The sequence below is a fragment of the Phocoena sinus genome, chromosome 3 (genome assembly GCF_008692025.1).
Source record: "Phocoena sinus isolate mPhoSin1 chromosome 3, mPhoSin1.pri, whole genome shotgun sequence".
NCBI classification, from domain to species: domain Eukaryota; kingdom Metazoa; phylum Chordata; class Mammalia; order Artiodactyla; family Phocoenidae; genus Phocoena; species Phocoena sinus.
The window spans coordinates 18,128,506-18,256,010 of record NC_045765.1 but is presented as its reverse complement, the minus strand read 5'-3'; the positions used below and the strand labels follow the sequence as shown (position 1 = coordinate 18,256,010).

Sequence of the window (127,505 nt, the reverse complement as noted above, 5' to 3'; positions counted from 1 at the left end):
GTAAAAAAAAAAAAAAAGTGGGCATTAAGGACCCTCCAACGATGTACACTAACCAAGTCACCAGCTGCCCACTGGTGTGAAAGGCGCAGCTGGGTCTGCCGACCCAGAGTGTCCACACTCCTCACTGAGAGGTGGAATTGGTGCCCACAGTCCTTTCCATTTTTCTTAATAATTTACTTAGCCAGGTTCTCAGACAGGGCTCAGAAACACAGATGCTGGTCTGGCAGAAAGAGAATGAGAAGAGAATAAGAGAGCTCCTGGGACCTCATGGGAAGGGGGTGCCTTGCAAGGTGGCCCCAGCCTAATGTGAAGTGGCTGCTGGCCTTGCTGCCTGTGGCACAGCACAGCGACAACTGCCAGACACCCTCCCCAGGTGTTTGCTGAAGTCAGAGCCACAGGGGAGGCCCAGGCAGATGCTGCTGGCTTCTGCTTGCCTCTGCACCCTCGCCCTGGGCCAAGTGGGCTCCAACATCCCTCTGGGCACCCTCTACTGACCTGGAGGGGAGGAAGTCATGCAGATCTTGGAGGATGTGGTGGCTTGAGAAGTACCCTCAAACTATCCAGCTCTTAATTCCTGAACCTTTGAATGTTACCTTATATGGAAAGATAGTCTTAGCAGATGTGCTGAAGTTAATTAGCTTGAGATGAGGAGATTATCCTGGATTATCCAGTGAGCCCTGAATGCAATCACATGAAATCTTATAAGAGGGAGGCAGAGATTCCACACACACACATATAAAAGGAGGAGGCAATGTGACCATGAGGCAGAGATTGGAGTGGTGTGGCCACAAGCCAAGGAATGCTGGCAGCCACCAGAAGCTGAGAGAGGCCCATAGAGCCTCTGTGACAATGTGCTAGGTGTTCTCCAGTTACTTCTACTCAGCGTTGATGGCTTCTCTGTGAGATACATGAGGCCCAGAGCTGAGGACCAGCGATGTACTTAGGGCCATGGAAAGGTTTTCATTTTAATTTCTCTTTAAATCAAAAAAATGTCAGAGTAATGAATACGTGTATATAAAATAATGGATCCAGCCTGGATTATATTTTTTTAATTGAAGCACAGTTGATTTACAATGCTGTGTTAATTACTGCTGTATAGCAAAGTGATTCAGTTATACATATATATACGTTATTTTTCAAATATTCTTTTCCATTATGGTTTATCATAGGATATTGAATACAGTTTCTGAGGTATACAGTAGAAACTTGTTGCTTATCCACTCTATATATAAAAGCTTACATCTGCTAACCCCAATCTCCCACTCCATCCCTCCCCCAACCCCCTTCCCCTTGGCAACCACAAGTCTGTTCTTTATGTCTGTGATTCTGTTTCTATTTCATAGACAGGTTCATTTATGTCATATTTTAGATTCCACATATAAGTGATATCATATGGTATTTGTCTTTTTCTTTCTGACCTCACTTAGTATGATAATCTCTAGGTCTATCCATGTTGCTGTAAATGGCATTATTTCACTCTTTTTTATGGCTGAGTAGTATTCCATTGTATATATGTACCACATCTTCTTTATCCATTCATCTGTAGATGGACATTTATGTTGTTTCCATGTCTTGGTTATTGTGAATAGTGCTGCTATGAACACAGGGGTTCATATATCTTTTTGAATTATAGTTTTGCCCAGATATATGCCCAGGAGTGGGATTGCTGGATCACATGGCAATTCTATTTTTAGTTTTCTGAGGAACCTTCATACTGTTTTCCACAATCATCCTGGATTATATTCATCTTTATGCTAGCACAGTCATAAACTGTATTTTTTAAACAGTTTTTATGGAGGAAGACACCCACTTACTAAGGCAAAAGTGCCCGGGGCCCACAAAAGGCACAATGCAGGCCTTCCTCCTCTTATAAGTAATTGTCACGGGGGCTTCCCTGGTGGTGCAGTAGTTAAGAATCCACCTGCCAATGCAGGGGACACAAGTTCAAGCCCTGGTCCTGGAAGATCCCACATGCCATGGAGCAACTAAACCAGTGTGCCACAACTACTGAACCTGTGCTCTAGAGCCCATGAGCCACAACTACTGAAGCCTGTGTGCCACAACTACTGAAGCCCACGCACCTAGAGCTCCTGTTGCTCTGCAACAAGAGAAGCAACTGCAATGAGAAGTCCATGCATCGCAATGAAGAGTAGCCCCCAATCGCCACAACTAGAGAAACCCCACGTGCAGCAGCGAAGACCCAACACAGCCAAAAATAAATAAAAATAAATGAATTTTTAAAAATTGTCATGGACGTTCCCATAGGGTATTTTTGTTGGCATGTCTGCTTATATTTGTAGGACTAATTTCTTGAATTAGATTTGCACAGAGGGAGAGTAATGAGGTCCGGATTTGAAGAGTTTAGATCCCTGAGGTCTCTTCAAATCTCAAGAGGGATTTCTATTGTCTGCAGGCCTTTGTAAACACTGACAATTTTTTCCCCTAAAGTCTTCTCTTGTCTTCTATCAATAAATCATTGAAAATTTCAGAACAACTTTAGTCATTACTTGTTTGGGAAAACATGGGTCTTGCTTTATCTGTGCTTGATTTGACAGTGGTCATTAGAAGTGAAAAGCTTTGCTCCCATCAGTGTGAGGAGAGCAGGAGAATGGAGCTGCTAAGGAGACACCAGAGACATTTTCAAGTTTAATTCTTGTCATTTCCCATTAAGCATAGTAAATTCAACACATGTATTCACTTTACTCTCTCCCAAATTTCTACTGAAAATGGACTTAACAATAATTGTTTTAAGTTGTAAATCCACAAGAGCAAAGAAAATTGGAGTTGGAGATAAAACAGTGACAAAACATGCCAACAAATTCTTGAAAGATAAAAAGTGGATAGAGGTCTCTTCAACTGAACTGATTATACACATGCAAAAGAACGAAGTTGGACACATACGGATGTGTGCTCACTCTCTCTTGCGAGAGCACCAGAATCACAACTAACTGCTGAACGATAATTGACAGGAAGACACTGGAACCCACCAAAAAAGATACCCCACCTCCAAAGACAATGGAGAAGCTGCAATGAGATGATATGGGGGGCACAATGAGAATAAAATCAAATCCCATAACTACTGGGTGGGTGCCTCACAAACTGGAGAACAATTATACCACTGAAGTCCACCCACTGGAGTGAAGGCTCTGAGTCCCACATCAGGCTTCCCAACCTGGGGGTCCAGCACAGGAGGAGGAATTCCCAGAGAATCAGACTTTGAAAGCTAGCCAGATTTGACTGCAGGACTTCAACAGGACTGGGGGAAACAGAGACTCCATTCCTGGAGGGCAAACACAAAGTAGTGTGCACATCGGGAGCCAGGGTGAAGGAGCAGTGACCCTGTAGGAGACTGAACCAGACCTACCAGCTAGTGTTGGAGGGTCTTCTGCAGAGGTGGGGGGTGGCTGTGGCTCACCATGGGGAAAAGGACACTGGCAGCAGAAGTTCTGGGAAGTACTCCTTGACATGAGCTCTCCCAGAGTCTGCCATTAGCCCTACCAAAGAGCCTGTAGGCTCCAGTGCTGGGTCGCTTCAGGCAAAACAACCAACAGTAAGGGAACTCAACCCCACTCATCAGCAAACAAGTGGATTAAAGTTTTACTGAGCTCTGTCCACCAGAGCACCACCCACCTCTACCCACCACCAGTCCCTCCCATCAGGAACCTTGCACAAGCCTCTTAGAGAGCCTCACCCACCAGAGGGCAGACAACAGAAACAAGAATTATAATCCTGCAGCGAGTGCAGTGAAAACCACATTCACAGAAAGATAGACAAAGTGAAAAGACAGAAGACTATGTACCAGATGAAGGAACAAGATAAAACACCAGAAAAACAATTAAATGAAGTGGAGACGGGCAAACTTCCAGAAAAAGAATTCAGAGCGATGATAGTGAAGATAATCCAGGACCTCGGAAAAAGAATAGAGGCAAAAATCGAGAAGATGCAAGAAATGTTTAACAAAGATCTAGAAGAATCAAAGAACAAACACCTAGAAGAACTAAAGAACAAACAAACAGAGATGAACAATACAATAACTAAAATGAAAAATACACTAGAAGGAATCAATAGCAGAATAAATGAGGCAGAAGAACGGATAAGTGACCTGGAGGACAGAATGGTGGAATTCACTGCAACAGAACAGAATAAAGAAAAAAGAATGAAAAGAAATGAAGACAGCCTAAGAGACCTCTGGGACAACATTAAGTGCACCAACATTCACATTAGAGGGGTCCCATAAGGAGAAGAGAGAGAGAAAGGACCGAGAAAATATTTGAAGAAGAGATTATAGTTGAAAACTTCCCAAATATGGGAAAGGAAATAGCCACCCAAGTCCAGGAAGTGCAGAGAGTCCCAGGCAGGATAAACCCAAGGAGAAACACGCCAAGACACGTAGTAATCAAATTGACAAAAATTAAAGACAAAGAAAAATTATTAAAAGCAACAAGGGAAAAATGACACATGACATACAAGGGAATTCCCATAAGATGAACAGCTGATTTCTCAGCAGAAACTCTACAAGCCAGAAGGGAGTGACAGGATAAATTTAAAGTGATGAAAGGGAAGAACCTACAACCAACATTACTCTACCCGGCAAGGATCTCATTCAGATTTGATGGAGAAATCAAAAACTTTACAGACAAGCAAAAGCTAAGAGAATTCAGCAACACCAAACCTGCTCTAAAACAAATGCTAAAGAAATTTCTCTAAACAAAAAACAGAGCTGGAGGAATCAGGCTCCCTGACTTCAGACTATACTACAAAGCTACAGTAATCAAGACAGTATGGTACTGGCACAAAAACAGAAAGATAGATCAATGGAACAGGATAGAAAGCCCAGAGATAAACCCACGCACATATGGTCACCTTATCTTTGATAAAGGAGGCAGGAATGTACAGTGGAGAAAGGACAGCCTCTTCAATAAGTGGTGCTGGGAAAACTGGACTGGTACATGTAAAAGTATGAGATTAGATCACTCCCTAACACCATACACAAAAATAAGCTCAAAATGGATTAAAGACCTAAATGTAAGGCCAGAAACTATCAAACCCTTAGAGGAAAACATAGGCAGAACACTCTATGACATAAATCACAGCAAGATCCTTTTTGACCCACCTCCTAGAGTAATGGAAATAAAAACAAAAATAAACAAATGGGACCTAGTGAAACTTCAAAGCTTTTGCACAGCAAAGGAAACCATAAACAAGACCAAAAGACAACCCTCAGAATGGGAGAAAATATTTGCAAATGAAGCAACTGACAAAGGATTAAGCTCCAAAATTTATAAGCAGCTCATGCAGCTCAATAACAAAAAAACAAACAACCCAATCCAAAAATGGGCAGAAGACCTAAATAGACATTTCTCCAAAGAAGATATACAGACTGCCAACAAACAGATGAAAGAATGCTCAACATCATTAATCATTAGAGAAATGCAAATCAAAACTACACCAGTCAGAATGGCCATCATCAAAAAATCTAGAAACAATAAATGCTGGAGAGGGTGTGGAGAAAAGGGAACCCTCTTGCACTGTTGGTGGGAATGTAAATTGATACAGCCACTGTGGAGAATAGTATGGAGGTTCCTTAAAAAACTACAAATAGAACTACCTTATGACCCAGCAATCCCACTGCTGGGCATATACCCTTAGAAAACCATAATTCAAAAAGAGTCATGTACCAAAATGTTCATTGCAGCTCTATTTACAATAGCCCAGAGATAGAAACAACCTAAATGTCCATCATCAGATGAATGGATAAAGAAGATGTGGCACATATATACAATGGAATATTACTCAGCCATAAAAAGAAACGAAATTGCGCTATTTGTAATGAGGTGGGTAGACCTAGAGTCTGTCATACAGAGTGAAGTAAGTCAGAAAGAGAAAGACAAATACCGTATGCTAACACATATATATGGAATTTAAGGAAAAAAATGTCATGAAGAACCTAGGGGAAAGACAGGAATAAAGACACAGACCTACTAGAGAATGGACTTGAGGATATGGGGAGGGGGAAGGGTAAGCTGTGACAAAGTGAGAGAGAGGCATGGACATATATACACTACCAAACGTAAGGTAGATAACTAGTGGGAAGCAGCCGCATAGCACAGGGAGATCAGCTCGGTGCTTTGTGACTGCCTGGAGGGGTGGAATAGGGAGGGTGGGAGGGAGGGAGACGCAAGAGGGAAGGGATATGGGAACATATGTATATGTATAACTGATTCACTTTGTTATAAAGCAGAAACTAGCACCCCAGTGTAAAGCAATTATATTCCAATAAAGATGTAAAAAAATAAATAAATAAAAAATAAAAACACTCTTTTAGAAGTAAAAAAAAAAAAAAAAAAAAAGAAACTTCTCTAAGTGAGAAACACAAGAGAAGAAAAGGACCTACAAAAACAAACCCAGGGCTTCCCTGGTGGCACAGTGGTTAAGAATCCACCTGCCAATGCAGGAGACATGGGTTCGAGCCCTTGTCCAGGAAGATCCCACATGCCACAGAGCAACTAAGCCCATGCACCACAACTACTGAGCCTGTGCTCTGGAGCCCCAACTACACCTCCTGAGCCACTTGATACAACTACTGAAACTCACGTGCCTAGAGCCCATGCTCCACAACAAGAGAAGCCACTGCAATGAGTAGCCCATGCAGTGCAACAAAGAGTAGCCCCTACTCGCCACAACTAGAGGAAGCCCGTGCAGCAATGAAGACCCAATGCAGCCAAAAATGAATAAATAAAATAAATAAATTTATTAAAAACATAACCAAAACAATTAAGAAAATGGTAATAGGAACATACATATCGATAATTACCTTAAGTGTGAATGGATTAAATGCTCAAACCAAAAGACACAGGCTCACTGTGTCTACAAGAGACCCACTTCAGATCTAGGGACACATACAGACTGAAAGTGAGGGGATGGAAAAAGATTTTCCATGCAAATGGAAATCAAAAGAAAGCTGGAGTAGCAATACTCATATCAGATAAAATAGACTTTAAAATAAATAATGTTACAAGAGCAATCCAAGAAGATATAACAATTATAAATATATATACACCAACATAGGACCACCTCAATACATAAGGCAAATCCTAACAACTATAAAACAGGAAATTGACAGTAAGACAATAATAGTGGGGGACTTTAAAACCTCACTTACACCAACGGACAGATCATCCAGACAGAAAATTAATAAATAAACACAATCTTTAAATGACACAATAGACCAGATATATTTAATTGATATTTATAGGACATTCCACCTGTAAACAGCAGACTACACTTTCTTCTCAAGTGCACATGGAACATTCTCCAGAATAGATCACATCTTGGGTCACAAATCAAGCCTTGGTAAATTTAAGAAAATTGAAATCATATCAACATCTTTTCCAAACACAACGCTATGAGATTAGAAATCAATAACAGGGAAAAAACCATAAAGGACACAAACACATGGAAGCTAAACAATACGTTACTAAATAACCAAGAGATCATTGACGAAATCAAGGAGGACATCAAAAACTACCTAGAGACAAATGACAACAAAAATACGATGACCCAAAACATATGGGATGCAGCAAAAGCAGTTCTAAGAGGGAAGTTCATAACAATACAATCCTTCCTCAAGAAAGAAGAAAAATCTCAAATAAACAATCTAAACTTGCACCTAAAGGAGCTAGAGAAAGAAGAGCAAGCAAAACCCAAAGTTAGTAGAAGGAAAGAAATCATAAAGATGAGAGCAGAAATAAATGAAAGAGAAACAAAGAAAACAATAACAAAGATCAATAAAACTAAAAGCTGGTTCTTTGAGAAGATAAACAAAATTGACAAACTTTTAGCCAGACTCATCAAGAAAAGAGGGAGAGGACTCAAATCAATAAAATTAGAAATGAAAAAGGAGAAGTTACAATGGACACCGCAGAAAAACAAAGCATCCTAAGAGACTACTACAAGCAACTCTATGCCAATAAAATGGACAACCTGGAAGAAATGGACAAATTCTTAGAAAAGTATAACCTTCCAAGACTGAACCAGGAAGAAACAAAAATATGAACAGACCAATCACAAGTAATGAAATTGAAACTGCCATTGAAAATCTTCCAACAAACAAAGTCCAGGACCAGATGGCTTCACAGGAGAATTCTATCAAACACTTCAAGAAGAACTAACATCATCCTTCTCAAACTCTTGCAAAAATTGCAGAGGAAGGAACACTCCCAAACTCATTCTACAAGGTCACCATCACCCTGATACCAAAACCAGACAAAGATAATACAAAAAAACCAAAAAAACAAAATTACAGACCAATATCTCTGATGACTATAGGTGCAAAAATCCTCCACAAAATACTAGCAAACAGAATCCACCAACACAGTAAAAGGATCATACACCATAATCAAGTGGGATTTATCCCAGTGATGCAAGGATTCTACAGTATACACAAATCAATCAATGTGATACACCATACTAACAAACTGAAGAATAAAAACCATATGATCATCTCAATACAGGCAGAAAAAGCTTTTGACAAAATTCAACACCAATTTATGATAAAAACTCTCCAGAAAGTGGTCATAGAGGGAACCTACCTCAACATAATAAAGGCCATACACAACAAACCCACAGCAAAGTTTTCATTCTCATTGGTGAAAAACTGAAAGCATTTCCTCTAAGATCAGGAACAAGACAAGGATGTCCACTCTCGCCACTATTATTCAACATAGTCATGGAAGTCCTAGCCATGGAAATCAGAGAAGAAAAAGAAATAAAAGGAACACAAATTGAAAAAAAGTAAAACTGTCACTGTTTGCAGATGACATGATACTATACATAGAGAATCCTAAAGATCCCACTAGAAAACTACTAGAGCTAATCAATGAATTTGGTAAAGTTGCAGGATACAAAATTAATGCACAGAAATCTCTTGCATTCCTATACACTAACAACAAAAGATCAGAAAGAGAAATTAAGGAAACAATCCAATCACCATTGCAAAAAAAAGAATAAAATACCTAGAAATAAACCTACCTAAGGAGGTAAAAGACCTGTACTCAGAAAACTATCAGACACTGATGAAAGAAATCAAAGATGACACAAACAGATGGAGAGATAGACCATGTTCTTGGATTGGAAGAATCAATATTGAGGAAATGACTATACTACCCAAAGCAATCTACAGATTCAATACAATCCCTATCAAATTACCAATGGCATTTTCCACAGCATGAGAACAAAAATTTTTACAATTTGTATGGAAACACAAAAGACCACGAATAGCCAAAGCAATCTTGAGAAAGAAAAACGGAGCTGGAGGAATCAGGCTCCCTGACTTCAGACTATACTACAAAGCTACAGTATTCTAAGACATCATGGTACTGGCAGGAAAACAGAAATACAGATCAATGGAACAGGATAGGAAGCCCAGAGATAAAACACACGCACCTATGGTCACCTAATCTATGAAAAAGGAGGCAAGAATATACAGTGGAGAAAAGGCAGTCCCTTTGATAAGTGGTGCTGGGAAAACTGGACAGCTACATGTAAAAGAATGAAATTAGAACACTCCCCAACACCATACACAAAGATAAACTCAAAATGGATTAAAGACCTAAATGTAAGGCCAGACACTATAAAAGTCTTAGAGGAAAACATAGGAAGAACACTCTTTGACATAAATCACAGCAAGATCTTTTTTGACCCATCTCCTAGAGTAATGGAAATAAAAATAAACAAATGGGACGTAATGAAACTTAAAAGCATTTGCACAGCAAAGGAAACTATAAACAAGATGAAAAGACAACCCTCAGAATGGGGGAAAATATTTGCAAACGAATCAATGGATAAAGGATTAATCTCCAAAATATATAAATATTTCATTCAGCTCAATATTAAAAAAACAAACAACCCAATGAAAAAATGGGCAGAAGACCTAAATAGACATTTCTTCAAAGAAGACATACAGATGGCCAAGAAGCACACGAAAAGCTGCTCAATATCACCTAATCATTAGAGAAATGCAAATCAAAACTACAGTAAGGTATCACCCCACACCCGTTAGAATGGGCATCATCAGAAAATCCACAAACAACAAATGCTGGAGAGGTTGTGGAGAAAAGGGAACCCTCTTGCACTGTTGGTGGGAATGTACATTGATACAGCCACTATGAAGCACATTATGGAGGTTCCTTAAAAACCTAAAAATAGAATTACCATATGACCCAGCAATCCCACTACTGATCATATAGCCAGAGAAAACCATAATTCAAAAAGACACATGCACCCCAGTGTTCATTGCAGCACTATTTACAATAGCCAGATCACAGAATAACCTAAAGGCCCATCGACAGACCAAATGGATAAAGAAGATCTGGTACAGACATACAATGCAATATTACTCAGACATAAAATGGAATGAAATTGGGTCATCTGTAGAGATGTGGAAGGACCTAGAGACTGTCATACAGAGTGAAGTAAGTCAGAAAGAGAAAAACAAATATCGTATATTAATGCATATATGTGGAATCTAGAAAAATGGTGCAGATGAACTGGTTTGCAAGGCAGAAATAGAGACACAGATGTAGAGAACAAATGTATGGACACCAATGTGGGGAAGGGGTGGTGGTGTTGGTGCTGGTGGTGGGATGAACTGGGATATTGGGATTGACATATATACACTAATATGTATAAAATAAATAATAAGAACCTGCTTATAAAAATAAAATAAAATAAAAATTTAAAAAATTAACTCAATAATGATCAGTGATGAGACATCCCTGGCGGTCCAGTGGTTAAGGCTCCAGGCTTCCAATGCCGGGGGCACAGTTTCGATCCCTGGTCAGGGCAGTTCTGCATGCTGTGCAGCTCGGCCCAATAAAGGAAAAATTAAAATTGATCAGTGACCAATCAAAATTGATCAATATAAAGAACTCTAACACTCACAACAACAACAAAAAACAAACAATCCAATTAAAAATGTGCAAAGGACTTAAACAGAAATTTATCCAAAGAAGATAAAGAAATGGCCAATAAGAACATGAAAAGATGCTGTTTGCCACCAGTCATTAGGGATATGCAAATTAAAACTATAATAAAATACCATTTCATAGACATTAGGATGGCTACAATAGAAAAAAAAAACAAGAAATAACAAGTGTTGGTGAGGGTGTGGAAAAATTGGAACCCTCATACATTGCTATATTTATATAGCCGTCCAGGCCCTCTGGAAAACAGTCCAGGCCCTCTGGAAAAACAGTTAGGAAGTTCCTCAGTAAGTTAAACATAGAATAACCATTTGACCCAGCTATTCCACTCCTGGGTATATATCCCGATGAAGTGAAAACAGGTACTCAAATAAATACTTGTACATACATGTTTATAGCAGCACTATTCACAATAGTCAAAAGGTGGAAACAGCTCGCATCAATGGATAAGTGGGTAAACAAATTGCAGTATATTCTTACAATAGAATGTTATTCAGCCATAAAAAGAAATGAAACACTGACATATGCTACAGCATAAATAAACCTCCAAAATACTATGCTAAGTGAGAGAAGCTGGCCAATACAAAAAATGTCGTATAATGTATGATTCCATTTATATGAGATATCCAGAATAAGCAAATTCATAGAGACAGACATAACCAACTGCCAGTCGCCAGCGGCCGGGGAGGAGGCAGGATTAGGGAGGGGTTGCTTAGTGGGTATGAAGTTTCCTTTTGGGGTGATGAGATGTTCTGGAGCTCGATAAAGGTTATGGTTGCACAACATTGTGCTGCTGAATGGTTTGCTTTGAAATGGTTATTTTTATGTTATGTGAATCTCATCTCAACAATAATTTCTTAAAAACTTTATTAAATGAACAAAAGAAAAATCATTTCCTGGGGGTTGGAAGGTGGAGGGATTAGCAGCCCACAGTCTGCACAGGGACTGCCCCGTGCAGGGCTCAGGGAGGAGCCCTTTCCATGCAAGGGCTGGAAAAGGACTGGCCAGTTGACGGTCCTATGAGGGGGGAGGAGCTGAAGGCCCATGTCCCCTTCCCACCCCACACAGTCAGCTGACCTCCAATGTCCCATCCTGGTTGGAGCCTGTGGTTGACTCTCTGGGGAAGTGGAGGGTAATGGGACTCACACAACCCAGGAGAAAGCAAAGGGAATTCCCAGGACGGGACAGCCATGAGAACCCCTTCACCGGAATGGAGCAGGACAGAAGTCTTGACAAAGGCATCTCCATAAACAAATCTACATCCCATAGAGGACCCTGGTGATGAAGCTTTCCACTGGAGAGTTTGGGAAGAATCAGCAATTAAAAGCAGGGAAAACTCCACAAATAAAACATGAGGAACTTGTGTTTAATATCAGAAAAAAAAATTACAAAAAATGTTTTTAATGTAACCTCATTAAATACTTTAATTGCCCTTCTCATCTCAGATGTAACATATATTTGCTTGCCCTGGCACCAAGAAGCAAAGGTGAGAGCCATTTAGGCACACAGTGATGGTGGTGTGGCTCTGGTGAAGAAGATCATGGAGGTTTAGATCCCAGCACACCCTGGCTCTGTAATTCCAGGTCAACTCTTCAACCATCTTCCCTGGCTGAGCCCCGGCCCTCATTAATTTATTTGATCCAGAAGGTCAGATAAAGCACTAGAAAAAGTCATCTGCCCCTAGTGAAGCCGCTTTTAGGATTGGGGTGCCATTAGATGGGTTTTGGCCAAGAATGCAAGGAATTCTGTCTTGCTTCAGCTGTCCATTTAGGACCCCCAAGGAAGCAATGGCAAAGAAAAGCAAAACGCCAGTGTATTTTGGGTCCTGAACTCATAGACCTGGTATGCTGGATTGGAGCCCAGAGCCTAGATTGCAGGCCTAAGGAGCTGCGTCCCTGGTCTTGTAGCTGCGAGAGAGAAGAGCCAAGGCACAGAGAAGGTCAACACTGGATGAACAACATGCACCAGGAAAAAGAGGAAGAGCAGTGGGCTGACTACTGAGGGCACCCACCATCAAACCATCCAAGGCAGGGAACTGGCTGGCAGGAGCCATCTTTTGGGGGAGGCAGTGGCTGGGGTGGGGGCAGGGAAGCAGAGGGGCCGAGATCTCTTTCCCCTGTAGGAAGACTTGGTCCATCTCTTTCTTTCTTCTGTGACCCACTCTTTCTCACAGCTAAGGGTGTGACCTACTGGGCCTGGGGGGGTGTCAGGACCTACTGATCCTGACCATTAGGGACATGGCTGTGGCTCCTGGTATCCTAAAGAAAGCTGCTTAGATGCAGCCCGAGAGCTGTGAAATGGGTCAGTAATTACGTCGACTCTGAGGACCCACTAACACCGAATTCTGCCATGTTCCAGTTCTGATTGGGAATCATGCTCAGCTGTGTTGTCCAAGCTCTATAGACAGGGTTGCTCTTTGACAACCAGACGACAAAGGGGTCTGGCTGAAGCCGACAATGCCACGACCTGCAGTGTGCCATTTGTAGGAGTGTAGTCCTTTCTGCAATCCCCACAACAGAATGTCAACCGAAGAAAGTCCTGACTCAAATCCCCACGGCAAATGGCGGTCTGACCTCAGCCCTCCTTGGTCTTTCCATGTGGCCCTCCTGGGCCAGAGACCCCCCTGTACCCACCACTGCTGGCCCACAGTGGGTCTGGGGCACTTCAGCTGTGGGTGGACCTGAGCAGTCAGGGGCCCCTGGGAACAACTGACACTTCTCCCCAACCCCAAGCTGGCATGAACCATACCTGCTCTTGCAAGTCCCATGTCCCCAAGTCTCAAAGGGACAAGAGGGTATATAAGAACTTTCCGGCACCAGCCAGCACCACCCTCCCAACACACACACACACGCACGCACGCACACACACGCACACACGCACGCACGCACACACACACACACACATACAGTGAGGAAATTTTACTGACAATTCTCAGCTGCTCCAGCCACTTCTCCTTAGGGCATATATTCTCCATCCCAAGCGGAGGTGGTGCTCCTGGGAGGGGACATAGAGCAGGGGGCTCCACGTCCCTGTCTTGGGCTGAGAAAATGGCAGGAGATTCATGCTGATATGGGGAAGAGGAAGGTGGGGAAAGACAGAATCTCCTCAGTTTGAAACTGGGAGAAACCTCTCAGCTGTGTCCACATTTTCCTTAAACGCCTTGTGCTATCATCCTCACTTACCACAGAACCAGTCTCCGCTTTGGGAAGCCCTCAGGACTTGGTTCATGGCGCCTCACCATGGGCCCCTGACAGTGGTTCTGGTTGTCCCCCTCTTCCACTCCAGCCGGTCCTGACCCTTCTGCCTCCGCACCTGGGGCACCAGCCTCCTCATGCTGGTCCGTCTAGTGCCCTGGAGGAACCAGGACATTCCTCTGCTTACCACCTCCCGGGGCTCCCCATCCCTCTGCGCACGAAGTCTTGCTCATCCCTAAGGTCTTCAAGCCCTGTGGGGTCTGCCTCACCTGAGCCCTCAGGCCTCCTCTCATGCCCCTGCCCACCCCAGTTTCTTTTCTTTACCCAACAACACCAGGCTCTCCCACCCTTAAGCTGGTGCAAGCACGGGCCCTAGTCTGGGAACATTCGTCTGCTCTCTGCTTCATTCTTTAAGGCACAGCCCAGATGTCCCTTCCTCTGGGAAGCCTGCCCTTGCTTGCACAGAGTTCACCTTCTCTCCTTCCACTCTTTTTTTTTTTTTTTTTTTGCGGTACGCAGGCCTCTCACTGTTGTGGCCTTTCCCATTGCGGAACACAGGCTCCGGACGCGCAGGCTCAGTGGCCATGGCTCATGGGCCTAGCCACTCCGCGGCATGTGGGATCTTCCTGGACCAGGGCACGAACCCGTGTCCCCTACATTGGCAGGCGGACTCTCAACCACTGCGCCACCAGGGAAGCCCTCCTTAAACTCTTAAGCCACCTCCTATGTCCTTCTGTCCAGCCACCTCTTTGCTGGGCCTCAGCTCTCTGCTTATACAGCTGCCTCTCCCAACCGGCCAGGCCTGCCTGGACGCAGCACAGGCCAGCTGTCAATGAGGGAGGGAGTGGGTGGCCAGGGATGCTGGTTAGGCTGTAAAGGCGCCCTGGGCACCTCCTGTAGGAGACACGCCTTCAGCAGGCCTCCTTGGGGCCCCAGGTCCAGGGGGGCAGTTCATCTTGTGGATTTAAAAAACTATTCACAGCCTAAAAGTTAAGAGTTATGTTTCATTCAGTGGAAATTTTTAGGACTTAAGCCCAGGAGGCTGCATCTCAAGTAACCCTGAGAAAACTGCTCTGAGAAGGCAAGGGGGGAAACCTGGTTATATAGAAGTTTTGCAACAAAGGGCAGGTGGTCTGACCATCAATAGTTTATTGTAAATTAAAGAAAACCAGATATCCCAAGTTGAGGAATTTAGCGCTTTTCTATATATGGGAAGATGCAAGAATCTGGGCTCACAGAAATCATTCCTTTGATATGTGCCTCAGCTATCTGGGGCCAGTGTCCTGTATTTTCACATCCTGAGTTTCCTCAGGGCTCACTGTAGGGAGTGGCTGCAGTCTGATGGCTGCTAGATGGCAGGTATTCTTTCCTTCCTGATTTTCCTCAGGGCTCACCAGCTCACATTCCTGGTGGCTGCATTAGCTGATTACTATGACATCTTTTGTTTAATGATATGGCAGGAAATATTCCATTTCTCAATCTCTACTTGTGTTTGCAGCTGCTGCTTTCTTCGTGAACTTCATAGCCAAGCCTGTGGCCCCACCTTCGGCTGCCCTCTCCCCTGCCGTGGAGACCAGGGCTGGGGCTGCGGCCAACCCCTTTCTCAAAGACTTCAACTCTCTGAAGCTCATCCTGGCCAGCCTCCACTGGAAACCCAGTGGAGCATCTCGTGGAGGGCTCCAGGAAGTGTGTGGCTGAGCTGGACCCTGAGGCCATGGGAGCCCTGAAGGCTCTGCTGGTAATGTGGGCACCCTCCCCGTGCCAGCAGCCCCCTCCAGCCATCCTCCAGCAGACTGGAAGTACTTCACTCCTCAAAATCCTACAAGAGGCATCTGGGTCCTATGTTAAGGAAACCTCATTTCCCACCCCCAGGAGAAGCTAGCTGTTCCTGGGCAGGAATCAGGATGATGGTCATATCTGAATGGCAGGGGGGGCTGTGGAGGTCCAGAGGGGTAAGGTACTGGACGTACCTGTCACAGGGATGCTGCCCATGCCTGTCCCAGCACAAAGTATGTGTCATGACCCACCTGGGAACCCTCCCTAGAGTTGCAGCTGTACCTTCCTGCCTGAGGTGCTTCAGGTGTCTATGGCCTCTCCTCACTCTCCCAGTGGCAGTGGCTGGAGGGGGACCACACTCAAGCTTGGCTTCTCCTTTACAGCGTGCCCTGACATTCTCTGGCTGAGCTGAGGCTGGACTATCCCAGCCTGTGGACAAGATGCTGCCACCTACAGGCTGGGGACCTACTGCCCAGCCCTGAGCATTCGTACCCTTCCCCTATTCTCTCAATACACATGGATAAGAGCAGCTTTGGGGTTGATGTCTTCTCACCTTTATGCTAATTCCCGTTCCTCTCCCTGCTGTGAACAATAGTGAAGGAAGAGGGGCCTCAGCCTGGGGCTAAGGCTGTGCTGGTCCCTACACCTCAGGAGGTATACCATGCCCTCAGGTTATATGAGAGAGAGAGAGAGAAAGAGAGAGAGAGAGAGAGAGTGTGTGTGTGTGTGTGTGTGAGAGAGAGAGAGAGAGAGAGAGAGAGAGAGAGAATTATAATTGACATGTGGTAGGTGGCATAGAGCCAATAATGAAAGGTGACAAGGATCAGGCAAGCATCTGTATTAAACTGGATTTGAAAATTAACGAGGAACCTTTTTCCCTCTTAGGCTCATTATTTTTTAAATTAATTAATTTGTTTTTATTGGAGTATAATTGTGTACAATGTTGCATTAGTCTCTGCTGTACAGTTAAGTGAATCAGCATTACGTATACATATATCCCCTCCCTTTTGGGCCTCCATCCCACCCCACCCCACCCCGATCTCACCCCACCCCACCCTATCCCACACATCTAGGTTGTCACAGAGCACCAAGCTGAGCTACCTGTGCTTTATAGCAGGTTCCCACTAGCTATCTACTTTACACATGGTAGTGTATTTATGTCAAACCTAATCTCCCAATTCATCTCACCCTCCTCTTCCCCACTGTGTCCACAAGTCCATTCTCTACATCTGCATCTCTATTCCTGCCCTGCAAACAGGTTCATCTGTTTTGTTTCTAGATTACACATATATGCATTAATATACGATACATGTTTTTCTCTTTCTGACTTACTTCACTATGTATGACAGACTCTAGGTCCAACCACATCTCTAAAAATGACCCAGTTTTGTTCCTTTTTAAGGCTGAGTAATATTCCATTGTATATATGTACAACATCTTTATCCATTCGTCTGTTGATGGGCCTTTAGGTTATTCTGTGATCTGGCTATTGTAAATAGTGCTGCAGTGAACATTGAGGTGCATGTGACTTTTTGAATTACGGTTTTCTCTGGCTATATGCTCAGTAGTGGGATTGCTGGGTCATATGATAATTCTATTTTTAGGTTTTTAAGGAACCTCCATAATGTGCTCCATAGTGGCTGTATCAATGTACATTCCCACCAACAGTGCAAGAGGGTTCTCTTTTCTCCACAACCTCTCCAGCATTTGCTGTTTGTGGATTTTCTGATGATGCCCATTCTAACGGGTGTGAGGTGATACCTCATTGTAGTTTTGATTTGCATTTCTCTAATGATTAGGTGATGTTGAGCAGCTTTTCGTGTGCCTCTTGGCCATCTGTATGTCTTCTTTGAAGAAATGTCTATTTAGGTCTTCTGCCCATTTTTTGATTGGGCTGTTTGTTTTTTTAATATTGAGCTGAATGAAATGTTTATATATTTTGGAGATTAATCCTTTGTCCATTGATTCATTTGCAAATATTTTCTCCCATTCTAAGGGTTGCCTTTTCATCTGGTTTATAGCTTCCTTTGCTGTGCAAATGCTTTTAAGTTTCATTACGTCCCATTTGTTTATTTTTATTTCCATTACTCTAGGAGGTGGGTCAAAAAAGATCTTGCTGTGATTTATGTCAAAGAGTGTTCTTCCTATGTTTTCCTCTAAGAGTTTTATAGTGTCCAGTCTTACATTTAGGTCTTTAATCCATTTTGAGTTTATCTTTGTGTATGGTGTTGGGGAGTGTTCTAATTTCATTCTTTTACATGTAGCTGTCCAGTTTTCCCAGCACCACTTATCAAAGGGACTGCCTTTTCTCCACTGTATATTCTTGCCTCCTTTTTCATAGATTAGGTGACCATAGGTGCGTGTGTTTTATCTCTGGGCTTCCTATCCTGTTCCATTGATCTATATTTCTGTTTTCATGCCATACCATGCTGTCTTGATTACTGTAGCTTTGTAGTATAGTCTGAAGTCAGGGAGCCTGATTCCTCTAGCTCCGTTTTTCTATCTCAGGATTGCTTTGGCTATTCGTGGTCTTTTGTGTTTCCATACAAATTGTAAAAATTTTTGTTCTCATTCTGTGGAAAGTGCCATTGGTAGTTTGATAGGGATTGTATTGAATCTGTAGATTGCTTCGGGTAGTATAGTCATCTCCTCAATGTTGATTCTTCCAATCCAAGAACATGGTATAGCTCTCGATCTGTTTGTGTCATCTTTGATTTCTTTCATTAGTGTCTTATAGTTTTCTGAGTACAGGTCTTTTGCCTCCTTAGGTAGATTTATTCCTAGGTATTTTATTCTTTTTGTTGCAATGGTAAATGGGAGTGTTTCCTTAATTTCTCTTTCTGGTCTTTTGTTTTAGTTTATAGGAATGCAAGCGATTTCTGTGCATCAATTTTGTATCCTGCAACTTTACCAAATTCATTGATGAGTTCTAGTAGTTTTCTGGTAGCATCTTTAGGATTTTCTATGTATAGTGTCATGTCATCTGCAAACAGTGACAGTTTAACTTCTTCTTTTCCAATTTTTATTTCTTTTTCTCCTCTGATTGCCATAGCTAGGACTTCCAATATATGTTGAATAAAAGGGGCAAGAGTGGATATTCTTGTCTTGTTCCTGATCTTAGAGGAAATGCTTTCAGTTTTTCACCATTGTGAATGATGTTTACTGTGGGTTCATCGTATATGGTCTTTCTTATATTGAGCTAGGTTCCCTCATTGACCACTTTCTGGAGAGTTTTTAACATAGTTGGGTGTTGGACTTTGTCAAAAGTTTGTCTGCATCTATCGAGATGATCATAATGGTTTTTATTCTTTAATTTGTTAATATGGTTTATCATATGGATTGATTTGTGTGTATTTAAAAATCCTTGCATCCCTGGGATAAATCCCACTTGATCATGGTGTATGATTCTTTTAATGTGCTGTTGGATTTTGTTTGCTAGTATTTTATTGAGGATTTTTCCATCTATGTTCATCAGTGATACTGGTCTGTAATTTTCTTTTTTTTGCAGTATCTTTGTCTGGTTTTTGTATCAGGGTAATTGTGGACTCATAGAATGAGCTTGGGAGTGTTCCTTCAGCTGCAATTTTTTTGGAAGAGTTTGAGAAGGATGGGTGTTAGCCTTTCTCTAAATGTTTGATAGAATTTGCCTGTGAAGCCATCTGGTCTTGGACTTCCATTTGTTGGAAGATTGTCAATGGCAGTTTCAATTTCATTACTTGTGATGTTTCCTCATATTTTGTATTTCTTCCTGGTTCAGTCTTGGAAGGTTATACCTTTCTAAGAATTTGTCCATTTCTTCCAGGTTGTCCATTTTATTGGCATGTAGTTGCTTGTAGTAGTCTCTTATGATCCTTTGTATTTCTGCAGTGTCCTTTATAATTTCTCCTTTTTCATTTCAAATTTTATTGATTTGAATCCTCTCGCCTTTTTTCTTGATGTGTCTGGCTAAAAGCTTATCAATTTTGTTTATCTTCTCAAAGAACCAGCTTTTAGTTTCATTGATTTTTTGCAATTGTTTTGTTAATTTCTATTTCATTTATTTCTGCTTTGATTTTTTTTTTTTCCTTGCGGTACATGGGCCTCTCACTGTTGTGGCCTCTCCCATTGCAGAGCACAGGCTCCAGACACACAGGCTCAGTGGCCATGGCTCACAGATTTAGCCACTCTGTGGCATGTGGGATCTTCCCGGACCGGGGCACGAACTCGTGTCCCCTGTATCAACAGGCAGACTCTCAACCACTGCACCACCAGGGAAGCCTTCTGCTTTGATTTTTATGTTTTCTTTCCTTCTACTAACTTTGGGTTTTGTTTGTTCTTCTTTCTCTAGTTGCTTTAAGTGTAAGCTTAGTTTGTTTATTTGAGATTTTTCTTGTTTCTTAAGGTAGGATTAAATTGCTATAAACTTCCCTCTTAGAACTGCTTTTGCTGCACCCCATATGTTTTGGGTTGTTGTGCTTTTGTTGTCATTTGTTTCTATGTATTTTTTTGATTTCCTCTTTGATTTCTTCAGTGATCTCTTGGTTATTTAGTAGCATATTGTTTAGCCTCCATGTGTTTATGTTTTTTTACAGTTTTTTTTCCTGTAATTGATTTCTATTCTCATAGTGTTTGTTTTTGTCAGAAAAGATGTTTGATATGATTTCAATTTTCTTAAATTTACTAAGGCTTGATTGTGACCCAGGATGTAATCTATCCTAGAGAACGTTTCATGTCCACTTGAGAAGAAAGTGTATTCTAATGCTTTTGGAATGGAATGTCCTATAAATATCAATTAAGTCCATCTGGTCTAATGTGTCTTTTAAGGCTTGTGTTTCCTTATTAATTTTCTCTCTGAATGATCTATCCATTGGTGTAAAGTGGAGTGTTAAAGTCTCCCACTATTATTGTGTTATTGTTGATTTCCCCTTTTATGGCTGTCAGCATTTGCCTTATGTATTGAGGCTCTCCTCTGTTGGGTGCATAAATATTTACAATTGTTATGTTTTTCTTGGACTGATCCCTTGATCATTATGTAGCGTCCTTTCTTGTCTCTTGTAACGGTTATTTTAAAGTCTGTTTTGTCTGATATGAGTATTGCTAGTCCAACTTTCTTTTGATTCCCATTTGCATGGAAAATCTTTTTCCATCCCCTCACTTTCAGTCTGTATGTGTTCCTAAGTCTGAAGTGGACAGAATATATGCAAGTCCTGTTTTTGTATCTATTCAGCTAGTCTGTGTCTTTTGGTTGGAGGGTTTAAGGTAACTATCAATATGTATGTTCCTATTACCATTTTCTTAATTGTTTTGGGCTTGTTTTTGTACGTCTTTTTCATCTCTTGTGTTTCCCACCTAGAGAAGTTCCTTTAGCATTTGTTTTAAAGCTGGTTTTGAATTCTCTTAGCTTTTGCTTGTCTGTAATGCTTTTGGTTTCTCCATCGAATCGGAATGAGATCCTTGCTGGGTAGAGTAATCTTGGTTGTAGCTTTTTCCCTTTCATCCCTTTAAATATGTCCTGCCACTCCCTTCTGGCTTGCAGAGTTTCTGCTGAAAAGTCAGCTGATAACCTTATGGGGATTCCTTTGTATGCTATTTGTGCCTTTTCCCTTGCAGCTTTTAATATTTTTTCTTTGTATTTAATTTTTGTTAGTTTGATTAACATGTGTCTCAGCACGTTTCTCCTTGGATTTATCCTGTATGGGACTGTCTGTGCTTCCTGGACTTGATTGACTATTTCCTTTCCCATGTTAGGGAAATTTTCGACTATAATCTCTTCAAATATTTTCTCAGGCCCATTCCCTTTCTCTTCTTTTTCTGAGACCCCTATAATTCAAATGTTGGTGCGTTTCGCATTGTCCCAGAGCTGAGACTGTCCTCACTTTTTTTTATTCTTTTTTCTTTATTTTGCTCCACAGTTTTATCCACCATTATATCTTCCAGCTCACTTATTGGTTATTCAGTCTCAGTTATTCTGCTATTGTTTCCTTCTAGTGTATTTTTCATTTCAGTTTCTGTGTTGTTCATCACTGTTTATTTGTTCTTTAGTTATTCTAGGTCCTTGTTAAACATTTCTTGTATCTTCTTGAGCAGTGCCTCCATGCTATTTCCGAGATCTTGGATCATCTTTACTATCATTACTCTGAATTCTTTTTCAGGTAGATTGCCTATTTCCTCTTCATTTATTTGACCTTGTGGGATTTTACCTTGCTCCTTCATCTGTAACATATTTCTCTGTTGTCTCATTTTGTCTAACCTATTGTGTTTATGTTCTCCTTTCTGCAGGCTGCTGAGTCATGGTTCCTCTTGCTTCTGTTGTCTGTCCCCTGGTGAGTGAGGTTAGTTCAGGGGTTTGTGTAGGCTTCCTGGTGTGAGTGACTTGTGCCCATGCTCTGATGGGTGGAGCTGAGTCTTTTCCCTCTGATGGGCAGGGCCACGTCAGGTGGTGTGATTTCAGGTGTCAGTGAGCTTAGTACGACTTTAGGCAGACTGTCTGCTGATGGGTGGGGCTCTGTTCCTGTCTTGCTTGTAGTTTGGCCTGAGGCGTCCAGCACTGGAGTTTGCAAGCCATTGGGTGGAGTTGGTTCTTGATGTCGAGATGAGGACCTCGAGGAGACCTCACATTGATTAATATTCCCTGGGACCTGAAGTTCTCTGTTAGTCCAGTGGCTTGGACCTGACACTCCTACCACAGATACTCAGGCAGAAAGAAAAAAAGAAAAAAGAAAAAAGAAACAGAAAAGAGCAGAACAATAACGAAGAATAAAAAATAAAATACAATTAGAAAAATAAAAATTATATTAGGAAAAATAGCAATAAAAATGGAACAAGAACAGAACAAAACAGCCACAACAGCAAGAAAATAAAGAAAATTTTAAAATAAAAAATAAATTAATTGAAAGATAAGAATAAAAAATAATAATAAAAACTAAACTAAACTAATAAAAGATTAAAAAATTTAAAACTCCCTGGTGGGCTTCCCTGGTGGCGCAGTGGTTAAGAGTCTGCCTGCCGATGCAGGAGACACGGGTTCGTGCCCCGGTTTGGGAAGATCCCACATGCCGCGGAGCGGCTGGGCCCGTGAGCCATGGCCGCTGAGCCTGTGCGTCCGGAGCCTGTGCTCCCCAGCGGGAGAGGCCACAGCGGTGAGAGGCCCGCGTACTGCAAGAAAAAAAAAAAAAAAAAAAACTCCCTGGTGCCTCCTGTATCAGTGTCCTTGCCCCCACAGTGAGCTACAGCCAGCCAACCCCTGCCTCCTCAGTAGGCCTCCAAGACCTCTAGGTGTGTTTCTGGACTTGCTGTGTCAGCCCCACCTCTGCATGTGTTTCTCTCACCAGCATCTATTCCTGAAGTTGGACTGGAGCACATGTGCCTGCGCAGGACAGCTGAGATGCAGGCCTCCACAGGCATGACTGCAGGGGCTGGTGCAGCCGGACTAGGACTTGGAGGGGGACAGCTTTCAGCCCGCCAGGACCCACATGGCCAGAAACCCTGTCAGGGGCATCCCTCGGGCTGCCAGTTCCCACAAAGCCAGAGGAGGCTTTGGTGGGGGTGGAGCTCAGGCCCAGGACCCACTCTGCCAGAAGTGGCTTTGTCAGGGTGGCGTGTGGGCTCTTGGGACCTGCAAAGCTCACAGCAGCTTTGTGGGGGCTGGTACTCAGGTCCACCAGGACCCATGTGGCTGGAAGAGGCCCCAGCTGGTGCGGGGCTCAGGCCTGGGACCCACGCAGCTGGAGGGGACCCAGGGGGCGGGGCTCCAGCCGGAAGAGGCCTTGTGGGGGTGGGGATCAGACCTGGGACTCATGTGGCTGGAAGTGGCCTTAGCGGGATGGGGGGCGGTGGGGGGGTGTTCAGGTCCTGGACTCCATCACGCTCACCAGGGCCCGAGTAGGCAGGGGAGATGCTGGCTGCATCCTCTCATATCCCCCAGTCCCCCAAAAGTCCCTCTCCATCCCCACTGATACTCCACCATGAGTGGCTCCCTCTGATCACGGGAACTTCTCTCCCCCAGCGCCACCTCAGGGGTGCTGGTCCTGTCCCGCCTCCACTTTTCTTCCCCTCCCCCTTCTCTTCCACGTCCTACCTGGTCACACACGGATTCCTCCCATCCTCTAGGATGTCCGAGGTCCCCCACCAGCACCTCGTAGGTGCTCTACTTGTGAGGAGATGCGAACTCCACATCCTCTTACTCCACCATCTCGACTGTGCCCCTGCATTCTGTAATAACTTTCAATGTAATAACTTTAAAACTTTAACTTTTATAATCTATAAAAATATTGCATCACTATTTCTGTACACCTGAAACTAATATTTATAATATTGTAAATCAACTATACTTCAATTAAAAAAAATTTTTAAAGTAACATATAAACTTAACTTTGTTTTCAGTGATGGTATAATCAGCAGAGAGGAACTATTTCAAGTAACACAAAAGCGCAGTAATTTGGAACTCTGCATCCTGTACCCCAAGGACAAGAAGAACTGTAAAAACAGTGAAGTTTTCTGGTTGGTGCCATTGCCATACTGAGGTCATTCTTTGCATATTCTAAGTCAAATGAGTAATTATGTTAGTGTCATTGAAACCTGAGATTTCTGGCAAAGTTGAAAGAAGATACTGATATGAGATGATTAGAGTAAAAACCTTATAGCTCAAGATTTGAACTGGAAGTATAATTTGAACTGGAAGTATAATTATCCTGATGTATTTTATCCTTAGGGGGAAAAAACCCCTCTTATCTCTGTCTCCTAAAAGGACCAAGAAACTGACTAATCCTATAACATGACTAATGAGAACTGTGGACTCTAGATAACATTTCCCACTAAAGGAACCAAGAATCTTTGGAGGAATGCCTAGCTCCAGGCCTGAAGCAGGAAATGTGAAAGATGAACCTGGAACATCTTTCCATACAGAATAGAAGGAGGCTACCAAACACTATTGGGATTGTGCCAAAAATACACAGGGACCAGTCTGAACAAAGCTCCCACTGGCCAAAGATGGGGTAACTTGAACATCAGTAGTGGTAGTAAAAACAATGGATGAAATTCACTAAATATGTTCAAATCCATATGATTTTGATACAGGGGAAAATAGTCTATGTGGTAACCATTAGAGACACAGGAAATTAACTCAGTATTCTGAAAACTGATATTTTTTAAAAGAATGCTTATCACTTTGAAATATGTACTGAAATATTTACAGATTAAATGATATGATGTCTGGACTTTGCTTTTAAATAACCTAGGGTGTGCACAACATGTGGGATAGTTGAAACAAGATTAGCTATGTAATGGTAATCAAAGCTTGGTGATGGGTGAATCGAGTTCATTCAGTTGTTCTCTGGACTTCAGTATACATTGGAAACATTTCAAAATACAAAGTCAAAAAACTAAAAAGATTAAAAGTGAGAGAATATACACAACACATACAACTGATAAAAGGTAAGTATCCTGAGTATGTAAAGAATTACGTATCAACCAGAAAAGGACAAAACCCTCAATAGGCATAAAATCATAAGAGGAATCTGAAATATAATTGAAACCACAATAAAATATTATTATATCCACAAGACTGCCAAAACTTAAAAATCAGACAAAAACAAGCATAGGCTAAGTTGTGGAACAATGAAAAAACTCACAAAGTGCTCGTGGGAGAGTAAATGGGAACAAACACTTTGAACAGAGTTAAGCATACCTAGTAAGTCAAACATGTGCATGCTCTATCACCTAACAATTCCAACACTCAAGTTTATACTCCAGAGAAGCTCTTGTACTCCAGCACCTACCAGAATTCTCAGAGCAGAATGATTTGTAAGGGTTGGGGGAACGTGGAAGAAAACTAGAAACTCAAAGACACTTGCAAAGAATGAATAAATATATTTTGGAATATTCACACAATACAATATCATACTACAGGGAAAACAAATTAACTACAGATACTACAACTGCATGCATTAGCATGAATTAATCTCAAAAACATAGTGACCAAAGAATTCAAGTTGCAGAAAAAATCATACAAAATGATTTCATTTATGTATTATTTTTGAGATAATTCATATACCACAAAATTCAGCCCTTTAAAGTGAATTCAGAGGTTTTAGAATATTCAGTGTAGTGCAATCATCACCACTACCTAATCTCAGGACATTTATATCAGCCCCAAAAGAAACTATACCCATTAGAAGTCACTCTTCATTGGAGAAATGTTTATTCAAATCCTTTAACCATTTTTAGATTGGGTTGTCTTTTCACTGTTGAGTTGTAAGAGTTCTTTATATAATCTGGAAACTAGTTTCATACATGATTTGCAAATATTGGGTTCTTTTTTTTTCCTTTGAAGCACAAAAGTTTTTAATTTTTAAAAATTTATTTATTTTTGGCTGCGTTGGGTCTTCGTTGCTGCTCGCGGGCTTTCTCTAGTTGTGGCGAGCAGGGGCTGCTCTTCATTGCAGTGCACAGGCTTCTCATTGTGGTGGCTTCTCTTGTTGTGGAGCTCAGGCTCTAGGCACGTGGGCTTCAGTAGTTGTGGCGGGCATGCTCAATAGTCGTGGCTTGTGGGCTCTAGAGCACAGGCTCAGTAGTTGTGGCGCACAGGCTTAGTTGCTCCGCAGCATGTGGGATCTTCCCAGACCAGGGCTCAAACCCGTGTTCCCTGCATTGGCAGACGGATTCTTAACCTCTGTGCCACCAGGGAAGCCCAAAAGTTTTTAATTTTGATAAAGTCCAGGTAATCTATTTTTATCTTTGGTTGCTTGTGCTTTAAAATGTGTCTTATCTAAGTTAATTATTGCCTAATCTAAGGTCATGAAGATGTTTACCTATGTCTTTTCCCAAGGGTTTTCGTAGTTTTAGCTTGATTTTACATTTAGATTTACATTTTGAGTTAACTGTATATGGTGTGTGGTAGAGGTTCAACTTCATTCTTTTACTTGTACATATTCAGTGGTCTAGCACCATTTGCTGGAGACACAATTCTTTTCCCTATTGAGGTGTCTTGGCACCTTTGTTCAAAATCAGTTGAACAATGTAAGAGTTTATTTCTAGGCTCTCAATTCAATTCCATTGATCTATAAGCTTTCCTTGTGCCAATACCACAGTGTTGATTACTGTAGCTTTGTAATAAGTTTTGAAATCAGGACGTTTGAGTCTTCCAAATTTGTTCTTTTTCAAGATTAGCTGTTGGGGTCCCTTAGGTTTCCATATGAATTTTTAAGATCAGTTTGTAAATTTCTGCAACAAACAAAAAGCCAATGGGATTTTGTGAGGGATTGCATTCACTCTGTAGATCAATTTCGGGAGTATTGCCATCCTAACAGTATCAAGTTTTTCAATCCATAAAAATGAAATGTCTTTCCATTTACTTAGGTCTTTTTTCCATGTTTTATAGTTTTCAGTGTACAAGTCTTGCATTTCTTTTGTTAAATTTAGTCCTAAGTATTTTATTGCTATTGTAAATGAAATTCTTTTCTTAATTTGGAATTGTTCATGGCTAGTGAGTAGAAATACAATTGATTTTTGTATACTGATCTTATTATCCTATAATCTTGCTGAACTTACCTGTTAACTGTAACAGCTTCTAAGATTTTCTACGTACAAGATTATGTCACCTCCAAATATAGTTTTACTTTTTCCTCTCCAATCAATTTCACTGTTATCTGATTCATCAGCATACATTTGTTCATGGTATTCCATAATAATCCTTTTTATTCTGTAGGGTTGGTAGTAATGCATCCTTTTCATTTCTGATTTTAGTAAATTGTTTTTTTTTCTGTACAGTATGGTTAAAGGCCCATCAATTTTGCTGATCTTTCCAAAGAACAACAGATGCCATATGGTTTTACAAACAATAAAAAATGCCTTTTATTTCATTTTCTTGCCTAATTTCCCTGGCTAGAACATCTAGTAGAATGAATAGAAGTGGTAAGAGTGGACATTTTTTTTTTTTCTTCCTGATCTTAGGGGGACCTACCATTAAGTAGGATGTTAGCTGTGGGTTCTTTGTAAATGCCTTTATCAGGTTGAGGAAGTTCTCTTCCATTCCTAGTTTGGCAAGTGCGTTTTTATTTTTAAATGAAGCATTGTAGAATTTTGTCAAATACCTTTTCCACGTCTAATGTGATAATCCTGTCATTTTGTCCTTTAAACTATTGATATAGTGTATTACATTAATTGGGGATATTAAGCCAAGCTTGCATTCCTGGGATAAGTCCCACTTGGCCATACTGCCTGATCTTTTAACATTTTGCTGGATTGTTTTGCTAGTTTTTTAAGAATTTTGCATCTATATTCATAAGTGACATTAGTGTGTGGTTTTCTTTCCTTGTGATAGCTTTGTTTGGTTTTGATATTAGGGTAATATTGGCCTCATAGAATGAGTTAAGAAGTGTTCCTTCTTCAGGTTTTTGGAAGTTTGTGAAGAATTGATATTCTTAGAATTCCACCAGTGAAGCCATCTGTGCCTGGGCTTTTCTTTCCATAGTTTTTTTTCATTACTAATTCAACCTCTTCACTTGTTTTAAGTTTACTCAATTTTTTCTTGAGTTGGTTTTGGTAGTATGTGTCTTTCTAGGTATTTGTCTATGTTATTTAATTCATTAGCATAGTATTCCATAATAACCCTTCTGTAAAGTTAGTAGTAAGTAGTAATGTCCCCCTTTAATTCCTGATTTTAGTAATTTGAGTGTTCTTTGATCAATTTTGTTGATCTTTCCAAAGAACTAACTTCTGTCTTGCTCCTTTCTCAATTGTGTTCCTTTTCTCCATTTCATTATTTTCTTTCTTCTGCTTGCTTTGGGTTTACTTTGCTCTTTGTTTTCCAGTGTCTTAAATTGGAAGGTGAGGTTTTTTGTTTTGGTTTTAATAAATCTATGTATTTATAACTATAAATTTCCCTTTAAGGAGTTTTTGCTGCATCCCACCAGGTTTGGTATGTCTTTTCATTTATTTCAAAGTATTTTCTAATTTCTCTTTTGAGTTTTTAGACCCATTGGTTTTAGGTGTATTGTTTAATTTCCACATATTTCCAAAGTTCTCAACTTTACATCTAACTTCATTATGATTGGAGAATAGACTCTGTATGATTTTAGTTCTTTTAAATTTTGAAGCTTGTTTTATGATGTAGCTATGGAATATTGAATAACGTCCCATGTGCACTTGAGAAGAATGTGTATTCTGGTGTTATGTGCTCTACACGTTAGGTCTAGTTGCCTTATAGTGTTGTTCAAGTCTCTTATTTTGTTGATCTGCCCAGTTGTTCTATCCACTGAGAGCAGGGTATTAATGTCCAACTGTCATTGTTGAATTGTCATCATTCCCTTCCAGTCAGTTTTTGTTTCATGTAGCTTGGGGTTGCTTATCATTGGTGTTGCTCATCATTATAGACTGTGCCCTTTTATTTCTAATATACTTTGTTTTCAAGCCTATTTTACCTATCAGTATAGCCACTCCAACTTTCTGATAGTTTATTTGCATCCTTTTCCATCCTTTTACTTTCACTATTTGTATCTTTAAATCTAAAGTGTCTCCTGTACACAGCATATAGTTGGATCATGTTTATTTTTATCCAGTCTGATCCCTTATTTTTTGACTGGATTAATCCATTCACATTTAATGTTATTATTAGACTTATGCCTACCATTTAACTTGTTTGTGTCTCATGTCTTTTCTGTTCCTTTACTCCTTATATACTTTTTGCATTGACTATTTTCTAGTGTAACATTTTCTTTCATAATTTTTGCAGTTTCAAAATTGAGTTCACAGTTGAAAAAGTAGACTCAAATATCCAAATTGCTCCAAATATTCTTTTCCCATAACTGAATCAACTACTTAAAAAATCATTGAAACATTTTTTGGATACATATCAACAAAGTGTTTTTATATGAACCTATTTAACATTTTAGCAAAAGGTTATCAATTTCTCTCCAAGTTAAGAACTTTTCTGCTCAAGTTAAGTGCTAATTCTGTGTCAACTCTAGATTAAATCAAATTCAAAGGGAGGGGTATTTGCATAATTTCAAAAGCAACTCTAAGCTTATTCAATAACAACTAAGTGTTTTTCAAATTTTCCTGATAGCTTTTGCAGCAAATTTACAAAATGCTAATTACAATGAAAATTTATAATATCAGAAACTATGCAAAATCAGCATTTCTTGATCCATATCATGATGCTTCAACTTCAACATAAACTTTTGTACCTATCCGTGAAGGTGACAAGCTTTTCCTTTACTTGGAGTTTTAATTTTGGTTTACTCATATACAGTGTGATATCAGCAAGAAAGTGTGTATTACACTGACATGTTTTGCTCTTGATTACTGAATACTTGGCATTCCTTTTGTTGCAAGAAAATCTGAAACTGGAATGAATAGAAATGTAAATCATTGTTAAAAATTCTTAATTCAACCAATGAGCATTAGTAAGGAAGACAAGATTGTTAAATTGTCTTTTATCACAAACTGGTTATGGTTCCTGGATTTGAACCTATATACTGATCAATTTTAACAATAGCGACACTTTTCAAAGAGTCTGTTTCAGAAAACTTATTTGCAATAAGCATCACTAGGTGAACGAAACAGTAAGAGAAATCCAGGCTCATTAAAAAATTCCAAGAGATCCAGATTTTTGACCTAACATAGCAGAAGCACTTTCTGTAGTGATAGTAACTTTTTTCTTTGTATCTAGCAAAATTCTTCTGCAGATGTCAAAGATGCAAAAACATGCCACAAGAGATTTTTTAGGCTGAGAATTCATATTTTTTTGTAAAATTGGAACTCCTTTAATACAAAGCATACAAACTATTAACTGGGCAGTGTCTTTTACATCACAGCTCATCTAAAGATAACATAGTTTCAGTTTTTCAATTCTGAATCAACTAATCTTTAGTACTATTAGAAAAGTCTTATATTCTATAGGTAATTACTGGCTTAACTGAAGATATTTCATTTTTGTAAAACACTGTCTTTTCCTCATAATTTTCTAACAAAATTTCCATAATAGAAATCATAAATCCAACAGAAAAATCTTTTTCTGTACACAAATACAAGCTCTTTTATAGCTGGCCAAGTATATAAGCTCTTGTCCTGTTATAAACTGTTTAAAAGCTTTCTGTTGGACTTTTAATTCTGATTTCAGGTGATTAATTTCATCTATTCTCTTTTGACTGTTGAAACATTAAATTCAATATGCATTTGAAGAAAATGTATCTTAATATTGTTCACTTTATTATTTTATTTTACATGAAGTTTTTCTTCTGCTCTGGTACAGCATATTGCAATAATCATTCATCATAGAATTCATGATATTATCTTCCAGTCTTTTCCAGTTGTGGTACTAGCTCAGTTCTGTATCAGTAGAACTGATTTTAAATTTAATAATTTGTTCATACTTATTTTTTGAACTAGAAAACATAATTCAATTATACTAAAATGAATATAGGTATCTCAATTTAATTACTAATTGTAACTTACATAGGCACAGTAACTCATGCTGTTTGAATAAAATATTCAAATGAACACATTACTTTGGTTAGTATATCATTGTTAGAATGGAACCAGTTCTTTGACATCAACTGGTGATGTGTTTATGACTAATACAAACAAGCGATACACTGGTTCCTTATCTTACACAATGCAACAGATAAAGGGAAATATGGTCCTATCAAAATAGTTTAACAAAAACCATTTTACAGTTCCATTCACACTAGCCATATTTCAAGTGCTCAAAAGCCATGTGGTTAGAGGGTACCATATTGAACACAGTCTAATTCATTGCATGAGGGGAAACTTAAGTGGGTTTAGAATTGCTGGATTCCTTCCATTTATGTACTTCTCTATTGAAGCATCTTCTAATGAATAATCTTACCTAGTGATCTCTGACAGGCAGTCTTTTTACACATAGGCATTTTCAACTATACAAAAAAGCCTAAAGGAAACAGGCTGAAATAATCAAATTAGCATCAAGTGCTATCTTTTATTATTTTCCAGAATTACTTAACTGTCTAGTAGGGGCACATTGGATCTCTCTTGCAGACTAAAATCTGAATGAATTATAATGGGAAATGAAGTAAAATGCAGTTTGAGAAACAAATTTGACTAAATGTTTTTGTGAGGTCAGTAAAGGAAAAACAAGGGCCTTGGTGATAAAGACATAAGAGATGTTGAGTCAGGATTTGCCTAATAGAAATAATGAATGAATGAACAAAACTCACTTACCTGTCTTTTCTCCCATGAACGAGGCAGGAATCAAGGTTTTTATTGATTCTATTTCCTGAATGTGTCAAGTTTCCCTTCCTTTCTACTCTTACTGCTCTGCAAGCTGTCCTCAGCTTATCATCTGTGAACTGGACAACATCAGAAACCAGCTAACTACTCATTGTCTTAATCCACCCTCCACAACACTGCTAGAATGACCTTTCTAAACACAAATTGGGTAATGCTACTCCCATTTAAAACCCTGTGTGGTTCTTTACCACCACCTACAGGATAAGTTCATACTTTAGTACATGGTTCAAAGTTCAAAGGTGCCCACTGTGTTCCAGACACTCCACTAGTGCACTTCCCACGGAAAGACCCTCATCATGTTCAAAATCCATTCCATTCATAGCTATACACATTTCACAAAGGCATTTAATACATCTCCTATTATTCATCCAGTAAACAAGTTCTTAGTCCTTCAAAACCAGTTCTACAGTCACCTGGAAGGCCTTATAGACCCATGTAGACAGAGATTTGCTCCCTCCATACCTGGTGTATCTTCAGCACATTATAACACTAGATTATAATGAACAACCTGAAGTCAGAGAACGTCTGATAAATCTCTATTTCCAATCTAAACATAGTGTCTGACAAGAAGAAATTCTAAATAAGTATTGATCAGTATGGTGACTAGGAAAAGTAGATTAAGGACAACTCTGATTCATCACAATGGACTAATTACATATAGTCCTCCCACTCATCAGGTCTGTTCAAAGTCACCACTAGCAAGCATCATGTTAATGGGGAGGGGAGATGGTAACTCCCTATATAAAGCTCAGAATGTGAGCATATACCCCTCACACCTACATCATTGCCCTGAGAAGCAGCCACCTGCATCAGTATGAATATTAAAAGGAAAGCAAGTCCTGCATTTTGCAGCTTTCTTCTCCTTGAATTTGATCACACCAGCGTCCCTTTTCAATGTCTTTCATGGATCAGGCTTTCAAGAATTACACAAAGCTTGGGAAAAAATGGCACTAGCAGGACTGCCATGAAGGGGAGATACTGAAATCACCAGGGCTATAGGGTTGGCAGTCAAAAGCCATTAATAAGGGCTTCCCTGGTGGCACAGTGGTTGGGGGTCCGCCTGCCGATGCGGGGGACGCGGGTTCGTGCCCCGGTCCGGGGGGATCCCGCATGCCATGGAGCGGCTGGGCCTGTGGGCTGTGGCCACTGGGCCTGCGTGTCCAGAGCCTGTGCTCCGTGGCGGGGGAGGCCACAGCGGTGAGAGGCCCGCGTACCATAAAAAAAGAAAAAAAGAAAAGCCATTAATAAATTAATGAAGCAGTCATGCTGAGTTGGCTCTCTGGGACCCCACAGCTTAAATTCACTTTGCTAGTAAGCCTGAAAAGTATATGGCAGTAGGAGCTCTTGAGACCACCACCTACAGTCACACTGGTGTAGTGAACAAAGTTTCTTACAACGGGCCCAAAATAATTTAATAGTTTTTGAGTAGATTAGAGTGAACTGAAGTGTGCAGTTCAAAGAAAATGAGAAAATGGACATCTCCCTACTCATTTGATTTAAACTGTCAATGTTGCTAAAGTAACTGCAGAAACTGGTCTTCAAGTCACCTGGTAATCCAACAGTCTTCTCAACTCCTAGCTATAGACTAGCTGGTTAGACTCATTTGAGGAACAATCTATTTAGAACATTTTTCATTATTTGGAGCAAATTATTAACTTACAGAAATAGCCTAAAATTCTTATAAAATTCTAGTAAAAACTATCTTCTAAGGATTCTTATAATATATAACCTGTATATTAAAATTGCCTTTGAAGTATTTACGAAAGCTTATTTTAAACTGAATTTACATTTGAATACATAAATAACACTCAAAGAAGGGAATTCTCAATATATATAACATTTTTACCTAAAACCTGAAAACTTTATTGCATATATATTTCAGTTCATGTTTCCTTAGATACTTGTTCCTCTACAGAACTAGAATTTATAAATATGGGCATATTTCATTAACTTCTACAACATTTTTTTGGCAATCATAAGGAAGAACAAGACTTCTGTTAGAGAGATAAAATTATATATTAAGGATTAGGTAGAAAATGCCTACTTTAAAAACTGGACATCTCAGCATACATTCATTTTATCTAATTGTGCTGTGATTTTAAAGGATTTTTTCCCCAGCATCTATATAAAAATTTACATTTATTTGTTAAAGAAGTAGTTTCTAAAAATAGACTCAATGCTCTGAAGAGTTGGGAAGTCAGACACTTTTAAAGTTTATATATACAACAAACTATACATGTAACAATTAAAACATTTAATGAATTAATATAACCCCACCAATACAATGTTTGCTACTGTATTAAAATCATTTATTCAAAATATGTCAACCTCCTTCCAAAGGATGAAAGACACATGAGCCCATTTCTTATACTATGAGGTATATGGTAACAACAACAAAAATCCTAAATACAAAAGGATCATCAGTTGCCTAAATATAAAATTGAACTTTGGCAAAGATATGAGTGTTATACAGAATACCACAGCCAATAAGGAGATCCTTAAGTTTACACCATCTCCCTATATCATGGCACTGTCCCCGTTCACTCTTCCCTTTCAAAGGGTGAGTTATAACCCTGTCCCAGATGACTCAATTTTAAATAGGTGGTCTGCTGATTAACACATATTTTCTCAAACCTCAATATTACAGCTATACAAATTACACTTTAAAAATATTTGAAACAGGTAATTGAATTTATTGGTTGACTATGAGTAGGAAAATACATCGGTAAAGAAAAGAGACCCTGTATATAAATATAATACTAGCTAGTTACAATTTGACCAAGAAGGTTCCACTGAAAAGAAGAGTAAAAGCCCTTGTTACCACCAGTCCATAGGTCATATTCAGTTTCCCATTACCCTTATCAAAGAGCTGCCTAGGCAAATGGGACATTCTTTGAGCTTAGTGCAGATAATGTGCTGGGTTTTGTTACATGAATGGTAAACAAAACTTAGTCCAGTGCATTACACAATTTAATGTATTGTAAATAAAGGCTAGATATTCTATTTTAAACATTACTTCAACATACTGGTTACTAAAATTTATGTAACCAAAACAAAGAGCAAAGTGAACATCTCAAAATACTGTTTACAAGTAGGGGAGAAACACTTGCTAAAGGTTTTCTTTGAATTATCTGCAGCATTTGTACCGGGTATTCTTATTGGTTCATTAAAAGAGCAAATTGCTATAACTGCTTTGCTTAGGTTGGCTTTTATACTTATATAGCATGACCCCAAAACCTTAAAAGTCACTATGGAAACTAATTCCATAAGTTTAAATAGTAAAAAATGGAATACTAAAATTGGAATTTATTATTGAAAACCGGAAATCTTTTAAGAGCTTTGAAATTTTAATTTCAACATTTAGAAGTGCATTCCACTCAATTTAATAATGTCCTTAGGTTTCAAAGTGCTAACTCAAAATAAGTTTTCCTGGCTGTCACCAAATCAAGTAAAAATAAAAGCACATTTCTTGGAGATGTTCCCTGCCTATCTTCTAGGACTATTAAAGTTGCAATCAACAATTTATTTCTACAACTTTAGTTTAAATTATGCCATAAATTAATTTTGATGAACATTGTTTAAATTCTTAAAGCATAAATAATTATCACTAATACAGTAAACTGTACTTCAAGAGATTTACAAGGAACTGAGCGCCTCCAAATTTCTGATCATTAAAAATAGAAAATATACCCCGAATTTTCTGTAGAACATTCATAAAATGGATTTATCCAGTAAGAATACTGAAATTACATTATGGCAACACCACATTAAATATATTTGTTACAGAATTTTTGAAGAAAACCTATACTGTGAAAACATACTAGTTTTTATTGCATTTTAGGGAGTACGGATTATTGGAAATTATTCAGGACACAGAAGATACTTAAAACACAAAATCTTGCTTATCAGTCTATTTTGGTGTGACCATTTATTCCCTATAGACTTAAAATATTTTTCTCTCTTTTAAAGGTTACAGTTGTAAATCTACACTCTTGGTTCAATTTATCACTATCTAATAAGGTGGAGAAGCTGTTCAAACTGACCCACAGAAGGTAGTCTGCCACAGAATGCAGTCTGCCTAGAAGAGGCAAGAACAAATATTTTCAAGACGTAACAGGCCATTATATCTTACTATGCTGCCCCCAAATTCAAATATTTTGTAGACAATAACAAACACAGATGAAAACGTTTTGTGTAAAGCTCAAACCTTTAGCATCTAACAAGTGCACTCTAGTTCCAGCATCTATGAAAAGAATATATCCTCCATAAAGAGAGTAAGTGCTTCTCCCCTTCCCCTTCCATAAAGCTCTCTGGACCTGTTATTATATAATGCAGATCATAAGAAAAGCAGTTTCCTTCATCTCATCAGTCCAACCAGCTCCAGCTTGCCCTTGCTGGAAATTGTCATGATGCACATTACCAACACAGTGTTTAGGATAAATGAGTAAACACACCTTTTATTCACACTTTACAAACAAAACAAAAAACCCAAAAAGAAACCCCATAAAAGTTATGCATTGGTTCTATATCAGTAATACCAGCTTTCCAATGTACTGACTATAAACTGGATGTGTTCGGTGCCAGCACAACTTAAAACAAAAAGCAAAAAATAAAAAACCATCACAACAAAATGTTTTAAAAAAAAAAAAAACCTTCAAAGGAAAAACCAGGTCCCAGACAAAGATTCAAGATCAAAACCTTTTGGAGAAATTTTTCTTTTTTTCTAAAGAAAAAGAAAAAAAAAAAAAAAGAATCATTTACTTAAACAGTATGAGATTTTATTTTCTCTTAAAAACAGAATAAGCACATTTAAGTGCTAAACATTTTTCATAAAATTTTAAGTCATTATCCAAAATGACTCACTCTCTGTATAAAAACTGTTACTAACATTCAACAATTTCTTTTCTTAATGCTCACATACATGGTGTCCTTTTGCTCCCCTGCCTGCAGTTGAAACAAAAGCAGTTAGACCAAGTTCCCTGTGAATTCATTTGATTTTTTTGAGAGAATGAATGAATGAGAACAGAACATATAGGAATTAACTTTGCAAAGTTAAAGCTGGCTTTAATCTCTACTAACAGCACTACGGGCAAAATACAAGGTATAATATAACTTTTATCTTGGTTGACATGTTAAAATGACTTAGTCACTTTTAAAATGATCTGAAGTATTGTCTTAGGGACCTGTTTTGAAAATACATCTCATTTATTTTATACTGCTTCATAAACGGAAAATTACTTTTTTTTTAAAGGAATGATTTCTAAAAAACATGGAAACTAAGGAATACATAGAAAACAAAAAGAATTCACATGATAGTAGTACTCTGGGTGACGAACAGCACTGTGCAATGACACCAAGAAGCAGTGCTTAGGTCTGGTGAGTAAAGACCCAGGGATCCACCCTATGAACATGTTCCAAAATGTGATATTCAATGCTTCACAATGGAAAAAAAGCCACAGCCCATACAAAAGCATTTTCATAAAACTCTGACAAATGTTAAACAGTATTTAAAAATATACAAGAGGATGCACAGATTTTCTCTGCATGCACAGGCAGTGCTTGGTGAGAACAAATTCAGGCAGGCACAGTGGAGATAGGACAGGAAGTGTCTCAAAAAGGAGTTAAGCTGTCCCGAAGCAGCTGTAATTTTGTAACTTAAAAAAGCTGAGGATTTAAAAATATCAGAATGTACATATATCAACCATTACATTCAGTCCATAATGCCTACAGATCATTCACTGCTCAGCTTATCTGTCCTGGTAGATAGTTTTTTGTAAAAACCCAGGAATTCATGGGTAAGTTGCCTCTGGTCCAAGAAAATGTCCTAAACTTTAAACAGATTTAGATTTAAAGAGCAATGTTCTCAATTTAAAAACAAAGTAGTACAAAAGGGCTAACAAAACCCTAACAGTGCAAATCATCAGCAGAGAAAGTCTGTTGCAACTTCTTTTACAAGCTGGCCTTTATAACACATGAAACAGGTAAAAAAAACTTAGCCTTAGATTACAATACAATCATTTCCAAATCTGATTTTTTTAGTACAAAATTTCATAAATCAGGTCTTCTGTGGATCATATACAATCATAAAGGCTAAATTTAAATTCTATATTTTACAAACAAGTCTGAAAAAGGAGGGAGTAAAGTATGGAAGAATGATCTCTGGATGTTATTACTGGCCTCAAAAAAGTAGTGCTACAGATTTCTGTGCAAAGAGAATATGCTGTTCAAACATTTTCCTATTTCAAGGCATGAAAATATTATATTGGATAGGAGAAACAGGAAAATTACTTGTAACAAATTAAAGATAGGTGCAAACACACCAGTCCCTGTCTAACAGTATATAAAGCATATCGGGCTCAGAATTTGTCTGTTTGCTAGCACCTGGCTTTCATACTATATCCTTATCAAATAATCAGACTGAAAACTCAAATCATCATTAAGGAAAAAAAATTCCTAGTGGCCATACCTCACTCCCCTATATTCAGATTTTTTACAAGTTTATGAGTGAAACTGAGGTCATCCTCTGAAGGTACTTGACTACCTCCTGCCAGGAAGGTGAATGCCGTTAACTTGGGGCAGGAAAGGCAGTAAGAGCTCCAGTTGTGCAAAAAGTGAGAAGTGGTCAGAGGGGATGAGTGGGTGTGGGCAGCCGCTGATATTGTTCTCAACTAGCCAATGGTGGTCCAGAGGTCCCAGGATGCCTAAAGTGTTCAGCTGAGGTTTAGAATAGAAGATGTAGTCAATTATACCCTGAAAAACAGAAGGCAAAAAGAAAAAAAAGACAAGGCCCCACATAAGATAACACTTGAATACTGAGAACTTTCAAGACATATCCTTAGAGTCAAACAAAGAAACTTATTAGCCTGTAGGAAAAAGCAATACTACATAAACCAAATGGCATCCCCAAATGTGAGAATGAAGAAAGTTTAGGGATGATAATCATTCTTCCTCCTATCTGGATCTTTTCAAAATCTTTAACAAGACCTAAAGAATCCTTCATGATAGGGCCTCTGCTTCTCTTTCCTAACTTAATTTGTGACACTTTTCCTTGCTCACTACTCCACTGCCATACTAGCCCTTTTTGGGGAGTAGGGAGGTGCGGTGTGAAGTGGGGTACATTCCTTGTAGGCGCCAAGCTCTTTCCTGCCCTAGGGCCTCCACACATGTCTGGAACACTTTCTTCTACTTGTCAACTGGCTAACTCCTTCTCAACCTTCAAGTGCCAAGTTTAATCACTTTCCCAAGGCCTTCCTGAATCCTGCCCTCACCCACTTAATAGCTCCTACCACCTCTGATTCTTTTCCCTTGCTAACGCACTCCCCAAGGTGTAACTATATACTCATTTATGTGGTTGAGACCTCTCTCTCCCACCAGATCATGATTCCACGAGGGCCAGGCTCTCTGCTCTCAACAACCTCAACAGTACCCAGGCACAGCATCTGGCACACAGCTAGGTTACTCTTGGTTTGCTCCTTTCCTCCCTATAACTTCAGACTCTCCTTTACATGCTCCTGGCCAAGAACATTTAAGCATGTTCCAGAGTCTTCTTCCTAACTTTCTATCAGGAACAGGAACAAGAGGAAAAAAAAAATCCCTAATCTCTCCCACCTTTTAGTTATCACCCTCACCTCTTCTTCAATCAACCTGCTTGAAATAAGAATCTAAAAGTTGGTTTTTCCTACCTCATTGCTCAGTTATTCTCCAACTCATCATATTCTAGTTTCTCTGACTAGCTCTCAAGTGAAACAACTCTTATCAATATCTTTCTGAAGGTTAACACACACACCTCTTTCCCTAGAAAGGCTTTCTTTCCTTGCATTTAAGTTCCTATACTGTCCTGGTTTTCCACCTCTCTGGTTACCGTCATTTACATGTTAGTTTTCCCCAGTCTACTCCAGTCTCTCTTCAACTCTACACACTCATCTGTTCCCAGGGTTAAATCATTATCTATAGTATTGTGGATCCTCCAAAGCCAAATAAAAAAAAATTGTCAGTTTTCAACAGTTTCTCAAAGGAGTCTAAACAACCTCCCCTCTAAAATTAAGAACCAGTTAACACAAGTATTTACACTGTTCTAATAGACAATCTAACCTGAATGATTATTTTCTCAGCAGGTTAGAAATGGAAAATTAGGATTTTAGAGAGTGTAAATGCAAAAGGTGGCTAAAAAGGACAGTTGAACACAAGTCCTAAACAACCACAGATAATAAAAATGAGAATTACTAAGGAAAAGGCTCCATATTGTAATCCATTAATTGTGTAACAAGGCATATAAATAATATATATATTAGAAATTTTAAAATGGCTAATAAAAAAGACATTTTGGTTCTCAAGTAGTACAGTTTCAGTTAAACTGAAATAGAGATGGAACACCTCATCTCAATTGACAGCAAATTAAATATGATGGCCCTGCATATCCAGCTGTTAGTAATGAGCCTATAAAAGAAAAAAATTGCCCCAAAAAGGTGACAGTTAACTCAGGATTTACTATCATTATTTCATCTGATTTCTTACCTTGGAAATGATTCTAATAGGTATCTATAAAGTACGGATGGGACTCTAATCACATGGAATTCTACATTAAAAGTAATAAAAGAGGGCTTCCCTGGTGGTGCAGTGGTTGAGAGTCCGCCTGCTGATGCAGGGGACATGGGTTCGTGCCCCAGTCCGGTAAGATTCCACCTGCCACGGAGCGGCTAGGCCCGTGAGCCATGGCCACTGAGCCTGCGCATCCGGAGCCTGTGCTCCGCAATGGGAGAGGCCAGTAATAAAAGAATGCTGCTGTCAACTAGTTCGAGATGGCTTAATTCCATTCTGAGCATTAACATTTAAAGCCATCATAAAGTTATAAGACACTTTAAAGAAATGAAGGCTTTAAGTTTATTATCTCAAAACTCACCTTAAAATCAAACGTGTAATTTGTGTAAGGCATCAGGCCACTCTCATAGGCACTCTTTAACTTGAAACCATGAGTGATCCTTCCATTGGTTGTCCCATTTTTCCCATTACAGCTGAAGTTTGTAAGACTTTCATTATATCTCAGTTCCTTAAAGTCTTTATGATTTGTTTCTACTCCACCAGTGCTCAAATATTCCACAACACCTATAATGAAAATAAATGTACTTTTTGCACTGTCAAGTATAATACACAGTGTATACAACACGTAACTAAAAACATAATTCGGTAGTAAAGTTTTAAATCACACATATTCCCACTTTCTAAAATGTTTCACTGTTTTTCACATTTGCCAAAACTTGTATAAACCCATTTTTACATGGTTTTAATCATAGTATACTGAATATTCTATACTGTATCACATGAACTTATGTTCATATGTCTTCTCAATTATTTTTTTTAATGATTGCATAATACAACTGGGCTGATGTATAGTATTTGTTAAGCTAGTTCCTTATTTTTTTTAAATTCACGTTATTTCTACCTTAAAAAAAAAAAGAATACTATAATCAACATCTTAGTATGTAGGTTTCTGCTATGCTTCGTATAAAATACCAAGATTAGGATTCATTGTGCCTAAATATACATTGGGTTGGCCAAAAAGTTCTTTCAGTGTTTTCCGTAAGATGGCTCCAGTAGCACTTAAGTTCATTCAAAACAATTTTGTTAGATCGTGACAGCAGTCATATCAGTGTGCATTTAAAAAGAAACTTCTCAAAATTGGTGAATTTTTGTGTAGCCATTTTAATACTGAAGATGGAAGAAAAAAAGCAACGTTTTCAGCATATTATGCCTTATTACTTAAACAAAGTTAAAAATGCAACTGAAATGCAAAAAAATTTGTGCAGTGTATGGAGAAGGTGCCGTGACTGACTGAATGTGTCAAAAGTAGTTTGCAAAGTTTCGTGCTGCAGATTTCTCAATGTTTAATGCTCCACAGTCGGGTAGATCAGTTGAAGTTGATAGCGATCAAATAGAGACATTAATTAAGAACAATCAACGCTGTACCACGCGAGAGATAGCCAACATACTCAAAATATCCAAATCAAGCGTTGAAAATCATCTGCACCAGCTTGGTTATGTTAATTGCTTTGATTTTTGGGTTCCACATAAGTGAAAAAAACCTTCTTGACCAACTTCCGCGTGCGATTGTCTACCGAAATATAATGAAAATGTTCCGTTTTTAAAACAAATTGTGATGGCTGATGAAAAGTGGATACTGTACAACCATGTGGAATGGAAAAGATCATGGGGCAAGTAAAATGAACTATCACCAACCACACCAAAGGCCGGTCTTCATTCAAAGAAGATGATATTGTATATATGGTGGGATTGGAAGGGGGTCCTCTATTATAAGCTCCTTCCGGATAACCAAAAGATTAAATTCCAACAAGTACTGCTCTCAATTAGACCAACTGAAAGCAGCACTCGACAAAAAGCGTCTGGAATTAGTCAACAGAAAACGCATAATCTTCCATCAGGCTAATGCAAGACCGCATGTTTCTTTGATGACCAGGCAAAAACTGTTACAGCTTGGCTGGGAAGTTCTGATTCATCAGCCATATTCAATAGGCATTGCACCTTCGGATTTCCATTGATTTCAGTCTTTACAAAATTCTCTTAATGGAAAAAATTTCAATTCCCTGGAAGACTGTAAAAGGCACCTGGAACAAAAGGCACCTTTGCTCAAAAAGATAAAAAGTTTTGGGAAGATGGAATTATGAAGTTGCCTGAAAAATGGCGGAACGTAGTAGAAAACGGTGAATACGCTGTTCAATAAAGTTCTTGGTGAAAATGAAAAATGTATACACATACACACACACACACACACACACACGCAGCCAACTCTGAAAGAGTTACAGAGCAACTTCAGCATCCCTGGACAGTATTTTTCCAATATGCGAAGCATACGATGGGTTCTGCAAATATTTAACTTTCATTTAATTAGTTAACAAGACTGGACATTTTCCCATGTGTTTGCTATTAAAATACTGTATTTTGCAACATGGAAATAGGTCCTAAGATCTGCATTATTTGACAAGAGTCTCTCTTGGCCCCTCAGATACTTTGTAGCTAAAAAGAGGATGCAAAGCATGTAGAGAAATTGCCGGTAATCCCCAGATGGCTTTGAAAGAAGAATTATGGATCTTAGACACCTTTATTTCCCCTGAAAACGAATTTTTTTTTTTTTTTTTTTTGCGATACACGGCCCTTTCACTGTTGTGGCCTCTCCCGTTGCGGAGAACAGGCTCCAGACGCGCAGGCTCAGCGGCCATGGCTCACGGGCCCAGCCGCTCCGTGGCATGTGGGTTCTTCCCGGACTGGGGCACGAACCTGTGTCCCCTGCATCAGCAGGAGGACTCTCAACTGCGCCACCAGGGAAGCCCTGAAAACGAATTTTAACATAGTTTCTAATTTATTATCTATTCTCTCATCTATTGTGATAGCAGTGATGTGCTACTGAATTTTACCACTCCGAGCGTGTGAATGTGTGTATGTGTGAATGTGCACATTCTTGCATGCATGTAAGTCCAAGGAAAAGTATTCTTGTGTATGTGAGAAAGTATAAACAAGGAGCTAAAAGACAAAAAGAAATACTTAGTTTGATATTACAAGGACTATGGTTTTTACTCACTGTACTAACTATGGAAAAGTATTTAAGAATAAGGCTTTCTGTATTCTTCTACTTTGTGATTAAAAATCAAGGTTCTTGATCTTTTTTTGTTAAAATCACTTGCCTGATCTGTGCAAATAAAAAAACCTCAATTTCCACCTGAGGTGTATTTTTCTAATCAAGCCCACCAAAACTGGAGATCCTTTAATATACGGTCAAATTTAAACTGGATTTTATTACCACATGCTAGAATCCCAAAGAGTCTGTCTTAATAATCTTTTCAGAGTGTGTATTACATATAACCTGGGGATAATGAAATACAATTATATGTTCTTTAATAAGTTACTTCAAGTTATCACCTACGTGTTTACTGAAGATGATTAACATCCTTCCTCCTGAGGTTTTTCATAATACCATTTCATTTTCAAAATGGTTCCCCTACTCCACAACACATTTTTTTTAACCTGATTCACAGCTGCCACTATAAATTGAATTTTCATTTTGACTAAATTTGGAATTGTAAGAAACATCACATTACAAAAACATTTTAAGTCAGTAAGCATTCTATATAAAATAGCATTGTTTTGTTTTGTTTTGTTTTTACCAGAGTCCGGCAAAGAATTAAGATCTGCACACAACACCAGTGGAATAGTTCCAAATTCTCCCAATGCACTGGACTGGAGGCTTCTCGAGGCTTTATCAATGATGTTCTTCACTTCTGAGAGGAACATCATTGTTTGAACCAACTTCACATCAGAGTATTCAGGGTCCCAGTGCATATGAGCATTAGCCACGAGAATAAGTTGTTTTTCTGTTCCAAGATGTGGCTTTCCAGCTATATTAGATAAAAAGAAAAGAAACAAACAAAACCTGTCCATAACCCCATATATGCTCACAGGGTCTGAAAGCAAGTAATATCTCAGAATCTTGGGAATAATAAAGAAGTCTAAAATTTAGTTAACAATCTCCCACCTGATGACTGAATCTACCCTACAACAAACCTGAGAAATAGACATCTAACCTCTCGGTTGAGTACTTCCAGCATAGGGTATTCACTACTTGCACAGAGACAGCCCATTCTATTTGGGACAGCTTGATTTTTAAATAGTTCCATCTCCTTAAAACTTCTGGTCTTCTAGATGTCCTAAATTGAGCACCATAAAATTAAATTGACACCCTTTTTGTTAAGATATGTTTAAGATAGTCATTAAGTTCCATCTTTCATCTTTCTATCCCTCAGATTAAATATCCCCATTTCCAACTGTTCCCCAAGTGACAGAAGTTTCAGTTCTTAGCATGAAGGTCACTCTAAACATACATTTAATTTGAAATAAGTGGTCCATTTTTCCAAAACTCAAGACCTTTAAAATAATGACTAAAAAGGTCAGGAAGAGAAGTCAGCATACAGAATATCCCTGTTGCCAAGAAATTATATAAGTGTATGGAGTTCTCTCTGAGCAGTCATTTTAACTAATATTTACACTTTAGCATTTTACGTGAAAAATTCTTGAGGAGAAAAGAAAGCTGTTTTTTTCCTTTGGCTTTATGCCTTTTAAGATTTGAAATAGTTTTCTGGGCAATGTTTCCTCATCTTGAGCTTTGCGGTAGAGATAAATGGATATAAGGTTTTAGAATCTAAGATTTAAATTCTGAGTTTCTTCAGGTGTTAGACAAGACTATTAATATGTAACAAATTTCCTGTTTTCTATTAAATTTTGGAGGTCAATTTCATAGGAAGTGGAAAAGTCACTCACATGACATTTCAATCAATTCCTTTCGAAGTTCTAGCAGTACAGCAACTCCAATGTTATCTTTTGTCATGACTCTGTTCAGCATAGCTTCAGACCCTTCTGAATTTGCCATTGCTAGCTGATTAAATTCAACAGTGTGTTTCTGAACCAAAGTAAATCTAAAACAAAAACAAACACACACACACAAATATAAAATTGAGAATACCAAGACATTAGCTTTGTGGAAAATGCAATTTTCCCCAACTTCCTTAACAGATATGATGGCATGTAAATTACATTATGGAAAATCCTCCACACTTAACACCAAGCTTCCCATGTCCATTTAAGTTGTTCTCAGTCTGTTACGGATACAAATAACATTTTGATAAACTTTTACAACTTAAGAAAATGTAGTCATCTTCTGTTTAGGTTTCACATTGGAAAATTCCATCTTATAATTTTAAAATAATTCTCTTCCTAAGTACACGCTTAAGAATCTCTCCACCATCCCAGAGGGAATGCAATTACAAGGTGTTTCAAGTAACAACTGGAGTTAAACCCTAGCAAACACCTGAAGAAACAGCAGCACTTTCAACATGCCCTCCAAAACACTATTTCTGATGAATCAAAACAAAACCCTCTAAGTCAACAGTACTGTTTTCTTGAGTAATAATGTAACGCCTCATTCTCTTATTTGCCAACTAATTTCCATTCCCTTGGCCCCCATCCTGCAAACAGAGAAAGTTTTCTTTTTAAGAAATAAGATGACTGGGAATTCCCTGGCAGTCCAGTAGTTAGGACTCTGCACTTCCACTGCAGGAGGCAAGGTTCAATGCCTGGTCTGGAAACTAAGATCCTGCATGCCATGTGGCTCAGCAAAAAAAAAAAGAAAAGAAAGAAAGAAAGAAGATGACTTACTTTTCTGTCTTAAAGAATATTGCACAGCCATCAACATGTTTTCTTTCTTGTTCTGACATTGTCCTAGCTCTAGATTTAGGACTAAAGAATCCATTATAGCCACGTTCTTTCAGTTCTACCAGAAAAAAACTGTAATACTGTTCTGTTTCAACCTCCTGAAAAATTGTAAATAGCAGAGTTATTTCATAAGACAAAAATCAGTCCTATGCATTACCTTTATATGTACAGTTTAAGAACTTAAAAGAATTTCAAAGGACTGATCTGCAGAATGAAGAATTACATTTTTTCGATGTAATTTATCTGAAACCAATCAGAACACCTACCTGTCATTTTACAGGTACCAGTTGATAAGGTCAATTCTTTATTGTTTAGGAGTAAAGAATAGAAAGACATACACCCCTATGCATATAGTTTTCCTTATATTTTAGAATTGGCGTAGAACAAAAATCAGAGGTAACAGGAACTCCACAGATCAAATTTCACACCACAAGGAGAGTGACTTGCCCAAGGTCATGTAAGTTATTATGAGAGTTGGACTGAGAACCCAGTTACTGTGCACCAGGTTCAATGCCCTTTCCACTTTGACCTAACTATTCAATTACCACTGGTAGTAAAGCAAAATTATACCTTGATAGTGCTATAATTTTAGTAACATTGCCACCCAATTAAAAAATAGTGTACAGGAGCATCAGGGAGGAAAAAGTAAACATTTAGCTGTCACAGCAAACACTTAAAACCCAGCTTAACCCATCTGCTTAATTTGGCAGCACACTGCTACAAAGCACAGCAGGCAGTGAACGCTCCCAGAATTCACTAAATACAGAAAAAGTCCATATTTTAATAACTGCTAAAGCTAGGACTTCATATGTGCCAGTGTAATGCATTGCCAAGCTGTTCCTTGCTTGATCAATGTTGGGGCGTTTCTGCAATTTAAACAAGTGTTCTTCTGATGACTTACCTGAAGACTTATGACATCAGCATTGCAACTCAAGATTTCTTGAATAATGGCCTTTTTCCTGTAGTCCCAATTTAGTGCCCATGATGGACAGTAGCCATATAACTGCCGGGTCGCATATTTATCACAAAGAACATTATAGCACATGACAGAAAACAAGGCTGTAGGAAAGATAACTTTACTTATTCACACACGTGGCAGAAAAAAAAAAACATAATTAATTTCAATAGTTTTCACTTAAATGCTAAGTTTGACTTTATTCATTCAATATATATTCACTGAAAAACTACTATATGCCAGACATGGCATATGTAATGTTAGAAAATAAATGAAGGACAGATATGTGAACAAATTATAATATAAATATATAACGTGTTTCCTGCTACAGAGGTACACACAGAAGGTTCAAAAACTAACAGAATACGATCTTAAGTCCTTCAGCCTCTAAGACCAGGGCTCCTCATTTCTATGTTCCCTCCACCACTTCAACAATTGTTAATGTAGAATGTGGAAACCTGACAGGTAGTTTTCTTAACAGGCATCTCTACTTTTCTTCTACAGAGCAACTACTATTAATTCACATGAAAGAAAAGGGGTATTATAGACCAAATCCTGTTGCACACATCACAGAAGTGCTCAAACTATTTTCATACAATTTTAAAAGGAGATTAGAGGTCATTAGTTCAATTTCTCTTTCAAGTAGGTGTTTTGGCTATCTTAAACTTTTGTATTATCAAATACATCTGGAACACAGTACAGTTTGGAAACTTACAGTATAGAAAGATTTTCGTGTATTATAACTGAATTTGATCAATACTTTAGAGCAGAGTTCAACAGCAGCACCTCTGATCTCTAGTCACAAGATGCCAAGAGCACGTCTACCAGTTGTTAACAATCAAAAAATATCTCCAGGCATTGCCAAATGTCTTCTGGGGCATAAAATCGCCTCTGGTTGAGAAGTACTGCTTTATACCAAACTTTCCGTAGCACAGTAAAGAGACCAGGTAATCAAGTCTTCGTTATTATCTCCCAAACCAAATCAACCTTAAGCATTCTACTGTAACACTGCCCAAAATCTAAAGCATACCAACAATACTATTAGGTTTACAAAGAAAAAGTAAAAATAAGATTTAAAAAATTAGGCTACCAACCAGTTGGCCGTGTTCTGTCTGGTTCTTGTAACATAATCCAAGATCTTGGAGGTGGTTGTTCTGTTGAAACTAGTTGAATATAAAACACAAAATTAAACAATATTCTTACATATCTTTCTAAAAAAAATGGTTTAATCAAATGACCACTTACTTCTTTTCGCAGTACCTGCCAAATTATCAAGCAAATAGTTCAGTAGCCTTCTTGTTCCATCTGGTTCCAGATAGAGGTTCAATATGTCCTGGGTAAGTGGATTTCCTGGAAATGTTTTTTAAATAGGTAAAATGAAACCAAGACAAATACTAAAATATTTCAAAACTGAAAAATATACCAAAATTATCAGATTATCTATAACAATGTATATTAACTATATATATTAACCATATATAACTGTATATAAAAAACTATATATTAACTCAACATACCAAACTAGAATATTATTTTTTTTTAGCTTTTGATGTGAAGAATAAAAATGATTCATACCACATTCTACACAAGTATCCAAAAAATGATTATTAATGTACTGATGTCAATCTAGAAGATATCTAATAGTGCTCTGCATCTGACCCTGCCTCATCAACACTTTCATAATGATCAAAAGAGAGTAAAACTGGATTGGGGAAGAGTTGGAAGAGGACTAGGCAAAGGAAAGGTGAGAACCAATATAATGAATCACAGAATCAAAATTTAAGAACGCTACAAAGTTAATAAGAAAACATCCTAATGACAAATGCTGTCTAGCACTTAGATTTTTAAAAATTCTAATGAATAAAGTAACAGGATGGGACAGACCTGGTTTAAGATTAAGCCACTAATGAAGGGGAAAACCCCAGGGCAGTGATCCAACAGTAAATTCAATCACTGTTTCATAAGTGCCAAAAATGAAAGCTAATGCAATGATTTACATGTATTGTTAATAGTCTCAAATTCTCTCAGAAGGACTTCTTATGTACAAGTAACAGCATAGTACACTGTTTCAAAAGCAAAGTTCCTATCCATGCTCCATTTTAAGAAAGACTAATAAATTCTATAGATGGAAGATAGGTAAAATGATGAGAGATCTTAGCCATTCCAAATTAAAAAAAAAAAAGGTATGGACTATAAGAATGATCACCACACAGAGAAAAAAGCATTTTTTTCCTTTTCTCTTGTGAAAGAGTAGACTCAAAAGGCAGAATGAGGACCAAGCTCAGAATAGAAGTGTTTGTTAAACATTAGAATTATTTAAGATGAAATGCCCTGACCTGTGAGGTAGTGAAGTATCCTTCATTAAAAGCTGGATTACACGCATGGGAAGAATCCTAAGTTAGGATTTTAAGAACTGTAAAGGTAAAAACATGCTCCTATAAGTGCAAGGTATATATTTGTAGGAAGACAAGTAACAATAGTATCATTCCCCATATATGTACAGTTCTTTACAGATACCAGAGTCCTGACATTTTCATTTAGTCACAATCCTATGAGATAGGTAGCTATAACCTCAAAGTTACCAGGACCCTGTTAAGGATATCTTGAGAAAATGAAGTCAACCAAAAAACTTCTCAGTACCAGGTAAGCATCCCATTCTAACTAGACCTACATTACTGTTATTTTTACTACTTTCTAGTGCAAAAAATATTTAAAGGCAACTGCTGAGTACTTATAACTATGTGATCCTCCCTTCTAAGATCTTTCTATAAAATTAAAAACCATCCCCAAACCCAAACATCTATTTTTGACTCTCTAATAAATGCATGAAGCCAAATGGTATATTTCCCCCAACATCTGCTTGTTCTTTGGAATTCCTTTAAATTTAATCTACTTTTCATTGCCTGGAAAAATAATACACATAGGGTAAACTTGACAAGTACAATACAATTCTGGAATTAAAACATGATACTGAGTCTCAGAACTAAGGAACAAAAGTGAATGAGAGAAGTCGTTTCTGGAAAGATGAAGTAAACATACTTTTCCCTATTTCTCCTGCTGAATACAACTAAATCCCATTAATTATGTGTAAAGAAATGTAAGATTCTGAAATGTGGTAAGAAGGCAGAATGTTCAGAGACCTCAGGACCTGAGGAACAACACAGTGGTGAATTCCTTGGGTTTACTATTTGTCTCATATATCCCAGACACAGAGCTAAGAAGCCAGCAACACAGAAACACCTATGGGTACAGAAAAAATATTCCAACAAACGCCAAAGGGCCAGGAAAGGGCAGCCTAACAAAACAAAACTTTTAGATAGTAACAGCTCTACTACAGCTAAACACCAAATAAACATACATGGCATCCTCTCTACTCATGCCAGCAAAGACCAAGCAGGGAGCTTAGACTTACACCCTTATGAGGAAGTAAGGAGGTACCCCAACACCCCTAGCAGGGTAGGGTCAGAGAAGGCCAAGAAGGTAGCTGGGACTTTTATCCCCTCCAGGCAGTAACAAGCACCTCCTCCTCCGCCCTGTGGTGTCTGCAGAGACCAAGAAGGGAAGCCTGGACTATCACCCCAAGCCGCAGTAATGAGGTGTTCCTCCACCTCCCTTCTGGGGATGACGTCAGAGGAGGCTGAGGAGAGTCAAGACTTTTACCATCTCCCAACAGTAATGAGGTCACCCCAATGCAGTGACTATGGAGACCACATAAGGAGCCAAAACTGCCACCTATACCCATCTGACCCTCAGGTGTCAACAAAGGCTAAGTGGAATCTTAACTCCTACCTCCCCTAGCAGTAAGGAGATGGTGTTCTCCATTTTCCCTGCCACAGCAGTGTTAGAGAAAGCCAGCAAAAAAGGTTTAAATAAGATCCAGAGTCTTATAACATAATGTGAATATGTCCAGCTTCAAGTGAAAATCACTAATCATACCAAGAACCAGGAAAATTTCAAACTGAATGAAAAAGACAATAGATTCCAACACTGAGATGATAGAAACATTAGAATGATCTGAGCAAAACAGAGAAGGCATGATAAAAATGCTTCAATGAAAAATTACAAACATGCCTGAAATAAAATGACAAAAAAACAAGAAGACTCAGTAAACAAAGTTTTGGTAAACAAATGAAATGTAAAAACCAAATGGAAATATTAAAACTGTAAAATAGGATAAATGAAATAAAAAACTCAGTTGGATGAGTTCAACAGCAGAATGGAGGGTCAAAGGAAAGAATCAGTGAACTGGAAGGTATAACACTACAATTATGCAATCTGAACAACAGAAAGGAAACAGATTGAAAAAAATAAATGAACAGAGAGCCTCAGGGACCAGTGGAACTACAACAAAAAATTTAACATTCATGTCCTCAGAGCAACAGAAGCAGAAGAGCACAGGGCTGAAGAAGTACTAAAGAAATGGTGAAAGGTCCCCCAATTTGGCAAGAAACCTAAACCTACAGATTCAAACAGGACAAACCCAAAGGAATCTATACCAAGCAACATCATAATTAGACTTCTGAAAACTAAAGACAAAGAAAAAAATCTTGAAGGCAGCCAGAGGAAAACAACCTTATCTGTAGGGGAAAAACAATATGAATAACCACAAATTTCTCATCATAAACCAGTAGAAAGTGGCATGGTATTTTTCAAGTGCTGAAAGAAAAGACCTGTCAACCCAGAATCCTATATCCAGCGAAAATATCCTTCGGGAATGAAGGAGAAACAAAGACATTTTCAGATGACAGAGAACTAAGACACTCTGTTGCCAGCAGACCCTCCCCTAAGAGAACCATTAATGAAAGTTCTCTAAATGGAAAGGAAATGATAATAGAAGGAACCCTGGAATATCAGGAAGGAAAAAAAAGATTATGGTTTAATAAAAGGGGGGGCAAATATAATAGGCTTTCCTTCTCAAGTTTTCTAAATCTTGTTTGGCAGTTAACTGGGGGAACAGGCAAATAAAAGGTCATAAAAAGAGCTATGGTTTTTATATGTCACTCAAACTGGTAAAGTAGTAACACCAGAAGACTATGATAAGTTAAGTTTATATACTGAAATACCTAGAGCAACCACTGAAAAAGATAATTCAAACACATCACAAATTAAAATGGAAATGTAAAAAGATGCTCAAGTAACCCATAGGAAAGCAAGAAAAAGAAAACAAAAACAAAAGCAAGGAGAACAAACAGAAAACAAAAAATAAAGTGGCAGATGTAAGCTCCAATAAATCAATAATTATAGTAAATGTAAATGGTCTAAATAGACCAGTTAAAAGACAGAAAATTGGCAGTGTGGATTTAAAAACATGACCCAATAATATACTATCAACAAGAAACTCACTTCAAATATAACAATATAAGCAGGCTGAAAGGAAAAGGATGGAAAAAAAAATCATGCAAACATTAGTCAGAGGAAAGCAGGAGTGACTATATTAATATCAGATCAAGTAGATTTCAGAGAAAATCACCACACTGCGAGTGGCCTTATGTAACGATAAAGGGCCAATCCCCCAAGAAGAATTAGTAATTCTAAATGTGTATCTACCAAACAACAAAACTGCAAAATATTTTAAGCAAAAACAATTCCATCCAAAAACTGATGGAACTGAAAGGACAATAGAGAAGTCTACAATTACAGCTGAAGAGGTCAACACCCCTCTCTCAAAAATTGATAGAACCAGACAAAAGTCCACAAACCACCAATCTAATAGATATCAGACAAATATATTGGATCTAACTATTTATACATCATCTACACAGTAACAGCAGAATACAAAACTCTTGCCCAATGCCCAAGGGACAAATACTAGGATAGATCATATCCTGGGCCATAAAACCAAACATCCACAAATTTAAAAGAACTGAAATTATGTAGAATGTACTCTTCAACCACAGTGGAATGACACTAAAAATCAATAACTGAAAGACAATAGGAAAATGTGCAAACACTTGGAAAATTCTGAATGATCCATGGGTCAAAGAGGAAGTCTGAAGGGAAATTTCAAAATGCACTGAGCTAGTGAAAATAAAATTTGTTGCTGGACACAGCTAAAGCAGGGCCAAGAGGGAGAGTTACAGCACTAAATGCATACATCAGAAGAAAAAAGTCCCAATTCAATAATCTAAGCTTCTACCCTAAGAACCAAGAGAAAAAGAGTAAAATAAACCCAAAGAAAAAGCAGCATAGAAATACTAAAGAGCAGAAATCAGTGAAACTGAAAACAGAAAAATGGAGGAAAAAAATTTTAAAGCTGTTTCTTTGACAAGATCAATAAAACTGACGAACCTTTAACCAAGACTGATAAAGAAAAAGAGAGACAAAAATTACCAATATCAACAACGAAAGGGAATAAGGGTATCACTACAGACCCTACAGAAATCAGAAGGATAAGGGAATACTATAAACAACTCTACATACATAAATTTAACAACACAGATGATATGGGCCAGTTCCCTGAAAAACACAAATCATCACAACTCACCCAGTAGATAATTTAATAGCACTACACCTAGTAAAGGAATTCATAATTTTAAAACTACCAGAAAAGAAATCAACCCAGACTGTTGCACTGAAAAATTCTACTAAACATTTAAAAAAGGATTAACTCTAATTCTACAGAATCTCTTCTGGAAAACAGAAGATGAGGGAACACTTTCAAATTCATTTCATAAATCTAATATCACCTTGATACCAAAACCAGGCAAAGTGAGTATAAAACAAACAAAAGGGCTTCCCTGGTGGCGCAGTGGTTGAGAGTCCGCCTGCCGATGCAGGGAACACGGGTTCGTGCCCCGGTCCGGGAAGATCCCATGTGCCGCAGAGCGGCTGAGCCCGTGAGCCATGGCCGCTGAGCCTGTGCATCCGGAGCCTGTGCTCCGCAACAGGAGAGGCCACAACAGTGAGAGGCGCGCGAACTGCAAAAAAAAAAAAAAAAAAAAAAAAAAAAAAAAATCGTTTAAAAGGGCTTCCCTGGTGGCGCAGTGGTTGAGAGTCTGCCTGCTGATGCGGGGGACGCGGGTTCGTGTCCCGGTCCGGGAGGATCCCACGTGCCGCGGAGCGGCTGGGCCCGTGAGCCGTGGCTGTTGAGCCTGCGTGTCCGCAGCCTGTGCTCCGTAACGGGAGAGGCCACAACAGTGAGAGGCCCACGTACCGCAAAAAAAAAAAAAAAAAAAAAAAAAAAAAAAATAAAACAAACAAAAAACAAAACTACAGACAAATATCTCTCATGAATACAGTCAAAAATTATTAAAATATTAGCATACACTTACCAGCAATAAACAAATTATATACCATGATCAAGCAGATTTTATTCTAGGAATGCAAGCCTGGTTCAATATTCAAAAATTAATTATCAGGCTAAAGAAGAAAAATTATATATCACATATCAACTGATGGAGAACAAACATTTGACAAAATTAAATACCCATTCATGATTTAAAACTCTCAGAAAAAGAAGGATAGAAGGAAAAATCCTCAAATTGATGGGGCATCTACAAAATACCCATGCTAACATTATACTGAATAATGAAGACAGAATACTTTCTAAGGTCGGGGAAAAGGGGGGATGTCTGCTCTCACAACTCTTATTCAACATAGAGCTGCAAGTTCTGGTCAGTGCCATAAGGCAAGAAAAAGGAAAGAAAAGCATACATATTGGAAAGAAATAAACTTCTCCCTATTTGCAGGTGACTTATTTTCTACATAGAAAAAAAATTTTTTAATTACTAAAAAACCTACAAAAAATAGAAAAACCAACTCCTAGAACTAGAATTGGGTTCAACAAAGTAGAATGATACAAAATCAAGCCTTGGTAAATTTAAGAAAATTGAAATAGTATCAAGTATCTTTTCCGGCTACAATGCTATGAGACTAGATATCAATTACAGGAAAAAAATCTGTAAAAACTACAAACACATGAGGCTAAACAATACACTACTAAATAACCAAGAGATCACTGAAGAAATCAAAGAGGAAATCAAAAAATACCTAGAAACAAATGACAATGAAAACACGACGACCCAAAACCTATGGGATGCAGCAAAAGCAGTTCTAAGAGGGAAGTTTACAGCAATACAATCCTACCTCAAGAAACAACAAATGTCTCAAATAAACAAACTAACCCTACACCTAGAGCATTAGAGAGGAGAAGAACAAAAAAAAAAAACCCCAAAGTTAGCAGAAGGAAAGAAATCATAAAGATCAGATCAGAAATAAATGAAAAAGAAATGAAAGAAATGATGGCAAAGATCAATAAAACTAAAAGCTGGTTCTTTGAGAAGATAAAACAAAATTGATAAACTTTTAGCCAGACTCATCAAGAAAAAAAGGGAGAAGACTCAAATCAATAGAACTAGAAATGAAAACGGAGAAGTACAACTGACACTGCAGAAATACAAAGGATCATGAGAGATTACTACAAGCAACTATATGCCAATAAAATGGACAACCTGGAAGAAATGGACAAATTCTTAGAAAAGCACAACCTTCTGACACTGAACTAGGAAACTGAAAATATAAACAGACCAATCACAAGCACTGAAATTGAAACTGTGATTAAAAATCTTCCAACAGGACTTCCCTGGTGGTGCAGTGGTTAAGAACCCGCCTGCCAGTGCAGGGGACACGGGTTCGAGCCCTGATCTGGGAAGATCCCATATGCTGCGGAGCAAGAAAGCCCGTGCACCACAACTACTGAAGCCCATGCGCCCAGAGCCCGTGCTCCACAACAAAGAGAAGCCACTGCAATGAGAAGCCCGCGCACCACAACGAAGAGTAGCCCCTGCTCACTGCAACTAGAGAAAGCCTGTGCACAGCAACGAAGACACAACGCGGCCCAAAAAAAAAAAAAAAAAAAAAGGTTAAAAAAAAAATCTTCCAACAAACAAAAGCCCAGGACCAGATGGTTTCACAGGCAAATTCTATCAAACATTTAGAGAAGAGCTAGCACCTATACTTCTCAAACTCTTCCAAACAATCCCAAACTCATTTGCGGAGGGAGGAACAATCCCAAACTCATTCTATGAGGCCACTATCACCCTGATACCAAAACCAGACAAAGATGTCACAAAAAAAGAAAACTACAGGCCAATATTACGGATGAAAATAGATGCAAGAATCCTCAACAAACTACTAGCAAACATAATCCAACAGCACATTAAAAGGATTATACACCATGATCAGGTGGGGTTTATCCCAGGAATGCAAGGATTCTTCAATATACACAAATCAATCAATGTGATAAACCATATTAACAAATTGAACGAAAAAATCACACGATCATCTCAATAGATGCAGAAAAAGCTTTCAACAAAATTCAATACTCATTTATGATAAAAACCCTCCAGAAAGTAGGCACAGAGGGAACTTACTTCAACATAAGAAAGGCCATATATGACAAACCCACAGCCAACATCGTTCTCAACGGTGAAAAACTGAAACCATTTCCACTAAGATCAGGAACAAGACAAGGTTGCCCACTCTCACCCCTATTATTCAACATAGTTTTGGAAATTTTAGCCACAGCAATCAGAGAAGAAAAGGAAATAAAAGGAATCCAAATCAGAAAAGAAGAAGCAAAATTGTCACTGTTTGCAGATGACATGATACTATACATACAGAATCCTAAAGATGCTACCAGACAACTACTAGAGCTAAGCAATGAATCTGATAAAGTAGCAGGATACAAAATTAATGCACAGAAATCTCTTGCATTCTTAAACACTAATGATGAAAAATCTGAAAGAGAAATTAAGGAAACACTCCCATTTACCACTGCAACAAAAAGAATAAAATACCTAGGAATAAACCTACCTAAGGAGGCAAAAGACCTGTACGCAGAAAACTATAAGACACTGATGAAACAAATTAAAGACGATACAAGCAGATGGAGAGATATACCTTGTTCTTGGATTGGAAGAATCAACACTGTGAAAATGATTATACTACCCAAAGCAACCTGCAGATTCAATGCAATCCCTATCAAATGACCAATGGCATTTTTCATAGAACTAGAACAAAAAATTTCACAATTTGGGGCTTCCCTGGTGGCGCAGTGGTTGAGAGTCCGCCTGCCAAAGCAGGGGACACGGGTTTGTGCTCCAGTCCGGGAGGATCCCACGTGCCGCGAAGTGGCTGGGCCCGTGAGCCGTGGCCGCTGAGCCTGCGCGTCCAGAGCCTGTGCTCCACAATGGGAGAGGCCACAACAGTGAGAGGCCTGCGTACCGCCAAAAAAAAAAATTTTTTTTCACAATTTGTATGGAAACACAAAAACCCACAAATAGCCAAAGCAACCTTGAGAAAGAAAAATGGAGCTGGAGGAATCAGGCTCCCTGACTTCAGACTATACTACAAAGCTACAGTAATCAAGAGAGTATGGTACTGGCACAAAAATAGAAATACCAATCAATGGAACAGGATAGAAACCCACGCACATATGGTCACCTTATCTTTTTTTTTTTTTTTGCGGTACGCGGGCCTCTCACTGTTGTGGCCTCTCCCGTGGTGGAGCACAGGCTCCGGACACGCAGGCTCGGCAGCCACAGCTCACGGGCCTAGCCACTCCACGGCATGTGGGATCTTCCCAGACTGGGCACGAATCCGCGTCCCCTGCATCGGCAGGCGGACTCTCGACCACTGTGCCACCAGGGAAGCCCGGTCACCTTATCTTTGCTAAAGGAGGCAAGAATAAAAAATGGAGAAAAGGCAGCCTCTTCAATAAGTGGTGCTGGGAAAAATGGACAGCTACTTGTAAAAGAATGAAATTAGAACACTCCCTAACACCATACATAAAAATAAACTCAAAATGGATTAAAGACCTAAATGTAAGGCCAGACACTATAAAACTCTTCGAGGAAACATAGAACACTCAATGACATTAAATCACAGCAATATCCTTTTTGGCCCACCTCCTAGAGAAATGGAAATAAAAACAAAAATAAGCAAATGGAACCTAATGAAACTTAAAAGCTTTTGCACAGCAAAGGAAACCATAAACAAGACCAAAAGATAACCCTCAAAATGGGAGAAAATATTTGCAAATGAAGCAACTGACAAAGGATTAATCTCCAAAATTTACAAGCAGCTCATGCAGCTCAATATCAAAAAAAAACCAAACAACCCAATCCAAAAATGGGCAGAAGACCTAAACAGATATTTCTCCAAAGAAGATATACAGATTGCCAACAAACAGATGAAAGAATGCTCAACATCATTAATCATTAGAGAAATGCAAATCAAAACTACAGTGAGGTATCATCTCACACTTGTCAGAGTGACCATCATCAAAAAGTCTACAAACAATCAATGCTGGAGAGGGTGTGGAGAAAAGGGAACCCTCTTGCACTGTTGGTGGGAATGTAAATTGATACAGCCACTATGAAGAACAGTATGGAGGTTCCTTACAAAACTAAAAATAGAATTACCATATGACCCAACAATCCCACTACTGGGCATATACCCTGAGAAAAACATAATTCAAAGAGTCATGTACCACAATGTTCATTGCAGCTCTATTTACAATAGCCAGGACATGGAAGCAACCTAAGTGTCCATCAACAGATGAATGGATAAAAATGTGGCACATATATACAATGGAGTATTACTCAGCCATAAAAAGAAACAAAATTGAGTTATTTGTGGTGAGGTGGATGGACCCAGAGACCGTCACACAGAGTGAAGTAAGTCAGAAAGAGAAAAATAAATACCATATGCTGACACATATATATGGAATCTAAAATAAGAAAAAATGGTTCTGAAGAACCTAGGGGCAGGACAGGAATAAAGACACAGATGTAGAAAATGGACTTGAGTACACTAGGAGGTGGAAGGGTAAGCTGGGACAAAGGGATAGAGTGGCATGGACATATATATACTACCAAATGTAAAACAGATAGCTAGTGGGAAGCAGCCACATAGCACAGGGAGATCAGCTCGGTGCTTTTTGTCCACCTAGAGGGGTGGGATAGGGACGATGGGAGGGAGGCGCAAGAGGGAGGAGATATGGGGATATACATATATGTATAACTGATTCACTCTGTTATACAGCAGAAACTAACACACCATTGTAAAGCAATTATACTCCAATAAAGATGTTAAAAAAAATCAAATAGTGACAATACCAAACACTGATAAGGATGCAAAGAAACTGGATCACTCATTTATTACTGGTAAAAATGTAAAATAGTACAGCAGTCTGGAAAACAACCTGGCAGTTTCTTAAAAAAAACTGACCATGAAATTAACCTATGACCCAGCAACTGCACTCCTGGGCATTTATCTTAGAGAAATGAAGACTTACATTCACACAATAACCTGCACACAGAATGTTAACAGCAGCTTCATCTGTAACAGCAAAATACTGGAAACCACCCAGATGTCCTTAAATAGGTCAATGGTTAAACAACCTGTGATACATCCATACCAAGTAATACTACTCAACAATATAAAGGAGCAAACACCCAACAACCTGGGTGAATCTCCGAAGAATTAACCTTGGGTGTGGGGAGGGGAACCCAATCTCAAAAGGTTACACACAGCATGATTCTATTTATATATTATTTTTTAAATAATAAAATTATAGAAATAGATAACATATCAGTGGTTGTCAGAAGTTCAGGAGTGAACTGGGACAAGAGGAAAGCAAGTGTGCCTATCAAAGGGCAACATGAGGGATCCTTTGGTGATGGAACTGTTCTGTACCTTGACTGTATCAATGTCAATATCCTGGTTGTGATGCTGTACTACAGTTTTTGTTTTGTTTTGTTTTTTGTTTTCTGGCTGCAGTGGGTCTTCGTTACTGCGCGGGGGCCTTCTGTAGTTGCAGCGAGCGGGGACTACTCTGTTGTGGTGTGCGGGCTTCTCATTGCGGTTGCTTCTCTTGTTGCGGAGCACAGGCTCTAGATGCGTGGGCTCAGTAGTTGTGGCTCGCGGGCTCTAGAGTGCAGGCTCAGTAGTTGTGGCGCACGGGTTTAGTCGCTCCTCAGCATGTGGGATCTTCCCGGACCAGGGCTTGAACCTGTGTGTCCTGCATTGGCAGGCGGATTCTTAACCACTGTGCCACCAGGCAAGTCTATGTAGTATAGTTTTGAAAGATGTTATCACTGGGGGGAAATTGGTAAAAGGCACATGGATTGTTCCCTGAATTATTTCTTACAGGTTCACATAAATCTCTTATCTCAAAATAAAAAAAAGAATACACTATCTAAGGTTCTAGTCCTATCTTTCACAGTAGAACAATTTTGAAGAACATGGAAAAATGTAAAAAAAAAAAAAAAAAAAGTGATGCATGCTAGCCCTATGCAATCAACTTTAAAGAAAATGATATGAACTGATTCATGAGGCAGAAGTACTTTGGCTCTGTACGAATGGATAAAATAGCAAATAGACATGATTTTTGAACTAAGTGATACATTTTCTCTTCCAAATAATTAACAGGTGCCATGAGAAATCATTAAAGAAGTTTTCAGAGAGCAAGGAAAATGTAACTGTTTTAAGAAGTTGCTAGCACAGCATTAAAGTGTAAGTTGCAAAGTCAGGAAAATAACATAGGATTTGTCTTAAAAAGTTCGAAATCAAGTGAAAAGACTGCTATTGCAGACAGACGTGTAACAACGTCCAACAGAATAGCTGAGATAAACAAACTATCTCGGTGAAACTATACTTCCAAGAAAGAAACATAAAGGCATAAATGTTGAACAGTAAAGGATCTTTCTGAAGTGGAAGACCAAGGACTAATCAAAAACAAATGTGCCATAAAGACTTCCCTACCTGGCCCCAGCGTTTACTTAAATCAGTGTGAAAATTTGTGAGCAATGACCCTAACTTCAAATAAAGTTTGTAAATCCTTAGAGAAATGAATACAGATTAGGGTTTGTAAAATATATACTGTAAGATTACAAAACCTTGAACCAGAAGGACACACAACAGTAGCTGCCTCTGGGACGAGAAAGAGACTAGAAGAGGAACAAAGAGGGCCTTAATGTTCTGTAATGTTCTATTTCTTTTGCATTAAAAAATGGACACAAAAGTGACAAAATATTAATTGTTAATTCTGGTAGTCTGTATATGAATTACACCTTGCAACATTTTATATAGTTGTTTTTCAAATTTCAAAATAGGAAAATAAGAATAAATTAGACTTATCATAGGGAGATACAACAGAAAAGGCATTTGCAGCTCACATTTCCCTGACTTCCATTTTAAGAGGCCTCAGCCAGTGTAGCCCATACAAAAACTTTCCAAAGAATGATTTATAAAGCTGATGTTTGTTGAACATGGTTTTACATATATTTGTAAATGTATTATTTGCAATTTCCATTTGTTTTTGTGAACAATACCATTACTTTTATAATATGAAATGGATTTACAGAAATAAAACCTCACTTTATAACTGTATTTTTAAGAAATAAAAGTACACTTCTTGAAGACTTCATCATGTGATTTTTTTGGGGGGCCACACCACATAGCATGTGGGATCTTAGTTTCCCCACCAGGGATCAAACCCATACCCCCTGCAGCAAAGGGCAGAGTCATAACCACTGGACTGCCAGGGAAGTCCCCCTGTGATCTTTTTTAAGGAATCAATTATAGAGTAAGCTGGATACATCTACAAGACTGGTGAAGAACCACAATGTGATAAAAAAAATTTATAGGTTTTGACATATTATTAAAATGGGACTTTTAACCTTGCTGGTTTAAAAAAATATTTCCCAATAGTTCTTACTAGGTTAATTATGTCCCCGAGTTCTAAAATATTAGTAAAGTCCTTATAAATCAATTTTATTTTTGAGTTTTAAAGAAATGCTTAAATACTGGTCTTTATTAGAGGATCCAAACAGATCAAAATTTTCTACTTGCTTTCTGCATTTTTTGAGAATCTCCATTTTTTGAGATTTGAACATAAAACAAACAAACAAAAAAAGCTGTTTTACAGCATGATGAAATAAAGTCTGACGTCAGGAATGTATCACCAAAACATAGAGGTGACCAAAAGAAAGGCTAGAAAAGCAAGGCTGGGCTAGGAGCAAAAAATAATAAGAAGACTAGCAGACAATCTATAGGTGAAAAAGAAAGAAAACCATTGGACTGTATCTAACAAAATGATGAACTCTGGGGAAGTGAACCTGCAAATCCCTGGCAAAAGGATTCCCTTTAATGGCTTCTTTAGACTCAAAGACATACATACAAACCACAAGAAGCACAAATATGGGAAGTCATACCTTTCAGGCCTAAAGTCTGCAACTGAAACAGTTTTCCCAGCTCAAAAGGTAGAACTCGTAACAGGTTGTTATTTAAATGGAGTTCCCTGTTGATGTAAAAATTCCAGGAAGTCAGAAGATATATTAACCTTTAACTAACAGCTAAAATCAACAATATAATTTCTAGGAATATAAGATGTAAGTTCCTAAGAATACAAAATTTAGTATTATATGCCAATGTCTAGTATAGTGCTTCTTAAATCATATGTGGTTAAAAAAACAAACAAACAAAAAGACACAACAAAAAACCCCAAACTGCCACAGACCAATACATTTGTAAAACATAGGAAAAAAATCAATTACTATAAAAATGTGATGAGAAAAAAAAAGACCAACAAAATATAAGCCCCAAATTTTTTAAGGGTATTGGATTCAAAAGACACTTGCTGTGTATCTCACTGCAGGCTGGTGACACACTTTGAAAATGGCACAGTCAAGATACCACCCTGAGAGCAGAACTGGTCTAGCATACATGGAGGTCTAATACACGTTTAAGAAAGTGGAAATGATAAAACAGCCTAACAGGTGAATTGTTAAAAGAAAATTTAAATGATCATATAGTACCAAATCAAAATAGTTTATGGTAGTTGTACAATATGTTTATGATTAATAATACTAAAGTTTTACTTTAGAAATAATGGCAGCTATATTAATAACTACTGATTATTTTAATTTGTTTTGTATAGAAAATATAACTATGAAAGGAATCTTCAGTAGGAAAAAAAGACCCAATATTAAGATATTGGCAATGTCCTATGATAAGTTTTATTTGTCAATGTTTACATGTGAATGTGAACTACTGATACTTCTATAGCCCTTGGTTCTTGGAATTTAAATGAAGCTTGGTTACCACTGAGTAAACCAGAGGTTGGTGAGGCCATAAACTGAATAAGAAAAACTCACTCTGAACACTTGGTTCCTGTTTATTTCCAAATATATCACACAGGAAAGGAGGTCCTTTAAGTAAATTTGATTCAGGGGATTAAAAATAGTCATGGTATACACTCAATAATTAAGCATAAAAAAAGTCAAAGGGCTGGAATGGAAGCAATAGAGGTAAAGAAACTCTCACAAGGTCCTTATTCCTTTTTACTATGCAGCAAATGATAGAAGGCAGCAGAAAAGCCAGTGGAATTTTTTAAAAAAGCGGGGGGAGGTAATATGAAATGGGGCAAGATTTTCTATTGGGATTAACATAATAGCTGGAAATTGGCTTTATATTCAATCTGGGTAGATCTCATCTATCTTATAAAACAGAGGTTACAGCAATTACCATTTACTAATACAATATGTACCAAGCAGTGTTGCTAGTAGTTTCTTAGTCATTATCTCAAATATCTCTAATCTCATCCTTAGTTGGGTCATTATCATAGCAACTTCATGGATGAAGAAACACTCTGCAAGGTTGTATGAAGCTTGCCCAAAATCACACAACTTGTAAATGACTGAGTCAGGTTTCTAACCTGAACTCTGTGTGACTCCACATCCTATCAACCTCCTATAGCCCACACTATAGGTCCCCATATTCAATCACTAATTCTAGCTTCTTTCAAGTCCTGGTTTTGTTACTGTCATGCATACAAGCCCTGGGATGGCCAAAATGGGATCATTAATTGTCAATGGCTTCCTGGATCCCATATTAAGGATGGTACAGGGCCCCAGAATTTAGTGGGGGAAAAGCGTCTCAACTGTCTGTCACAGGTGAGTGAATATATGGGATAATACAAGTGCCTTCTATTTGTTTGCCCCACTTTGTCCAAAAATTTTGTTTCAAAAATAAAGTATATTACACAAAACAGCAATAAAGTAAATTTTAGGCAATGGATCTAAATGACTTATTTATTAGCTGACATTCAATTTTCCCAGAAAACTTTACCTGAAGAACATAGTCATGTTTAATTGTGTTCAAATACCATTAAATTGACAATGTCTTTTCCCAACAAAGTGGTGTTTCCTAACAATATAATAATATATTCTTTTAGGGGGCATATAGCTATGTACTAAGTTGAATCTGTATACCTGAGTGATACCATGTTTCCGAGTTCTGCCGGTAAACTCCGGATTTTATTAGAGGACAGGTCCAGATACACCAGATTGTGAAGCTTGGCAATGTCTGAAGGAATGCGGGACAGGGAATTGTCACTTAGATACAAAGTTGTCAAGTGAGTTAGTGACCACAAAGATGAGCTTAAGCTTCTTACTTTTCCTGTAAAAGAAGAAAAAAATGGGTTAAGAATTATATAGTGTTCTATACCAAATGTAAAATAGATAGCTAGTGGGAAGGAGCTGCAGAGCACAGGTAGATCAGCTTGGTGCTTTGCATCCACCTAGAGGGGTGGGATAGGGAGGATGGGAGGGAGATGCAAGAGGAAGGAGATATGGGGATATATGTATATGTATAGCTGATTCACTTTGCTAAACAGCAGAAACTAACACACCATTGTAAAGCAATTATACTACAATAAAGATGTTAAAAAAATTATATAGTGTTCTCTACAGTTTGGTCCCTGGATTAAGTAACATTTTAGATATTTTATTGAGTAATAATTTTTTAAAAATAAATTTATTTATTTTTGGCGGTGTTGGGTCTTCGTTGCTGCACATGGGCTTTCTCAAGTTGTGGCGAGTGGGGGCTACTCTTCATTGTGCTGTGCGGGCTTCTCATTGTGGTGGCTTCTCTTGTTGCGGAGCACGGGCTCTAGGAGCGTAGGCTTCAGTAGTTGTGGAGAGGGGGCTTCAGTAGTTGTGGCTTGCGGGCTCTAGAGCACAGGCTCAGTAGTTGTGGCGCACAGGCTTATTTGCTCCGTGGCATGTGGGATCTTCCTGGACCTGGGCTCAACCCGTATCCCCTGCATTTGCAGGTGGATTCTTAACCACTGTGCCACCAGGGAAGTCCCATATCGAGTAATAACTTATCACACAAAAAATTGTGAGAAAGGGGTCAATAGTAGAAACCTTACCGATTCTAGAACAATTCACTGCTATGATTAAGTTATAAACTCTCCACTTGGCAGACTAAAAAAAAAAAAAACCCATTTAAGGCAATATATCAATATTTAGATTCCATTGTTATTTTTAAGAATACAATAGTTAAGACTTTATCCTTTAAATCAGCCTCAGCTATGACAAGAAAAAGCATGAATAATTTATAGTAATGATAAGTCCAATATTTCAACATGAATGATTTGGACTTATGCAAAAAAAAAATCAAATCTAGTATCTCAGAGGCTATTCATAATCTATACTCCAGAAAACAAGAATTTTGCCTAAAAACAGAAGATATGTGAGATATTCTCAGCTTAGCAAACTTTTAAAACCAAGAGTACCAAAGTAATAATTTCAACAATAATCATGTAATTAGACAAATCTGTACTGTATAATTAAAAGGAAAAATACCTGCCCAGAAGCATTTCAGATATTAAGTCATAACTATACATAATCAAACAGTAACAGACATAGGATTCAAGAGGTAAGAGCTGTGACTAGAAACAATAATTTCTTTCAATGCAATATTAAATCTGTACTTTGGCAGTTCCTGGTAAGATGACAATTGTTTCTAAATTCACCTAAGAATTTTCCCCATAATATATATATATATTTTTTTGCGGTATGTGGGCCTCTCACTGTTGTGGCCTCTCCCATTGCGGAGCACAGGCTCCAGACGTGCAGGCTCAGCAGCCATGGCTCACAGGCCCAGCCATTCCACAGCATATGGGATCTTCCCAGACCAGGGCATGAACCCGTGTCCCCTGCATCGGCAGGCAGACTCTCAACCACTGCGCCACCAGGGAAGCCCTCCCCATAATATTTTTAATAGTGCAGGTTATAGTCTGAGAGAGAATGAAACAAATGGATGTAATGAAAATATAAGTCTTTGAAAACTGATTTTCTATTGGCTGAAAAAACAGTCTAGAGACTTCTAATCAAAATGGAATAACAGGGACCAAATTTACTATCCCACCTGAACAAGTATAAAACCAGACAATATACATGAATCAACAAATATCAGAGATCAATCAGGAGATTGATCCAATCGGCACAGGAGAGTGATCCCTGAAGGATGAAAAACAAACAAGACAGGCCAACAGGAGCACAGGGAGGGGATTCCAGGGAAAGAACACTGATCTCCCGCAAGTTCAGGACACAGAGCGAATGTCCAGGGAAGCCAGGATGACTAGAATTTACAAAGGCAGAGTACCAGAGAGGAGAGAGATGAACAGAAAGGTCTGGAGATTTGAGGTTCCCCTCAAGTTGTCAACTGAGTACTGATCACCATATGTATGTGAGAAATTGCCTGAGCCAGAGGAAAAAAACACCCAAAACGAGTAAAGGTAACAACCCCTAGGTTCACACATCACCCAGGTTCACACATCACTCAATAAGGTAAAATTCACAATATCTGGCACCCAATTAAAAATTACTAGGTATGCAAAGAAACAGGAAAATATCATCCATAATGAAAAGTCAGTCAATTAAGACCAGTCCAGAAAAGATAATGATGATAAAATTAGTAGACAGACATTAAAAGTTACTTTAATTACATTCCATACGGTCAGAAGCTAGAAGGCTAAACATAGTAACTAGTGATACAAGATAGCACACTCAAATTGAATTTCTAAAGTTGAACACCATGGTTAAGAGGAAATGGGGAATGACTGCTAATGTGTTGAGGGGACAGTGAAAATGTTCTCAAATTGACTATGGTAATGGGTGCACAACTCTGTAAATATATAAAAACTACTGAATTTGCACCTTAAGTGGGTGAATTATGTGAATTATACTGTTACCAATTACAGCTGTCACCAAAAGAGAGGCAAACAGACACACACATACAGAGACAGAAAAATTTCCACATTAATGCACTGAAGGAAAAATGTCCTATCGGCCTAGCAACCCAGAAAAAAACTTTCAAGAGTGCTGGCAAACTGCAAAATGAAAAGAGCTATGGAGATGGATAGTAGTGATGGATGCACAACATTATGAATGTATCTGATAAAAAAAACCTTCCCACAAAGAATATTCTAGAACGAGAAGAGTTCATTGGCGAATACTACCAAACATTTAAGGAAGAATTAATATCAATTCTACACAAATTCATCCAGAAAACTGAAGAGGACACTTCCCAACTCATTCTATAAGGTCATCATCATCCTAACACCAAAACCAGACAAAACTAGTACAAGAAAGTTACAAAATGACATCCTCATGAACATAAATGTAAACTGACAAAACAGATCCAACAATATATTAAAAGGATAATGACCAAGTAAGATTTGTGCCAGAAAATGCTAGGTTTGTTGAACATTCAAAAAATATAATTTAAAAAATGTTTTCTCAGAAAAGAAAATCATCTAAATAAATGCAGGAAGAGCATTTGACAAAATCAGCATCCATTCCTGATTTTTAAAACTCTCATACCAGCTGATTTTTCAGCAGCAACTCTACAGGCCAGAGGGGAGTGGTACAATATATTTAAAGTAATGAAAGGGAAAAACCTACAACCAAGAATATTCTACCCAGCAAGGCTCTCATTCAGATTTGGAGAAATCAAAAGCTTTACAGACAAGCAAAAGCTAAGCTTTACAACAAACCAGCTTTACAACAAATGTTAAGGGAACTTCTCTAGGTGAAAAATAAAAGGCCACAACTAGAAAGAAAGTTATGAAAATGAAAAAGCTCACCAGTAAAGGCAAGCATACAGTAAAAGTAGGAAATCATACACACACACAATCCTAGTAGGGAGGCTAAAAAACAAAAAGTAGTAAAATCACTATGTCCACAATAAGAAGTTAAGAGATACACAAAAAAATAAGACATAAAATGTGATATCAAAAACACTAATTGTAAGGGGAGGAGAGTACAAATGCAGGGTTTTTAGAACGCATATACACTGCTATACAAACCTCATGGTAACCACAAACCAAGTATCTACAATAGATATACACACAAAAAAGAAAAAGGAATTCAAACGTAACACTAAAGACAGTCATCAAATCACAAGAGAACAAAAGAAGAAAAGGGAAAAAAGACCTAAAAAACCAAATCTAAAACAATTAACAAAATGGCAAATAGAATATACATATCAATAATTACCTTAAACGTAAATAGACTAAATGCTCCAACCAAAATACACAGAGTGGCTGAACGGATGCAAAAACAATACCCTATATACGCTACCTACAAAACACTCACTTCAGAACTAAAGACACACAAAGTGAGTGAATGGAAAAAAGGAATTCTACCCAAATGGAAACCAAAAGAAAGCCAGAGTAGCAATACTTATATCAGACAAAACAGACTTTAAAATAAACACTGTTACAGAAGACCAAGAAGGACACTACATAATGACCAAAGGATCAATCCAGTAAGAAGATATAACACTGTAAATATATATGCACCCAACATAGAAGCACTTAAATATATAAGGCAAATATTAACATACATAAAAGGAGAAATCAACAATAACACAATAATAGTAGGGGACTTAACACCCCACTTACATCAACGGACAAGTCATCAGAGAGAAAATCAATAAGGAAACAGAGACCTTAAATGACACATTAGACAAAATAGACTTAATTGATAAATATATAGAGCATTCCATCCAAAAGCAGCAGAATAAACATTCTTTTCAAGTGCACATGGAACATTCTCCAGGACAGATCACATGCTAGGCCACAAAACAAGCCTTGGTAAATTTAAGAAAACTGAAATCATATTAAGCATCTTTTCTGACCACAATGCTATGACACCAGAAATCAACTACAAGGAAAAAAAATGCAAAAAACACAAACAATATGCTATTAAACAGTCAATGCACCACTGAAGAAATCAAAGAGGAAATCAAAAATACCTAGAGACAAGTGAAAATGAAAATGAAACTGAAAACACAATGATCCAAAACCTATGGGACACAGCAAAGGCAGTTCTAAGAGGGAAATATATAGTGATACAAGCTAACCTCAGGAAACAAGAAAAATCTCAAATAAACAACCTAAACTTACACCTAAAGCAACCAGAGAAAGAACAAACAAAACCCAAAGTTAGCAGAAGGAAAGAAATCATGAAGATCAGAGCAGAAATAAATGAAATGGAGACTAAAAAAATAATAAAGATCAATAAAACTAAAAGTTGGTTCTTTGAAAAGATAAACAAAATTGATAAACCTTTAGCCAGACTCATCAAGATAAAAGGGGACAGGGCCCAAATCAATAAAATCAGAAATGAAAAAAGGAGAAGTTACAACCGATACCACAGAAATACAAAGGATCATAAGTGACTACTATGAACAACTATATACCAATAAAATGGACAATCTATAAGAAATGGACAAATTCTTAGAAAGGTATAATCTCCCAAGAATTAACCAGGAAGAAATAGAAAACATGAACAGACCAATTACCAGTATTGATTTTGAATCAATAACTTTAAAACTCCCAAAAAACAAAAGTCCAGGACCAGATGGCTTCACTGGTGAATTCTACTAAATTTTTAGAGAAGAGTTAACATCTAACCTTCTAAAATTATTCCAAAAAATTATAGAGGAAGGAACATTTCTAACCTCATTCTATGAGGCCAGCATCACCCTGATACCAAAATCAGACAAAGATATAACAAAAAATTACAGGCCAATATCACTGATGAACATAGATGCAAAAATCCTCAACAAAATAGCAAATTGAATCCAACAACACATTAAAAGGATCATACACCATGAGCAAGTGGGATTTATCCCAGGGATGCAAGGATTTTTCAATATCCACAAACCAATCAATGGGATACAGCACATTAACAAACTGAAGAATAAAAACCATAGGATCATCTCAATAGATACAGAAAACACTTCTGAAAAAAACCAACACACATTTATGAAAAAAATACTCTCCAGAGCTTGTGGATATAGAGGGAACTTACCTCAACACAATAAAGGTCATATATGACAAACCCACAGCTAGCATCATACTCAATGGTGAAAAGCTGAAAGCATTCCCTCTAAGATCAGGAACAAGACAAGGATGCCCACTCTTGCCACTTTTATTCAACATAGTTTGGAAGTCTTAGCTACAGCAATCAGACGAGAAATAAAAGGAATCAAATTAGAAAGGAAGAAGTAAAACTGTCACTGTTTGCAGATGACATGACACTATACATAGAACATTCTAAGGATGCCACCAGAAAACTACTAGAGCTCATCAATGAATTTGGTAAAGTTGCAGGATACAAAATTAATATACAGAAATCTGTTGCATTTCTATACACTGACAACAAACTACCAGAAAGAAATGAAAGAAACATCATTTTGCATCACATCAAAAAGAATAAAATACCTAGGAATAAACTTACCTAAAGAGGCAAAAGACCTGTACTCCAAACAACAGACCCTAATGAAAGAAACTGAAGACAACAAACACAGATGGAAAGATATATCATGTTTTGGATTGGAAGAATCAATAATGTTAAAATGACCATACTATCCAAGGCAATCTACAGATTCAATGCAATCCCTATCAAATTAACAATGGCATTTTTCACAGAACTAGAACAACAAATTTTAAATTTGTATCAAAACAGAAAAGACCTCGAACAGCCAAAACAATCTTGAGAAAGAAAAACAGAGTGGGAGGAATTATACCCCCTGACTTCAGACTATACTACAAGCTACAGTACTCAAAACAGTATGGTACTGTGACAAAAACAGACACATAGATCAGTGGAACAAGACAGAAAGCCCAGAAATAAACCTACACACTTATGGTCAATTAATCTATGACAAAGGAGGTAAGCCTACACAACAGAGAAGACAATCTCTTCAAAAAGTGGTATTGGGAAAACTGGACAGCTATATGTAAATGAGTGAAATTAGTACATTCTCTAACACCATGTACAAAAATAAACTCAAAATGGATTTAAGACCTAAATTTAAGACCAGATACTAAAAAATTCCTATAGGAAAACATAGGCAGAACAATCTTTGACATAAATTGCAGCAATATTTTTTTGGGATCTGTCTCCTAAAGTAAAGGAAATAAAAGCAAAAATAAACAAACACAACCTAATTAAACTTAAAAGCTTTTGCACAGCAAAGGAAACCATCAACAAAACAAAAAGACAACCTACTCAATGGGAGTAAATATTTGCAAATGATATGACCTATAAGGGATTAATATCCAACATATATAAAAAGCTCATACAACTCAATATCAAAAACAACCAACCCGATTAAAAAATGGGCAGAACTGATTAGTTTTCCAAAGAGGAAATGTAGATGGCCAACAGGCACATGAAAAGATGCTCAACATCTCTTATCATTGGGAAATGCAAATTAAAACCACAATGAGATACCCCTCACACCTGTCAGAATGGCTATCACCAAAAAGAACACTAATAACAAATGTTGGTAAGGATGTAGAGGAAAGGGAACCCTCCTACACTGTTGGTGGGAATGTAAACTGGTGCAGCCACTGTGGAAAACAGTATGAGGTTTCTCAAAAAACTAAAAATAGAATTACCAGATGACCCAGCAATTCCACTCTTTAAACACTAATTCCAAAAGATACATGCTTCTCAATATTAATAGCAGCATTATTTGCAATTGCTAAGACATGGAAGCAACCTAAGTGTCCATCAACAGATGAATGGATAAAGATGTGGTATATAGATACAATGAAATACTGCTCGGCCATAAAAAGGAATGAAATTTTGCCATTTGCAGCAACATGGATGGACTTGGAAGGCATTATGCTAAGTGAATAAGTCAGAAAGAGAAAGACAAATGTTGTATGATATCATTTATATATGGAATCTAAAAAATATATGTAGTGAATATAACAAAAAGGAGGTACACACTCACAGATATAGAGAACAGACTAGTAGTTACCAGTGGTGGGAGGGCGGGGGCGATATACGGGTGGGAGGTACAAACTACTGGGTGAAAGACAGGCCACAAGGATGTATTGTACAACACGGAGAATATAGCCAATATTCTATAATAACTGTAAATGGAGTGTAACCTCTAAAGATTGTATAAGAAATTTGAAAAAAATTTTTAATAAAAATAAAATAAAATGAATCCTCTTGTACACTAAAAAAAAAAATTTTAAACTCTCAGTAAGCTAAGAATAGAGAGCTTCCTCAATCTTGATAAAGGGCATCTACAAAAAGCTTAGTGGTTAAGGGATAAATCCTTTCCCTAAGGTCAGAAACAAAGCAAGAATATCTACTCTCACCACTACCATTCAACATTATACCAGAAGTTCTAGCCATTCCAAGAAGACAAGAAAAATTAAAAACTGAAAAGGGAAAAGTAAAGATCTGTATTTGCAAATACCAAATCATCTACTTAAAAATCCTATGGAATCTATAAAAATGCTACCAATACGTGAGTTTAGCAAAGTCACAGAACAAAAGATCGATATACAAAAATACTGTATTTCTGTATGCTAGCAATGAACAATCAGAAATTGAAATTTAAAAATCGTAACATTTACAATTACTGTTTTATATATCAAAATTATGAAACATTTAGGGGTAAATTTGACCAAAAAAATGTGCAGAACCCATGTATACTAAGAACTACAAAACAATGCTGAGAGAAATGAAAGAAGTCCTAAGTAAGGGAAGAGAGATACAGTGTTCACAGATCAGAAGATTCAATATTGTTAAGATGTTAGATCTCCCCAAAGTGGTTTACAGAGTCAACACAATCCCAATGAAAATACCAACAAGTTTGAAACTGGCATGCTGATTTTAAAATTCATATGAAAATTCAAAGAACTCAGAAAAGCCAAAGCAACTCTGAAAAAGAACAAAGCTAAAAGACCAACACTACCTGATTTCAGGACTAATTATATAAAGAACTCTCAAAACTCAATAAAAAGAAAACAACCTAAAACAGGTAAATGATGTGAACAGACACTTCACCAAAGACGACACAGAGATGGCAAATAATCACATGAAAACATGAGTAGTCATTAGGAAAATTCAAATTAAAACCATTGCACACCCAGAAGAATGGCTAAAATTAAAAAGACTTGCCTTGCCAAGTGTTGGTGAGGGTATGGATCAAAGACATGTAACAGGAATGTAAAATGAGACAACCTCTTTGCAAAACAGTCTGTCAGTATTTTTAAAAGTTAGACATACACCTATCATATGACCAGTTCCATTCTTAGGTATTTGCCCAAGAGAAACAAAGCTATGCCCACACAAAGACTTACACATAAAATGTTCACAGTAGCTTAATTTGTAATACCCAAATACTAGAAATCATCCAAATATGTTCATCAACAAGTGAATGATAAACAAATGTTGGCATATCCAAATAATGGAATAATACTCAATAATAAAAAGAATGAAGTACTGACCAACAAAAATGGATAAATCTCAAATTAAGTAGAGTAGACAAAAATAAAAGAGTACATACCTTATGACTTCATTTACGTAAAAATTCTACAAAATGTAATCTATGGTTATAGAAACCAGAACAGTGGTTGCCTGTGTATGGGAGAGGGGATGAAGAAATGAGGGTGGCAGGGAAGGATGGATTACAAATTTAGGGGAATGATGGGTATGTTCATTCTTGAATGTGGTGATGGTTTCAAAGATGTACACATAGATCAAAATATATCACATTACTCAATTATTACATGTCAACTATATCTCAATAAGTTGTGTAATAAAATCTATCTTGATCTAAGAAGGTGTTTTTCCTTACTGTATAATAAGAGTAGAATCTGTGACACAGACTATTTGTAAACTCAATTTGATTTACTTAATTTTCAGGTCATAAAACTGAAACACACAGCTAATATTCAATATGAATAAAGCACTTAAAATATAATAAACTATTTACTGAGAGCCTACCACGTGTTTCAGCCCCCTACACTCAAGGTACTACTTAATAAGAAAAGGTAAAAGGACTTGAGAAATGTATTTTTATACTCCAACTTAATTGGAAGGATATAAAATTCTCAAACAATAAGGTAGCCTAAAAGAAGACCAGAAAGTCTGTGAAGAAGGGAAGGGATAAATAAAAGTCAAGTATAAGGAATCATGTATAAATACATCAATCATACAGGGGTTGGAGACAGAAGGGAAGGGAAGACTCAGATCTCTACCATACGCCAAAAAGAAAAGTTCTGGCATAAATTTATAAACACCAAAACCCAGAAAAGAAATGGAAGAGGATATATCTAAGCATAACTCATAACCTAGAATCCAACAATGAAAGCACTGTCAGGTTTGAATTCATTAAAATTTAAAACCTCTACAGTTGACCTTTGAACAATGTGGAGGCTCCACACATAACCTGCAGTAAGTCCTCTGTATCTGCAGTTCTGCATCCTCGGATTCAACCAACCTTGGATCGTGTAGTACTGCAGTGTGCATTTACTGAAAAAAACCTGCATATAAGAGGGCCTATGCAGTTCAAACCGGTAATTTAAAGGGTCAACTGTATATGGTGGAGATGTCAACATGTTTGGCAGCCAAAGAGATAACATCCATTAATTCAGCCAACTTTCAGTGACTAGTATGCTGGTGTGGGGACAGAATGGTAAATAAGACAAAGTTCCTACCCTCAGGATTTTTTATGTGAGCTCCATAATAAAATATAAAACAAAAAGTATGGGCTTCCCTGGTGGCACGGTGGTTAAGAATCCGCCTGCCAATGCAGGGGACGTGGGTTTGACCCCTGTTCTGGGAAGATCCCAAATGCCGTGGAGCAACTAAGCCTGTGCGTCACAACTACTGAGCCTGTGCTCTAGAGCCTGCGAGCCACAACTACTGAGCCCATGCACCTAGAGCCTGAGCTCTGCAACAAGAGAAGCCACCGCAAATGAGAAGCCTGCGCACCGCAATGAAGAGTAGCCCCTGCTCACTGCAGCTAAAGAAAGCAGCGCGAAGCAACAAAGACCCAACGCAGCCAAAAATAAATAAATGAAATAAATTTTTAAACAATAAAACAAAAAATAAAGCAATCAGCAATAGGAAAACGAACAACAGATAAGAACAAGTAAATCAATCAAAAAACAAAGGATCAGTAATTTTAAAAAGTTTATTTCAGTAATGAAAGAGACGCAAATTTAAATAAAACACTTCTACCTATGAAAATAGCAAAGAAGATTAATACCCAGTAATGACAAGGCTAAGGGGAAAACAGATGCACTCATGCATTATGGGAAAAATACAACCATATTTTAAACCATATTTTAATCCTGTAGTAACAGCTACTAAAATTTTAAATCTGAATATTCTTTGCCCGACCACAATTCCACAATTAGAGGTTTACCTTATGAAAATGCTATTCAAGTATGCCAAGATATATACTGTTAGTAGTAGGGAAAAATTTGAAATAATGATCATTAATAGGGCATACTTAAATTTTGGAGCACACATACAATGCAATTCTGCAGCCATTAAAGAGGATGCAGTAGAGCTATATACATTGATATGGAAAGATTTTTTTTTTAAAAAAGAAAGTAGGCAAAAAGCAAATTTCAAAGCATTATATTATAGTACTCCATTTTTGAAAAAAATTTGGTTTAAAAGATCAAAAGTTGGGCTTCCCTGGTGGCACAGTGGTTGAGAGTTCGCCTGCTGATTCAGGGGACACGGGTTCGTGCCCCAGTCCAGGAAGATCCCACATGCCGCGGAGCAGCTGGGCCCGAAAGCCATGGCCGCTGAGCCTGCGCGTCCAAAGCCTGTGCTCCGCAATGGGAGAGGCCACAACAGTGAGAGGACCATGTACCACCAAAAAAAAAAAAAAAAAGAAAAAAAGATCAAAGGTTATAGAAGCAAAAGAATGTAACACACTGTAGAGAAAGATAAATCTCTACTAGTAGAACTAGGTAATCCAAGAAATTAAGGTTCCTAATTTTCTGGTAGAGGGCAATGAACAAGGAAGACAACTTTTGAGGTTCTGATGACATCTATTTACTTCTCCATAAACTGAACATATTCATGAGCACTCAAAAATTTGCATTCAAGTTTAAGCAGTTTAGTGACTTGAGAAAAGCTGGGATTATCCTGGTCTAGGTTAAGAGCCCTGTTTTGATAAGTAATTTCATTCTAAAGTGCCCAGAATTCTTTATTGCTAAATATCAGGAGACAGAAAGAATCTAATTAGTGCTCCCTGAAATGAGAGGGGTGATTAGCAAACACTAAAGAGATCAGGTGTAATCACGGTTACCTACAGAGAGATCACTACCTCTACATTTGCAGATTCAGAAAAAAACCCGAAATCTTGACTAAATCTCTAAAACTCTGACATCGTAAAAGAAATAAGAATTACAGTTGATCTTCATTACTCCTGGATTCTGTATTTGCAATTTGCCCACTCCTTCAAATTTATGTGTAATTCCCAAATCAATTCTTACAACGATTTCACAGTCATTCACAAATATGCGCAGAGTAGTAAAAATTGGAGCTGCTCAAGTTTCCAGCTGAGGTCCAACAAGGCAACACTCTTTCTTCTTGTTGCAGCTCTCACAATGTAAACAAGTATCTTTTTCACTATTTAGTGCCAGAGTTTTTGCATTTTTGTGCTTTCTAAGTGATTCTGATGTATAAAATGGCCCTCAATTGTAGTGCTGAATGCAAGGCTGTGTGATGTACCTTAGATAAAGCGTCCTTCAGGCACAAGTTACAGGGCTGCTGGCCATGAGTTTAATTTTAATGAGTGACAATATACATTAAACAAGGTGTCTTTAAATAGAAACACACAAAACAGCTTAAGTATTGATCAGCTGACAAAAATGTTACCACCAGAGGTTCATAGGAACCTAACTCTTTATTTCCTCTGGGAGTAATGGTTCAGTATTTGCTAACTCAGGTAGTTATACAGAACATAACTACAGCGAATAATGAGAATCAACTATAATTGGAAAAGGTGGTAATTTGAATTTTTCTCCAGTCACAACTCCTGATGAAGTTCAAGACTAGGATTTCAGGCTCCTAGCAAGGGAAACTGCAACCTCACAAAAGGAAGACTCTGTTGTAAGATTTGGAAAGAAACTAGATTAAATTACACAAAGGGTGCTAAGGAAAACATCTGGCAGATTAAATACAGCAATAATGCTTAGTTTAAGAATAGCAGCGTTGACATGGGAGGAAATGAACTTAATGCACCAAGTGTTAAGTTCATATGAGTTAACAAATGGAAGTTTCGATCGATAAAGGAAAACACAATTACAAAGGTACATACACATCCGTTGAACTGTGGTGGGAAGGAATTCATGTCCTCATAGCAACAGAGAGATACAGCTTGTTCAAATTAAACAGATCTAATAAGTAAAAGAAGATTATACCTGAAGGTAATAAGCCTAGAACCTAAGAATGGAAAGACTAAGGCCAAATATTAGGAAGAAGACAAAAAGTGAGAGAAAGGGGAGAATGTTAGTTCAAAATAAAATGACCACCACAGTGTGATGTAGAAAAGAATGACACATTCAAAGTCAGGGGACTTACATTTTACAGTTCTGTGCTCTACCACTAAGTAGCTCTACCACTTAATAACTGCCCTTAAGAAAAGAAGATGTTTAGGGGCTTCCCTGGTGGCGCAGTGGTTGAGAGTCCACCTGCTGATGCAGGGGACACGGGTTCGTGCTCCGGTCCGGGAGGATCCCACATGCCGTGGAGCGGCTGGGCCCGTGAGCCATGGCTGCTGAGCCTGTGTGCCCAAAGCCTGTGCTCCGCGGTGGGAGAGGCCACAGCGGTGAGAGGCCCGCATACCACAAAAAAAAAGAAAAAGAAAAAGAAAAGAAGATATCTTTTTGCAAAGCTGAGTCACTAACATCTAAACTAGTTAATCTCCTTACACTTTTCTTAAAAACATAACTTTTTTAGATGAACATGCTTATTAAATAATACAGCACCATTAAAAAAAAATTCTATCACCCAGCATAACTACCATTATATCACATTCATATTGTTAATATAAAAAATAAATAGGAATCAAAATGGACTGAACTATACATGCTTCTTTAATTTGATTTAATAAAAGGAAAAATGAAAAACTAATGGAACTATATAGACCTTCAAACTTTTGCTACAAAAGATTTTCTAAAATCCCTCTAAGGTTAAGAGAAATTCTAAAAAACATTAGAGTCTTTATAGTTTTAACTGCATGCTTCACTTTTAAACTTGACTCCCTATAATAAAACAGAAAGAGATCATCGTTTTACATTTCTTCCCAACAAGTCATTACATTACTTCTGTCAAAATTACAAATGCATATACCATTTGACCTACAAATATATCAGGAGAAATACAAAATAACCTACAAGGTTATTCACTACAACACTGTTTGTCACAGACTGACCATCAGTACTGTACCACGGAAATAAACTACAGTACACATGTGATAGAACATTATGGAGCTAAAAACATATAGGAAAGCTATCTATATACTTATTTAGAAATCGCTCTAAAACATGTTACATTAAAAAAAAGAGCACAGTGCAGAAATATGTGTATAAAATACTACCTTTTGAATTAAAAATAAGGTATGGAATAAGAATCTATTTTGTATATGCACAGAAGGATTCCAAAGGGATGCAAAAGAAATTAATAAAGCTGTATGTGAATGGCCACATGCCTGTGCATGCTAGGAGGTATAACAGGGGGATGAGAGACTTCCACTGTATACTTTTTTACATTCTCAAATGTCCCCTCTTCCTAAGATGTGGTTAACTCTGCCTTCCTCTGACTAACATCATTAACTCAGGAGTCAGCTATTCTAAGGATGCTTTCCATGATTTCCCCTGTTTAAGACAATCTTAAAGATGATAAATGGTTCAAGCTTTCTCCCCTGTATTTATCATGGTTTGATAATTACCTTATTGTGGGAATTTCCTCCTATAGCCTGCTGGACTCCTGAAATCTTATATCCCATCAGAAGTTTCAGAATAAATGAATGAATGAGTGACATGTAAGTGATTCCAATGAGTTAACGATGGCCTCAGAGCCACCATTCAGTATCTGTTGCCTCTACTTGGGTTTCCCTCCTCCCCTGTTTACCCACCCCCACTATGAACTTCCATATAGCAGACACCAGGGTTGTCCAGGGGGTGGGCAGATGCACAAGCTGATAACATAACTAAAGCTACCTGACTCTGGAGCTACACTTCTCACATTACCAAAACAGAGCCAAATATAATATTTAATTTTTCAAAAAAATCAGAAGTATTTGATCCAGAATTTGAGAGACATGGTCTATCACTCTCCTATGGAAAAACAGTAAGTGTGAATACAGATTACTTTCATGATAACTCAAGCTTTCAAAATGTTGGAAAATGTCACAAAGTAGAAAAGACTAGTATGCAGCCTACAGCCAGGGCACCTGATTCAAAGATCATTTAATGACCAAAGAGTCCAGACCCAAGCCCCTATTTCCTGGAAGGTTCCTGGATGTGGCTCTAGTTAGTACATTCTCCTTGCCCTACACTGCTACTTCAAGAGCCTGGAACAAGTAGTTGTTCTGGAATACAGATGTATCTCAAAACTAGAAACCAGTGTTGCCCCCATACAATGAAAAAGCAATAAGACCACCACCAAATGAAGAATCTGAGAGTTGTTTGGTATCTGCAGATTCTTTAAGTAGAATTTTCAAATCTGTGCACATTTGGATTTCAGTTTCCTATAACAAGAGAGTAATTTGTTGTTGACCAATCATCCCACTGGGGGAAAGAAAAACTAGGTAAAAATAGAGGAAGCTCCCCCCCGCCCCAAAATGAGCTCAAAAGCAATGGAGGACTACAGAGGCAGCAAAGATGTGAGAGACAAAGAACCTGGAGGAAAGGGAAGCAAACAGAAGTAATGAGCGAGACACATCCCACCACATTACTTCTGGAAGAATATGTTGAATCACAAGCAGCAGAAGCAAGAAGATGAGGTGAAAGCTGGGGCTGAAAGACTGAGTTGTTGAGCACAACTTTAAGTCCTCTTACACATTTGGGAAGACAAAATGGGAACTGAAGAACCACCAAGATTCCAGTTAACCATCAAGATTCCAGTTGGCATCTACAAATGGAATAGGGGTGACCCTGCAGTAAGCCAACTCTTACAGCCACTGAACACCAGGCTTAAATGAGATGAATGAATCCCTGATTAGATTAGGGTCACCCACCCATTCCTATCACAACTGCCTGACAAACAAAGAAGCAAATTCACTCCTAAGAAAGAGAATACCATCCAGACTATCAAATTATTCTACCAATTCATATATAATTGCTAGTATTTAATAAAAATTACCAGACCAAGGGAGTGAAAAACAGAAGAAAAAGAGAAACAACAAAACAGAACCCCTAGGAGATTCAGATACTGGAGTTACCAAACACAATTTTTTTTTTTAATTGATAGACTTACATTTTCAGCAAGATAGAGTAATATGGACTGCATTTACCCTCCCAACTAAAACAACGAATCAACCGGACAAATATATGAAAAATTGAGTTTCAGACACTGGACACCAGGCAGCACAGGACAGTGATCGTTGATACATGGGGAACAAACAAGGTGAGCACTTAAGACTGTTCCAGTTTACTGCTACAGTTTCCAGAAAGTAATGCAGGGAGACAGAAACCAGGTGGAGTCTGGCGATATTATGTAAGTTGAGGAGATAAAGCTGGGAGTCCAAAGATGCCAAGGTGGCTATAGTTCACAGGGCAGAGGGCCAGAAAGGAGAGACTAAACAGATAGAAAGCTCTGGAGATCTGAAGAGAATACTCCCACCCACCCACCCTAAACAGATAGAAAGCTCTGGAGATCTGAAGAGAATACTCCCACCCACCCAGCCACTTTATCACAACTGGGAGGAATTTAGTGCAATTCAGTAATGAGTGCAAAGTGTCCACAGTAAGTCTGAAAGTAGTCTGGGCCCCAGAGATTCTCCAAACTGACCAGCCAAGGCCCCACACTGAGAAAAAAAAGCTCCAAAAATGGAAATAAAATTAAATAGGATAGGTATAAAAAGAGATGAAGGGAAAAAAAGGTCCAGATAAAAATGAGAGAAGGGAACAGAACCAGAATGTTTCAGAAAACCATTTCCCACATTGTGAACACTCTGCAAACAAACAAACAAAACACAGAAGAGGGAGCTCGGAAGTTAGAAAAAGTATCCTGAATCACAACTAGAAGTTCAGAAAAACTAAATTTAAATAAAAATGAACAACAGATCAAATCCCATAAAAGTAGTTATATATTTTTAAAAGATAGTATAAGAAAAAAGAGTGTAAGGACTAGAATAACTCCCTATAGACAACAAAAACATAACACAAACACACCCCAAAAACTATCACCTACAATTTCAAAATGAGCTGAAAGGTATTAAGAAGTGATAAAGCAATAAAAGAACATAAATCAGATTTAGAAAAACTCAGTAAAGGAAAACTAAACTACAAAGAACTTAATAATGCATAACCACACAAGAGAACACTTTTAGAAAAGAGAAAAGTTTTTTTAAATCACAAAGGAAAAAATAAAAAAGGATTAAAAAACCAATCACTTTCTTATATACCAGAGATAAACAAATGGAATTTGACATTAAAAACACAATACCATTAGCACCTCCCAAAATGAAATATTTAGTTATAAATCTAACAAAATATGCACATGCTCTATATGAGGAAAACTGTAAAACTCTGATGAAAGCTATCAAAGAACTAAATAAATGTAAAGATATTCCATGTTCCTGAACAGGAAGACTCAACTTTGTCAAAATGTCAGCTCTTCTCAACTTATCTATAGATTCAATGCCATCTCAACTAAATGCCCAGCAAATTATTTTGGGGATACTGACAAACTAATTCTAAAGTTTATATAGAAAGGAAAAAGATACAGAATAGCCAACACAAAATTGAAGGAGAGAACAAAATTTGGATGCTGTCTGACTTCAAGACTTACCATAAAGTTACAGTAATCAAGGCTGTCGTATTGGCAAAAGAACACATAAATAGATCCATGAAACAGAGCCCAGAAATAGACCCACATAAATACAATCAACTGATCTTTGACAAATGAGCAAAGGCAATGCCATGGAGAAAACTCATTTCAACAAATGGTGCTGGAACAACCAGACATCCACAAGCCAAAAAAAAGAAAAAACTAACCTTACACTCTTCATAAAAATTAACTCAAAATAGATCATACAACTAAACATAAAACACAAAACCATAAAACTCCTAGAAGATAACACAAGAGAAAATCTACATGATTTGAGTTTGCAATGACTTTACAAACACCACCAAAAGCACAATCTGTGAAAGAAATAATTAGTAAACTGGACTTTATTAAAATTAATAACTTCTGCTCTATGAAAGACACTGTTAAGAGAATGAGAAGACAAGTCACAGACTGGGAGAAAACACTTGCAAAGACATAGCTGATAAGGAACTGTTATCTAATTTATACAAAGAACTCTTAAAACAAGAAAACAAACAACCCAATTAAAAAATGGGCAAAAGACCTGAACAGACACTTGCCCAAAGAAGATATGTACACAGTAAATAAGCATATGAAAAGATGGTCTTAGTCATATGTCACCAGGGAAATAAAATAACGAGATACCACTACACATACCCATTAGAATGGGCAAAATCCAGAACAATAACATCAAATGCTGGAGAGGATGTACAGCAATAGGAATTCTCATTCATTGCTAGTGGAAATGCAAAACGATACAGCCATTTTGGAAGACAGTTTGGCAGGGTTTTTTTTTACAAAATTAAACATATTCTCACCATATGATCCAGCAATCGTGCTCCTTGGCATTTACCCAGGAGTTGAAAACTTACATCCACACAAAAACCTGCATGTGGACATTTATAGCAGCTTTATTCATAATTGCTGAAACTTGGAAGTAACCAAGATATCCTTCAGTAGGTGAATGGATAAACTGTGATACATCTAGACAATGGAATATTACTTAGCACTAAAAAGAAATGAACTATCAAGCCATGAAAAGACATGGAGGAACCTAAACTCACATTACTAAGTCAAAGAACCCAATCTAAAAAGTCTACATACTGTTTGATTCCAAGGATGTGGCATTCTGGAAAAGGCAAAACTATGGAGACAGTAAAAAGATCAGTGGTTGCCAGGGGTTCAGGGGGAGCAAAGTAGGAAAGAACAGGCAGAGCACAGAGGATTTTCAGGGCAGTGAAACTATTCTGTATGATATGACAATGGTGGATACGTGTCATTTATACATTTGTCTAAACCCCAAAATGTACAACACCAAGAGCGAATCCTAATGTAAACTATGAACTTTGGGTGATAATGACGTGTCAATGTAGGTTCATGGATTGTAACAGATGCACCACTCTGGTGGGGGATGTTGACAGTGGAGGGGTCATGCACTGTACTTTATGTCAAAGGTGCCTGTAAACCGAAAACTGCTCTAAAAAATAGTCTAGTAAAAAAAAAAATTAAAAATCAGCAGTTGCCAGGGGCTGAAAGTGGGGAGAGGGTCTGCCTACAATGGAGCAGGGGGAAGTTTTCTGGGGGGAATGAAACCATTCTATATTGTAATTGTGATGGTGGTTACACGACTGTCTGTCTGTACTTGTAAAAGAATGGTACAACAGTAAGGGACTGAACTTACTGTACTTTAAAAAAATTTTTTAATTTATTTTTTATTTTTTTGCGGTATGCGGGCCTCTCACCGCTGTGGCCTCCCCCATCGCGGAGCACAGGCTCCGGATGTGCAGGCCCAGCGGCCACGCCTCACGGGATCCTCCCGGACCAGGGCACGAACCCACGTCCCCTGCATCGGCAGGCGGACTCTCAACCACTGCGCCACCAGGGAAGCCCTGTACTTTATTTTTAAAAGTGATTCTGAGACAAATATGGAAATACTCAAATTCAGAGAATAAATCTCTCAGAAAGAAAAATTAAAGCAAGGGATCAGAACAAATACTAAAATTATAATCCAAGGAAACTTTCCTGAAATTAAAAGAGAAAAAATTGAAACTACACACTGAAAGAGTATATTATACCTGAGAATATCAAGGCAGAACAACCTGTACCAAAATATATTCAAGTAAAATTACTTATTTTAAGGGGAAAAAATCCTTTGGGCAAATCACTAATAATGAAAAAAAAAATCAGACTGTCATCAAGCCTACAGCAAAACTGGGGTAACATAGTTAAGACACTTAAGGAAAGAATTCACATTTCCTTAATCCCAAGGAATTTCATTAAACCAAACTGACTCTCAAATATAAACTCTCAAATGAGTTTCTTGCAAGTTTCTTGATAACAACTTGCAAGAAACTCAGAATATTGTTCCCATGAGCCCTTTCTAAGGAAACATCTACAGAACAAGCTTCCAGAAAACCAAAATGATTAGGAAACAAATGAACTGGTAGGAGGTACTGAATATATAGTTACTTGCAAAACTAATTCTAAATGGGAGGGTTTATGCAAGTTAAATGGGAAAGCTGATAGTATGTAATGGCTACATACTATGACAATGTAGATTAAGTACAGCTATTTAATTGGGGGGGTGGATAAAACTCATATTACTGGCGGTATTTTTAGTTCTGTTATTGTAAGAGTATTGTGTAATATGGGATAAAGCAATTAAGTAATTATGGGATACTCAAACTCCAGCATCCCATGACCCTGAGAACTGGGACTCTCAGTATGAAAGAAGATATAGATGTAATTATAAAAAAAGGTTAATTAAAACTCCTGTTATTCTGAATTTGAGTCAAAAATAGTGTGTTTCTTAAGATATTTTAATTTTAAATATACAAATATATTTTATACTTTAAAGATATTTTATCATAAAAATACATATATATTTTTATCACATCTTTCATCATAAATGTATATAACCACATACATATATATCAAATTTCCTAGCACTGTCCAGTGAAAAGACCTACAACGACCAACCGAGTAGCAATAAACACTCCTAGCAATAGATATTATGGTCTTGAAATAGCATTTCCAAGTAAAACAACCAATTCTTCCTTGGGAAAAAATGACATACTTCATGTTTGAGGCAGGAAATACAAGATGAGGCAAGAAAATCTTGCCATTTAATCTTTCCAGATAGCAAGGAAACTACCAAAGACAACTAAGGTTACGTCAAAGAACCCAGAAGTCATTTAAAGAATCTCTCCCATTTGCCAACAGCAGGACAATTTTAAGCAACAAAGTAAGAGTAATCATGACAACTCATGGTGTATGTTTGAAACCAAAATATACTCGTTAATAATGATACTTCAAAAATCTAATTGGTCACCCTCAAAGGACAATAGTTTATCCTGAAAACTAGTAAATAAAAGGAAAGAAATAAGCATTCTTTTCTGCCTTTCCTATACAAATTGTACCTTGAGTAATCAATTAGTAAATGAGGGAGTAAATCAACTATACTCCAATATAAAATAAACATTAAATTTTAAAAAAAATGAAGGAAATTATCTCTTTACAGATGCAGCTCACATAATTAAAAAAAAGACAGAATATCGCTATTTTGCAACCCTCAAAGAATTAATGGCTCTAGGCACTGCACCGAACATCAGTAGGAAAGAAGGCCTTTTTACCTTATCTGCCCCCTGAAGTAAAAGGACAATACCACATACACAACACAACACAACCTTCAGTCCTGTCAAGGGTCTTAAATTCTGAGTCTGATCAAGCCTCTGCATCCTGCTGCCCATATGGATGAGAAACATGTTGAAATGCATGTAGCAAAATATAGACTGTGGGGTAACAACAGGTCAAACTGCTCAGGTTCAACAGATAAGTTGTAAAGAAAAGGATGGAGGGGGAACATGTAAATTAAGACACATCAAATAAAAAAGGGGGGGACTAAACTAAAATGCTTAGGTGTACATAACTTGGTGTTAAAACTATAAGGAAACAAGTGATTACTATAAAAGTCAGGGTAACAGTTACTTTTGGGGAGCAGGGAAGGACTTATGATTGGCTGTGGTGTGGAAGGGGTTCTGGGATAAGTGAAAAACTTCTAATTCTTGACCTGTGTATTATAAGGCTTCTGGCCTTATAATAATTCACTAATATATCTGTGTGGTTTTCTTGAGGATTTTTTTTTTTTTTTTTTGACTGCAGCACGCAGCTTGTTGGGGGGTGGGGGTGGGGGAAATCTTCGTTCCCCAACCAGGGACTGAACCCGGGTCCTCGGCAGTGAGAGCTCAGAGTCCTAACCACTGGACAGCCAGGGAATTCCTGGTTTTCTTTATCTCTGTTTCATTTTACAATAAACAAGGTTTTCTTTAAAAAGTAAATGACTAATCGTCATTTGGCTTATCTGGTTACCTCCAAATGGCACAAGGATCTAACCACCCATCTCCCGAGAACCAGAAGAGTATATTTGATTACTGCAGGTCCAGGATTCAATGACCTCAAATCCCTGGAACTTTATATCACAGGATCTTAAGGAACTGATGCTAGAGCATATTCATGAAATAACTGTCTTAGCATGAAATGAACTCAGCCTTGAAAATTTCTACACACAGGAGTTTATGTATTAGCGATTGACTAAGACAATAAAGTGACCTTCCTGATAGTGGCTTTGTTAATTGTAAGGTCTTGTTCCACAGAACTATTCAATCAATAGTTTATCCTCCATGATACTTGGTAAAGATAAGACTTTGTTAAGAACATTACCTTAGAGGAATCTCTCCTCTTCCTTCCTATCTTGTACACAGATTTCTTCCCAAAGTTTAGAGTAAGCAGAGAACAGTGACTCAAAATTGCCAAGGAGTTCCCAACATGAGGTAGAGGGAGGAGAGAGCGAAGAATCCCCTTAACCTCAGACATACAATCTCACTGACCCAAGTGAGCACTTTCTAGATTACCTAAACTTTCTAGAAGCAAAGGACTTATAATTCAAAAACTGCTAATACAGACTGAAAAAAAAGAAAAATATAGTTAAATACTAATGCGGGAGAAATTAAAAGGGGAAGTTGGTGACTGCCTGTGTTTCAAAGGCTCCCCTGACATAGAAAATCAAATTTGACAGGAGAGGCAAAAGAAGAGAGAAATTTCACTCTCCATGACACCATACCAGCTCTCCAAAAATCAAAGAGGGAGAAAAGGAGAGACCCATGTGGGCACCAACCTCTACTATGGCTGCAGAGGAGGGTGTTTAGGTTTACTCAATAGATTAATCAGAACTCTTAAGCTGACAAGGGAGAAATACTATCATCATTACTTCCTCTTTGCTTTCTGTATAGCACCCTTCTGCTTAGACTTGGCAGTTATATTTTGTCTATTAGTTATTTACACTGGTTTATTCCCTTCTTCTCACTCCCTAATATGCCATAAGCTTCAGAATGAAAGAGGATATGTTTTTTTCATCTATATATTTTCCATATGCCTAGTATAGCACCTGGCAAAATGTTTTACACATAGCATATACTCAGTATGTTTGCTGCATTAATTAAAAAAGAAAAATCAAGGGCAGTCAGGTGAAAGAAGAGAAAACTTGATCTGTATTATTTCAGAAGGCAAAACCAAGACAAACTAGAAGGAAAGTATGGGGAGGCCAACATGAACACAAACTTTCTTTAGCACTGGTTGCCTTGAGAAGTAATAATGTCCCTTTGCCACTTTTGAAGACTGAATTAAAGGCAGAAGGGAACTTTGAGAGCTGTTCCAATCACTTTTAAGATTTTGTTTCTGAATAAGGCTGTCCCCAGAGACTAAGACTGAAAAAGCAAATGAAGAAAATAAGGAGAAACAAATCTATCCCAGAACCTATAATAGAACCGGCATTTCCCACCTCATTGGAAACCTGTAATTTGATAATGTAAAAGCTCTATCCTACTTTATTAGAGAATTAAGTATCAGAACAAACCTTTGTACACTAGGCATTTCACATGTATTATTTTCATTCCATCCTTGATATTATTATCCCCATTTTATAAAAGGACACTGATAGTGAGAGAATAAGCAATGAATGGGTTTTGAACTTTGACACAAACCATGTTCTTTCTACTGAAACTTCCAGCTTCTAAGATAAATTAGCACTGGTAAAACATAACATTGCTTTCCTTGTGTATTAGCATTAGAAAACAATTTTCTACCATATCTTAACTTCCATGCCATAAATTTTTGCTTGCATGTCTTACCACTTATTTCAAGCTCCACCCAATGTGATTTCTTTCCATTTGCTGCTTCCTCAGAGGACATAATTGTGTACATCCTCCGAGGGTCAGGGGGCTCATATTTTTCTTTGGGCATGCCTGTTGAATTAAGAAAAGAAACCAATCAATAGCCAGAAGAATCAAATAACTGAAAATAACATCTTTTTTAAAAGTAGACACCCATATTATATCTCTAAACACAATTTCCCACTAAAAGGAACTAGGAGCTGCTTGGAGAAATGGAGAATTTCACGTCTGAGAAATTTCATGTCTGAGGAAAAATACAAACAAGTCTGGACACTAAGAAAGATGCTGTGGCTGTGAAGGACACAGAAGCCAGCTTGAAGAGGCCCCACTGGCCACAGACATGACAACCTGAACATCAAAAGAAAGACTACATTTCAAACTGCATGAATCCAAAACTTTAACAGGAGAAAAAAAAAAAAAATGCAGTCACCCGAAAATTGGAAAATAAAGGGAAAGAATCAAGCATTTATCCTGCATTTCTGGCAGAAACTAGATGAGGAAATGTTCTTAACAGAATTCTAGCTAATAAATGTAAAAAGAGTTACATAATTAGAAAAAACACTATTTCACAATCTCTAATGAAAAAATGGATGACCATCAATGGTTAATAAAAGCATTAGGTGAAAAAAAATCCAATGAAAAAATTTTAAATAGATAGATCAGGCTGTAAGACCTCAACCCAAGGATCGATTTCAGTATTAGGACAACTAGACTTACATGCCAATACTATGTATGCCCTTGCCCCTTCATCCAAAAAATTAAAAGTAAAATTGAACCTGAATCAAATCAGCCTCTCTAGATCTAGTACCAGTTTACACTAAGTAAGGGAGACAGAGGAACATGTTAAAAATAACACGAGGCACAACAATGTGAATATACTTAACACTACTGAACTGTACACTTAAAATGATTATTAAGATAGTAAATTTTGTTATAATTTTACCATGATTAAAAATTTTTTTCTTAATTTTAAAATAATGCCACAAGAATACAGCCAGCCAGACACAGACCATGGAAAGTTCAACATGACAGAAGACCCAGTTTCTTCAACAAATGAATGATATGAAAAAGGGGGAGTAAGAGGAAGTTGATATTAAATGACTTAAGCGGCACAACGATCAAATGAAATGTATAGACCTTGTTTGGGTCTGATCTGACCAAATCAAGTGTAAAAAACATTTTTGAGAATTGGACAAATTTGAAGAAGAACTAAACCTAAGTTGATATTGGGACCATTGTCCATTTTGCTTGTGGTTATTTTTTAAATTCTTATTCTTATAGAAACATTCTGAAATATTCAGGTGAAATGAAATCTCACTTCCTTGCATATTCTCCCAAACTCCTTGCCCCAGTCTCACTTCACCTCATGTGTCTGGATGAGCCATAATCTGCTTTAACCAAGTCTCTACCTACTCTGGATACCTACACAGCTAAATAAAGCTGGAGAAAAACCTACCATCATGTAAACTTAAAGTAAGCCAGTCAGCAATCACTTACGTCAAACGTACTTACTGTTGAACGGGTTCAATGTTTTAGTTTTACAAGAAGAAAAGTTATGGAGATGGATGATGGCGAAGGCTGCACGACATTATGAATGTATTTAATACCATTGAATGCTACACTTAAAAATGGTTAAGATGGTAAATTTTACGTTATGTATATTTTCTACAATAAAAAAAAATGGAAAAAAGTTAAAGCAACTTTCATTATGCTATGCTGCTCCTCTAATGATGAGAAGTAGAGCTATCTTTCAAACATAGAAATGGTTTTGACCATGTAGTCAAAACACAGGAGATAAGTAATCCTAAAAAGCTTTTTGAAGAAAGTAAAAATATAAATGGTGAGACTAATCATCTGTACAAGAAACAGCACATGTTTTTGTTTTGTCAAAAACTGTTAATAAAACTGTTCTCCTACACGTTAATTTCTCCAAAACAGAAATACAGTGCCTGAAGTTTTTAGACTAACACAAAAAATACCTAACAGAGAAAGCTATACAGTCAAGAACTGTTCCTGTTCCATCTAGAGGACAATCTGGTGAAGCAAGTGCCCATTCTGAATCATATGAATATACCAGTAATAACAAAATGCTGTGTAAGGTTACCAGAGCTTGATGACAACATCCCTTAAGATTCCTTAAGATCACCCAAATGCCACTATTCTGACTAGATTTTACTTTCGACCGTGTGATCTTCACTGGCTTTTCCAAACAGAATTTAATAATGGTAAGCTGCTCTCTCCAGCTGAGGTTAGTATTTTGAGTTACTATTAATTATTAATCATTTGACTTCTTAGTGAAAGTTCAGAAGTCTGATTTACCTCTCTCATGTGAGCTTATTTAGTGTGAATCAATGTCTGGAGTTTGATCACGCTTCAGAGAATAAATACAAATATTACTGAACTGAAATCTGAAATCCAAGCCCTAGACCGGGGGTCATTCAATCAAAGAGTCATGATTTCTGCCTAAGCGGCCAACCACTCCCTTTCTTGATTTTCATGACATATGATGTGTTGCCTTAAAATTTAAGAGACAGCTCATTACTTGAAAGCAGTGAGGAGATCTTCTTTATTTTCCAAATCCCTGACAGTGCAGATTAGGAAGTGGGGGGAAAAAAGAATATGATAGAATAAAAGAAACAGCAGCAAATTAGACAATCAAGCCCTTCTGAGGAGCCTATCTGCCCAGTGAGCAACCCCACCCATTTTTCTTGGAGTCCAACCGAACATAGTATTGGAAACTAGGTAGAGAAAAGGATATAAGAATACAAACAATTTAGGATTTTTCCCAAGGCTTGAAATCAACAAGCAGATCTTACTCTCTAAAAAATACAGTATGTCACTGCAGATTACTATCTAAAAAGAATAAAATGTTTCCAAAACAGGCTTGAAAACTGTCAAGTAGAATTAAAAGACTTTTAAAAAATAGGTAGGCCAGAGTCAGCAGGTATACAGCCCCTGACTATTCAATCTCTAATTCCTCCAGTCCAGTGCCAAACATCACTACTGATCCTGGCAGCATAAAATCTGTCCCTGATCTAGATCTCAGAGAAACGGTTTTTCAGTATCTTAGAATAATTATTTACCTTAAAGAAATACAGGACATTATTTACCAGTAGAGAAAGATATGCTTTCATTATTAAACATTTTATGAAACGGCTTAAAAAATACACAGGGGAGGGGGGTAAGAGGGAAGACGCAGGGGGGCGCAGGGCGGGGAAGAGACCATAAGTGCAAGTCAGCCACCATTTGAGGCAGCTTTTAAACTAAGAAAATTGGTACTAAAGAGAAAGATTTAAGTCTTTATCCTTTCAGTGGGTACTGTAAATAGTCATCAAATAGCCCCAGGTGAAAACGTCTCCTATTTTACAAAAGAATAAATGAAGAATGAAAGAATTAATAAAAAAAAACAAAAACAACATCATTTCATAATTCCTAATGAGGCTTTTTAAAACAAGGATTTATAAACTGGGTTAAAACCATTAGATGAATCATTGGCACTGGCATAATGCTAAGGTAACACCACCACCCAGATTGTTTTTTAATTATAGGGTAGAAAATGTTCAAGAGAGGAATAAACTGTTACCCCCTTCATCAATCTTCCCAACACTAATGGAGGTAGAACCAGATACTGTGGGTCTTCGGATCTGACAGAATATGAAATACACACCAACAATGTTTACGTTGATTAAGAGCTAGAGGAACTAGCCAGACGACACCAAAGAAGCAACTGGAATGCAGGACTTTCTGCAGGGTAAATGGTCTGCTACCTTTAACAAGCTGGTGTCAGGACTATTCTAGACTTAAAGAGAATTAAGGAATATATAGAATGAGATGCAATGAATGGTCCCTATATAGGATCCACAAATCTGCAACAAAGGACATTCTGCGGACTGTTCGAGAAACATTTAATACCTAGTTCATATTTTGAAATATCAATGAATTATTATGAGATCATGTTATTTTGGCAATGTACAAAAATGCATTTCTTGTTAAAAGGCACTCTGAAGTTAAATAATTTATTTTAAATTGTATTGGCCAGGTTTTTTTTCCAAGGGAAATGAGGCTGAGTTATAGCCAATCTTAACTGACAAGATAAAATGCTAAATTCCTCTTTTCCTTTCCTTGCTTGTTACATTTTCTCCTCCATTCTTGGTGCTTTACTTCTCTCACATATACAAAAGAGAAAAAAAGGAAAAGACGCAGAGGAAAGGAAGGGAGAGGAGAAGAAATAAACTCATGTGCAGAAAAATCCTTTTATTTGATGATCAGGAGCCTCACAAAGCTACAAGTTATGGAATATATGAAAAGGTAGTGCCACTAGCCTTGGTGCCAATTTACTTCTTCCTATCCAAATTTTCACCACGTCTTATCCAATTTTTCACTAAATCCCACTGATTTTTACCTCTTCAGGACTTCTAAATCTGTCTTCTCCATTTTCACAGCTACTTAAGTTAATTTACACCCTCATTTCTCAGCTACAACTTTTAAACAACCTTCTCTATACCTTCCTGATAGATGCCTGCTCATGTCACTCTCCTGCTTAAAAATCTAAGATGGCCTTTTCTGCCTACCTAGCTAAAGTCCTTTACAATCTGGATTTAGGCCAACTATTTTCTCACTCATCTTCAGCCACTGACACACAAGTTACCCTATAAAGTCTTAAATTAATCAAAGCAAACCTACTTCTAAGGCATAGTCTTTCAATAACACATGCTAATCCCTTCACCAAAGGGAACCTTCACCCTAAACTCCTACTCACCCGCTTCACGGCAACTCAGGTTAGATGTCAGAGTCCCTGTAAGCCCTTCCCAACAAAGGCAAAAATTCACTACTCTTTCCTCTGCACACCATACATTTACTACAGCATCTATCACCCCAGTTTGTATCTCCCAGTGTCTTGTGTAAGACCTAGCACGTTGTACTAATAAACTGGTCTAAACATTCCTTCATGACTCAAAATCAGGTTTTCAAAGACAAATCCAAAAAAAACAATTCAATACATCCAAACCATGCTTCCTTAAGGGAGCTTTCTTTACAGAATCATTCATTCAACCAATATATACTAAGCACCTTCTGCCTCTATGTGCCAAGCACTCTGCCAGGTTCTGGGAATAAAGAATAAATAGGAAATACGTACATGATCTTGGATCTTAATCTACTGGGGAGCGCAAACAAAAATCTTACGACGATGTAATCATACTACAACCCTTTTTACAAACATCACTCTAATTTAGGACTTCTTCCCTACCCCTCACAAACACAGGAGTTTATCATTCCCAGCTTTGAGCTATTCTGAACCTTGAAGATATTTCTAATGTTATATTCTTTAATCCCACCTTAATTTTTTTTGACATGTCTCATTCACCTACTCTAATATAGGGTCTTTGCACTTACATTTTAAATATTTTTATCTTTTCAGAGCCTGGCAAATAGTGTTTGGTGAGTACTTATAAGAATTCAAGGGGATAAGCTGGGACAGTAAAAAAAGCAAACATTGTGTAAGAGATAAGTATGCTAACAGAAGCAGTGCCCATGTTACCAGGAGTAAGAAAAACTAACATAAGCCTCTAATCTTGAAGGCAAAATCTAGAGAAACCAGACAGAAAGGACCTAAGTGACCAAAGGCTGAGAATATTTGTTCTAGGATAGGCTGGGATATGAAGCAAAGTGACAAACTTAAAGGTAAAACTGTATAAACATAATCTTAGTGACATGCTATGGCAAAATAAGAGCAAACCTCAAACAGGTGGGGGTAATGGCAAAACTGTGTTGGAGTGCCTATCTGCCATACTCTAATCTAGGCACATAACAGCTAACATGTTTTGAGCACTCACCAACTGGCAGGCCCTTCACATGCATTATCTCATTTAACCCTCAGGACTCCTATGAGTAAATACTATTGTATTATTCTCCATACATAAAGAAAGAACGGTCCAGAAAATAAGTCATTTACCTGAGATCACAGAGATCCTAAAGGCACAACTGTGATTTTAACCCAAGTCTGATCCAAAAGTCCATGCTTTCAACCACTATGCAATAATTTACTGGTAATTACCTCGATTTAATTCTCATAGCGATCCATGAAGTAGACACTATCCTCATTTTATTTTAGATGAGGAAACTGAGACTCTGAGTTTAAATAACTTGCCCAAGGTTGCACACACTTAGTAAGTAGTAGAGCTAGGATTTGAACCTGGGACAATCAAGCTGCAAAGCTGTACTCCAATGCCTCACACAAGTCTAGAATTCTGTCACTGATGAAACCAAGATCTTGTGTTCATTCTCCAAATATTATGTTGCTAAGACCATGAGCCCCTGAGTTTCCTTCTCAGATGTATCATCTTTCCAAACTACTCTTTACCTGTATTCTCTACTCCCAAACTCTGCCTAATACTCAACACAGCAGACCTCAAATTCTATCATCTCAGGACCCTTATACTCAAGTACCTCAAAGACCTTTCAATTGTGTGGGTTATATCTATCAATATTTACCATACTAGAAATTAGAAATAAGGAATTTTAAAATATGTATTACTCATTAAATATAATAAACCTATCACATGTTAACATTTTTATGAAAAGTAACTACTTTCAAAAACAAAGTAGGGCTTCCCTGGTGGCGCAGTGGTTGAGAGTCCACCTGCCGATGCAGGGGAGACGGGTTCCCCAGTCCGGGAAGATCCCACATGCCGCGGAGCGGCTGGGCCCATGAGCCATGGCTGCTGAGCCTGCGCGTCCGGAGCCTGTGCTCCGCAACAGGAGAGGCCACAACAGTGAGAGGCCCATGTACCGCAAAAAAAAAAAAAGTAAAATTTTGTGAGAAGAGTGACACTGTCTTATATTCTTGCAAATCTTTAAGGTGTGACATGCTAGAAGACAGCTGGATTCACCTATCTGCTCTGAATTCAACTGATCAGATATTACATATCATTTTGTCATTCTCTGGAAAAATCCACTGTATACTCATAAGAGGAAGAGAATGAAAAAGGGAAATAATCTTAGTAATATTTCTAAGAACTTAAGGTTTCTGTAGCCACCTCCTCCTGCCTCCCAAAATCTCAATTCCTTAAATCCTTTTCTCAAGTAGAATAAGAATAAATTTAAGTCCATATTGGTTTAACTAAAATTTCCAATCAGTAAGACCTCTGCGAAAAAAAAATTTTTAATTATGATAAAATATTCCTCCAAAACAGAGTCAAACAGCAGATGTAGTAGTTAGTCTAAGCTCTAAAAGAAGACTGGCATACCCATCTGCATCCACAGGGCCCAGCCAATAACCAACAGCCCATAAAAGTTTACTAGACTGCTGTTAAAATGCAATTCTAATCATGTGCCCGTGCCTAATAACACAAGTGAATATAAAATACAGTCAGAGAGAAGCCTGAGTGTACTGCAACACCACAGGAAACTGCCAATTTTGAAGGTCAAAAATGGTCAAACACTAGCAATTTCATGATAAATTAACTCAAAATAGAACTATAAAGATACACCAAGTATAGGTCAACCACAAATTTCAATTTAAAACACAAACACTTCTTAGCTTAAAATTTTTAATTTCTATATTTTAAGTCAAATATAAAGTATGGAACAAAAGAACATATTAGGACAATTTAGATTTATGATCTAGCCAGCAAAGCTGAGGGCCTACTAACGTTAAGTCAAACCATGATTTGTGTGATGAAACATCACCGAGATCAAAAAGGAAAGGAGAGGGAGCCATCAATATTAAATCTGTTCTCTTAGTATGAGACAAGCAACAGCCGTCTAGTTTACACCTTCAGCAATGATGGCTACCAACAGAAATCTTTTCATTTCTTTCTTATCTTTTGCCAGTTTCCATAATCTATTTGCTCCTCCCACTCTTACAATCACAGTATTCTAGCTACCCTTATCTAGTTGGAATTTTGGCCTTTTGAGGCATTCAACATTTATTCTAGCTGCTAATTCATGTATACAATCATTTTGGGAGATTCTAATATAGTCACAATCAGTTTTGACCCACTAGTCTTCTTTTCCCCTAAAAACTAAGAAAGAAAATTATTCATGAAATGCTGACCTTATAAATCATCAAGAAGCCTTTAACAACTCTAGAATATTTCTCTCACAGGGCTTAAATGAACTCTCTGACCCCAGTTTCTTGGGCCCACCTCCTTCATCCAGCCTTCACATTTTTACTATGTCTCCTGAAAAAGTATGTCTCACACACACAATTTCCCCACCCCTATCCACCTAAACTCTCAATGAATCCCTATTATATACAGACGAAAGTCTCAACACTTTAAGAAAAAGCCTAAGACTATTCAGACTGTTTCTGGCCACTCCTCCTGTCCCTTTCATCTTTGCATCCTATGTTTCACAGCCCAAGTTGTATGTAACTTGACTTTGCACATGTTCTTTCTTCTCACTAAAAGGTCCTACTCAGTCTAACAAACCTCTATTCAACCTTCAAAGCTCAGCCCAAAGACCTCTGAGATGACCCCCTCAAGCTTCCCAAGCAGAATTAGTTGCTCCTTCTTTAGCATGCCCCAAATGCTTTGTGTATTCCTCATTACTATATAACTTGATGAGCACTTTATTGGTTCATCTGTTTTTCTCTCCATACCATTATAAACCCATTTAGAATAAAAAAGCATAAGCCCTATTAGAGGAGCAAGTCTATTATGGTGCCTGACACATGGGTGTTTCCAGTATTTTTGGAACTGAGTTTTAGCCCTATTTTACAATGCTGTGTTCAAGTATAATCAGTTCTGCTGTATCACTTATTCTGAAAATAATCTGTTCCAACGTAACCGATATATTAGAAAATTTGAGCATAACACAAAATTCCCATTTGCTTATGTGTGATTTTTTCTGTGAAAAAACTAGATGAAGGTAGAAACCTGCCCCCAGCTGAACTGAGCTGCATAGAAATACACAAAATACACACACCTTAAAACACCTACCAGCTACATCAGCTCACTCTGTGTGTGTGCACAAGAGCTGAGCCACACCCACCCACCTCTGGTGTTATTGTAACATTCCATTCGATTTCAGGTAACTCTCCTTCCACCACTGTACAGTAACTCACAAGCAGCAACCTTTCTGATGCCCATTAACACAAGCAAACCAGGTCTTTTTCAAGGTAAAGTGACACATTTATTGCAGTATTTATGTATACCATAACCATTTAACATGTGTAAAACTATGCTATCATTTTTACCAGGTTCCTTTTTTTTTTTTTTTTTTTTTTTTGCGGTACGCGGGTCTCTCACTGTTGTGGCCTCTCCCGTTTCGGAGCACAGGCTCTGGACGCGCAGGCTCAGCGGCCACGGCTCACGGGCCTAGCCGCTCCGCAGCATGTGGGATCTCCCCAGACCAGGGCACGAACCCACGTTCCCTGCATCGGCAGGCGGACTGTCAACCACTGCGCCACCAGGGAAGCCCACCAGTTCCTTTTTATTAAAATAAGTCACTGACAAAGTTTTGAGTGTTGTGCCTTAGTTCCACTTTTCCCAAAAGGCCTGTAGTTTTTACTGCACAATTTTCCATATCATGGTGATTTTTAGGAACTTACATGTTGCTTTACAGCAGAACTGACTACATAAATTAACAGCTGTATGAGGAGTTCTTAGGTTTTAAGAAATTTTCAGTATTTCAATTCCAATAATATATAGGAGAGAACACTCTGCCCTCTCCCCAATTTCACAAAATGTTTACAGTCCATATCCTCACAGACCATTAGGATAGCCATAACCGTTAAGCTTGGTGGCTCTCATTTCTGGTGAGCAGAGAGTTGATTTTTCCAGCTTAAGCTCTACAGTCTGCCTAAGCCTAACTCAGAAGACAAGTTCTGAATGTCTGAACTTTCACATGTACCGTTATATGGGTTTCATTTTTTTTATTGCTCTTTTTTCCAAAACATTTTGATTTTAAATTACCCTGTATTATAGAGCAATTGAACCGAGCCCTCAAGCCCACTATAAAATGGATCAGACACAAAAGACCCTATATCCAAGTTTAAAATAGATTCAGAGTCACTAACTCCATAGTATCTCAAATGTGACTTTTTTATATGTATGGCTCCACTTAATTCTCCACACTGATGCCCAAATGATCTCTATATCACCTTGTTCCCCTATGAAAAATATTTTGGCTCACTCCTTTGCTACAGAATAAAGATATAAACCTCACTTTTAGCTTAGTACATATGGTTCTTCAAAATCTAGGATGGACACACCTTTGCAGGCTCATCTCCAGTCACTCTCCCTGTTTCAGTAACACATCGATATTGGCCTTACCCCAACACTTGGCACCTCAGTGCACCCACAGTTCCTTTTGTCTGAAATGACCCCATCTCTCCAGTTTGACAAACACCTATTCCGTGCTATTTTCTGTAAACTGCTCCCACACATTCTACAAATTTCATCGTTCTCTCCTGTTCTCCCCACAGCACTCTGTACACCTACTAAGACTACAGCAAGAAGACAGCAATTGAGTGTTATTCACTTTTTAATTCCCAGGGTCTAACATTATGTCCAGCATATACTATTCCTTGCACATAACTTATCAAGAAAATAAAAATGGATGAGGGAGAGGTAAAGCCCAGAGAAGGGTAAGATTAAGGCAGTCTAAATGAGTCCCCATCTTACATGCAAATAAACACTTTAAAAGCAGTTTCCCAACCAGTATACCTTCCATATGGGAAAGTTACAAGTGTGCTGAAGACGGCCCTCACCTCTCATGGCCCAAAGGCTACAGCTCTGAGCAGCCTTGACCATTTATTCCAGGATGCCTTACATATATTATCCCTTTCTGTTGCACTATGATATGAAAAAGATTTATGCTTTAAATATAAAAAAGGCTAATATGAACGTGGTGGAATGCCTACACATTAACCAAAATAAATGCATTATTTATGAACCATAAGTACAGAAGCAAATGCCTCTATTTGTAGCCAGGACCAAATTCTGTAACCAACTCATATCTGTTCAAGAGTCTAAAAAGTTTTACTTTGCCACCAAGGTTTAAGAAACCTGAAAATACCTACAAATCAAACAGGCATTCAAAAGAGTTTCCTCATCTACATTACCAATGATCAAGACACTTCTGAAACTATGCAAAATATTCTGAGTCTCACAGGAAACTTTGTCTTTTGTCACATCCTCATTTTTTGACCATTTCATTAAGTATCTTATTCACCTACTGAGAACTGACCAGACTCAACTACCTCAAATAACTTCCAGCCATTAAAACGCACTCCGCCCTCCCAAAAAAACTAATCTCCATCAAGTACCTCACTCTCATGTGCTCTCCCATTTACACAAAACCTGGTCCTTTCCCTCGTAACTGTAATATCTTGGGCAAGTCACTTTAACCTTTCTAGGCCTGTTTCCTCAACAGCAGCTATTCAAATATTTCGTTTAAAGCAAGTTGACTGGACTAGATCACTGGTCTAAAAATATTAAGCAATTTTTATTCTAAAAGTCATCACATCCTAAAGACTGCGATAATTGCTCTGATAGCAATTATAAAACAAGTCTTCAAAACCTTTTGATCCATGGACACAGCTCCTAAAGCCTACAAAACTGTTTTGGGATGATAAATTCGAGTGTGCTGTGAAAAACACAAAGTGCTACTATATGCCATTTTATTTTTCACTTGTTCATATTCACTCTCTTCGTCTCCAAAATTAAAACCCCCAGACACAAAGAGGCAAGATTCCACACTACCACTAATGGGGCAATCCACCTGGAAAACAGGTAAGTATGGGAACTCATGTTAAAGAAGATTATTTAAACGTCAGCTTAACACAATAACAAATCCAAAAAGGACGAGCAAGATGACCATTCACAATGTTGTCATTTGCAGTAACAGTTCAAGAAGAGGTTACAGGTGTTCATTAGCAGGCTCTTTGGAGAAGCTGTAGGAGATAAAGTCAAAAAAAAAAATTTCCAAAGAAAATAATGATTGGTGTTTAGAAAAAAAGAAAAGAGATACGATTCAGGTTATTACACAAAACTTCAAGTAATTAGAACTATCTCTGAGTCCTCAGCAATATCATAAATCTCTTCATCTGGTGCTAAGGGTTTCTTTAACCATGTCATTCCCATCCCCCCACCCCCCACCCCCAAAATTTGTGTTAAACTGAATTTTAAATACATTTGGGGGAGCGGGTAAACAGTTGGTTTCCCGCTTTGCGGTAACTGCGAAGTTCCACACTCCACTCCGCGCAATCCCACACCGCCGCTTCTCCAAAGTTGCCACCCATCCCAGCCAAGAGTCCCGGACACCAACTCCCCTCCTCCAGGTGACCAGAGCCAGAGTCGACAGCCAGCGCATCCCCCAACCCTGGCGCCCCCTGCGCGGCCCCGCCCCCGCCGTCAAACAACACCCCCCAGCCCCGGACTCGGCGCGGGGGCGCGGTCCGGGGACCAACTGGATGGCGACAGCCGCGCGTCTAGGGACCCCCAACAGCCACCATCTCCTCCAGTCTTCGGGCCCGCTGCACGCAAAACTCAAGGTGCTCTTGCTCGAGTCCCCCGCGCTACGGTCCCGGGGACACGACCGAGAGGGGCCCGTGGGCAGCAGTGTGGGGAGCAGCGCTCAGCCGGGCCTCGGGCTGGTCTCGCTCACCTCTTGGGGTGCGCCGCCTTCCTCCGCCGCTGCCGCCGCCTCCTCCCTGTGAGTGCAGCGGGGTCTGACCTGTGGAACCACCATACCAGTCCCGCCCGCTGCTGCAGCGCCGCCGTCGCCGCTCCTCTGCCGCCTCAGCCGCCGCTCTTTGTTCTCCCTCCGAGATCCACCGCGTCAGCCGCCCTCTTCAGCCGCCTCGATGGGCCACCACTACGGCCTCCCGGCCTCTCGGCCTCCGGCCTCACCCTCCTCGCTGCACCCACCGCTGCCTTCCCCTTCGCGCAGCCGACGCCGCCGCCACCGACGCCGCCGCCTCCTCCTCCTCTGCGCCCCCCTCGTTTTCATTGAAAGCAAACAAGCATCATGGCGGCGGCCGCCGTCCCACCCGTTCCCCCTCCCCCCACCCACCCCAAGCCTGCGAGCGCCGCGACAGACGCTGCCGCTCCAACATCCCGGCCGCCCATTGGCCGCCGCCGCCGGGCGCGACCATTCAGCATCCGGGGAGGTCGCTCTCCGCTCGTCCCTCTCTTCCCCCACCCCCGCGATGGGGAGCAGTGAGCCGGCCGGGCGCGCTCCCGGGTCAGACCTCCCTCTCCTCTTCCCGCTCTCCTCGCTCGTTTCCTGCCTTGTCGCTTCTACTTTCTCATCTTCTTAACGCTACTACGCTTTTCAGCTAGCTCTTTTTTTTTCCTTTCTTTCTCTTTTTTTTTGTCTCACGCTGTTCATTTTTGTTCCTCTCTTCCCTCTATTTCCTTGATCTTCCTCCCTTTCGTGTCGCTTATCAATTACATGGAAACAGGGACAAGCTCTCAGACTTTTGACCCTTAGCCAGTATCCTGAGCTGCCTAAAGACAAGACATGCAGTCGTGAACAGTGGCTTGATTCATCCTGCCTCAGATATGAAGAAAAAACTAATTAATGGCACGTTTCGGTCCATTAATGGTCATTCAGTCCAGTAAATTCAGGGACAATTCTGGTGGGATCCCAGCCCGGAGTAATTGTCCGCAGCTGTGTTCAAAGAGCAAGATGTTCTATTCAGGTGGAGATTGAAAATGAGCAGAGAAAGGATTGATGATGCTTGCATGAGTGCACATTTGTTGACTGGTGGTCAAGGCCCTGTGCTGGGACCAAGGCAAAGAGATGAATCAGGCCCCGGCCTGCCCTCAGTAAGCTTACAGCCTAGGGACAAGAGAAACACTCAACAGACTGTTAAAACTCATTAGAGGTGCATGAGGACAGGCATGGCCTGAGGAAAACGGAATAGCTGTCCACTCACCTACATGGCAAACTAGGATGGGCTCCTGGCTCTTTCCTGGAAAATCAACTCTGAAGAAATGAGAGTGAAATGGGTTCCAGGAACTAACAATAGCAACAAAATGAGACACCCTCTCTTGCTATACTGGGCTAGAGGATATGGGAAATGGTTGGCTGATTTTGGGGCAGAGGAGAGCTAGAAGGGCAAGAAAAGATTGAGACCGTAGGACTCCTGGGCACAGAAGCTTTTCAAACGGTTGCTAATCAGGGAAGGGAGGGGTTGCAGAGACAAGGGAGGAGCAGCCAGGAAATAATAGTGCAGCCTTGGGGCAGGGTCCTGGTACTACCTCAAGGGATACACATAACTATCTTTGAGCTCTTTACAGAACTAAAACCCCCAACAAATAGAAGATGTCAGCATTATTCATTCCAGAGAAGACCACTTGAGGCCAGATTAAAGGAACCAGAGAAGCTCATCAAGAGATTACCAGAGACCAGATTAAAGGAGTGAATGCCCTGCACACACCCTAATCTTATCAGCAACCCTGCCCTTGAACCATTGCTATAAAACTCCTCACCAAATCCTTCCACGTTGGGACACACAGTTTTTCAGGGGCACAACCCTGCTGTGTCCCCCCTTTGCCTGGCAAAGCAATAAAACTATTCTTTTCCTCTTCACCCAAAACTCCAAGATTCAATTCAGCACCAGTGCACGAAGGCTGAGTTTTCAGCATCAACGGTCCAGCGCTCTAGTGTCAGAGGACACTAGACAACAACAGGGTAACATGAAAGCCCAGGAGGGGTAGCAGGTTGCTAAGAACAAGTGCAGACTGACTGGCTGCCTGTGGGCATCCCTCCACAGCCTCCAACCCCAGGCTTCTGAATACTGGGGTTGTGCAGTCCCTGTGCTCTACAAAGTCTCACCAGACTGAGGGAGGAGCCAGTGGCACTCTCTGCCCCCCCGTAAATGCTGTGCCCTGGCAACCTGTGCTCCAGCCTGGAGAGAGGGGTGAATTTTTGTAATTCATCTGCCCAGAAGGAGCTACTTTTTGTGATTGATACCATGTGTATGGGGGCAGGGAAGTCCAGTTGCATAACAAAAAAACTTGCATAGAACCACGAGTTTATTACATCTCATTATTCTAGTGCTCCAGGTCTCACTTGGGGTCTCTCATGCCTCTACTGAGATGGTGGCTGGGGTTGGATTCTGGCACCTCCATGTCCCCAGCAAGCCCTCCCTTTGTAGTGTTTTACCCTCCCACTTTTCTTTGTGGCTTCTCTCTAGCAGGTTATCCTGAACATCTTTCATGGCAACCCAGGGCTCCAAGAGAGAGGAAGTGGAAGACCCTTTGAAGAATGTCACTTTCTCTGTATTCTATTGGTCAAAATAGTCACAAGCCCAGTCCAGATTTAAGAGAAGAGGACATAAGCAGTGCAGGAGCTTCATGCACATAAAGGGAAGGAGAGACTTATTTGGGGCCATCTCAGTAGACTAGCTACCACAGAGAAGGAACCAATGGTGGCCCTGCCTGTGCACATCCTCTTCTTTCTGAATATCTGAAGAGAACCCCACCAAATGCCTTTCCAGATCCAGATCAAAGTGCCCCTCATATTAGGCAAGACTTCCCTGTGTAAGTTATAAAACCCAAACTCAGATAGGCTTGATGAAGAAAGAGGTCATTTATGTATTCAGGTATCACATAACTGAAAAGTTCAGACATCTTAAAATATCAACAAGAATCAATCCAGGGGCTTCCCTAGTGGCACAGTGGTTGGGAGTCTGCCTGCCGATGCAGGGGACACGGGTTCGTGCCCCAGTCCGGGAAGATCCCACATGCCATGGAGCAGCTGGGCCCGTGAGCCATGGCCGCTGGGCCTGGGCGTCCAGAGGCTGTGCTCCGCAGCGGGAGAGGCCACAGCAGTGAGAGGCCCGCGTACCGCAAAAAAAAAAGAATCAATCCAATCTCACTCTTCCACCCTCCACTCAGCTTTCCTCCCCACTGGCTTCACAAGGACTGTGCAACCAGGCAGGAAAGATGGCCACTAGCACCTACAGGCTTAGATTCTAACAGCTCCAGCTGCAAATGCATACCTCATTTTATTGTACTTCACTTTATTGTGCTTCACAGATAGTGCATTTTTTACAAATGGAAAGTTTGTGGGAACCCTGCATTAAGCAAGTCTATTGGCATCAGTTTCCATCAGCATTTGCTCACTTCATGTCTCTATGTCATGCTTTATAATTCTCACAATATTTCAAACTTTTTCATTGTTACTATATTTGTTACGGTGATCTGTGATCAATGATCTTTGATGTTACTCTTGTAATTGTTTTGAAGCACCACGAACTGGGCCCACGTAAGACAACAAATTTAATAAGTGTTGTCTGTGTTTTGACTGCTCCACTGACCAGCCTTTCCTCTGTCTTTATACCTCTCTTCAGTCCTCCCTAATTCCTGAAACACAACAATATTGAAATTAGGCCAGTTAATAACCCTACAATGGCCTCTAAGTGTTCAAATGAAAGGAAGTGTCACACATCTCTCACTTTAAATCAAAAGCTAGAGATGATTAAGCTTAGTGAGGAAGGCATGTCAAAAGCTGAGATAGGCTGAAGGCTAGACCTCTTATGCCAAACAGTTAGCCAAGCTGTGAATGCAAAGGAAAAGTTCTTAAAGGAAATTAAATGTGCTACTTCAGTGAACTGATGAACGACCAGAAAGTGAAACGGCCCTATTGCTGATATGAAGAACATTTTAATGGTCTGGATAGAAGATCAAACCAGCCACAACATTCCCTTAAGCCAAAGCCTAATCCAGAGCAAGGTCCTGACTCTCTTCAATTCTATGAAGACTGAAAGAGGTAAGGAAGCTGCAGAAGAAAAGTTTGAGGCTAGCAGAGGATGGTTTACAAGGTTTAAGGAAAGAAGCCGTCTCCATAACATAAAAGTACAAGGTGAAGCAACAAGTGCTGATGTAGGAGCTGCAGCAAGTTGTCCAGAAGATTTAGCTAAAAAAATGAATGAAGGTGGCTACACTAAACAGATTTTCAATGTAGACAAAACAGCATTATATTGGAAGAAGATGTCATTTAGGACATTCATAGTTAGAGAGGAGAAGTCAAAGCCTGGCTTCAAAGCTTCAAAAGACAGGCAGACTGTCTCATTAAGGGTTAATGTAGCTGGTGACTTGAAGTCAATGCTCATTTACCATTCCAAAAATCCTAGGGCCCTTAAGAATTATGCTCAATCTACTCTGCCTGTGCTATATAAATGGAACAACAAAGCCTGGATGACAGCACACCTGTTTGAATCACAGTTTACCGAAAAAAACTACTGTTGAGACCTACTGCTCAGAAAAAAAGATTCCTTTCAAATACTGCTGCTCATTGACAATGAGCACCTGGTCACCCAAGAGCTCTGATGGAGATGTACAACATTAGTGTTTTCATGCCTGCTAACACAACATCTATTCTGAAGCCCATGGATCAAGAAGTAATTTTGACTTTCTAGTCTTCTTATTTAAGAAACAGATTTTATAAAGCTATAACTGCCATAGATAGTGATTCGTCTGATCAAGGCAAAGTCAATCAAAAACCTTCTGGAAACATTTCACCATTCTAGATGCCATTCATAACTCATGAGAAGATGTCAACATATCAGTATTAATGGGAGTTTGAACAAAGTTGATTCCAACACTCATGGAAGACTTTAAGGGGGCTCAAGACTTTAGTGGAGGAAGTAACTGCAGATGTTATGGAAATAGCAAGAGAACTTGAATTAGAAGAAGAGCCTGAAGATGTGACTGAATTGCTGCAATCTCATTATAAAACTTAATGGATGAGGAGTTGTTTCTTATGGATGAGCAAAGAAACTGGTTTCTTTAGATGGAATCTACATCTGTTGAAGATTCTTGAAATGACAACAAAGGATTTAGAATATTACATAAACTTAATTGATAAGGCAGCAAGAGTATTTGAGAGGATTGACTCCAATTTTGAGAGAAGCTCTTCTTTGGGCAAAACACTATCAAATGGCATTGCATGCTACAGAGAAATGGTTCATGAAAGGAACTCAATCAATATGGCAAACTTCATTATTGTCTTATTTTAAGAAATTGCCACAGCCATCCTAGCCTTCAGCGATCACCACCCTGATCAGTCAGCAGCCATAAACATCAAGACAAGACCCTCCACCAACAAGAAGATTATGACTTGGGCTTTCCTTGGTGGCACAGTGGTTGAGAATCCACCTGCCAGTGCAGGGGACATGGGTTTCAGCCCTGGTCCGGGAAGATCCCACATGCCTCAGAGCAACTAAGCCCGTGTGCCACAACTACTGAGTCTGCACTCTAGAGCCCGCAAGCCACAACTACTGAAGCCCGTGCGCCTAGAGCCCATGCTCTGCAACAAGAGAAGCCACTGCAATGAGAAGCCACAAAAAAGACCCAATGCAGCCAAAAATAAATTATTTTTTTAGAAAAAGAAGATTATGACTTGCTGAAGGCTCAGATGGTTAGCAATTTTTAGCAGTAAGGCATTTCTTTTTTTTTTTTTTGTGGTACGCGGGCCTCTCACTGTTGTGGCCCCTCCCGTTGCGGAGCAACAGGCTCCGGACGCGCAGGCTCAGTGGCCATGGCTCACGGGCCCAGCCGCTCCACGGCATGTGGGATCCTCCGGGACCGGGAACCCGTGTCCCCTGCATCGGCAGGCGGACTCCCAACCACTGCGCCACCAGGGAAGCCCAGTAAGGCATTTCTTTTAAAAAAAATTTTTTTAAAGTCTTTATTGAATTTGTTACAATATTGCTTCTGTTTTATGTTTTGGTTTTTTGGCCGTGAGGCATGTGGGATCTTAGCTCCCCGACCAGGGATTGAACCCACACCCTCTTCATTGGAAGGTGAAGTCTTAACTGCTGGACCACAGGGAAGTCCCAGCAGTAAGGTATTTCTTAATTAAGGTATGTACATTTTTTTAGACATAATGCTATTGCACACTAAATACACTACCGTGTCAACATAACTTTTATATGCACTGGGAAACCAAAAAATTTGTGTGACTCACTTTAACGTGATATTTGCTTTAGTGCAGTGGTTTGGAACTGAACACACAATATCTCTGAGGTTTGCCCATATATAGTTTTTTTCCCTAAGATTAAACCACCTTATTCATTGTGATAAAAATAATTTGTGGTCATGGTTTAAAAAAAAAAGACTAAATTACAGAAAGGCATGAATAAGAAAGTGGAGGTCTCATCCCTGGCCTGACTCCAGCCACACTCCTCAAAGATTTGAATTGTTTACAAGGCTTTGGCCTTAAATAACAAAATAAAATAAACAAACTAAAACATTCTCAAACATGCTTACCGAATAAGGATATTTACTGACTCCCATCACTGAAAGTCCAAATGTAGGGCAGCCTTTAGGGTTGTTTGATTTAAGGCCTACAGGCAGATTAATCATTGATACTGCCCTGGACAAAAAATATTTTGTTACTTTGCTGCTTATTATGGGATATAGGGTGTTGGAAACCTGACTTGAAGTAACTTAAGCAGAAATAGGAGTGTATTGGCTCAGGAAAATACTAGCTTCTCTAATAAAGATACAAAATTTCTTGCTCATGTAACCATTCAGCAAGTGATTTTTCTTCCTACTAGTGACTCAGGGACCTTTCCTCTTACGGCTCTGTCATCCCCTAGGACAGGGGTTCTTATTCTGGGGTCCATGTACCCCCAAGAGATCTGTGGATAGAAATCAGGGAGGGGTGCAGCAAACCCAGATGGGTCAAGTTTAGCTTTTCCTGCCATTTTGAGTCTAAATAACAAACCACAGTAGGATGTGACTATAACCAATGGCAAACCTCAGCCTGATATTTTCATATCCTCTCACAGTTGTACAATAGAGATCATTTCCCCCAATTTCATTTTTTCTTTTTTTAGTTGAGGTAAAATTTACATAACTTAAAATTAACCATTTTAAAGTGCACAATTCAGTAATATTTACTACATTCACAATGTTGTGCAACCATACCTCTCTCTATTTCTAAAACAGTTTCATCATCCTAAAAGAAAATGTTAGGTATATCTAGAAATATCATTTTCACTCATTTACAACTTTGAAAATGTGGTAGATATTAGACCCACCAGTAGAACATGCATTTAACATGCTATTTAAATGCATAAATACTATTATGTCATAACACTTAAAATATTTTGGTAACTGTATTTCAATATAACTGGTTTCCTTTGTAATCCTCTGTATTGGGTTGGCTAAAAGTTCATCTGTTTTTTTCCTTAAGGTGCCTCTGGTAGCTCTTAGTTGTCTTTAACTTCATTCGAAACAATTTTGTTAGGTTGTATGTGACAGTTGTCATATCAGAATGCATTTTTAAAAAGCTTCTCAAAATTGGTGAATTTTTGTGTAGCCATTTTAATATTGAAGATGGAAGAAAAAAAGCAACATTTTTGTCATATTATGCCTTATTATTTCAAGAAAGGTATAAATGTAACTGAAATGCAAAAAAAGATTTGTGCATTTTATGGAGAAGGTGCTGTGACTGATCGAACATGTCAAAAGTGGTTTGCGAAGTTTCATCCTGCAGATTTCTCACTGGACGATGCTCCACAGTTGGGTAGATCAGTTGAAGTTGATAACGATCCAATTGAGACATTAATTGAGAACAATCAACATTTTACCACCTGGGAGATAGCCGACATACTCAAAATATCCAAATCAAGCACTGAAAATCATTTGCACCAGCTTGGTTATGTTCATCGCTTTGATGTTTGGGTTCAACATAAGTTAAGTGAAAAAATCCTTCTTGACTGTATTTCTGTATATGATTCTCTACTTAAACGTAATGAAAACTTTCCATTTTTGAAACAAATTGTGACGGCTGATGAAAAGTGGAACTGTACAATAATATAGAATGGAAGAGGTCATGGGTCAAGCGAAATGAACAACCACCAACCACACCAAAGGCCAGTCTTCATTCAAAGAAGGTGATGTTTTATATGTGCTGGGATTAGAAAGGAGTCCTCTATTATGAGCTCCTTCCAGAAAACCAAACGATTAAATTCCAACATGTACTGCTTCCAATTAGACCAACTGAAAACAGCACTCGACAAAAAGCGTCTGGAATTAGTCAACAGAAAACGCGTAATCTTCCATCAGGATAACACAAGGCCGCATGTTTCTCTGATGACTGGGCAGAAACTGTTACAGCTTGGCTGGGAAGTTCTGATTCATCTGCCGTGTTCACCAGACATTGCACCTTTGGCTTTCCATTTATTTCAGTCTTTACAAAATTCTCTTAATGGAAAAACTTTCAATCCCCTGGAAGACTGTAAAAGGCACCTGGAACAGTACTTTGCTTAAAAAGATAAAAAGTTTTGGGAAGATGGAATTATGAGGTTGCCTGAAAACTGGCAGAAGGTAGTGGAACAAAATGGTGAATATATTGTTCAATAAAATTCTTGGTGAAAATGAAAAATGCGTCTTTTATTTTTACTTAAAAACCAAAGGAAATTTTTGGCCAACCCAGTATTTTATTTAATGCTTTTTTTAATTAATTTTTTTTATTGGGGTATAGTTGATTTACAATGTTGTGTTAGTTTCTGCTGTACAGAAAAGTGATTCAGTTATGCATATACATATATCCACTCTCTTCTAGACTCCATTCCCATATAGGTCATTACAGAGCACTGAATAGTGCTATACAGTAGGTTCTTATTAGTTATCTTTTATATATAATAGTGTGTATATGTCAATCCCAAACTCCCAATTTATCCCTCCCCCCCTTATTTTATCATTTTAAAAAACATTATTATGAACAGGGCGTCTGCCAAGAGGCTCATATCATAAAAACTGTCAAGAACTTCTGCCCTTGGTTTGGAGACCTCTGTATCCACTGGTAAAGAGAGGAGAGATGCAGAGAAAGCACAAATGCTTCTTACCTAGCTCAACCTCAAGTCACTCACAGCACTTCTCCTCACACTCAATTGGCAAGAACTAGTCACATATCTCCACCAAATGTGAAGAAGACTTGGGAAAGGTTTTCACAAGCTTGGAAATAACTTAGTTCCATCTGAGCAGCTGTTTCTCAGCAACAATGGAAGGAAAAAATGAATTTTTTTGAGCAGATAAATATCTCTGCCACCATCCACCCCTGTGACTACCAAATATCCCCATTTATGCTTCTTCCAACAAATGGCACCTATTCTTCCCCATGGAAGACCCCATCCATTGCTGCAACCTTCCCCTTAGTCCTTCTTCTTTCCTGCTGCCTAGAATGTGGAGCTGCTGTCTTGGACCACGAGAATGAGGCCCATGATATCAGAATAAGAAAGGGAGCTGAAATAAGCCTGGTTTCTGCACATTTCATGGAGCAGACACCACACCAGTTCTAGGTTGAATTCCTCCAAAATCATGGTAATATTTGGCAGGAGATAAGATTGATGCCCTGCCATTCAGAAACCAAAAGCTTACTGGCAGAAAGTAGATTGAGAGTGTTGCTTTACAAACTAAGTTGATTAATTTAAAAATGGCCTCAGACTCATTAAGCCATGAAATTGGGTAATGAGCAGACCACAAAGGCAGATGATGCAAGTCTTAAAATTTAAAAACTATGTCCAGGCAGACCTTTGGCTATGGGTACTGTCACATGGAACTAATAGGATGAGAGTAGACTGGAAGCTTCCTAGGTATTTTAGGGAAATGTCAAAGAGACCACCTACAGTTCTATAATTTTTTAACCCCCAAAGAAGTGCCCAATCTCCCACACATGCACCAGCAGGAAGCAGATGCTTTAATTCCCAAGTCTTATGTGACCATGAAAGAAAATATAACTGCCAGAAGGCAGGGACAAAGCTTTAGAAGCCAGTGGACAAAAGACTGCTAGGTGGGCTGATCAATAACACTACTTCCAGAGAAGGGAGACTGTGGTGTTCCTAGAAAACCAAGTGGGCAAGAACCAGTGACTGCTGTATGTCTACCATCCTCCCACTTTCTGAATTAGATTGTGTTTGTTTGTTTGCTACAATTGTCCTATTCCTACCGACAGTTATATGTTCTGTGTGTTGGAGGCAGTCGTCTTTTAGTTCCCAGGTTACTGGACCACAAGAAGCCACATTGGGACCTGCTGACTACTCTGAGCTACACTGGCCTCTATGTTGCCCTCTTGGGGAGAGTGCTCTGTGTATGGGAAGAAGGGTGCACATGGATATATAGGAGGCCAAAGAGAGAAGTTGTACCAGGACTGCAGGATAACTCTTTTTCCAGCACAAAGATGAAATTTCCCACCCTCCCTTTACTTGCCAGCGTTCTTAGAGTTGAGTAGGAATAAATATCTAGAAAACCCTCTGCTTTACTCTCAACAGAAAACAAACCCTCCGAGTAGGGAGGGGCAGACACCTGGCTAAGCAGAAGGAGGGAGAGAATCTGAGGTCTAATTTCCTCTCAAAGTGCTTTCTCCCATCCTTCTTGATTTTATCCTCCCCTACACTTAAAAAAAAGTATAAATTTCAGGTGCAGCTGTAGCCAATTTCTGCGACCTTTGAAGATTTTGAAGTTTTTTTTTTTTTTCCTTCACAGGAGTCCCCTTCCCTTAAAAAAACCTTTTCATTTTGAAATAATTATAGATTCACATGAAGTTGCAAAGAAATGTGCAGGGGGTCCCATGCACCCTTCACCCAACCACCCCTGATATTTACATCCTGCAAAACTACAGAACAATATCAAACCAGAAAACTGACATTAGGTACAAACCATTGAGTTTATTCAGATTTCACCAGTTAATACATACACTTGTGTGCATATGTGTGCATGCGTGCGTGTGCATGTGTAGCTGTATGCAACTTTGTCACATGTGTAGCTTCAGGGAACCAACACTGTAATCAAGATACTTAACTGTACCATCACTTCAAGTCTCCGTTGTGCTCCCCTTTACAGTCACATCCTCCCCTCCACAGCCAGCCCTGGCCTGGTTAGCCACTAATCTCTATAATTATGTTCTTTTACAAATGTTATATAAATAGAATTATGCAGTATGTATCCTCTTGAGATTAGTGCAGTATAATTTCCATTATGTTCATCTGAGATGTTGCATGTTATCAATAGTTCCATCCTTTTTATTGCTGAATAGCATTCCATGGTATGGATGTGCCATAGTTTCTTTAAACATTCATCAGTTGAAAGACATTAGGGTCATTTCTATTTTGGTGCTATTATGAATAAAGCTGCTAGAACATTCATGTGGAAGTTTCTGCATAAAAACAAGTTTTCATTTCTCTATGCTAAAAGCCCAAGAGACTAATTGCTGTTCATATGGTAATTTCATTTTTAGTTTAATAGAAACTGCCAAACTATTTTCCAGAGTGCCTGTATGTTTTAATCATATTACCTTGAGTGGGATATGGTGAGGCCAGACACAGGTCAAGAGAGAAAAAATGGTTAATCAAAGTTCAATAGGAGAGAACAGAGCACTTCACACAGGGCCACACAAGGAAGCACCAGGGTCAGTTAGGAGGCAGAGGGATGGGGGAATTGTGGGCAAGCATATTTATTGTGGTTTCTGCAGGAAGAAATGGCTCAGGCAAGGTAAGCAGGTTTAGCACTGGATAATTTGAGTAATTTCAGTCAGCCCTGGGGCATAGGGTCTGTCCTTGGTTGTATGGTACCTGGCCTTGGGGTGATTAGGGCAGGTGTATAGTGTCTAATAGTATGAATGAAAGCCCAGTAAACTCAATAGTTGGGAGTATGGGCTTAATTGGCTGCTCAAGAAGGAGAACTGACCAACCTCTAGCCAGGGCCTCAAAACTGGGTCAAGACAGCATTTTTAAAAATTATATCACACTGTATTATTTTACATTCCCACCAGTAATGTATGATGCACCCAGTTTCTCCACATCCTCACCATCATTTGTGTTATTACTATTTTTATTTCTGTCATTCTGAATGGTATGTAGTGATGTCTCATTATAGTTTTTTGGGGTTTTTTTGGGTTTTTTTTTGCGGTACGCGGGCCTCTCACTGTTGTGGCCTCTCCTGTTGCGGAGCACAGGCTCCGGACGCGCAGGCTCAGCAGCCAAGGCTCACGGGCCCAGCCGCTCCGCGGCATGTGGGATCTTCCCGGACCGGGGCACAAACCCGCATCCCCTGCATCGGCAGGCGGACTCTCAACCACTGCGCCACCAGGGAAGCCCTCATTATAGTTTTATTTGGCACTTTTCTAGTGATGTTGAACATCTTTTCATGTGCTTATTTTCCAACTGTATATCTCATATATATTTATCTTTGATAAAATGTCTACACATTTCTTTTGCCTATTTTAAAAATTGGATTGTCTTTTTAATGTTGGGTTTGAGGAGTTCTTTGTATATTCTAGATACAAGTCCTTTGTTAAATATGTGATTTGCAGATATTTTCTTCCAGTCTGTAATGTGTCTTTTCATATTCATTAATAGGGTCAATTTCTCAACAAAAGTTTTAAATTTTATGAGGTCCAATTAATCAAATTTTCCTTTTGTGGATCATGCTTTCAGGTAAGAACTCTTTGCCTAATCTAGGTCTTGAATATTTTCTCCTATTTTTTTCCTAGAAGGTTTACATTTTTCGTGGTCCATGGTCCATTTTGAGTTAAAATTTGTATAAAATTGGAGGATTAGTTCAAGGTTTTTTGTTTTTGCTGTGGGTACCTACTTGCTCCAGCACCATTTACTGAAAGGCTTATCTCTCTCTCTTTGAAATGCTTTGTTCCTTTGTTTAAAAATAAATGAACATATTTGTGTAGGTCTATTTCTTCATTTTCTATCTGTTCAATTAATCTATATGACTATCCCTCTGCCAGTATCATATGGTTTTCATTACTGTAGCTAATAGTAAAAGCTTAACATCTCAAAGAATCATTACTCCTACTTTTCTTTTTAAAATTTGTTTTGGCTATTGTAGGGCCTTTCCTTTTCCATCTAAAATTTTGAATAAGGCTTTCTGTATCTATAAAAATAAAGTTTGTTAAGATCTTGATAGAGATTGTGGTAAATCTGTAGATCAATTTGGGGAGAATTAACATCTTTGCTGTGTTGAATCTTTCAAGTGTTGAATAAGGTATATATCTTCAATTATTTATGTCTTCACTGATTTCTTTCATCAGCATTTTATAAATTTTACCATACTGATCTTGTGCATGTTTTGTTAGATTTATACCTAAGTATTTCATTTCTTTGGAGCAATTCTAAATGGTATTTTTAATTTTGGCTTCCACTTGTGTGTCATCAGTATATAGAAATACTTTTGCATGGTAACTTTGTATCCTGCCATCTTACTGAACTCACTTATTCTAGATGATTTTTATACATTCCTTGGAATTTTGCAACATAGACAATCATGTTGTCTGCAAGTAGAGACAGTTTTATTTATTTCTTTCCAATCTGTATGACTTTTTTTTTTTGCCTTTTCTTGCCTTGTCACAGTGTTTAGAAATTCCAGTATTATGTTGATTAAGAGTGGTGAAAGCAGACATCATTGCCTTGTTTTCTCAGTCTTAGAGGAAAGGTCATGCCATTAAGTATGATGTTAGCTATTGGTTTTGTAGATGCTCTTTGTGAGGTTAAGTTCCCTTTTATTCCAGAGAATTTTTATCATGAATGGTTAGGTAGTTGAATTTAGTCAAATGTTTTTCCTGCATAAATTGGAATAATCATATGACCTTCATCCTTGATTTTTGAATATTTAACCAACTTTATAACTGGAAAAAAATCCCACTTAGTTGTGGTGTATTGTCTTTTTATATGTTCTTGTATTTAATTTGCTAAATTTTTCTTGAGGACTTTTGCATCTAAATTCGTGAGGGATATTGGTCTGTAGTTTTCTTTTTTGTGCTATCTTTTCTGATTTTGGGATCAGACTAATACAGGCTCATAAAATTAGTTGGGAAGTGTCCTTCCTCTCCTATTTTCTGAAATAGATTAAAATCAGTTATTAATTATTTGAATATTTGGTAAAATACTCCAATGAGAGAATGTCTGGGCTTGGAGATACTATTTTTTCCATCCTTTTTCTTTGAACCTACCTCTGTCATCATGTTTGAAGTGAATTTCTTATAAACAACATATAGTTGCGTTATTATTTTTTAATCTACTCTTCCAAATATCTGTCTTTTTTCCCAAAGCTCTATCTTTTAATTGGTGTATTTAGACTATTTACATTTAAAGCAACTGTTGATATATTAAAAGTTATAACACCCAGTGGTGCTATAACTTTTGCTTCATCCATAAAATATAATAAAGGAAACTCATGAGGTGAAGGATAATCTATTGTGCTTACTTCTGTTTACTAATTTTATTGTTCTTTATTGTTCTTCTTTCCTTTCTGAGGGCTCTCTTCTGTCATCATTTCCTTTCTTTCTGGAGAGCTCTTTTTAGCCATTCTTTAAGGATAGGTCTGCTGGCAGTAAATTCTGTTAGATGTTCTTTATCTGAGAACGTCTTTATTTCCTCCTATTTTCTGAAGGACAGTATCACCAAATTTATGCTTCAGAGCTGACAGTTTTTCATTCATCACTTGAAAAATTTTGTGCCACTTCCTTCTGGCCCCCATGGTTTCAGAGGAGAAATCCACTGTCATTTGAATTGCTCTTCCTTTGTAGGTAGTACATTATTTCACTTTAGCTGTTTTCAAGATTTTTTCCTCTGTTTTTAGTTTTCAGAAGTATAATTATGATGTGTCTTGGTGTAGATTTCTTTGGGTTTCTCATATTTTGGATTCTCTCTGATTCTTGAATCTGGAGGTTTATGTCTTTCACAAAGTTTGGGAAATTTTCAGCTATTGTTTCTTTGAATGCCTTTTTGGTCCCACATCTTCCTCCTCTCCTCTGGAAACTTGATTATATGGATCCTTTAATATAGACCCACAGGTCCCTGAGTCTCTGTTCATTATTTTTTCAGTCTAGTCTCTGTTGTTCAGATTGTCTTCAAGTTCACTAATTCTATCTTCTGTCATCTCCACTCTACTGTTGTGTCGATTCAGTGAGTTTTTAAATTTTGGATGTTGCATTTTTCAGTTCTACAATTTTTATTTGATTCTTTTTTAATAACTTTTTGCTGAAACTTTCTATTTTTTCATGTGTTTCCAGACAATTTGTGATGGATTGTTGAAGCATTTTTTAATGCCAGCTGCTTTCAAATCCTTGTCAGATAATTCCAACATCTGATTCATCTCAGTATTGGCCTCACTTGATTATCTTTTCTCATTTGGATAGTGGTTTTCCTGCCTCTTGGTATGACAAGTGATTTTCTATAGCACCCTTCCATTTGGGTTGTTATGTGAGGGAACTCTCAGTCCCATTCAATCTTCCATGCTATCAGGCAGTCACCAGGTTTGTCTGTGGGTTCTGTCTACTTTTGTAGACTTTAGTTCCAATGGCAGTTTAGTTTTCTGAGCCCTGCCATGCATTCTGGTCAGCTTTGTTCTTCTGGTACTGCTGGGCTCCTGCTCAGCACTGGCTGGTGCCGTCTGTGGGGGCAGGAGGTGCTTACTGGGTTTACCTGCTATTTCTGGGTGTCTACAGCAGAAGGTACTGGGCCTGGGTCACCTTAGGCCACCAGGTGAAGGGCAGGGAGGCATAGCTTTTTTCCTGGTGGTGCCATTGCAGGGCCAACTAGTCCCTGGTTGTAGAGTGTTATCCAGGACACACCAAGACTTTGCTGCTGCTGCAAGCAGATATCACCATCACCTGTGCACTGGTTGTGGTGTGAGAGCTGGTGTAACCAAGGGGCTTTGCTGATCTGCAGCTGCTGGTGGATCACATGGTCCATGTTGTGGTACAGGGTTTTAATCTAGTTTGAGGTTTTAATCAAGTTTCTCAGCTTTCCTCACTCCTGGCTTATTGTTTTGATTATCTGGAGTCTAAGTCAATTATGATTCAAATATCTGCTTTCTAGCTTCCAAATTTTTATTGATGTTTTCCCCTCTCAATTCTCCCCCTTTTTTTTTTGTGGGTTTATTTACCTCTTTTCATCCCTTTATTGTGGTTTTCATGGCAGTGAAATCAAATACATACAGACAGTACTCTATCCAAACAGAATTCTTACAGTTATAATCTTCTATAAATCTAAGGTCATATTCTTTCCCAATATTGCTCATTTCTGTTTCTAGCTTCTTCCCCCTTAAAGGTGCATTTGTCAGAGTTTTGTCTATTTTACTGGCATTCAAAAAATAGTTATTTATTGGGGCTATTTTTGTTTCTTATTTCATTGATTTCTTTTTAAATTTTTATTAATTTCCTCCTCTTACTCTTGGTATTTATTTCATTATTTTCTTTCTAGAGTGAATGCTTACCTCATTTGTTTTAAATTTTCTGGATTTTATAAAATTTCATAAGATTGTTGTGGGTTTTTTTCCTGTGTTTTCCTTTGGTTGTACTCTATATCTTTTAATATATAATATTATTATTAATATTACTTATAAATTAATATTTCACTCTATGTTACTCCTTTTAAAAAATAGTTATTTGTTAAATTTTAAAATTCTGGTGGCGGGGCCCTGGTGACGCAGTGGTTGAGAGTCCGCTTGCCGATGCAGGGGAAGCGGGTTCGTGCCCCGGTCCGGGAAGATCCCACATGCCGCGGAGCAGCTGGGCCCGTGGGCCATGGCCACTGAGCCTGCGCGTCCGGAGCCGGTGCTCCGCGAAGGGAGAGGCCGCAGCGGTGAGAGACCCGCGTACCGCAAAACAAAAACAAACAAAACATAAAATTCTGGTGGCTTTGGAATTCTAGTAGGTATGAGAGAATAAGGGTGGGGCAGGAAGAAGCTCTCTTTTTGTAATTGTATTCTCAATTATTGCTTCTTGGTAAGAAAGTACTCTGCACAATTGCTATATTTTAAAATTTACTGAGGTGCTCCTTATGGCTGAGTAAAACAATTTTGGTAAGTGTTCCGTGAGTATTTGTAGGCAGTGATTGTTTCTGTGAGAGAGACTCATGCTTGTATATAGAAAATAAGAAAAAGAATTTTCACTGCCACTCTTGAAAAATAACTAATATTCACTGAGTGCTTATTTTGCGCCATGCACTATTCCAGGGTTTCTCAACTTTGGTGATACTGACATTTTGCGCTGGATAATTCTTTGTGCATGGGAGCTGTCTTGTGCAATGTAGGTTGTTTAGCAGCATCCCTGGCCTCTACCTACCAGATTCCAGTAACAGCTGCAACCTCCTTCCCCAAGTTGTGACAACCAAAAATGTCTCCAGACGTTGCCAAATTTTCCCTGGGTACAAAATTGCCCTTGATTGAGACACATTGTTTACATTTACGAATTCATTTAATCCTAATCACAAACCTACTGCTACCCCCATTTTACAGATAAGTAGCTATAAGCCTAGCTTCTGTAAACAGAAACCCAGAGAGGTTCAAAGTAACTTTCCAAAGTCACAGGGCTATTAAGCATTATTTGTAATTGCAGAAACCGAAACAAAGCAAAACCAAATCAACCTGAATGTCATTCAATAAATTGTGAAACGTGCATACAAAGGCATTTTGAAAAACTTAATTACTTGATTTATTTACAATGAGTAAATCTCAAAAACCACACCAAGAGAAAAAAGCAAGTTGTGGACATCTTTTAGGTGAGGATAAAAATGCAATATGAGGATTCTAATTAGTTTTTCCTCAAGTGCCAGGTGGCTCCTGTTCTTCCGTTCACATGTACAGGGAAGAAACAACCAGTATATTGTGCACAGGGCTTGCTGGCTGGCAGCTGCCACCACAGAGCTGACTTTGTCCTGGGAGAGGGCAGGTGCCCCGGCCTTGGCCAGCCTGGTACTATTGGGCCCCACAGACAGCTAAGCTCCCGAACTCCCCCTGGGTTGGGTGGGCTTGAGGGTCCCAGGAGGTTCTGCTGCAGCCCAATTCACGCACTCCCGAATCCTCTGTGGAAATCTTTAACTGTCAACACTCTCTTTCCTTTTTTTCCCTTTTCTTTTGTTGAGGTATAATTAGCAAATAACATTATATTAGTTTCAGGTGTACAACATAATGATATTTGTAGATAGTGCAAAAGGATCATCACAATAAGGCTAGTCACCTCTGCTCTCTGAGTCTCAGTTTCCCCATCAGTGAAACAGGATGAGGATATCACATGTAAGGAGTTTTGGGGAAAATTAGAAGAGATACTGTGTGTAACGAGCCTATCCCATGTCCAAGAAGGGGACTCACTGGTAACCTCCCTTTAGGAGCGCGTGTAACTCACCCTAAGACCGCCAGGTGGGGCCATTGACATCAGTGAAGAAGAGCAGCCAGCACCAAAGTTGCGTGGGCATCTGCATCTCCTGAATTGCTTTTGTTTTTTTCTTTTAAAATACTAACTCCCCAAGGGAGACAGAATCAGAATCCTTTTTGGGGCTAGGGCATCTGTATTTTAACAAGTGATTTTAGTCCACACTACGAAAATCTGAAACCCACTGATTGAGCACATAGGGTGGTTTCCCTCCCAGAAACTAGCACCCAGAAAATATAGGTATACTTTATTGAGGGATTAAGATGTACTTTAAAAACTTGAAAAAATAGGGAGGGTGGGAGGGAGACGCAAGAGGGAGGAGAGATGGGGATATTATGTACATGTATAGCTGATTCACTTTGTTATAAAGCAGAAACTAACACACCATTGTAAAGCAATTATACTCCAATAAAGATGTAAAAAAACTTGAAAAATAATTTGCAAGCCTTTCAAAATTTACATAGTGGAAATAGTCAACCTATATTTCCATAATTCTATGTGTATTTTTATTTTGAGTAAACTGATAAAAGTTTGCAGTTTTAAATTTTTTTCTTACCCCGATTCAAAATGTATTGTCATTTACAGAGGAATGGATAAAGAAGATGTAATACATGTATACAATGGAATATTACTCAGCCATAAAAAGGGAAGAAATAGGGCTTCCCTGGTGGCGCAGTGGTTGAGAGTCCGCCTGCAGATGCAGGGGACTTGGGTTCGTGCCCTGGTCCAGGAGGACCCCACGTGCCATGGAGCAGCTGGGCCTGTGAGCCATGGCCGCTGAGCCTGCGCATCCGGAGCCTGTGCTCCACAGTGGGAGAGGCCGCAGCGGTGAGAGGCCCGCGTACGAAAAAAAAAAAAAGGAAAGAAATAATGGCATTTGTAGCGATGTGGTTGGACCTAGAGATTGTCATATGGAGTGAAGTAAGTCAGAAAGAGAAAGATAAATATTGTATAATATCGCTTATGTGTGGAATCTAGAAAAATGGTACAGATGAACTTATTTGCAAAGCAGAAATACAGTCACAGATGTAGAAAACAAACTTACGGTTACTGGGGGGGAAGGTGGGGAGGGATGAATAGGGAGATTGGGATTGACATATATACACTACTATATACAAAATGGATAACTAATGATAACCTACTGTATAGCACAGGGAACTCTACTCAGTGCTCTGTGGTGAACTAAATGGGAAGGGAATCTAAAAAAGAGTGGATGTACGGGCTTCCCTGGTGGCGCAGTGGTTGAGAGTCCGCCTGCCGATGCAGGGGACACAGGTTCGTGCCCCGGTCCGGGAAGATCCCACATGCCATGGAGCAGCTAGGCCCGTGAGCCATGGCCGCTGAACCTGTGCGTCCGGAGCCTGTGCTCCGCAACGGGAGAGGCCACAACAGTGAGAGGCCCGCGTACCGCAAAAAAAAAATAAATAAATAAATAAATAAAATAAAAAGAGTGGATATATGTATATGTATAACTGATTCACTTTGCTGCACAGCAGAAACTAACACAACATTGTAAAGAAACTATACTCCAATAAAAATTAATAAAAAAAGAAAAAAACAGAATGTATTGTCATTTAATATAACCTCTTTTTTAAAAAATCTGCTAGGGTTAAAAAATAAAATAAAAATCTTTGCTTTAAATATGTCCTGTAAAATTATTATAAATCAAGTGAAAGGTGACAATGCCAGAAACATACCATTAACTTGCACTACTAGGTTAGGGTGGACTGAGGGATGTTTCCTGTGCAGTATGTACTTTTCTTTCTTTTTTTAAATGTATGATCAATCCTGTTGGTATTTTCATTATCACATTTCTCAGAGCTAAGAGGGTATGTATATTCTGGCTACTTGGGAGGGAAATAAATTAAATTTCCACACTGAAAAAACCCAAAAAACAGAAAAAACAAAAAAGGCTCTCTCTTGCTTTGGCTCAGGACCTTCAGGCCCACTGTCAGAGGGTTGATGGGATGACCCCATTAGAGTCCATTTCCTGGCTTTGATCTTGATAGTCCCTCCAGGACTCCGCCTTGTGCACATCCTCCAGCCTTGTACAGCATGAGTGGTAAGGAGCGTCTTGGACAGCAGCCTGCCCTTGGTCATAACCCTGTTGGCAACTGTGGCCAAGGCGCCTGGATAAGTAATACTTCTCATGGAACATTTGATTTCTCCTAGGAACACTACTTAGCAACATGAACCAAAGGAAGACTGGTCAGGAGGTGCTGAAACAATCCAGGTTAAAGACCATGGGACCTGAATGCAGGTGTGGTAGGAGAAGGGGAGAGGGGACAGATTCAGGAAGTATTCAGAATGTGGAGGGGGAGATGAGGGAGAGGGAAGACCAAAAGCCACCCTCTTCCAACTGGGCTCCAAGGACCAATAGCATTGGGGGTTTGTCAGAAATGCAGAATTTGGGACCTCCCGGAGCTGCTGAATCAGAACCTGTATTTAGGTGATTTATGTGTACCTTAAAGTCTGAAAGCCCTGGTCTAGAGTGCTGACTAGTTTTCTGGCTTTTGTGACACCACCCTGATAGAGGATGCAAGAGGAAAAGCAGGAGCCAGCAGTGAGCAGGGGGTTGGGGGTGGGGGAAGATTATGTAAGTTTCATTTGGCCCTATGGGATTCAGGGGTGCCTGAGGACACCTGGGTGTAGTGTCTGGGAGGATCCTGGGGGTAGGTCCGGATCTGGCAAGAGGTGCAAGGTGTGGGAACTGGGAGCATACCTGTGATGGCTAAGTCCTGAGTGCAGATGAAATCCGTCTGGAAGGGTGGGTAGCACTGAAGGATTTCCCTAGATCCATTTGCTTCTTATTCCCACCACCACCACCCTGGTCCAAGAACGTCATCTTCACCAGACGACTGCCATGGCCTCAGGTATGTCCCAGGATCCAGTCTTAACCTCTCCCATTCTCCCCACTCCCAGCAGCCAGAGTAAGTTTCCCAAACACAAATGGTTCCTAAACATTTCCCAGGAGTCTACCTGTGGCTTCCTATTGATCTAAGAACAAAGCCCAAATGTGCTACCAGGTCCTCAGCACACGCAACCTGTCCCACTCTGCCTGGACCTCTCCCCCCAACAAGCAGCACCAGCCTCCTGCCTTCCTGCTGCATCTCAGGCCCACTCAGGAATGCCAGCAGATTTCTGTAGCAGGCTCCTTCCCCACCTCAGAGAGGCCTCAGCTCTCATCTCCATGCTCAGCACACTGATCATTCCCTTCATCACCATGTCAAAGTTGCCATGGTATATTTGCTCCTTCCCCTGCTTGTCTGTCTCCCCCACAACTGTCAGCTCCAAGAAGTGAAGATGGTGGGTGCTCTTTTCTCCATGAGTGCCCAGCATACACTAGTTTTTCTGCCAGTGTTGAGTGATTCACTGACATGTTCCAGGATTCAGAGAAATTCTAGGTTCCTGTGGTAAGAGTTGTCAGGAAATGATCCCTGGAAGGCCTTCCTGATATAAAGCTGGAAGTAGGGGACAGAAGCTCAGGGTTTTAGTAAGCTGTAGTTTGTAAGTACAGACTATTTCAGGCAGGGTCAATTGTGAGATGAGATGGAACTGTGCTTATGGAGAGAGAAGAGACTGACCTATAAAGGCAGAATCAAAGGAATGACTGGAGGGGTTCAGGGATGTGAACACAGAGGGCCTCAAACACCGGGTGACCATGTCGGGCCCAGGAAGCCCCAGAGGCCTCTGAGTGGGATCCAGGTGATACTCCTGGGCCACTCTGATGCCCTACCTCCTGACCTGACCCTGCCCTTTGGGTCAGTCCACAGCACAGCTCTGACCCTGCTGGCCCAAGCTCACCTTGGCTTCTGTGCCCCTGACTCCTGTCGGCCTTCCCGACTCTCAGACCTCCCGTTCTCCAGGTCAGTAATTACAACTGCCGCAGAGGTTTGCCCTTTCCCAGCATGAGCCTATCCAGCTCCTCCTTCTACAGCCCAGTGTCAGCAGTTAGCAACCCTGGGCTGCTTCCAGCCTGCTCCCACCTGCCTGGCTCTTTGGCTGCTTTATTGACTCCTTGAGTTCCAGTTTTCTTGTCTGTAAACTGGGGTGAGAATGTCTTCTCCCTGACAATGAGAAATGCTTCTCTTACCTCCCATACTTCAGATCTTCTGGGCCAGTGAGGAGGGGGCCTGCTGGGGCTGAGCCAGGACCAGAAAACAGTTCCCATTAGCCCTGAAATTTGACCAGCGACATTTCTTTCTTCTTGCACAACAGCTGCATGGGGTGGCCCCCTTTGTCACCCTCTCCCCTTAGCTCTGTCGATTCTTATCTTGAGTGCAGGGCAGGGCCTTGGCTCAGGGCCCCAGGTTCTCCTCCCTCCTGTTAGTCCTTGCAGCCCACGTCCATCTCTGCCAAAAGCAGAGTGTGCCAGCTGCCCAGGGCTTCCAAGCTGAGGTCGGTGCATGAAGAACAAGACAAGACCCATGATAACCTGGAACTATGCAGGGATGGAAATTCTGGGAAACAGTTTTAGTTTGGCTAACTTGACACGATACAAATCTATCACACTTCAAAATAGAGAAGCCACTGCCTTGGTTTCCCTCCAGTCACTTGGGCCCTTGGCCTCCATGCCAATTCACAGGTCTCCTGATCCGGACACAGTCACACAGACTGAAGATCCACAGTTATCAGGGCCCGTCATCAATTCTTGGTGCACAGCGGCATTCTACCTGTATCTACACTCCATATGCTTTCAAGAAAACAATGCTCTGAGGAAGGCAACTGAGGCCATTTTCCCAGGCAGGCTTACTTCTCTGAAGAACAGGTCCAGACCTCCTGTGACCTTTTCTTATGAAAGTGTTCCCTCTTTTTCTCTGGAAGAGTTAAGTGAGATGATTGCAATTTCTTCCTTAAATGTGTGGGACAATTCACCAGTGAAGCCAACTAGGCCTGCAATGTTTTGTAGGAAGGTCTTAAATTATAGATTAAATCACTTTAATATTTAAACTCTTCATATTTTCTATTTATTCTTCTTTCCATTTTGCTAAGTTGTACTTAGCACAACTTATTTTCAGTTGTGCTTTTTTCAGGAATCTATTGTATCTAGATTTTCAAATTTATTGTCGTAAAGTTTTACATAACATCTTATGATATTTTTAATGTCTAAAGAATATGAGATCCTGCCATTTGTGACAATGTGGATGAACCTGGAGGACATTATGCTAAGTGAAATAAGCCAGACACAGAAAGACAAATATTGCATGACATCACTGACATGTGGAATCTAAAAATGTTGAATATATAGAAGCAGAGAGAACAGTAGTTACCAGAAGCAGGGCGGTGGTGGGGGAAATGAGATGTTGGTCAAAGAGTACAAAGTTACAGTTCAGTAAGATGAATAAATCAAGTATGCACATTATAGTTATTCATACTGTATTGAATACTGAAAAATTGCTAAGAGAGTAAATTTCAGGTGCTTTCACCACACACACACACACACACACACACACACACACACACACGGGTAACCATGTGAGGAGAAGACTGTGTTAATTAGCTTAACTGTAGTAGTCATTTCACTATGATTTGTATATCAAAACATCATATTGTATACCTTAAATATATATGATTTTTATTTATAAAAAAGAATATGTTGTAACATTCCCTTTTTCATTACTGGTTATTTGTGTCTTTTCTTTTTTTTCTTAATCAATCTCTCTAGGTGTTTATAAATGTCATAATCTTCTAATAGCTAATATTTTCGGTTTCTAAATTCTCACTATGTGTATGCTTCTTTTATATTCATTCATTTTTTTCTCCTATCAGCATTATTTCCTCCTCCTATTTTCTTTGAGTTTAATTTGCTATTCTTTGCATTTTTGAAAGCCTGCTTATTTTCATTTTAGTGGGATATTTATATGGAGCAGAGGTCTAATGTGTGTGTCAAGCTAGCATTTTTAACTAAAAACCTAGGTTTATTTATAATATATAAAACTGGAAAATAGTTAATTACTCAGCCTTAGGCCTAACTCAAGGTCACAAATATTTTCTCTTGTGTTTTCTTGTAGAAGTTTTATACTTTTGCATTCTACATTTAGTCTCAGATCCATTTTTTGTTAATTTATGTGTAAGATGTGAGGTATATGTTGAGGGCTTTTTTCTTCCCAATATGAACATCCCATTTTTCCAGAAACATTTGTTGAAAAAAACTATCCTTTTTTCACTGAATTGCCTTCACATATTTGTCAAAAATTAGTTCTCCATACATGTGTGAGTCTAATTTCTCAACCCTATTATGTTCCATTGGTCTATTTCTCTATATGCAAATACTGCACAATTTTGAGTATATAGCTTTGTAACTAGTATTAAAATCAGGTAGTGATAGTATTCTAATTTTGTTCTTCTTTACCAAAGTTATTTTGACTATTTTGTGTGATTTTAATATTTTCCTAAATTTTACAATTTTTTAAATTGTCAATTTCTACAAAAAAGCCCTGCTGGATTTTTAAAAAAATATTTATTTATTTATTTCGTTGAGCCAGGTCTTAGTTGCGGCAGGAGGGCTCCTTAGTTGTGGCATGTGGGCTCCTTAATTGTGGCAAACGAACTCTTAGTTGCGTTGTGCATGTGAGATCTAGTTCCCTGACCAGGGATCGAACCCGGGCCCCCTACATTGGGAGCATGGAGTCTTATCCACTGCACCACCAGGGAACCCCCAGCTTGCTGGATTTTAATTGGGATTGCATTGAATCTAAAGGTTAATTTTAGGAGAATTAATATGTTAATCTGCAATAGTTCATTGCTAATATATAGGAATAAAATTGACTTTTGTACTTGGATCTTGTATCCCACAACATTGCTAAATTCATTTATTAGTTCCAGTAGCTTTTTTATAGATTCTACCAGATTTTACATAGATAGACAATCATGTGGTCTCTGAATAAAGACTTTTACTTCTTCTCTTCCAATTTGGATTGGTTTTATTTCTTTTTCTTGCCTTAATGAACTGGCTAGAACCTCCATAGTAAGAAATTGAAGATTTTAAAGTAGCATTTTTAATGGCAACAAAAAAGTGAAATACAAATAAATCAAACAAAAGATGCATGACACCTGTACACTGAAAACAACAATACATTGCTGACAAAAAATTTAAAAGATCTAACTAAATGGAAGGATATACCTTGTTCATGGGTAGGAAAATGAGTTGATCTATTCAGTCAGTCATTACACCAGAAGAAATATATGGGTATCAAATAAGCATGTGAACAGTTGCTCAACCTCATCAGTCATTAGGAAAATGCAAATTAAAGTTATGATGTGATGCCAACACTCACCTAACTGAATGGTGTATTATAAGGACTTGACATCTTTGAGCCTCATGGGGACCAAAAGGCCTGTGAATTCACTGCTCTTGTCAGACATGCCCCCATCCAGAGGGAAAAGTTCCCCACCCAGCTAGCTCCTCTATCAGCTAGACCAGCTACACCCCACCGAGTCCACAGCCTAAGTGGTTTCATCTCTCTGCTAGCCCATGAAGTTATTCAAACAAGCCAATCACAGTCTCCCACAGGAACAAAGGGTCAGTCCACCCTCTTGTCACTACA

The 127,505-nt window shown here is 38.7% G+C and overlaps 1 protein-coding gene across 4 annotated transcripts; it reads right to left on the bottom strand.

Moving 5' to 3' along the window:
• Positions 1 to 36,627: 36,627 nt before the first annotated feature.
• Positions 36,628 to 101,844, bottom strand: CNOT6 (CCR4-NOT transcription complex subunit 6). 4 transcript variants are annotated; one of them, XM_032626707.1, is made up of 12 exons: positions 101,440 to 101,844; positions 88,786 to 88,899; positions 64,703 to 64,889; positions 62,645 to 62,730; positions 48,672 to 48,776; positions 48,521 to 48,589; positions 47,373 to 47,530; positions 46,415 to 46,569; positions 45,521 to 45,675; positions 44,371 to 44,601; positions 41,097 to 41,299; positions 36,628 to 38,911 (listed from the first exon to the last, which is right to left on the bottom strand). In XM_032626707.1, exons 2-12 carry the CDS (start codon positions 88,895 to 88,897, stop codon positions 38,735 to 38,737), a joined length of 1,638 nt encoding a protein of 545 aa, XP_032482598.1. In that variant the 5' UTR covers positions 88,898 to 88,899; positions 101,440 to 101,844; the 3' UTR covers positions 36,628 to 38,734. The 4 variants fall into 4 exon arrangements, with proteins under 4 accessions (XP_032482598.1, XP_032482597.1, XP_032482600.1 ...); XM_032626706.1 differs by having other exon boundaries at positions 36,628 to 38,947; positions 101,440 to 101,838; XM_032626709.1 differs by lacking the exon at positions 101,440 to 101,844 and adding an exon at positions 65,644 to 65,698 and having other exon boundaries at positions 36,628 to 38,947.
• Positions 101,845 to 127,505: the final 25,661 nt, after the last annotated feature.

Bases quoted from the DNA above. Each gene is read 5' to 3' on its own strand.
- CNOT6 (XM_032626706.1), bottom strand. From the start codon at position 88,897: ATGCCCAAAGAAAAATATGAGCCCCCTGACCCTCGGAGGATGTACACA. The intron at 46,570-47,372 runs GTAAGTCATCAG...ACAATTTTTCAG, and splicing joins CTGATGTCATAAGTCTTCAG to GAGGTTGAAACAGAACAGTA. The intron at 41,300-44,370 runs GTAAAAACAAAA...TTTTCATTATAG, and splicing joins TAATTCTTTGCCGGACTCTG to GTGTTGTGGAATATTTGAGC.